Source organism: Thalassophryne amazonica, chromosome 19 (genome assembly GCF_902500255.1).
Source record: "Thalassophryne amazonica chromosome 19, fThaAma1.1, whole genome shotgun sequence".
Lineage (NCBI taxonomy): Eukaryota > Metazoa > Chordata > Actinopteri > Batrachoidiformes > Batrachoididae > Thalassophryne > Thalassophryne amazonica.
In genome coordinates this window covers 25799311-25943489 of record NC_047121.1, presented here as the reverse complement: position 1 = coordinate 25943489, position 144179 = coordinate 25799311, and positions in this window count along the sequence as shown.

Below are 144179 nucleotides of genomic sequence, written 5' to 3'. Positions count from 1 at the left end.
ACACCAGAAAAAAAAAAAAAAAAAAATAGCAAAAGCCTCAGTAACACTGAATAATAATGTTTACATACCCTGAATGTGGCATCACCAATTTTACTCCTGCTGTGTTTGCACACAGAGCCATGTGGAATTTTTGTTCTGCTGCATGGCGTTGTCATTTGTTCACCGTAAGTGATGTTCCTTCACCAGACTCTCCGGCTCCTGGTAGCCAAGCTTAGTTTAGCTCAGTCTATAGTACATTCACCAAAACACAAAAAGTTCATTTGAATAGCCCACTGGGTGCTCCAGTGAGTACATACTATTCCAATGTGCCCTGCGCCAATTACGCAGAGCGAAAGTGAAAGCAGATGGAGCAGACGGAGAGCCTCTGATGATAATCTCACGTGCTCAAACAAAGAGTGTGTAACTGTCAGGATTGCTTCACTAGTTTGCATGTGAATGTTACTGGATAACTCTGTTGCTTTCTCAGTGTAAAGCATTGTTTACCATATCAAAATAACAAAACGCATAGACCATTTTGTGTATATTGTTCAAAATGTGCATTTGTGTTTATTGTTTGAACCTTTTTGTTGTACACTCTTTCACACAAGACCTCAAATTACCTTTATAAAATGTCAAAGCAGTTGTTTATTATAGTTTGCTGTGTGTTTTGAATAAATGTGTGGAAAATTATTTTTCGCTTTTTTTTTCCTTTCTTATTTCTGATTGTAAACCTTTATTACACGTATAAAACACAACAAAAACATAATATATTATGAAAGCACAGGTTGTCCTGAAAAAAAAGAGACATAAAACTTGATTGTGGGATGCAGGGAGAGCTGTTAACAGCAATAATAAAACATTTATGCCAGGCGAGTGAACTGTCCAAAAAATGCCCGCGGACCCCAGGGGGTGAACAAAATGCTGCTTGGTGCCTATATGGAGTTGTTATGGTGTCTGGTTGTGAACCATCCCTTTAGCCTGGCGTGTACGTGCAAAACAAATGAGACCACAAAGGGCTGTGATTTGTCACTTTTATGTATTCACTCCTTCCTGTCCAGTCATATTTTAAAGGTTTTTGCTGTCCACCACTGATTGCATTTCGATCATGAATTAAATATGACCAACTTTATAACACAAAGTAGGAATAAGTCGCTCAAATGTCCCACAAATTATGGAGGAAATTTGTATGTACCATACCATTCATTTGGAGGTTGATGATTGCATAAAGATGTGGAGCTCGTTAAGGGACAAATTAATGCAGAAAAAGCCACTGTTCCTGCAGCAAATTGCATAAAGACCTGACGCACAAGTTTAAAGGGGTCATGTGCACATCAACATCATTGCATGGCCAGAGTTACAGAATTGCAGAAGCATGAATCAGGCTTTAGAATTTTAAGGTACTGCTCTGCAGTGGACTTAGAAAAAATGGAATTTTTCAATTTTATACATATAAGGGATTTTTTTCCATTCATAGATAGAGCAGTTTTTGTCCATTTTACACATATAATGGATTTCGATTATAACCGACAAAATTTGCTGGTCCACCTGAATCCATTATATGCAAATTTTACTGTATTCTAATACCTTCAAATGTATCCAAATGTTTTTATTTAGAAGAGCTACAACAAGCGCCCTGTTGGGTAGCAAGAATGGCACACATATGCATTAACCCAAATAGCCAGTTCAGTGTATTGAGTATTAATGACTGGGATTATGGCTGTAAAATGGGTGGAACAGCTTAATTCTAGAGATAATGACTTTTCTTCTAAATATTGAGAGGTTACTGTAAGTGGTCCCACTCAGGTAATGTGAAAATGTGAACATTTGACCAGGTCAAGGTCAAGGTTAGCCATCTATGAACTTGTCCAATGTCTGTGTCCCAAAAATGTTCCATATGAATTTGAAGAAAGAAGCAGTAATTGGACTAGATTTAAGCCCCCGTCACACATGGCAAGAATGTGGAGGAACCATGCCCGGCATTGCAAATACAGCCATAATCCGACACAGTCGGGAGGAAAAGAGGCGTGGTCAGCTATGTTGGAACACATCCAGAGTACCATGTCCACACCTGCACGATGGCATCAAAAGCGCATGTAGACAGCAGGTTGATAATACAGACTGCTGTCAAACGGCCATAAAAGATACTGTCCGATGTCCAAACTTCTGGATGGCAAACATGGGACTGGAGCACTGTGTTCCTCACGTGCACGTGCATACGAATGTGCAGCACTCATGTGTGGTGGCCCATGTGCACGCCATGCACACGCATGGGGCTAGACGTATCACTCAGCCGTGCATCTCTGTATGTGTGTATGCATGCATATACGTATGAGCCATTAAGAGCGCGCTTCGCTGAAAGTTTGCTGTCATTGGGCCATGCTGTCCCCTGCACCAGACATGGCATTTCCAGTGAACTTTAATTTCTTTTTTTTCTTTTTTGCTTACTTCACGAGCACAATGTAGCTCTGAACACTGCAATGGTTGGATTATCACATGGGAATTTTTTTTTTTATTTTGGGTGAGAGAATTTTAACCACAGGCTGCTGCTTTCCATGTACGCGCTATTAAACACTCCTGGACCACTGTTGGAGGTGAGATTCATGCTTATTAATGCTGTCATGACCTGCCACTACAGTTCCATGTCATATCTCCTACAGAGTTAGAGGGGGATCATATATTACAGCGTGAGATCCGTTCAGCTCCGAGCCTGACACGTGCAATAACGCATAACTGTGCACCACAGAGAGGCAGCTGCCTGTGTTATGTACAGTTATGATGGAGACAAAAACATTGTTTTCAAAATAGTGGAGTGCTTCACACGTATTTACAGTACAGTATCCTCACCACTTTTTTTTCTTTGTGCACACAGGCAGTTTAATCACAGATGATCCACCCTCTTCTTTCCTCCAGTGAAAAAAACTAACCAACTGAATTTCAACATCAAGAAGAGTTGCATGAGATGAATGAAACCTGAACACAAGTTCCACATGATTTTTAAACATTTATTGAACTACTCAAGTGATTATGAACTACATTTGAATGAACTCTCTTTGTGAGAAAATTACAGTTTACACAAATAATTAGTGTGATTTGTCAGTTGACAATAATAATAATAATAATAATAATAATAATAATAGTATAATAACAACAACAACAATAATAATAATAATAATTTACATTATGTTATTTTACTTTACACCATACACTTTCTGTTTACATGGTGTACGAGTATTTTTAGAGAAGCAATGCACACTGAATTATAATCTTTGGTGTCAAGTGCCCACAAAAGTTCATTTTAAAAGGTGTTATTTGTTATTATTACTTTTATTATAAATAATAATATTATTATCAGATTTTATTATTCATTCATTAATTTTCTGTACCTGCTTATTCCAGTAAGTGCCATGATGGCTGGAGCCTATTCCAGTGGTGATTGATGGAGAGGCCTGCAGGCTGAGAGGTGCCAGATTATTGCATGGCTGACACACCATAGACAGACAAAATCACATGCCTATTATTATTTATTATTATTATTATTATTATATTATTATTATTATTATTTATTATTATTATATTATTACTGTTATTATTATTATTGCTGTCATCATTATTGTTGTTGCTGTTGGGTTATCACTGGCTTTTGTAGGCCCACTGTGTATTTGAAGTTTTTTTTTTTTTTTTTAATATTTAACTATATCTGAATTTAAAAACAAATACAAATTTTGCTTGAATAGTTAAATGATATAATCAGAATTAAATACTTCTTTCTTCCTTTTTTGTTACACATCTTACCACTTTATTGTGTAATTACATATGCTCCACCCTCTTTTGTCATAAGGCATTGGAGCCTTTTTGGAAACAAACAAAAAACAACACAAAACAACTACATTTTGACATAATGGTGAGAAGTTTTTTTTTTTTGTTTTTTTTTTACTTAAGTGATTATTACCATGCATTTTAATGAAGTCTCATTTTAAGATAGATGCAGCTTCAAATGGCAAAATGATTCAACAATTGGATGTTTTATTTATTTATTTTAAACCTATGCATTTTCAGATTCAATGTTTTATTTTTATCACCATTGTTTTATATTATTTTCATTCATATATATATATATATATATATATATATATATATATGTGTGTGGTGTGTGTGTGGTGTGTGTGTGTGTGTGTGCGTTGGATTTAAAAAAAGTTTTATTTAGTTGTTAGGGTTTTTTTGCCAGAGAGGTGGGCATCAGTACTTCATATATAGTAAATTAAATTTAGGGGGTTTGGTACATTAATATTAGACATTAAAATGTGATTGCATGGTAATTGCTTGTGAACTGATTAAAACTATTAAAAAAAATTCTAAATGCCTAATTAAGATTTTGTTATATTGGAATCTTCAACCAACCAACCTTGATCACTTAAAAAAAAAAATAAATAATAAATAAATAATAGACATTGTGTGCTGGGAAGGACAGAAAATGCTTATTTATCAAAATGTTCGCTTCAAGATGTGATATTCCTGATTTCTGATCACTTTTCTGTATGAGTTTGTTCAGCAGTTCACAGTATAAGGTCTGTGTTTCTGCAAACTTGAGGGAGGAAAAAGCTTCATCTTGCTCTTTTCCCATCAGCGGCTCAACACAATAGCACTTTGCGCGGCCCTGCCAATCCCATAATGCCTGGCAGTGGGTCTGGCAATAATTCAGGGCAGGACTAACAGCTGGCTGCCTGACAGGAGAGCTGCCAAGAGCTGGCAACAAGCGGCAGGCTGCTAGCCCTTTCACATTTTAATTAGACCCACACAGCCATGTCTTTGAGCCATCGTAAATATACCGATGACACGCCGAGCATCATTTGTTCATAAATATTTGCTTACAAAATACTTTCTGTGGGTCTTTTTTTTTTTCAGTTGCATCAAGCTTGGAAAAATATCTTCCACGGTGGGAATGAGAGTGGAGACAAACAGCAGCTTGTGGAGATTCCTCTGAAAGGTGACAACAGATTGTGCTTTATGAAGAAATGGGTTTGAAGTGACAAGCACACACAAGGGAATGAGGCTGAGACCCCAACATTATACACAAAGAGATCTCTCAGGAGTACGAGTTGGTCGCACTGAATTGGTTCTGGAGAGAAGGCAGTTAATCAGGATTGATTTGACCCAAAAATGAAAGGCATCAGAGAGCAGATGCATACATGCATACTTTACACGCCACAATATAAATGTCCAGATACATATATACAAATCTGTAATGGTGTTTTTGACAATGTATGACTTCATCATATGACTTCTATGTGACTTCACTGTGAAGTAATTTCTACCATTCAATCACAAATTTTTGCCAATCAATATTTGCTTTATATCAGCCAAAAGACCCTTTGACTAAACTATTCCAAATATAATCACATCTATCTCTCACTACATATATATCCACATAATATTTCCACCATGTTTGAAGGAATTCGTGAAACTGCTTTTGAGTTATTTTGTCCATTCACACATGCGCCAGTGAAAACAATATCATGTTTCACCGGTGCACAGGGTAACATACAGTAAGTCACTGTTGACATCCTTTGATCTCAAAGGAAAAGGGTTATGATTATATCTCAAACATCTTTGGACTATGGTGATTTGCAGTCCATTTCTATAAATCCCACACTACTGGGATTTCGTTTTGAAGTGTAATTCATCACAATGATTTTCCAAAATCTTTTTTCCACCACTGGCTCTGTTTGCACGTGAGTATTTAAATCATCCTACACAAGCAAGGACATGTCCCTCCATCGTGAGCCATACTCTGACCTGAAAACGGGATGTCACAGACACATGTACACTGTGAATCCTGTCCAGCTCCACGGGCCTTGGACGCAGGATGTCATGGAAGGCCGGGAACAATGTGAAGAGTGTTACCGGAGAGAGGGCACCATGTGCAAGAGGGATTACCGCAGCATTGTGACTGCAAGATGCCTCACCATCTGGACACACGGCGCAGGAAAAGCAGAGAATAATGAGTTTGCAGAAATGGAAGGCTGATTAAAAACAGCCAAAATGTGTGATGAAGGCTTTCGTTTCAAAGAGGAAATAGAGGAAATGGTTGTTTCCTGAGACTGGGCATTCAGTAGTGGATTGGAAAATGGCAAACACAAATTGTTGTAACAGTCGATTTTGTGACTGGATGGTTTGTCTGCCCATCCAATATGTCTGTTGTGGACAACAAATTTCAGTGACACAATGATATCCAAGTTGTTTCTGAAGAATTTGTACACTTAACACTTAACACTTTACACTTAACGTAACAGAATGTACTATATATAATCAGGACATCCCCCCAATCCCGATGACCCTTAATTAGAATAAGATGTTCATTAAATCAGGAAGTTACACTGGTCTATAAGCCACATTTATTTTTGGAAAATAGATTTCCATTGTAGGGCAGTGTGGTGGATTGTTCCCGGTTCAAGGCTAACCCTGCTTCTTCGCCATGTAATGTGGAGTTGTGCCAGAAAGGGCATCCATTGTAAAATGTGTGCCAAATCAACATGCAGATCCATATTCACTCTGCTGTGGTGAATTTGAGTGAATCTGGAGAAACCAAAAATAACATATTTCAAATGTAGTTTTCATTTTATTTTTTTTTTGGAATTGCTACATAAAGCTAAATTAATGTAATCAGCACATTGTTTATATACAACCCCAATTCCAATGAATTTGGGATGTTGTGTAAAATGTAAATAAAAACACAATACAATGACTTGAAAATCATCTTCAATCTATTTTGAATTGAATACACCACAAAGACAAGATATTTAATATTTAAACTGATAAGCGTTATTGTTCAAACTGATAGACTACTGTTTTTGTGCAAATATTTGGTCATTTTGAAATGGACGCCTGCAATACATTTCAAAAACACTGGGAAAGTTGATGAATGCTCAAAGAACACCTAATTGGAAACAGGTGAGAGTCATTATTGGGTACAAAAGGAGCATCCCCAAAAAGTCTCGGCCATTCACAAACAAAGATGGGGCAAGAATCACCACTTTGTGACAACTGCGTGAAAATTAGTCCAACTGCATGAAAAATTAGTCCAACAGTTTAAGAACAATGTTTCTCAATGTTCAATTGCAAGGAATTTAGGGATTCCATCATCTACAGTCCATAATATAATCAGAAGATTCAGAGAATCTGGAGAACTTTCTACACGTAAGGAGCAAGACCAAAAACCAACATTTAATGCCCATGACTTTCGATCCATCAGGCGACAATGCATTAAAAACATCATTGTGTAACTTGGATCTTACCGCATGGGCTCAGGAACACTTCGGAAAACCATTGTCAGTTAACACACTTTGTTGCTACATCTACAAGTGCACGTTAAAACTACGCAAAGTGAAAGCCATACATCAACAACATCCAGAAACGCTGCCACCGTTTCTGGACCAGAGCACATTTGAAATGGACAGATGCAAAGTGAAAAAGTGTGCTGTGGTCTGGTGAGTCCACATTTCAAATAGTTTTTGGAAATCATGGACGTTGTGTCCTCTGGACAAAAGAGGAAAAAGACCATTCAGATTGTTACCAGTGCAAAGTTCAAAAGCCAGCATCTGTAATGGTATGGGGGTGTGTTAGTGCTCATGGCATGGGCAACTTATACATCTGTGATGGCACCATCAATGCTGAAAGGTACCTCCAGGTTTTGGAGCAGCACATGCTGCCATCCAAGCAATGTCTTGTTCAGGGACGTCCCTGCTTATTTCAGCAAGACAATGCCAGAGGTTTTATTGTTTAAAATAATAATAATAATAATAATAATAATAATAATAATAATAATAATAATAATAATAATAATAATAATAATAATAATAATAATGCTATCCCACTGAAACATGTTGGAAAAAAAAAACAACTATCATGACAGAAAAACTCTGCCTGCTTCACAGGATTAAAAGGTACAATGTATCATTTTTTAAGAAGAAAGCAAATGCTATATGCCCATCAAATATTAATGTGTTAACCATTTCAATGTTATTCTTTAACTAACTTAGATTTTTCAGAAACAAAGAACTTTGGTATTACAAATATTACAACATAAATGCCTTTTTTTGTCTATTATTCGTTTGTTCAATGCATCTAAAACCACTCAAAATTAGGTAAAATAGTGTTTACCAATAATGTTTTAGAGGTATAAAAACCCTATAGCTTCAGGGGGGCTCTGTTTCCTTGATTTCCGCCAGGGCTACTAGACCCCCAGCTGTGAGTCACGATCACGTAATTTACCTGGTAGTAAAATGGTTCTTGCTAGAACCCTGTTCTTCACTTTCTGATGTGGGAACTGGCATAACGACCATTCAGCTCTCCATTATATTATTATTATTTTGTTTTTTTTTTTATGTGATGCAGTATTTGGTGTCATAAGAAGAAGAAAGCCACATGTGCCCAGGCCTGATGATAAGGTGACTCTGCTGTCAATCAATCACATATATTCAGAATTGTTTGTATTAGACTACAGTGTGATCAGATTGTTTTGTTTTACATTCAGCACGGCTAACGTCTTAAAAGATGCAAGCATTCAGCTTTAAGCAATAGCCAGAAGGTGGTTAACTTTGAGCTTTCAGGCCAAGAAGTCAAAACCGTTAGAGGTTTATGTCTGAGGAGGCTGAAAATGCAGTTACCACTAAAAAACATATACCTATTTTTCAGACAAATAACTTGTCGTGTTTGATTTTCCAGCCCCATTTCAGAGTTTGATGGATGGCCAATGATTTGTGAAGCCATTCAGACTTATAAAGTCAGGTTGCATCATGTTGCCTCAGAGGGCTGTGCAGCTCTCTTTGATCGAGGCCCAGTGGAGCCAACAAGGATCTGATTGACATATCCCGATGTATTGCTGAGGTGGACTGTAATGTCAATGACGAGCAGTCCCTCTGAGGCCCTTCTGTGTGCATTTATGGACTTGTGCCCCCTTCCCCTGCTATTTCCAGCCACACCTCCCTACAGATCTGTGCAGATGAGGAGGGATGGCTGAAGGGCTGCCACAGTCCAACTCAAACAGCCCTGCAAATGCTTGGCATCAGGCCTAGATGGCACAGAAAACCTCATCAGGCCTTGTGGAGAAGCTTTGGGGAGGGCGGGATGGATGGTGGATACAGAGACTGAGATCCGACCGGCCTCAGGCAGGTGTTAAAATACCCACCCTGGCTCATTTGGTGGCAACTGCTTTGCAAAAACACACCCACCAGTTTGCAGTTGTTTCTACATGAGGAACATAACGGCTGGCTTTGTCTTAGCCGAGTAGTGGTGTTACACATTGTAAAAAAAAAAACCTGACATACAATAAAAAAATATATATTATCTGCATAGCTGACATAAAACACTGAGAATGCTTTTTTCGTGACTATAGTGATATTATACATGTCTCGATCTGGTTGGTAGAAAGATGAAGCCAAGGTACAGCGACCAGGCTTGCTCAGAATCCCTAGGGGAATTCTTGTTGTTGTGAAAGCTGAGGCTGATTTTAAAGCACAATATTGCTTCAGTGATAATAAAATTTAGTCCATCAAGGAAGATAAAAGCAGTTTAAGTTTAACCACAAAGGTATGTAAATATTCTCTGGCCTACAACAGACCCTTTCAGGGCACTCTTGAGGAATAAAAGGACACTGTGTCCTTACTTTGGTCCTTTATGTAGTAAGAAAGCACAACCTCAAGGGATTTCTCAGATTCATATGGACTGGGGAATGCTTTTAACAAGGATTTGGTTGGGAGCAGCTACTGTCATAGTGAGATTCAGTGATTCATCCACAAAAAATCAAACCTCTATTCATCTATACCACATGGCTCTGGGCTCTGGTCAAATTGTTAATTTAAAAGCTGTACTTCATACTATCTCATGCTCTAACTTATCACCACTTGGTGAACAAGACTCCAGGATACACAAACTCCTCCATTTGAGGCAATAAGTCTCCCTGACACACAGGAGAAAATACATGTTTTCCAAAGAGGAATATGATCTCAGATTCAGAGGTACTGATTCTGATCCCAGTCAGTCCTGGGTGGCATCTAAAGTTTTACAGATGCTGTAATGGACCATCATGGTTAAGAAGGAGCTGAGCCAGAAGGCAAGGCTCTCAATTTAGTCATTGAATTACACTCCTATCCTCACCTATGATCATGAACTTTGGGTAATGACTGAAAGAATAAGATTGCTGAAAAAAGCAGCGGAAATGAGATTTCTCCATTGGATATCTGGAGTACCAGCCACAGCTTCCTCACATCAAAGGAGCCAGTTGAAGTGGTTCGGACAACTAGTGATAATACCCCCTGGTCATCTCCCTAGGGAGGTCTTCCAGGCACTTGCAACTGGAGGAGGCCCAAGGGAAGACCCAGGGGATGCTGGAGGGATTAAATTTCCAAGATGGTTTGGAAACACCTCAGAATCCCCCAGGAAGAGGTAAAGGACTTGGCTGAGGATAGGGAAAAGTGGGATGCTTGGTCTGCTGCCACTGCGACTATCGACACTGGATAAGCAGCAGAAAATTAATGAAGGAATTAATGCATTTTAGGCTATGGTGTATAGAAATGCAAATGGACAAATAGTGCAAATATCTATTTCCATAGATTTTTAAAGGTAATGTAGTGTTCAGTGGTTGCATGAACTGGGTCTTGGTACAGTTGTGGAAAATCAGTGTCCTAGGTGCATTTGTTAGTGACGTTAACTTCACTTGATCTTTGTCAGTCAATGGTTATCCTGATTATAGGACTTGAGAAGAGTGAGTAGTTGGGATGTCTTTGGTTGTGACTGTCTTGGATCAAGGCTAAGAGCTAGGCTTTCAATGAATTCCTGAACTTCTCCATCAGAAATGTACCTGTACGTGGTGTCAAACATGAAGAGACGTTCACTTTTCTAAGCAATGATGGTCATGTTTGAGACTGAAGAATTATCTGGGAAGTGCTTAACCCTCTGGAGTCTTGGGTATAATTTGGGGTTTTTGGCTACTTTTGGTTTTAACCTTCACAATTTACCTTTAAAAAAACTGTTTACCTGGCTTTGTTTGGTGTCTTTTTCAGCACAATCTCACCTGTGTGACCTTACAGTTTTCTTTCATTCTGACATACTGCATTCAAACATTGACCCTAAAATTCACCACCAAACCTAAAATTCAAATCAGATTGTTTTTTGTTTTTTGTTTTTTACTGTGAAAACCAGACATATGTGTAAAAAAACATTTTTATAACTTAGAATGCAAATATAAATTGTAAATTTCAAAATATATGTAAAATACCATAAAACAAAGTTAGATATAACAATTCACATTAAAATGCAGGAAATGCTTCAGGTCATTTTTGTGACAATTTAGATACAATAAAATGCCACACAAATTATATTTGTGCCACTCAGGACAAAAAACAGTTCCTGTCCAATGCAACCGCCCCCCCCCCCCCCCCCACCAAAAAAAAAAAAAAAAAAAAAAAAAAATTGTACAGGTATTGTACCTCAATATCCATGTATTTTTCCCTAATTCCTTGTTATTGCAGAATTTTTTATTGGTGTTGCTACAGACTGTCCTGACTGTATTAGTGGCAAAAAGGAAAAAAAAAACAAAACAAAAAAAAAAACAGAAAAAAGGTGTTTTGGACTTTGGGGGGAGGGGTCTCTACCCTGACTCCTGTGTTCTTCACACATGGAGCCACTGCTGGAGCAGTGTGGGTCTGCGTCCTGCTCTGTTCCGAGTTCTGGACAACCTGCAAAGAGAAGCACATGATCCAATTGACTGTGGAGACCTGTGCACACGTCAGTGGCGCCACCTGCTCTGGTTGCTACAGAGTACAGAGTACAAGAATGAGGTCATTGCCTGCCCCACCACAATGGAGGAATGGATAACCATTGGGGAAGTCTTCCGGATCAAGTGGCAGGTCCCCCATGCAATAGGTGCCCTGGATGGGGAGCATGTGGCCATCAGGAAATCAGCCAGGAGTGGTTCCTTTGACCACAATTACAAGGGTTCTTCTCTGTGGTCCTGATTGCCCTCGTAGTTGGGGACTACAACTTCCTCTGGGTGGAGATCGGAGCATGTGGCAGTATGTCAAACAGCCAGATATTCAATGCGTCTGAATTGGAGCCTGAAGGATGGGAGAGTGGGGTTCCCTGAGCCATCCCCATACCAACAATGACATACCCATGCCATACTTCATCCTGGTGATGATGCCTTCGGGAAGAGGGGATCTTCAACTACCGGATCTCCAAGGGGTGACGTGGTTGAGAATGCATTTGGGATCCTGAAAATATGAAGTTGATCTTTTGTATCACATCATGCAACATGTGTCATAATGTCCAGGGCCAAAGTCAGCTCTGTGGTGTCCTGCGTACAGTGCCCAGTGGTGAGTGCAAATACTGTACTCCAAGGCGAGATCTGCCAATTTTAGTGCTGCTGAGTGTCAATGTAGTTCAAATCTTGAAAAGTCATTTTTTCATGTGTCTACACCAAGGTGTACTTTTGATGTTGTTTTGTTTGTTTGTTTGTTTAATGACAACTAACTTTCAACAAGTGAAGATTAATAATCTACAATTAAGTCTGCACTAATGCTACATTTTGGGAGACTTCCTTTGGATCAAAAACAAAACTGTATGTTTGTAACTGTTTTCTTCAGGACAAGTGAGACCAGGTTGAGGCCAGTACACTGCATCCTGAAGGAATGATGAAGTTTTGAAAAAAGAGTCCACTGAATGCTGATCCCATCATCAATCTGATGGGTAGCCTTCAAACTGGGAACAACTTATCAACACAAATGCAGATTAACATTGATAACACATTGACATAACTCCACAGTGGCTAGGCCCTGGGGGTGGATGAGATCCATCCAGAAATGCTGAAGGCTCTGGGTGTGGAGGGACTGTCTTAGCTGAGACACCTCTTCAATATTCCATTCAGGTCTGGGACAGTGCCTAAGGAGTGGCGAACTGGGGTGTTGCTCCCCATATTTAAAAAGGCGACCAGACAGTGTGTGCCAATTACAGGGGCATCACACTACTCAGCCTCCTTTTTAAAGTCGACTCCAGGCTGCTGGAAAGGAGGGTTCAGCCGATAGTTGAACTTTTGATTGAAGAGACACAATGTGGTTCCGTCCTAATTGGTGGAACACTGACTAAGTCTTCAATCTCACAAGGATCCTGGAGGGTGCCTGGGGAGTATGCCCATCCAGTCTACATGTGTTTTGTGGACTTGAAGAAGGTATATGTTTGGGCTACCCCTGGAGATACTGTGAGAAGTGGTGTGGGAATATTGAGTAATGGAGTCCCTTCTCGGGGCCATACAATCTCTGTACTCACAAAGCTGAGCTCTGTTTGGGTACTCTGCAGTAAGTCAGACATCATTTCCGGGTGGGGTTGGCCTCCACCAGGGTTCCACCTGTCACCAATTCTGCATGTGATATTCTGGACAGGATATCGAGGTTGTAGTAGGGGGAGGAAGGTTTCCAGTTTGGTGGGCTCAGGGACTCATCACTGCTTTTTGCAGATGATGTGGTTGTGTTGGCTTCATCGGCATGTGACCTCCGACACTCCACTGGATCAGTTCGCAGCCAAGTGTGAAGTGGCTGGAATGAGGATCAGCACCTCTAATCTGAGGTCACAGTTCTCAGCAGGAAACACGATGGATTGCCTACTCCGGGTAGGGAATGCAGTCTTGCCCCAAGTGAAGGAGTTCAAGTACCGTCGGGGTCTTGTTCACAAGTGGAGGGGACCGATGGACGGTGAGATTGGCCGGAGAATCAGCACAGCAGGGGGGGCATTGCCTTCACTCTACCGTACTGGTTGTCGCAAAAGGGAGCTGAACCAAAAGGTGAAACTCTCTATCTACTGGTCAATCTTTTTCAGACTCTCACCTATGGTCATGAGGGCTGGGTTATGATCAAAAGAACTCAATCGCGGGTACAAGCAGCTGAAATTGGCTTCCTTAGGAGGGGTGGCTGGTGTCTCCCTTAGACAGTAAGGGAGTAGCTTGGTCATCCGTGGGGAGCTCAGAGTAGAGCCACTGTGATTTTCACTTTGAATGGAGCCAGCTGAGGTGGTTCAGGGATCTGGTAAGGATGCCCCTGGCCACCACCCTAGGGAGATGTTCTGGGCAGGTCCATCTGGGAGGAGACCCCATGGAAGACCCAGGACTAGGTGGAGAGATTATATCTCCAAAATGGCCTGGGAATGCCTCGGATCCCCCAGGCAGAGGTGGTCAATGTTGCCCAGGAAAGTCTGGGGTCCCCTGCTGGAGCTGTTGCCCCCACAGCCCGATCCCAGATAAGTGGTTAAAGATAGGTATGTGACACAATGTGATTTACTGACATTTGTCCCCTGAGAGTTTCGTTAGATGGTGACCTGCTCTACTTCCTGTGCCTTGGTCCGATATGTATCATATCAAATTTAAGAACAGCCAACCTGTCCACGACAATACAATACTCATCTTACTGAATACTAAAATGTGCCCAGTATAACTTTTCTTCATCCAATATTTCTCTATGTTGGACTCCTTGCTAGCTGGAGCGTATCCAGCAATCATAGGGCGTGAGGCGAGGTACACCCTGGACAGGATACCAGTTTGTCGCAGGGCCACATACAGACAGACAAATAAATACATTCACAACTACACACACTCACCATCAAAGTTTCCAATTCACCTAATCTGCATGTCTTTGGACGTGGGAGGAAGCTGGAACATCAAGGGTGAACCCACACAGATATGGGATAACATGCAAGCTCCGCACAGAATGACACAGGTGGGAACCGACCTCTCGCTTAGCACATCATGGCTGTGACATGTTGTCACTCTTGGATATATCGGTGATGAGGATGGACTGTAAATAATCTCTGCAACTGAAAACTGAACAAACCACTGCTGGTTTCCAGAACTGCTCCCTGCCTGATTTTAAAGTCTTCAGGTGTTTCAACTACTGAAATCTGACTCATGCTTTGGGAACACACATAAACACATACACACACACACACCTGGTCACTCCATCTCCTCCCCCTTCACCATCTCCATCCTCATTTCCTTGGCACGTTAAGAAGCTTATTTTCCATCTCTTCATCTACAAGTCATCCTTAAACCTTTAACATGGCTCGAGCCCTGCAGAGTAATCATATTCCATAAATATTTAAAAAGGGTGGAAATCTGCTGGAGGTTGCCCTATCTGAGCCCCGATGATAATCATCTTAACCAAGACCATTATGATTTTAATTACCTGTCTTTGATTTCCCAACTCTGGAGCACAGTTATTCCTGGCCCTGCGGTACATTCCAGTTAAAAGGCACACTGGGATTAGACACACCGCCTCACCCACCCGATAAATGGAGTCCATGTCAAAACCACCATTTATCCATGGAGAGGTGTTTAAAGTTCAAATCTCTGTATTCCTTTTCTTGCACCCAATGATATTCAGCTCTGATTCTGGAAAATGCCGCCGGCTCCTGGTTACTATAAACAGTTAAATCAAGGATGACTGCAGAGACATGTTACTCACAATTTATATTTATTGCATGTTTCAGATAGACTGGAAGTGATTAACAGTGCAGAGGATGGTTATCAATTTTATTCAGGTTGCACCTCTGTTCGTACAAAAAATGGTTCCCACTTTGCAGTTGTAGTTGATGTTAACTCAGAAACATAAATGCTGTCAAATTTTATCTCAAAGTGCATGTAATGAGCACGGGCTCATTAAAACCATGTGAGCTTGATGCCCTAAAAAAAAAAAAAAAACATTCAACAACTTTGTTTTGCTTATTGTAATAACTCCATGAACTCCTTGTCAGCTGCTGAACACTGCCACCTGCTACACAGTTAGTGAATACTGAATGGACAATGGGAATTAGGAGCAGGTGTGGTTGTTATTGAGAAGCCATTTCCACTCAAATCACATAATTAAGACATTATTTTTTCATTGTTTCACAGTGGTTACAGTGCATCCAGAAAGTATTCACAGCACTTTTTTTCACATAGTATTGTTATGTTACAGCCTTAATCCAAATGGATGAAATTCTTTTTTTTTCTTGAAAATTCTAAACACATTACCCCAAAATGACATGTGAAAAAGTTTTTTTTTTTTTTTTTTTTTTTTTTTTTTGCAATTTTGGCAAATTTTGGAAAAAAAAAACAACCAACCAAACAAACAAACAAACAACAAGAAATGAAGTCCACCTGGGGTAAATTCAGTTGATTGGACATGATTTGGAAAGGCACACACCTGTCAAGATATAAGGTCTCATAGATGACAGTGCATAGTAGAGAACAAACCAAGCATGAAGTCAAAGGAACTGTCTGTAGATCACCAAGATGGGATTGTCTCGAGGCACAAATCTGGGGAAGGGTACAGAAGCAGTTCTGCTGCTTTGAAGGTCCCAATGAGCACAGTAGTCTCCATTATCTGTAAGTGGAAGAAAGTTCAGATCCACGAGGACTCTTCCCAGAGCTGGACACTCATCTAACTGAGTGATCAAGGGACAAGTGCCTTAATCAGGGAGGTGACCGAGAACCCGATGGTCACTGTGTCTGAGCTTCAGCATTCCTCTGTGGAGAGAGGAGAACCTTCCAGAAGGACAACCATCACTGCAGCAATCCAACAATCAGGCCTGTATGGTAGAGTGGCCAGACGGAAGGTACAAGGCAACCCACCTGGAGTTTGACAAATGGCAACTGATGGACTCTCAGACCATGAGAAACAAAATTCTCTGGTATGATGAGACAAAGATTGAGCTCTTTGGTGTGAATGCGAGGTACCATGTTTGGAGGAAACCAGGCACCATCCCAACAGTGTAGCATTCACACAGTATAATGTTGTGATGTTTTTCAGTGGCATGAACTGGGAGTCAGGACTGAGGGTAAGATGAATGCAGCAAAGTACAGAGACATCCTGGATGAAAACCTGCTCCAGAGAGCTCTTGACCTCAGACTGGGGCAATGATTCATCTTTCAGCAGGACAATGACCCTAAGCACACAGCCAAGATATCAACATAGTGGCTCCAGGACAACTCTGTGAATGTTATTGAGCTGCCGAGCCAGAACTCAAACCTGAATCCAATTGAACATCTCTGGAGAAATCTGAAAATGGATGTGCACTGACACTCCCCATTCAACCTGATGGAGCTTGAGAGGTGCTGGAAAGTGGAGTGGGTAAAACTACCCAAAGATAGGTTTGCATAGCTTGTGGTATTATATTCATGAAGACTTGATGCTGTAATTGCTGCCAAAGATGCATCAACACAGTGTGTCTGAATACTAATGTATATGTGATTTCTTAGGTTTTTATTTTAAATAAATTTGCATAATGTTGTCATTATGGGGTGTTGTGAGGGGAATTTTGAGGGGAAAAGTGAATTTACCAGAACATAAAATGTAGAAAAACACTCATCTTTAACTGCTTATCCAAGATCAGGTCAAAGGCGGCTGGCGCAAAATTAATATGAGCAGGATTAAGCACATAAATGTATCAATATTGTGACATATATCGAAAATTGGATGTCCAATGTATTGTATTATATCGTATCAAGCTTTGAGAACCAATATAGACCCCTAGTTTTGATATATGAGTATCCTTCACTGCTATCCCAGTGGTCATTGGGTAAGAGGTGGTGTACAGCCCGGACAGACCAGCAATCTGTTGCAGGGTTGCATACAGACACAACTCATTCACACTTTTATTCACACCTAAGGTCAATTTAGATCACCAGTTCATCAAACCTACATGTCTTTGGAAGTGGGAAGAAGCTGGTGTCGCAGTCTGATCGGTCCCCCCCCCCCCGTCTGATCAGTCCTCCTGACTTCACTGCTCATGTGTCATTTCGGATACCAGGGAGGGAACCCACACAAATGCCGCACAGAATAATCCAGGCCAGAAGTGAATTTGGGATGTTCTCACGAAGCCACCAAGCTGCTCTGGCATCATTCAGTTGGACAAAAATGACAAAGTTAAAGTTTTAAAAAAAGCAGGACTTATGATGCAAGTACTGAGCATGGTTTCCTCCCAACAAGAAGTTAACTGGTTTCTTGTGCACCAGTTGGGTCAGGAAGGGCATCTGGTGTACAACTTGTACCAAACCAACATGCAGATCAATACTGGATGCGAAAAAGTAAAATCAATAAATAAATCAACAAAAATACATGTACATACCAGCGTTGATGGGGTGGAACAAGGAAGTACAAATGCATTTGTAGTATCCACCAGGTGGCTGTGTGCATGTTTGCAGTGAGGTGAAGGCAGATTGCTGTAGGCTGTAGTGCTGCTGCTGCCAGATCCAGGGAGAGGGGAGCACCATGTAGCCTTGCAGACAGCCAAGCCTGATTGTGAATAAAGAGGAACATGTTCTCTGGAAGACGCTGATCTGGCTCCCTCTGCACCCTTCCCCCACTTCTATATCTGCTTTGAAATGGCAAGGAAGTGACACAATGACTGGGGCTAACAAGAGGCCATAATTAGCCGTACTGAAGAAAGTGCACATGCACACTTAGAACCATGCAGCCATACGGACTCATGCTAATACGCATATTGTATTGTGCACATGCACCCACATAGGAGCACTCACAGGGGCCCATTCAGGGCCACATATGGGCACTGTTATGGACACAAAGGCATGCAACGCACACACATACACACACACACATACATGCACACAAACACACATACACTCGCACACTGGCACGAGGGTTTAATGATGTCTGGAAAAATTAACTTAGAATTCAGAGGGGTTTATGTTTGCCCACATGCTCAACAGGCCCGTTTGCATTTTCATGCCAGGTTGTTAAGTGTCTTTTGGCAGTGTGACGTAAAGAGAAGCGGCACAAGTCAGCTGGTAGGCAATAATAAGAAAAAAAAAAAAAAACTCCTCACCAACTAACCAATTCATTAATCTAAAGTAATCGTTATTAACATACAGATTCTGTCTCTTTTTTTCTTTTGGCAAACATAAAGCTTGACTCAAGGTCATGCTTCTCTGATTGCCATATGCTCCCCGCATATATAACTTGCACAATCAGGGACTGACTAAATACTTTTTACCCCACTGTGTGTATATGATTGTGCAAGTTATCCTACTTAAGCCTGGTTCACACAACAGGATTTTAAAATTATCTTTAGGTTTCCAAAGTGTGAGAGACCACACACATGAAGATAAAAATCATAGCTCTAACGGGTTTTCTTCGTACAGTGTGTGGTGTGCAGCCACACAGTAAGGACAACAACCCCACACACGAACAGATTTCACACACGAACATTCCCAGCTCAGACAGGAAATCTCACAAAATCTCTTGAGATTAAAAGTGACTTCAGAGTAAACAAACCGAGATACTTTGTGGACTATTTAAAACAGAGGGGAAAAAAACAATACAAAAAGAAAAAGAAAAGGCATTCTTTAAAGGAGTGGAGAGAGCAAGACCCCCGGACTTTCTGGTAAGTCAGAACAGCTGTTTTGATTTTATTTTCCACTCCGTATGTCCGTCACCTCACTTTCTGATTGGCTGCACATCACATTCAGCAGGCTGCGATATCGGGACAAAAAAATCCAACATGTTGAATATCCCTGATTTGCGATCGGAGTGCTCCTGACGTTCTTCCGAGCTGATCAGAGCACTCTTAACACACCGCATACGGCAGGAATATCTGATAAGATTATCTTTAGGGTCGTCACGATTGTCAGGGCATCCTTAAGATTGTTGGAAGGGGAAGATTGGGTCCGATATCGGCCTAATTATCCTGCCGTGTGAACCAGGCCTTAGACAGATGAGAGAGGTCTGTCATTTTCAACATAGGTACACTTCAACTATGAGAGACAAAATGAGAAAAAAATCCAGGAAATCACAATGTAGGATTTTTAAAGAATTTATTTATAAATTATGGTGGAAAATAAGTATGGTGTGTTTGGGATCATTGTCATGTTGGAAGACCCAGCCATGTTGCATCTTCAATGCTCTCACTGAAGGAAGGAGGTTTTGGCTTAAAATCTCATGATACATGGCCCCGTTCATTCTTCCCTTAACACAGAACAGTCGTCCTGTCCCCTTTGCAGAAAAACAGCCCCAAGGCATGATGTTTCACCCCCATGCTTCACAGTAGATATGGTGTTCTTCTTCCTCCAAACACAACAAATTGAGATTTTACCAAAAAGTTCTATTTTGGTTTCATCTGACCACACGATATTCTCCCAATCCTCTTCTGGATCATCCACATGCTCACTGGCAAACTTCAGATGGGCCTGGACATGTACTGGCTTAAGCAGGGGACACGCCTGGCACTGCATGATTTGAGTTCCTCTCTGCGTAGTGTGTAGCCTTTGTTACTTTGGTCCCAGCTCTCTGCAGGTCATTCATCAGGTCCCTCCATGTCGTTCTGGGATTTTTGTTCACCATTTTCATGATCATTTTGACCCCACGGGATGAGATCTTGAGTGGAACCCCAGATCAAGGGAGATTATCAATGGTCTTGTAGGTCTTCCATTTTCTTACAATTGCTCCCACAGCTAATTTATTCACACCAACCTGCTTGACTGTTGTACACTCATGCTTCCCAGCCTGGTGCGCATCGACAATATTCTTCCTCGTGTCCTTCGACAGCTTTTTGATCTTGGCCATGGTTGAGTTTGGAGTCTGACTGTTTGAGGATGTGGACAGGTGTCTTTTATACAGATAACGAGTTCAAACAGGTGCCATTAATACAGGTAACAGGCGGAGGCCAGACAAGCTTTTTAAAGAAGTTACAGGTCTGTGAGAGGCAGAAATCTTGCTTGTTTGTGGGTGACCACATACTTATTTTCCACCATAATTTACAAATAAATTCTTTAAAAATCCTACAATTTGATTTCCTGGATTTTTTTTTTTTCTCAGTTTGTCTCTCATAATTGAAGTGTACCAATGTTGAAAATTACAGACCTCTCTCATTTTTTAAGTAGGAGAACTTGCGCAATCAGGGACTGACTAAATACAACCCCAATTCCAATGAAGTTGGGACATTGTGTAAAATGTAAATGAAAACAATACAATGATTTGCAAAGCCTCTTGAACCTATATTCAATTGAATACTCCACAAAAACAAGATATTTAATGTTCAAACTCATAACCTTTACCATAACCATATTGTTTTTGTGCAAATATTTGCTCATTTTAAAATGAATGTCTGCAACACGTTTCAAAAAAGCTGGGACAGTGGTATGTTTACCAATGTGTTACATCACCTTTCCTTCAAACAATACTCAATAAGCATTTGGGAACTGAGGATGCTAATTGTTGAAGCTTTGCATGTGGAATTCTTTCCCATTCTTGCTTGATGTACGACTTCAGTTGTTCAATATTCCAGGGTCTCCACTGTCATATTTTGCACTTCATAATACACCACACATTTTCAAAGGGCGGCTGGTCTGGACTGCAGACAGGCCAGACTAGTACCCGAACTCTTTAACTACGAAGCCACACTGTTGTAACACGTGCAGAATGTGGCTTGGCATTGTCTTGCTGAAATAAGCAGGGGCTTCCTTGAAAAACACGCTGCTTGGATGGCAGCATGTGTTGCTCAAAACCTGGATGTACCTTTCATCATTGATGGTGCCATCACAGATGTGTAAGTTGCCCATTCCATGGGCACTACCACACCCCCGTACATCACAGATGCCGGCTGTTGAACTTTGGACTGATAATAATCTGGATGGTCTTTTTCCTCTTTATTCTGGAGGACAGAACGTCCATGATTTGCAAAAACAATTTGAAATGTGCACTCATCAGACCACAGCATACTTTTCCACTTTGCATCTGTACATTTCAAATGAGCCCAGACCCAGAGAAGGCAGTGGCATTTCTGGATGTTGTTGATGTATGGCTTTCGCTTTGTATGTTAGAGTTTTAAGTTGCACTTGCAGATGTAGTGACGAACTGTGTTAACTGACAATGGTTTTCTGAACTGTTCCTGAGCCCATGCGGTAAGATCCTTTACACAATGATGTTGGTTTTTAATGCAGTGCTGCCTGAGGGATCGAAGGTCACGGTCATTCAATGTTGGTTTTCAGTCTTGCCACTTACATGTAGAAAGTTCTCCAGATTCTCTGAATCTTCTGATTATATTATGGACTGTAGATGATGGAATCCCTAAATTCCTTGCAATTGAACACTGAGAAACATTGTTCTTAAACTGTTGGACTATTTTTTTCATGCAGTTCTTCACAAAGTGGTGATCCTCGACCCATCTTTGCTTGTGAACAGCTGAGCCTTTTGGGGATGCTCCTTTTAAACCCAATCATGACACTCACGTGTTTCCAATTAGGTGTTCTTTGAGCATTCATCAACTCTCCCAGTCTTTTGTTGCCCCGTCCCAACTTTTTTGAAATGTGTTGCAGGGATTCATTTCAAAATGAGTAAACATTTGCACAAAAACAAAAACGTCTATCAGTTTGAACATTAAATATCTTGTCGTTGTGGTGTATTCAGTTGAATATAGGATGAAGAGGATTTGCACATCATTGTGTTCTGTTTTTATTTACATTTTACACAATGTCCCAACTTCAATGGAATTGGGGTTTTATATATATAACTATATATAACTACTATAACTATTTTTTGCTACTATTTTTTATGAGATGAATTCAAAGATATAAAACATTTTCACACAGCACAATGCCACAAACAGTGGATTGCAAAAGTATTCAGCCCCTTGATAATTCACGCATTTTAATTTGTTAATGGAATTTCAAATGCAAAAAATTTCAAATGCTTCTCAATATAAAAAAAATCTAAAATTAAACTGAATCAAACTGAAAGTAAATCTCTACAACTTGATATACATTAATTAAAAATATAAATGCCAAGATTATGGGTTGCATAAATAATCAGCCCCTTTGGTATAATGCCTGTAAATAATCAGTTTAATTGCCAGTTTTCTTCAGACAAGTCAGGGGATGGATACATGAACATTTCCAAGTCATCAATATGTCTCAAACTTTATTTACATCAGTTCTGAAGAAATACAAACAATATGACACTCTGTGGTAAATCTGTGTGGAATAGATAGTTCTCAACAACTGAGTGACTGTAGAAGTAGAAGAGTGAGGAAAGCCACCAAGACACCCAGACAACCCAGAAGAAGTTATAGGCTTCTGTGGCTGTGATTGGAGAAATTGGGTATAGTGCATGTTTTGAAATTTGTATCCCCAGTTATACAGCTTCATGACGAAGTGGTATAGAGGAGAGAATTATTAAAAGAAAGACCTGAAAGTTCAGCAACAATTTCCTAGAAGGTACATCTGAGATGCAAGCATGGATTTAATGTTTCGCTGAAAGAAAAAAATTGGAGGAAAAACTGAAGTGTTGTGTTTATATTTTTGTTCAGTATATATATATATATATATATATATATATATATATATATATATATATATATATATATATATATATATATATATATCTCAATCAATCAATCAATTTTATTTATATAGCGCCAAATCACAACAAACAGTTGCCCCAAGGCGCTTTATATTGTAAGGCAAGGCCATACAATAATTACATAAAACCCCCAACGGTCAAAACGACCCCCTGTGAGCAAGCACTTGGTGACAGTAGGAAGGAAAAACTCCCTTTTAACAGGAAGAAACCTCCAGCAGAACCAGGCTCAGGGAGGGGCAGTCTTCTGCTAGGACTGGTTGGGGCTGAGGGAGAGAACCAGGAAAAAGACATGCTGTGGAGGGGAGCAGAGATCAATCACTAATGATTAAATGCAGAGTGGTGCATACAGAGCAAAAAGAGAAAGAAACACTCAGTGCATCATGGGAACCCCCCAGCAGTCTAAGTCTATAGCAGCATAACTAAGGGATGGTTCAGGGTCACCTGATCCAGCCCTAACTATAAGCTTTAGCAAAAAGGAAAGTTTTAAGCCTAATCTTAAAAGTAGAGAGGGTGTCTGTCTCCCTGATCTGAATTGGGTGTTGGGAAAGTGTAGGTACACGGACCCACAACAGGGGGCGCAAATGAACGGACAATGGATGAGGTCAAATAACACTTTACTGTTGTGAATGGGCACAACAAATACAATCAGATTACAACAATAGACAAAAGCCAAATCACAAAAGGTGTCGTGTGGGCAGGCTCGAAGATAGGAGACGTCTGTCCAAAGCAGAACCGGAACCACACGATTTCCTCCGCCACCAGACCCCGGGAATACTGGAGCCGCCAAGTCCCGAACTCCCAGGTGGCCACTGCCTTCGCGTGTCGGACCTGGTACTGCTGGCGAGGAACAAAAGAACAATTAAATGTGGGTGCGTCTGCACCCAGGAATCCGTACGGCAGGAAAACTACCTCCACCACTTGTTGGAAAAGGAGTCAGCTAAACAACTCACAAAAGTCACAAAAGATCACTGTTAACCAGTCAGCTGAGCATGTTACCTTCCAGGTAGAACGATATCTCGGCAAAGAGGTGGAGGCGTTGTCCTGCTGATATTCCCCTGCTGATCAGATGATGGGTAACAGCTGTTGCAGGTGATGCGTGACAGCTGTCACCCTGGCTGCTCCTGTGAGGCGACTGCGCCCTCTCGTGCCTGAAGCCCGCACTTCAGGCAGGGCGCCCTCTGGTGGTGGGCCAGCAGTACCTCCTCTTCTGGCCGCCCACACAACATTGGGAGCAGGTTCCACAGGAGAGGAGCCTGAAAGCTGAAGGCTCTGCCTCCCATTCTACTCTTACAAACCCTAGGAACTACAAGTAAGCCTGCAGTCTGAGAGCGAAGCGCTCTATTGGGGTGATATGGTACTATGAGGTCCCTAAGATAAGATGGGACCTGATTATTCAAAACCTTATAAGTAAGAAGAAGAATTTTAAATTCTATTCTAGAATTAACAGGAAGCCAATGAAGAGAGGCCAATATGGGTGAGATATGCTCTCTCCTTCTAGTCCCCGTTAGTACTCTAGCTGCAGCATTTTGAATTACCTGAAGGCTTTTCAGTGAACTTTTAGGACAACCTGATAATAATGAATTACAACAGTCCAGCCTAGAGGAAATAAATGCATGAATTAGTTTTTCAGCATCACTCTGAGACAAGACCTTTCTAATTTTAGAGATATTGCGTAAATGCAAAAAAGCAGTCCTACATATTTGTTTAATATGCGCATTGAATGACATATCCTGATCAAAAATGACTCCAAGATTTCTCACAGTATTACTAGAGGTCAGGGTAATGTCATCCAGAGTAAGGATCTGGTTAGACACCATGTTTCTAAGATTTGTGGGGCCAAGTACAATAACGTCAGTTTTATCTGAGTTTAAAAGCAGGAAATTAGAGGTCATCCATGTCTTTATGTCTGTAAGACAATCCTGCAGTTTAGCTAATTGGTAAGTGTCCTCTGGCTTCATGGATAGATAAAGCTGGGTATCATCTGCGTAACAATGAAAATTTAAGCAATGCCGTCTAATAATACTGCCTAAGGGAAGCATGTATAAAGTGAATAAAATTGGTCCTAGCACAGAACCTTGTGGAACTCCATAATTAACCTTAGTCTGTGAAGAAGATTCCCCATTTACATGAACAAATCGTAATCTATTAGATAAATATGATCCAAACCACCGCAGGGCAGTGCCTTTAATACCTATGGCATGCTCTAATCTCTGTAATAAAATTTTATGGTCAACAGTATCAAAAGCAGCACTGAGGTCTAACAGAACAAGCACAGAGATGAGTCCACTGTCTGAGGCCATAAGAAGATCATTTGTAACCTTCACTAATGCTGTTTCTGTACTATGATGAATTCTAAAACCTGACTGAAACTCTTCAAATAGACCATTCCTCTGCAGATGATCAGTTAGCTGTTTTACAACTACCCTTTCAAGAATTTTTGAGAGAAAAGGAAGGTTGGAGATTGGCCTATAATTAGCTAAGATAGCTGGGTCAAGTGATGGCTTTTTAAGTAATGTTTTAATTACTGCCACCTTAAAAGCCTGTGGTACATAGCCAACTAATAAAGATAGATTGATCATATTTAAGATCGAAGCATTAAATAATGGTAGGGCTTCCTTGAGCAGCCTGGTAGGAATGGGGTCTAATAGACATGTTGATGGTTTGGATGAAGTAACTAATGAAAATAACTCAGACAGAACAATCAGAGAGAAAGAGTCTAACCAAATACCGGCATCACTGAAAGCAGCCAAGGATAACGATACATCTTTGGGATGGTTATGAGTAATTTTTTCTCTAATAGTTAAAATTTTATTAGCAAAGAAAGTCATGAAGTCATTACTAGTTAAAGTTAAAGGAATACTCGGCTCAATAGAGCTCTGACTCTTTGTCAGCCTGGCTACAGTGCTGAAAAGAAACCTGGGGTTGTTCTTATTTTCTTCAATTAGTGATGAGTAGTAAGATGTCCTAGCTTTACGGAGGGCTTTTTTTTATAGAGCAACAGACTCTTTTTCCAGGCTAAGTGAAGATCTTCTAAATTAGTGAGTCGCCATTTCCTCTCCAACTTACGGGTTATCTGCTTTAAGCTGCAAGTTTGTGAGTTATACCACGGAGTCAGGCACTTATTGAAACCTATTCCCCACTGCTGGGTAGTCCATCAGAGTAAATGTAAATGTTATTAAGAAATGATCAGACAGAAGGGAGTTTTCAGGGAATACTGTTAAGTCTTCAATTTCCATACCATAAGTCAGAACAAGATCTAAGATATGATTAAAGTGGTGCGTGGACTCATTTACATTTTGAGCAATGTCAATTGAGTTTAATAATAGATTAAATGCAGTGTTGAGGCTGTCATTCTCAGCATCTGTGTGGATGTTAAAATCGCCCACTATAATTATCTTATCTGAGCTAAGCACTAAGTCAGACAAAAGGTCTGAAAATTCACAGAGAAACTCACAGTAACGACCAGGTGGACGATAGATAATAACAAATAAAACTGGTTTTTGGGACTTCCAATTTGGATGGACAAGACTAAGAGTCAAGCTTTCAAATGAATTAAAGCTCTGTCTGGGTTTTTGATTAATTAATAAGCTGGAATGGAAGATTGCTGCTAATCCTCCGCCTTGGCCCGTGCTACGAGCATTCTGGCAGTTAGTGTGACTCGGGGGTGTTGACTCATTTAAACTAACATATTCATCCTGCTGTAACCAGGTTTCTGTAAGGCAGAATAAATCAATATGTTGATCAATTATTATATCATTTACTAACAGGGACTTAGAAGAGAGAGACCTAATGTTTAATAGACCACATTTAACTGTTTTAGTCTGTGGTGCAGTTGAAGGTGCTATATTATTTTTTCTTTTTGAATTTTTATGATTAAATAGATTTTTGCTGGTTATTGGTAGTCTGGGAGCAGGCACCGTCTCTACGGGGATGGGGTAATGAGGGGATGGCAGGGGGAGAGAAGCTGCAGAGAGGTGTGTAAGACTACAACTCTGCTTCCTGGTCCCAACCCTGGATAGTCACAGTTTGGAGGATTTAAGAAAATTGGCCAGATTTCTAGAAATGAGAGCTGCTCCATCCAAAATAGGATGGATGCCGTCTCTCCTAACAAGACCAGGTTTTCCCCAGAAGCTTTGCCAATTATCTATGAAGCCCACCTCATTTTTTGGACACCACTCAGACAGCCAGCAATTCAAGGAGAACATGCGGCTAAACATGTCACTCCCGGTCCGATTATATCCGATATATATATATATATATATATATATATATATAGTGAGGAAATATGTATTTGAACACCCTGCGATTTTTCCCTCTTAGAAATCATGGAGGGGTCTGAAATTTTCATCTTAATTGCATGTCCACTGTGAGAGACATAATCTAAAAAAAAAAAAAAAAATCAGGAAATCACAATGTATGATTTTTTTAATAATTTATTTGTATGTTACTGCTGCAAATACATATTTGAACACCTGTGAAAATCAATGTTAATATTTGGTACAGTAGCCTTTGTTTGCAATTACAGTGGTCAAACATTTCCTGTAGTTCTTGACCAAGTTTTCACCCACTGTAGCAGGGATTTTGGTCCACTCCTCCATACAGATCTTCTCTAGATCTTTGAGGTTTGGAGTTTCAGCTCCCTCCAAAGATTTTCTATTGAGTTCAGGTCTGGAGACTGGCCAGGCCACTCCAGGACCTTGAAATGCTTCTTACAGAGCCCCTCCTTAGTTGCCCTGGCTCTGTGTTTGGGGTCATTGTCATGCTGGAAGACCCAGCCATGACCCATATTCAGTGCTCTTACTGAGGGAAGGAGGTTGTTTGTCAAAATCTCACAATACATGACCCCATCCATCCTCTCTTCAATACGATGCAGTCGTCCTGTCCCCTTTGCAGAAGAGCATCCCCAGAGTATGATGTTTCCACCCCCATGCTTCACGGTTGGGATGGTTTTCTTGGGGTTTTTCTCATTCTCTCAACATGGTAAGTGGAGTTGGTTCCAAAAAGCTCTATTCTGGTCTCATCTGACCACATGACCTTCTCCCTTGCCTCCTCTGGATCATCCAGATGGTCACTGGTGAACTTCAAATGGGCCTGGACATGTGCTGGCTTGAGCAGGGGGACTTTGCTGCCCTGCAGGATTTTAAACCATGACAGCATCATGTGTTACTAATGTAGTCTTTGTGAATGTGGTCCCAGCTCTCTTCAGGTCATTGACCAGGTCCTCCTGTGTAGTTCTGAGCTTTCTCAGAATCATCCTTACCCCACAAAGTGAGATCTTGCAAGGAATCCCAGACCAAGGGAGATTGACAGTCATCTTCTGTTTCTTCCTTTTTTCTAATAAATAATCATAACAGTTGTTGTCTTCTACCAAGCTGCTTGCCTGTTGTCCTGTAGTCCATCCCAGCTTTGTGCAGGTCTACAGTTTTGTCCCTGGTGTCCTTAGACAGCTCTTTGGTCTTGGCTATGGTGGACAGGTTGGAGTGTGATTGATTTAATGTGTGAACATGTGTCTTTAATACAGGTAACAAGTTCAAACATGTGCAATTAATACAGGTAAAGAGTGCAGAATAAGAGGGCTTCTTAAAGAAAAATTAGCAAGTCTGTGTGAGTCAGAATTCTTGCTGGTTGGTAGGTGTTCAAATACTTATTTGCTGCAGTAACATACAAATAAATTATTAAAAAATCATAGATTGTGATTTACGGATTTTTTTTTAGATTTTTTTTAGATTGTCTCTCACAGTGGACATGCAACTAAGATGAAAATTTCAGACCATGATTTCTAAGTGGGAGAACTTGCAAAACCGCAGGGTGTTCAAATACTTATTTTCCTCACTATATATATATATATAATTTATATATTTATATTTTTTTTGACACCTGTATCCAGCTACAGTCCATGACTTACACCAGTACACACAGTCAATCTGGATTGCTTTCTATCTACACATTTAATATGGGTTTGATTTGAGCTTTCAAGTCATGTTCTTGTATTTTGCAGTCAACATATCTGTCTGAGCCTCTTCACACCAGAAAAAAAAAAAAAAAAAATAGCAAAAGCCTCAGTAACACTGAATAATAATGTTTACATACCCTGAATGTGGCATCACCAATTTTACTCCTGCTGTGTTTGCACACAGAGCCATGTGGAATTTTTGTTCTGCTGCATGGCGTTGTCATTTGTTCACCGTAAGTGATGTTCCTTCACCAGACTCTCCGGCTCCTGGTAGCCAAGCTTAGTTTAGCTCAGTCTATAGTACATTCACCAAAAACACAAAAAGTTGGAACGTGGCCGACGTCACGACTCTCCTGTTAACAGCGATCACCATCCTCACTCGCCATCATGCTGTTTCCAACTCTCCATGATCAATGATGCGGCTTCCTTGGCAAGAGTCACCGATGTCCCACGCATAGCAGCTCAGCTTTGAATGGCATGACTTGGTGGCACAAACCACAAACACAGCCAGTTCTATGCTTTTGGGAGAGGAAACTGGCTTTGTTATGAGATCTCCTGGCAATACGAATGGAAAGGATAGAATCCATGGTTACACGTTTTGAAGAACATTATCACACTGTGCTTGACTTCATTTCTGCAGCTGGTCTGAGAGGCACTCATTAAAAATCTTATCCATGGGAAAGCTGCACAACTCATAAATGCCACGTCTGGTTATGATGACCATCCCAAAAAAGCACCTGCTCATCATTTCAATGTATTCACCATCAAACTCCACAAAAAACACAAATTTTTAATTGCAAAAAAATCTGTGTTTCTCATTCTTCCAATAATGTCACTGAGGGGGCGGTGCCTCACATGATGTCAATGAAGTAGTTTTTTCTGACAAGTTCACATTTTTCAGCATTTGTCAGTGGCAGATAAAATTAAGCCAACTTTCTCATGTTTGTGACTTCATTTCTCATGGCATCATGGCACCAAAAATAAGGAACCATACATCAGTATTTTCTAGAATAGTCAGCTCATTTGACATTTCATTTACCAGTGATATGCACATTAAACAATTTCAAAAACGTCAACATTTTCATGTTATTAATGTAAATTTAGGTTTTCTAATGTGTTTCCTTAAGAGCCCCTTCACACATTAGATGATGTTGGGCGAAAGAAGCAGAAACCGGAAGAGAATCCACAAACAAAAAAACTAAATGGGGAACCACGAAACATTCCACCTGCTGTCGGGAAGGACACATGGTCAGACAGGTGTGCACGATACAGTGGCGACGGTTGTGTGCACATTCATGCGTGTGCATACAACAATGGCACCACATCACGCTGCTGCTGTGGGAAAAAAAAACAAACACACACACACCATAAAAAAACCCACTGCAATCTATAACATTTAATCCCTCTTATTGAGCGGACATTACAAGGATCAACCTTCTGTTCCTCTGTAGATGACCAAAAGTCACAGACATATAGTCATGAAACGACATGAATGAAGCAATGTGTGCTTATGTTTCCATCTGCTGGCCCGCCGAGTCCGGCTGTCTATGGAGCGGCACGCCGAAGAACAGACACCACGTCGGACCATAGCTCACGTGGGTGACGTGACATTCAGATTGCCAGGTGAGTGTACACATGATCAAATGGTCTTTTTCACATAGGGCAGCCTGCTGATGTGTGCGGCTGCTCCAGCCTGTGGCAAAGGCGATATATGTTTTTATGTCATTCCCCATGAGGACAGCAGGCACACGTACGCTCCAAATGGAATGGAATGTCATATACTTCAAAACACGGTACGGTTTTCCAGTTGTGACTCGCGCATCCAGAGATCTCAACAGCTGATGCTGTGTGCATACACGCCCACCTGGTCTTTCAGCCCACAGAACAAAGTGTCAACCTCTGTTTCTGTGTTCTGTGATTTTTCATTTTAGTTTTTGTTATGTAATTCTGTACACAGAAAAATCCATCCATCCATCCATCCATTTTCTTCCGCTTAATCCAGAGTCGGGTCACGGGGGCAGCAGCTCAAGCAAAGCCGCCCAGACCTCCCGATCCACACACACCTCCCCCAGCTCCTCCGGGGGAACCCCAAGGCATTCCCAAGCCAGCCGAGAGATGTAATCCTTCCAGCGTGTCCTGGGTCTTCCCCGGGGCCTCCTCCCAATGGGATGTGCCCGGAACACCTCTCCAGCGAGGTGTCCAGTGGGCATCCGGAAAAGATGCCCGAGCCACCTCAACTGACTCTGTTTGACGTGGAGGAGTAGCGGCTTGACTCCAAGCTCCTCCCGAGTGACCGAGCTCCTCACCGTATCTCTAAGGGAGCGCCCAGCCACCCTGAGGAGGAAACTCATCTCGTCCGCTTGTACACGCGATCTCGTTCTTTCGGTCATGAGCCAGATCTCATGACCACAGAAAAAACATCAGTGTTAAATTAACACTGACAATGAACATATGGTCCCACTCTGACCCGAGTAGGACCATATGTACACTGACATGCATCAGGCAGAGTCATCTCAGAGAGTCAGAATCCCTAATGATGTTCATGCTTTGACAGTGATTATAAACACTGTGCACCTGACAGAATCTGGAACTTCTGAATGCCAACATGTCAACAACTCTATCAGCTTAATGTTTTTTTTGTTTTTTTTAATTCTATGTTTGAAAGTAGCATTTTCCCAAAGCTACTTTCAGATGTAGGGAGAACATGTACAAAATGATAAAGGAATCATGACGATGAGGAAAATTGCTCAACAGAGCAATCAGATGCTCATATGACATGAAACTTCCTGCTTGTCATCTGTCCTGCAAATATGGTCTGTCTGAAACATGCAGTGTGATGCCGGTAACACCTTACTCTAATCTGACCGCTTTTTAACGAGTAATCTAACACATTAATCTTTCCAAATCAGAAATCACATTAAAGTTACTTCTCTGAGTCACTGTGGGTTACTATTATTTTTGCATTGTGGGTCAATCGCAGCTTTAAAACAGGTGTCCCGATGGGATACAGGTGGTTGTCTGAATACTGTCCACTTTCAGTGAGCTGCTGCACAGAGCCACATCCACCGTGCAGTTCAGCTCCAATCTGAAAAACAGTTGTCTCTCAAAGCGCGGTGAAGCTTAGATCTATGGTTTTACAAGAACATTTTTCTGCTTTTTTTCCCTTTAAAACTCTGTGCTGCTCTGTGAGTGTCCTCATTAAAAACAGCTGATCCACGATGCACAAATACTAATGCTCTTTTTCTCAAATCCACCTGAAGTCTCTTTCTGAGTATGACATGATGTAAAAAATGCTAATAAAACATCCTTACCTTCCAATCAGGTCATGTTTTCTGCTTTTTTCCCTTGAAAACTCTGTGCCGCTCTGTGAGTGACCTCAATAAAAACAGTTGATCTGCGATGCACAAATACTAATACTCTTTTTCCTCAAATCCACCTGAAGTCTCTTTCTGAGTATGACATGATGTAAAAAATGCTAATAAAACATCCTTACCTTCCAATCAGGTCATGTTTTCTGCATATTACTACTACTAATACTACTTATAATAATAAGAATTTCAACAACTAATGTTTTAAAAGAATTTAAATGTTAGAAAGATGTTAAAAATAATTTAATAGTTACATTTATAAACAATGTAGTTTAGAAACTAAGTTTTACCATTACAGTGTTGTCAGAAGTTAAATATGATGTCAAGAAAGATGTCTTTATTTTATTTATTTATTTATTTTTATTAAACAAGTATTTATGTTCACTGAAGTCAAGAAAGGCTGACTATAAAGTGAGTATTGGCAAAACAGGTTATCATTTTCATGTTGAGGTGGTGGGGGGGGGTGTTGCTAGGAGCTGCTGAAAGAAACTAATAATGTAACTAGTAATCTAATTTGGTTACTTTTAAAATTCAGTAATCAGTAAAGTAACTAAGTTACTTTTTCAAACAGTAAGCAGTAATCAGTAATTGGATTACTTTTTCAAAGTAACTGGCAATACTGGAAACATGATATAGAGAGGATCTTCTTGCCTCACTGTGGCGCAGATAGTACTATATATGGTTCACCACTAGTCATCAGGCGGCTTGTTGTTTTCACCTACATGTGTGTTTGCCCATGTGACAAGTGACAAAGTGACAAAGTTTTTTAATTCGGCACACAAAATATTCAAATAGAAAAAAATGAACAATTCCACAAACAAACACAGACAAAACTAGTGAGTCCGAAAGGGTGTGGGCTGAAGCAAAGCTTATTAGCGGCCACCCCTGCTAGTACAAGTCCAACAATTCTAATCAGTCATATTTACATAAATATAAATTCACTACTACATGTCGACACACAGACATACACATCAATATACTATTCACTTCTAATTATATTTATATAGTACCAGAAGTCGAATCAAGGCACTTTACGCCAGTAAGGACTAACCTTACCAACCCCCAGAGCAAGCACTAGGCAACTGTGGTGAGGAAAAACTCCCTATAAGGAAGAAACCTCAAGCAGACCAGGCTCTTGGGGGTGACCCTCTGCTTGGGCTGTGCCACATATACCTATATACATACGTATATACTTTACAAAAATAAATATATACATACATATACACAGTCACTTATATACATATACATATACACCTACCCATATCTATATATCTACATACGCATATACATACCCACACATTCAAATATACAATAAGTCCCACTTATAAATTGAACATTCCATATAAATCTAATTATATTTGCTTCTTTATGATACTTAGACATAATGTTCTTTTTGAGTAGTTTCTTAAATCTCACTAAGGTACTACTCATTCTAACCTCTGTTGAACATTTGTTCCATTTCCTCACCCCAACCACAGACACACAAAAACCCTTTACATTTGTTCTTACTGGTGGTTTCATAAAAATTGCACAACCTCTTAAACTATATCTGGATTCCCTCAATCGGAACAGACTCTGGACATGTCTCGGTAAGGCTTGGTTTTTTGCTCGAAATAAAGTTTGAATTGTAATGTAATCGACCAAATCAATGAATTTTAATAAATTTAAAGACACAAATAGAGAATGAGTTGGTTCACGATATTGTTTATTGCAGATGATTCGTATGGCTCATTTTTGCAAAAGGAATATTGGATTGGTATTTGATTTGTAAGTGTTTCCCATGACTCAACACAATATGTCATATATGGTACCATCAGAGAATGATATAAAGTAAGTAACCCTTCTTGCGGCAGTAGGTCTTTGGCTTTATACAAAATGGCTATAGTTTTTGACAATTTTGATTTCATATAATTTATATGTGGTTTCCAGCTAAGTTTATTATCAATTATAACACCTAAAAATTTATTCTCTGTTACTAACTCAATTTCCTTATTGTTTATAGTTACATTTTTACATTTGGGTGCCTGTTTATTTCCAAATATTATACATTTAGTTTTCCCAAGGTTGAGTGACAACTTATTAGCGTCAAACCAAACCTTAAATTTTTCCAGTTCTTTCTCCACTATGTCCAGAAGCTGTTCAAGATTTTCACAGCTACAGAACACAGTTGTATCATCCGCAAAAAGGACACATCTCAGTGAACTCGACACCCAACTTATATCATTTATATAGATTATAAACAACAAAGGACCCAGCACTGAGCCCTGCGGCACCCCAAATGTGACATCCCTGAGTTCAGAATTTGTATTATTGAATTGAACATACTGAAATCTGCCTTGTAAATAACTAGCTATCCATTCATATGCCAGACCTCTGATTCCATATTTCTGCAGTTTACTTAATAGTATTCCATGGTTAATTGTGTCAAACGCTTTCTGTAAATAAAAAAAAACACCTATTGTGTATTGTTTATTATCAATTGCAGTTGCTATACTTTCCACAAAGTCCATCAAAGCATGTGATGTAGTTCGAGACCTTCTGAATCCATATTGTTCTTCACAAATGATGTTATGCTTCAGTAAATAATCATTTAATCTTTTAGCAAATATTTTTTCCAAAATTTTGGAAAATTGTGGCAGGAGTGATATAGGTCTATAATTAGAAAATGTGTGTTTGTCACCAGTTTTAAACAGAGGAATTACTTTGGCTATTTTCATTTGAGAAGGAAATTTACCAGTACTTAGTGACATATTGCAAATATAATTGAACGGTTTTACTATACAATCAATAACTTTTTTTAATAAAGCCATATCCAAATTATTAAAATCAGTCGATTTCTTACTTTTTGAACCATGGACCAGATCAAGTATTTCCCTTTCATGAGTACCACCAATGAACATTGAAACAGATTTGTTAAACGTTGAATTATTTACCCAGAAGTTATTAGTTGATGAGTCAATCTTACTGGCAAGATTTTTACCCACATTAACGAAGTATTCATTAAAGTGTTCAGCAATAGACTCGTCGTTATCAATCGTGATGTAGTTGTTACTCTGAAAAAATGAAGGATAATCTCTAGTTACTCTATTCTTTTTTACTATTTCATTTAATATGTTCCATGTGTTTTTGATGTTATTTCTATTTTTGACAAGTAACTCATTATAATATGTTTTTTTACTGAGTCTCATGATATTGATTAACTTATTCTTATATGTTTTATACTTACTTTCAGCTTTCTTAGTTCGTAGTTTTATGAATTGTTTATATAGTACGTTTTTCTTTTTACATGCCCTCTGAAGTCCCTTAGTTATCTATGGTTTGTTGCTATATTGATTTCTATATATTTTGTCAACAAATGGACAGTGTTTATTATACAAACTGGAAAAAATGGAAATGAAAGCATCATATGACCTGTCAACATCATCAACAAAAACATCTGACCAATTCTGACTTGATAAATCCTCCCTTAAATTATCAATTGTTTCAGGTGTTACTTTTCTACTCATGAATTTGATATTGCTTCGATACTTACAACAACCCTCCAATGCAAAGACTGAGAAAACTGGCAAGTGATCACTGATATCACTGACCAGTAGTCCCCCACTAAGATTACCGGATATAACGTTAGTTAAAATATTGTCAATGAGAGTTGTTGAGTCCATAGTTATTCTGCTAGGATGAATGATGGTTGGAAACAGTCCTAAACAGTACAAGGTGTTTATAAATGAGGTAATTTGTGGATGATTGTGAGGGTTTAAAAAATCTATATTGAAATCTCCACAGACAAATAAATGCTTATTTCTGTTGATTTTGTTGTACATTCCTAAGATAATGTCTTCAAAGGTGTCAATATTTGTCCCAGGAGCTCTGTAAATGCAACTAACAACTATGTTTTTGGAGTTTATAGATGTCATTTCTATGGTAACACATTCCATGATGTTGTCCACTGAAAATGACGTTGTTAATGAGTTTACAGTTATAATCTGACCTTACAAACAATGCAACGCCTCCGCCCCTTCTCGTCTGCCTATTAACCAGGAACAATTCATAACCATCAAGATATACCAGATCTTTATTATCCTCATTTAACCATGTTTCTGAAATTGCAATAACTGAAAAACGTTTTTTGGATGTTTTCAAACAATCATTAATAGTGGACAGATTACGAGAAAGACTTCTGCTGTTGAAATGTATAATTGAAAAATTTTCATCATTGATTTTATAATTTTTGAATTGTTCTTCTGTAATTATAATTAAATGTATCTAGACAGAGCTCCTGGGCAGAAATAAACGGATCATTATCCTTAGTCATTATGTCTCTCTTGTCTCCGGGTGTAGATGATGTGGATGAGTGGGTTGCTCCAGTCTGCATCATGGTGCTGTGATGTGTTTGAGTCCTCATACCTATTGTTCATATTTGTCCAGCTCCTCGATGTTCCTTATTGCCATAACCTTTGCTTGTTCTGGTGATCCGTTCAGTTTGATGAATATTTTACAGTTTGAAGTCCATGTGTGCTGGATTTTTCCCTGTTTCTTTAAGAAGCGTGCTTTCCTGGCGATGTCGGCATTCCGTTTGGTGAGATGTTCATTGATGAATACGTTTGTCCCTTTCAGTTTTCTTCCTTGTTTTAACAGTGCTGTTTTGTGTTTTCTGTTGATGAATCTCATGATGACGGTTCGTTTATCACGGTCATTTCTCCAGGGCAGAGGGTGGCACGCTTCAATGTTATTTAAATCCATTTCTATACCTTTAGATAGGAGGAAATCAGCAACCTGTTTTTCCACAGAGCTGACCTCCTGTTCACTGGGCTCCCCTCCGCTCTCATCTGTTACCGCCCGTGCGTAGGACCGTGGTTTGATGTGAAGACCTGTGATGATGACGTCGTTAATTCTGGTGTACTGCTCCAATTCAGCCACTCTATTTTCCAGCTGCACCAGATGCCGGTCTTTCTCGGCGTTCTGGAGCCGTAGTGCCTTCACCTCCTCCACCAGATCCATGATTGATTTCTGTTGCTGCTTCACAACAGAAATCTCCTCTGATAGAAAGTCCAGAGATTTTTTAATATCGTCACCTTCCTCCGCTGTCAGAACCTTCTTAGGCCCCATGGTCGGCTTATGAGCAGCTTGTCGATCGCCGATGTTAACAGCCTGCATTGTTTGTCACCGGGATGGATCTGCACTGCGCTGGTGCCGCGCGGCCTCGGTGTTTCCGCGCTGATGGATCCGCGGTGGCTGCACGAGGCCTCGGGGAAGCGGCACTCGTGACGCGCGGCTTTAATGATGCAGCGCACGGCCTCAGTGAATTCACCACGTTGGGCGGGCCTCGGACGTTGTTGCTGTCCAGTCGCGGGGCTAAGTTGCCGGTTGAGGTGGTATTCCCACTGTCCGGGTTGGCAAACACCGGCGTGGCAGATGGCAACTACAAACACCACCTCTGAAAACTCAGGTACAAACTTTTTGCAGCTCGCTCTGACGACACGCAGCTCTGACTGACTGTGACTGACGCAGCTCCGATAGCTTCACTGGGTGAATATGACGCATAATTGTAAAGCAATGAGCTTCGATCATTCAACAAAATACCTCAAAATCTAACTGAAGAATTTTAACAAAATTCCACAAAAAGACAAACCCAGTAACTTCTCAGGTTCAAGTGCCAAAGGTCAGGGTCACAGACTTTTGGTGGTTCAACACTGACAGATACAACTATAGTTCCAATATGACATGAAGAGGAAGTTAAGTTTGAGTTTTCAAATTATATTATTGAATTTGACCTTGTGTGACCTTGAATGTCACAGTCAATGTCCACATTGTATATACAAAAAAAAAAAATCCTCAGATTGTACTTCAAGTTTAAACAATCTGACTTATTTAGAAAATACCTGTTTTACTTATTTATGCTATTAAAAGTCATATCATTGTCATACATATTCTGCTACACCATCATCTTACAGAAGAGAGTCCAATAATGAATAAATAATAGATAAATACCTGGCTTGGTTTAGAGATCGCATTGCTGTTTTATTTTGTGGATCAGGTCTGACTTGATGCTCCAAAAGCCCTTATATTACATCCTAATGGCATGTACTTGCACACATAAACAGTTGCCAAAGCAAATACACACAGCTGTCATGCTGAGACCGCGTCCAAGTGCACACCCCTTCTTCCTTGTGATTGTGGAGAGCGAGTTGGCAGGAGGTGCTGGCCTAATAGCCGTTTAGCTGATTCCAATGAGGAGATATTGGGGGAAAGTTGGTGGCGAAGTGCTTTCATGTAGACTGCCAGTGACAGAGAGCCAGCTGCCTTCCATCTCCTCAATGAGAAGCAAATTATTGCAAATCATTTGGGAACGAGAGGCAGAAGCAACCCCTTTTATTTTTTGGATGCATTAACAATGTTTTCAGTCACTTTGTTGGCGGCATCAAAAAACGTGGACCCTGCCAAAGATTAGCTGGATAAATTGCCTAATTGATCCATTCACTTTTTAATTGATGCTTTATTAAGAGGTTGTGCAGTGCAGAGAAGAGGTGGGGAGTGTTGGCTCAGGAGCGGTTACACACATGAAACAGTGTGTATACCCAGCAACTATTCTATATGCTTAAAAACACTTAAATTGCACTGGAAAAATAACTTTTTGTTCTATTCTTATCAGTAAGGACTGTTCCTGCTCAGTTTCCTAGGGTTTCCCTGCTCGGTGTAATTCATCGCAGTCAGTCATCTTAACTGTTAGCATATTACGATGTCTGTCCATAAAGTATAGGTCCTTTTTATTTTTTTCAAAAACTATATGGATTTCATTCATATGTTTTTACGTCAGACATGCTTGAATCCCTGGCGCTTTGTTTGATCAAAATTTTTTCTAAACCTGTGAGACACATCGAAGTGGACACGGTTCGAAAAATTAAGCTGGTTTTCGGTGAAAATTGTAATGGCTGATGAGAGATTTTGAGGTGATACTGTCACTTTAAGGACTTCCCATGGTGCGAGACGTCGTGCAGCTCTCTCAGGCGCCATCGTCAGCCTGTTTCAAGCTGAAAACCTCCACATTTCAGGCTCTATTGATCCAGGACATTGTGAGAGAAAGACGTGCGGGCGGATTGCAGCGTCGGCTCGCAGCTGCCGCGACGCTCTGCCACAGGAAAAACACCTCTGTTGGAAGCCTTAAGGACAAGTTGGAACATGTCCAGCTGTTAAACAATTTCTCATATACTCACTCCACTGAAAGCCATCAAAAGCCGCCTGGATTTTACAAATGGTTATCAACACGGAGGTGTTTTTCCTGTTCCGCCGCACCGCGCGTCTTTCATTAAAAAAATCTCCTTTAACAGTGGAATATCCGGATAAAATGCTGAAACCGACTTCTTCTGAAACTTCTCTGTTCTCTCACGACGTCCTGGATCAATAGAGCCTGAAATGTGGAGGTTTTCAGCTTGAAACAGGCTGACGACGGCGCCTGGGAGCGCTGCACGACGTCTCGCTCTGTGGGAAGTCCATAAAGCGACAGTATCACCTCAAAATCTCTCATCAGCCGTTAAAATTTTCACTGAAAACCAGCTTAATTTTTCGAACCGTGTCCACTTCGATGTGTCTCACAGGTTTAGAAAAAATTTTGATCAAACAAAGCGCCAGTCTCTCAGCAACTTCTCAGACAAAGGAATTCCGATGAGGGGCTGGACGACTCCTCCCACAAGGAGTGCTCACAGGCGAATGACGTCACCGACAGGCGTGGAAAAACTCACGCATGCGCACGAGGGTTCAAGCATGTCTGACGTAAAAACATATGAATGAAATCCATATAGTTTTTGAAAAAAAATAAAAAGGACCTATACTTTATGGACAGACCTCGTAAAATGCTTTAATCCTGCATAAATATTGGAGAGCATACACTGTTAAAATGATGGATAGACAACATTCAGTATGAACGCCTCATATTACAGAGTGACTGCACAGCTGATGGAAATCAACTGAGTGTAAGGCAAAAAGAAACACTCAGTGAAATACCATAAAATGCCACGAAATGTTTCTGACATTTCAACAAATACTGACATACTGTGTTGGAAGTAATTGCATTACAAAAATAATGCAATTACATTAATGTATTCCTTTTTGCTGTAACGCAGTAAAGAAAGGAATTACTAGTAAAATTCTGGTAATACTATACTCGTTATGTATTTCAGTAATGCACGTTATAACACACTTTTAACCAAAACAGCTTTGTGTGAGGCTGTAGAGTGCAGCTTTTCCACGTTGATTTCTTCAAAAAGCCCATTAATAAATCTGCTGTGTGCCCTGCTGATGAATAGATCACAGCTGAGTGATTCCAATAAGAATCCATTTTTTGATTAGTCAGTTAAACTTGATTCACTAAAAAGTTTGAGTCCTTGTTTCGTCGGTGAGGTGTAGTGAGCAGCCAATGTTTGCTGCTGGGATCAACACATAAGCTGTGGTCACAAACCGCCGTACTTGCACGTGCGTGCAGTCTACTTGCAAAATCGTGGGCTAAATTTGGAGATCTGTACATCATAAGTACTGTCTCAGTACGAATTTAGGAGCACGCAGACACACGCAGACACGCCGTAGAGGTTTTAGTGCATGCAGAACTTTCGCTGTGGTCAGGCTGCAGATTCACCAGCAGTACAGATGACGCACGTTGTGAGTACTGCCTCAGTATAGATTCAAAGCAGCACATTTTCATTCAATTACTATTGAATTAACCAAATCCATACGGAGGCAGTAGGCTACTCATCACATACCATGGAATTAAATTGTAGGTATCAGATCTTGAAGATTGTAATACACATATATAAATTAGAATTAAGTTGAAATTTAAAAAGCTGGTAATCAAGTGAGTAGTGAATATATTCCTCTATCAGTGTTTCACACCTTATGTGACTTTTCACTAACAGGCTGGACACGCTCATGCATCGCCGACACCAAAAAACACCTGCCGCTCCTGTCCCGCTCATTAAAAAGAAAAGCCGTTCCCCCACACACACACTGTTTTATTGTCAACTCTTTTTATCGTTACACTCCTAGAGACGTGCGTTGAACATACTCCCTCCCTCCTCTTACTACTGCCTCCTTACGTTTTCACAAAAACGTAGTGGCTGTGGCATCCGCAGAAAACGTACGGCGAAAAAAATCGCACAGTGGGTTGTGACCGGCGCTATAGTGCTGTATGATAAAAAATAAAAAAATAAAAAACTAGACAAACTAGACTCGGCAGATAGCACAGATTTGCAGTCAGCTTAAAGTCCGAGGGCATTTTTTTAGACAGTTCACTCGCCTGGCATAAATGTTTTATTATTGCTGTTAACAGCTCTCCCTGCATCCCAAAATCAAGTTTTAAGTCTCTTTTTTTCAGGACAACCTGTGCTTTCATTAAATATATATATATATATATATATATATATATATATATATATATATATATATATATATATATATATATATATATATATATATATATATATGCTTTTGTTGTGTTTCATAAGTGTAATAAAGGTTTACAATCAGAAATAAGAAAGGAAAAAATAAAGTGGAAATAATTTTCCACACACATTTATTCAAAACACACAGCAGACTATAATAAACAACTGTTTTAACACTTTATAAATGTAATTTGGGGTCTTGTGTGAAAGACTGTACAACAAAAAGGTTCAAACAATAAACACAAATGCACATTTTGAACAATATATACAAAATGGTCTATGCATTTTGTTTGTCTCATCTCAAAGCAATTTCTGTCTGGTATTACACAAAGGTTACTTCACAAACTTCTACTTCTACTGTGTTTTGGACTGTTCTGTGCTGCTCCTAAAGCAGCTTTCATTCACACTTTGGCTCCTTACAGTCTGAGGAGCGGCCCTCCCCCTCGCTCCATTGATATGGTAAACAGTGCTTTACGCTGAGAATCCAGTAACATTCACATGCATGCTAGTGGAGCAATCCTGATAGTTACACACTCTTTGTTTGAGCACGTGAGATTGTCATCAGAGGCTCTCCGTCTGCTCCATCTGCTTTCACTGATCGCTGTGCCTAATTGCGCATGGTGCATTGGAATAGGATGTACTCATTGGAGCACCCAGGGGGCTATACAAATGGGTCAACTAGTAACATATCACACCTGAAAACGATCTTTGGCTTTTCACGTGAGGTAAATCTGCCTTATGAGGAGTACAAAGATGGTGAATGGCTGGCTCGAACGTCAGTGGAGAAAACTTTTCAGCAAAACAAAGGAAATTTCTATCTCTTATCATTAAAAAGTTATTTATAATTTTATAAAGCTTGGTCTTAGCCATCATATATGACGGTGTCGGCCCCAGACGGTTAAAAACAACCAGTGCACTTTCTCTTCATGTGTTCTGCAGTTTGCAGTCAGCTTAATGCCTCTGTAGTAATTGCAGATCTGCACAGCACCCATTTTTCTTAAAAATAAAATCCAGCACACTTCGTGTCCACTCCTCAAGCATTCTCTCACTTTCTAAGATTTTATTAAACAATCTGAATAGAAAAGCCATTGCCTTAGCTCCTAACTACGTCCATGCACAAGCAGCAAAGTTTAGCACACAACAAAGTTTTAGCAGAAAACAATGTCCAGTGGCTGACAATAGCGCACACACATGCATGTGCGCCCCGTGTGCGCTCATAGTGGCTCATTCAGCTGTTATAAACACACACACACTGAGTGATCATTTCATCATTTCAGCACCTGTTCTATGCACACACATGCACGTGAGGTCCGTAGCGTTGGGAAGGAGAGGATGAGTGATGATGTGATTGCATGAGTTAGTGAGTGACTGCACTGATGCTGGCTTGGACACATATGGCATGAGTCCGGTCCATTCGTTGGTTGTACTCCGATGTCTAGTACTGGCAGGGACTGGCAGGGACCCCCCCCCCCCCCCACACACACACACACACTCCGATCCCATGTTTGCCATCCAGACGTTTGGACATTGGGCAGTTTTCAGTACCTTTTATGGCCATCTGACAGCAGTCTATGTCATCTAATTGTCTAAATACGCTTTTGATGTGATCGTGCAGTTGTGGATGAGGTAGTCTGGACGGGATCTACTCACAGTCTACACAACTGTTTCCCTCCCGACTGCATCTGCATTATGGACATTTTTGCTATGTCTGCCTGGTTCCTGCACATTCTTGCTATGTGGGATGGGGCTTCAGTGTTCTAACATCAATAGAAGGAAGTTACTATCGAAACTGGAGATCCACAGGCTACATCAGCAAGGTACTGAGCAGTGTGAATGCAAGGAGCATATCTTGGTCAGAGAGAGTAGTGTTAAGGAAGCAGATGATACCCAAACACCTCCTATGACAGATGCATCTACTGAGCTCACCTGGCTGCAGTATGTTGCAAACAACCGCGGCATAAATAAATCCCATGTGATAATCCAACCGGACCTTTGCGGTGTACAGATTTGTGTTGTGCTGCAGTGAGCAAAAAAAAAAAAAAAAAAAAAATTAAATTAAAGTTCGCTGGAAAGGCTTCATCTTACAAATGGTGGGAAAGCTTGACCCACTGCAAACAAACTTTCAACAAAGGTGTCCATGTGGCAGAGGGCTTACGTGTAGCCAAGGGTGGGCCTGGATGGGCCTGGGCCCACCCACTTGTCAGCCAGGCCCACCCCATCCAATGAGAAGGTTGAGTCGACATTCGACAGTCACCTGTCGTTGCCTCATTGTATTCCTATGATATGGTATTGCATTAGCACTGAGCGACAATTAATAAATTTTGTCAAAAAAATCTGGTTCATCTTCTGTGATTTATATTAATACTATATATAGTGCAGTGGTCCCTCGCGATAACGCAGTTCACGTTTTGCAGCCTCGCAGTTTCGCTGATTTTTTTAGTGCAATTTTGCATGCATTTTTTTTTTAAACGGCGCATTGTGTTCTGCGTCCTTATCAGGCGGGCCGTTCGCGGCACCAGTCGGCATCACCGCGAATGCTCTCACTGCCTCCGATGCGCTTTCTGCAGGCTCAGTAAATGCAGCTGCAGGCCACCTTCTCCTGTCTGCTGTGCGGAATTGCGCCAAATCTGGCAACAGGTCCAGAGATACGCTCGCTGTTTTGATCCGGATGTTGAGCGCAGACGCAGAGCTCCGTGGCCACCGAGAGAGGACTTGGATTCTTTGCGGGTCCCGCATCCGTACCTCCAGAGGCAGTGAGCGAAGGGAGAGCACGAGCATTGTGTTCTGTTTGTGTCTGTTTATAATCTTCTCGCACAGAAGAGAGTGTTGACACAGGAGAGAAAAGTGAGAAAATGTTAATGCCTGTTTGAGAAAAGTGTGTAGTGAGGGGTTTTACAGCCTTAAAACATCTATAATAATTGTAAAAAATAGCGCTGACTACTTCGCGGATTTTGTTTATCGCGGGTTATTTTTGAACGTAACTCCCACGATAAACGAGGGACCACATTTTTCCTCAAATAAATAGTCTTCTGCGGGCCTCCATCACAATGCCAATAACAACATGCACCGTCGAACGGCTGTTTTCTACTGTTAATGGGATAAAAACATCCACCTGAACATCCATGTTGACTCACAGACTGAATGCAGTCTCCCTTGAAAGAAAACTGAGTGAATCGTTGGACTGTGATGACGTGATAAGAGAGTTCAACAAAAACCCCGTCATCTCCTGCTGGAGCATTAAAAGGATTCATCAGATGTAAGTGTGAGACCATTAATTACTTTTTCTTCTAAATAGGCCTAATTGTTATTATTATATTGCAACTGCCACAAATCATGTTGGTGTCCGTTCTGATGGTTTTTAATTTGGCCGCCGAGCCAACCTGTTTTCATGTTGCGGATATATTTTGAATTTTTTTTTTAAAGGACTTTACATGACTAAGCATTGCATTGCTGCTTGCATTGTCCATGGGGTGCTTGTGTCTGACACTTTGCGTCTGTATAACTGTGCACACAGCATCTGTGCAGTTGGCTGAGATGTGTTCATCATTAAACTTGGAATTCATTTTTGAAACAATGCCTTATTTAAATACCTATTGACGTTTTGGGTTTAGGCTGAGCCAAGTAGGCTACCAGACTTGCACTGAATGTGTGTGTGTGTGTGTGTGTGTGTGTGGCGCTGCACTGCAGCTTGCATTATCCATGAAGAGAACTTGTGTCTGACGTGTCGCGTCTGTGTGCTCACTTTGCCAGTGCTGTAGGCTAAGTGATAACGTTGCTTGCAATGTCCAAACAAGGCACACTTTTTCAAAGTGTATTATAATACCTACACCTTACCTACAACCCCAAAGGTTGGGCCCGTCTGATTTTTTCTGGGGCCACCCATTTTGTGATTTCTGCCTACGCCCCTGGCAGAGGGTCACCCCTTGGAGTCTGGTCTGCTTGAGGTTTCTTCCTCAAATCATCAAAGGGAGTTTTTCCTTCCCACTGTCACCTGTGTGCTTGTTTTAGGGGTTGGTAAGGATTGACCTTACTTGTGTGAAGCACCTTGAGGCAGCTTTGCTGTGATTTGGTGCTATATAAATAAAATAAATTACATTTAATTGAATTGAGCTGAGGATGAAGATTGTGGTCAGACTAAAGCAGACAGCAACACAAAGCATAAATATGACGTATGTATGTAGATAGATATACATATCTATATCTATATCTATATGTGCTTCACTCCAACAACCCTTCTGAAAAGTTACAATAACAAATGGTTAAAATCTGGAATCTTTTGATGTTAAACTTTTTTCTCACACTGTTCTCTACCTGCTACAGCAGCTGAATTCACTCAGATACCATCTGACATGGCACACAGACTACAGCTCTCATGTCTTCATGTTTTCTACTTTATGTTGGTTGTCTACATGTGACAGCATGACTGGAAGCATTTTCAAATTAACCATGTGAAAAGCACAGTACAAAATGTTTCGAGGTTGCTTCAACTCTTCCAAAAAACACTCTGATAACAGCTGGTGCCATGTTTGGAGCCCACTGCACCTTTTTACGTGCCGACAAGTGCAACACAATTACAATTTCAAACATGGCAGGGCTTTCACCAAAAAAATGACAGATCATCGAATCACTTCTCTAAATTTAAATTTGTTTTGATCCGATGAGCTTGTAAGAAACGCATTTACAGTCTACCAAAGTCAGAATGGAAGTAATTAGCCAATTGTACCCACAAAATAAAGGTGATGTTCTGTCACAGGTCCACATATTTCTCACAGGCTGAGAATTTTGAAAACAAGAATAGAACTTGTTCCATTCAGAACAATTAATATGATGGATAACAGAAGTTAGGACGACAGTTTGGTTTTTAAAAGTAAAGCAGTTTCACATGCTTTCATGTGTTAAAATGTCAAAGTTGGTAATCGTTGCATTCAAGAAGTAATTTTCTTCTCATTTAGGCCCACTTTTTCCTGTCGCAACTTCTTCCATTAAGATGGTGAGTTCCGAGAACTTCCACAATGCCTTTCAACACCCAGTGGAGACAGTGGAAAGTTCAAGATGACAATAATGTCAGAAAACCCTAGTTGGCAACTTGCATGTTTGGAAAAGCATGGATTAATTCTTCCTACCACATGTAATCACATCCAGGCTACCATGGGGGGCACATAATCATCATTTACCCTATTTACATTTTTCTTGTTGCGCTCTAACTGGTGCACATCTGATAAAAATGCATTCAATAAGTTTAAACCAGACTGGACAAACGATACTCAACAAAAATATAAACGCAACACTTTTGGTTTTGCTCCCATTTTGTATGAGATGAACTCAAAGATCTAAAACTTTTTCCACATACACAATATCACCATTTCCCTCAAATATTGTTCACAAACTAGTCTAAATCTGTGATAGTGAGCACTTCTCCTTTGCTGAGATAATCCATCCCACCTCACAGGTGTGCCATATCAAGATGCTGATTAGACACCATGATTAGTGCACAGGTGTGCCTTAGACTGCCCACAATAAAAGAATAACATCATGCTGTCCGACAATGCTTCCTATTTCACAGCGCTTTGTAACCTTACATATTTCAAAGTTCAACAAGTTATGCATGACAGTCATTAAACATCTGACTGCCATCGTCATCTTTGCATGTTTTGGTTCTTTTATTTGTCCAGCCGCAGTCAATAAGCTGTTAAATATCGACATCGCTTTTGGCTAGCAGTGCTAACTGCTTTAAAGTCTGTGTCTACACCACTGATGTTCTCTTTAGATTCCAAAGGCAATGTCACTTCCTCCTCATGATCACAGCATGGCAGGGCTTTCACCAAAAAAATGACATGTTTTGACGGACACACGCATGTGTGTGCTTGTGTGGAAATACATAAAAACATATATCACTTTTACGATGGAAGGGGAAACAGGCCGTCAGTCCATTTGGACATGCAGCAGGCGATCTGAATGTACGTCTGACAGGACACGTGTGTCGGGCCATGAGGGCTGTGAACAGCGCACCACACGACCAACAGTGTGACAAATATGCCACATTCATTCACGTATCAGCAGAAATATGTTATCAAACACCATTTGGTCAGTTATCACAGTGCTTTTTTCTTTTTTCTTAGAAAATATGTTTCTCTGCTTGTTGATTTTAGCCATTTCACGCTGCTGTTACAAGACAGTGATTGTAGTGCAGTGGTAAAGTTCCGTCTGGTAATCGGAGTGTGTGGGCTCGAATCCTGTGGCATTTTTTTTTTTTTTTTAACCAGGGTTATTTAACTGTGGGCGTCTTTATTGCATCCCCTTTTATGTATTATTTATATCAACCCAGTGACATTCACTAATTATACAGCTGGTTTTTATTTGATTTTCCCAAACTTCAGCGGTGCAATATGGTGGAGCTCATCCCTTACAACACAGCTCCAGCAGCTCACACTGTGTTCCTGCTTGAAAAGACAATGTTACATGCATGAACCATTGCACTGGGATCATGCACGCCTGCCCATCAGTGTGATGTTTCATGGTGCACTCGTACAAGCTGTTTCACCGTGAGTCGCCCTGGAATTGTACGTATTCGCACTATGTGTAATGGAGTCTTGCATGGTGAGTGTTGATACAAGCCATTGCAGTTGAATCCATTATATTGTTTTCTTTGAAACAATTGTACCTTCTAATTCCAAGTCATTTTGAAGCTCTTCATATATACTGATGTATTGTACTTTATTTTTGGTGCCATATGGTCTGAGAAATTAAATGAAATTAAAAATGAAACAGAATATGGACAAAAGTGGCTGTTAATCTGCCGTGAATTTTTCTGATGCACTCTAAGTTTACTTTTATCAACGTTAGCAGTGCCTGCATAATTCAAGATTTAGAAGAAATTATTTTTCATCTGGAATATAATGTTTACAGATGTAGCACTGACTGGTGTGAAATATACCCTTTAAAATGAAGGATGCTTTTGGTATATCACAGTTTAAGTTTTTATTAATTTGGTGATTTGCCCATATGATGGTGTGTGATTGTTATCCTGTTCCTGCAGTGATGTCACCGTGATCCCAGATCACAGTTATTGTGATTAATTGTAAAGCTCATTAAACTCATTACAAATTGAAAACAAAAATGTACAACATATTAGGTGTTATTAGCTGACTGTGCCTTATTTAGCTGATCAACACCTGCGGTCCTTATCAGGCTGGATAGTCAGAAACTTTTGGACACAAATGCACAGCTCGAACAGACAGCTCTGGTTGTAATAAGGCTTTACTCAGGTGGATAGCAATGATCGGTACACAAGAAGGCAGTCCAGAATAAGCAGAAGTACAAAAATCATCAGACTTAGGCTTGGTCGATCAAACAGGCAGGAGATCATAAAACACAATGAGGCAGGCAGGACTATGGAATGCAAGGAACAGAGCTGGAAAGTGGCACAAGGCACAACAAATCTGGCGAAGGACTAAAACACCCAGTGATCTTTTATAACTTCAGCTGACAAGCAGAAAACTAGGAACAGGTGTGCATGGAAAGCACCAGAACAAGGGCGTGGCCAAAGAGAGAGAGGTAAACACCCACCACCAAGAACCAAGAGAAAGACAAGCGAGATACAGACAGACAGACCCAAGCAGAAAAACCCCACAAGAGAATAAACATCCAGAAAGCCAACGAAACAGACAAAAATAACAAACAAGCCAGAAAAATAAAACCAGAACAAAACTCAAACCCTGACAGTCCTCCAGGTTTTTGATTGGTTGAAAAAGCCAGATCCAGATAATCAGACAGCTGAACAGCAATCGATGCAAGATCAATCCATGGGATCCGGATTAAGATTGGTAGTGTTTTGGGGACCAACTTGGATTTCATATGAAACACAAATTAAACAACAGGATCATATGAAGGATCAGAATTTTCCATGATGGACATAAACATACCAGCAAAATCACAAGTGTTAAATTAACACTGACAGTGTACCTATGGTCCCACCCTTTAGGACCATATGTTTAATTTTAATTTAAGTTTTATTTAAACAGGTTAGTCCCTCTGACATTGAGACCTCTTTTGCAAGGGAGACCTGGACAATTATAAAGTTTCCAAATTCACCAAATGTGCATGTTTTTAAATGTGGGAGGAAACCCACACAAAAATGAGGAGAAGATGTAAACTGCACACAGAAAGGCCACAGGTGGGAATCAATCCCATGACCTTCTTGCTGTGAGGCAACAGTGCTAACCACTAAGACACTGGCAGTCTGAATCTAACACTGTCAGTGTTAATTTAACACTGGAGATTTTTGCTAAATTTTGCTGTGTAGTATCTGAATCCGTATTAATATATATATACGAGTATATTTCAGCAAACTAATGTGGTATTGAAAAGCGAGTTGATTATTCACCTTTCAGATCTGAATGTATTGTATACTGAAAACTGAACTAAAGAATTTTAGAGTTTTGTGTACTTATTTCAAAAAATAAATCAACTATGGAGCAGAGTGTGTGTGTGTGTTTGTATTATGGCACCTGAAATAAGTGTACAGTATTAAAAATATATGTCCAACCACATAAAAAGCTCAGACTTACAACCTCTCCTGACTCTGCAAGAGCAGCTTGAATTGAAGCTGCGCGGCCTAAACGATAGCTCCCACCATGTCATCAGGGGCATATGGAGAGGACCCCATGAAAGCACTGCCAAAAATCTCCTTGAAGATCGAGGGAAAGAAAGGCAAGGAGTATTGATCTGTCTGTCCACGGATATGATAGATAAGCCCTGGTACTGAGAGTCGGAGAGCCCCTGGATCCATACCTCAAAGACTTTAATCCTGGCCCCTCTTACAGCCGGATTGGCCTTCACCTTAACCTCTCTACAACTGCGCCAGCAGATCAGCCATGGAAATTTTATTCTTCTCACAATCGCCTTCCCGCTGTCTCCCCTCCCTCTCTCCTCCTTCTCCCTCTTGTGGTTCGTTTTCATCGGCCTGCGGTTATTAACAGACCTGCCCTGCATTCCCACCCGAATTAGGAGTAAGAGGTGAATTAATACCTGATCCTGGTTTTCATCATTTTCTCAAAAGTTCTTATCCTTCTTTTCTTGGAGTTGAAGTTGGAGGCAAAAGTTGAGGGAAGAATACATACATTACAGGTGAGCTGGTCACATCATCTGTTGTTCGATAGAACCATTAAATGATACAAAACATTACAACAAATGCATCATACTGTCATTTTTTATTTTATTTTTATTTTTATTTTTTTGCCTTTATAGCCATGGTTGTCTTTTATGACGGTGTTTTAGAGCCACATAGAACTATTATTTTTTTTCGACTTCGAGAATAACATCTGAATATTACTAGAATAAAGTCGTAATATTATGAGAATAAAGTCGTAATATTATGAGAATAAAGTCGTAATTTTAAGACTTCAAGAATAAAGACGTAATATTATGAGAATTAATTTGTAATTTTACGAGAAAAAAGTTGTAATATTATGAGAATAAAGTTGTAATATTATGACTTTTTTCTCGTAAAATTACGACTTTATTCTCGTAATATTACAACTTTTTTTCTCGTAATATTACAACTTTATTCTTGAAGTCCAAAAAAAAAAGACTCTGTCGTAGTTTGTCATGTTAAACATCCTCATAATTCCTTAGTGCAATGAGACTGCAGGCAGAAAATCTGTGACATGTAAAATTTATACCAAAACACCTTGTTATATATATATATATATATATATATATAGAGAGAGAGAGAGAGAGAGAGAGAGAGAGAGAGAGAGAGAGAGAGAGAGAGAGAGAGAGACTGTATTGTGTGGCACAGAGGAAGAGATGCTTCATCTCTCAAAGTAATGGAGTAATAGTGGTGTGTTTCAAAAAATTAGAATATTGGGGGGAAAAAAGTTTTTGTATGTTTTGTATATTCTAGATTCATGACATAAATTAAAAATTTCAAGCAATTATTTTATAATTTTGTTGATTATTAAAAATTGAGCCACCCTCACATCCCCACTCCACACCACACACAAAAATATTACAATATTTCATAAGATCAATTAAAAATGAATTTATTATTCAGAAATGTTAAAATATGTTCTGAAAAAATATATTCATGTATGCACTCAGTACTTATTTGGTGTTCCATTAATATGAATTACTGCATCGGTGAATCTTGTGGCATGACTGAAGTGTTGTGGAAGTCCACATTGCTTTGAAACCAGCATACATGTCATCTGTATTGTTGAGTCTGGTGTCTCTTCTCCTCCTGTTGAAAATACCACATACATGCTTTATGAGGTATTGTTTCTAGGGCCAATCAAGTACCATAGTCACCAAACAAGTTACTGGCTGTTCTGGCACTGTGGGCAGGTGCCAAGTACTGCTGTAAAAGGAAATCAGTGTCTCCATAAACCTTGTCAGCAGATGGAAACATAAAGTGCTCTAAAATTTGGACTCGATAAAACACAGTGGCCCAACACCAGCAGATGACATGGCACCCCAAATTATCACTGATTGTGGAAATATCACACTGGGCCTCAAGCGACTTGGATTGTGTGCCTCTCCACTCTTCCTCCAGAGTGAGAACTTCATTTCCAAATGAAATGGAAAATTTACTTTCATCTGAAAAGAGGACTTCCCAGCTAACACATAACATTTTTGTAAAGTTACAGTAGTGTTCAGAATAATAGTCGTGCTATGTGACTAAAAAGATTAATCCAGGTTTTGAGTATATTTCTTATTGTTACATGGGAAACAAGGTACCAGTAGATTCAGTAGATTCTCACAAATCCAACAAGACCAAGCATTCATGATATGCACACTCTTAAGGCTATGAAATTGGGCTATTAGTAAAAAAAAAAAAAAAAAAAAGTAGAAAAGGGGGTGTTCACAATAATAGTAGTGTGGCATTCAGTCAGTGAGTTTGTCAATTTTGTGGAACAAACAGGTGTGACTCAGGTGTCCCCTATGTAAGGATGAAGCCAGCATCTGTTGAACATGCTTTTCTCTTTGAAAGCCTTTAAAAGACATGTGCAGAAGAGGATACAATTTGCCAAAGAACACATCAACTGGCCTAAAGAGAAATGGAGAAATATTTTGTGGACTGATGAGAGTAAAATTGTTCATTTTGGGTCCAAGGGCCGCAGACAGTTTGTGAGACCACCCCCAAACTCTGAATTCAAGCCACAGTTCACAGTGAAGACAGTGAAGCATGGTGGTGCAATAATCATGATATGGGCATGTTTCTCATACTATGGTGTTGGGCCTATATATCGCATACCAGGTATCATGGATCAGTTTGGATATGTCAAAATACTTGAAGAGGTCATGTTGCTTTATGCTGAAGAGGACATGCCCTTGAAATGGATGTTTCAACAAGACAATGACCCCAAGCACACTAGTCAATGAGCAAGAAATCATGAAAAACTGTGGTTATACAACTAAATACTAGTTTAGTGATTCACAGGATTGCGAAAAAAGCATTTTGAACATAATAGTTTTGAGTTTATAGCATCAACAGCAGATGCTACTATTATTGTGAACACCCCCTTTTCTGCTTTTTTTTTTTACTAATAGCCCAAATTTCATAGCCTTAAGAGTGTGCATATCATGAATGCTTGGTCCTTGTTGGATTGTGAGAATCTACTGAATCTACTGGTACCTTGTTTCCCATGTAAGTAAGTCCCTTCGGCTGCTCCCTTGTTTGCACTCAGGGTCGCCACAGCAAATCCAAGGTGGATCTGCATGTTGATTTGGCACAGGTTTTACGTCGGATGCCCTTCCTGACACAACTCCACATTACATGGAGAAATACTCAGAACCTGGATTAATCTTTTTAGTCACATAGCACTACTATTATTCTGAACACTACTGTATATATTGATTATATTTAGGTTATGATTATCAGAAATATTTCTAGGACATTTTCCTAATATTATTACTTCCTTTTATATGTTGAGAAGTCATGTTTATAGTTGAGAGAAATTTCACAAATATATTAATTCTCGTCTCACCGTGTTTCTTACTCCAAATTTCTTTCAATGACTAGAGTATGACTTCATGTTAAGCCCCGTTTACACATAGATGGTAAGAGCTCCCCGAAGCATCCCGGAAGAGTTTTTGGCCGTCTTAAGGATCACACGCCGTTGTTAATGCCGGCACTAGGGGGCATGGCTTAGTTCCGGCTTTACCGGGAATCGTCGAAAAAATTATTCAACATGTCGAATAATTCTGGGAGCGCTCCCGGAGAATTCGCGTGATGATGGAGACAACGCGAACAACGGCGTTTGATACTTTTTAATCGCCGTTTCTTCCTGCCCCTTCCTGTAGTGCCGCAGTTTACACCACCGTAATTTGCGGCCGGCCTTCTATCCCTAATCAACGGCGTGTAAAACGGCGATAGAGCCCACATCGGCGTCCTCAAGGGCGTTTTAACCGGCGACAGAGGCAGACAAAACGGTGGCTCTAGCGGACAGTACGCCGTTCTAAACGCCACCTTCCAGTTAACGGCGTTCCAAATGGCCGATAGGCGGCGGTCAATATAAAAACGCTAGCGCGCTGCATGCAGGCCTCTCACTCGCGGCCAGCTCCAGATATTTTACAGAGAAGCTCCAGTATGCCTCCTAAAAGAAAATTGGTAGCGGCAAGGACTTACCAAGAGGTCTGGTTCAGAAGCAGAGGGTAGCCCTGTGGTGGAGACAGAGCAACACATTGAGGAGGGTAAAAGGAAGGAGAATAAAAGGCTGAGGATGATCTCCCTCCCCCTGCAGTGACAGAGGCATGTATTCCTGCTGCTTCAGCCTATTATACTCTGGGGGCGGTGCCTATATGCAAAAGTTCCTGGAGTAACGCAGGATTTGCCTGGATAAATCCAGCGATACACAGGGCATTATCGGCGGCAGCAGAACACCGCTGTTCTCACGCGCGTCTTAACCTGCAATTGTAAAGGATAGAACTGCGTATTAACCCCCGTTACCTGACGTGTGCGGGATGCTACGGCATCAAAACGCCGCTTTATTCGGCGGATTTAGTGGCGTTTTATCCGCGTATTTGCAGATAGTACAGCGGCCAAAACGCCGGCGAAATGCTCCGCCCCTTTCCACCGTGAAAACAGACGGAACTACGGCGAACTTCGGTCTACGTACTGCCCGCTGACAAAACCATCTATGTGTAAACTAGGCTTAACGTTTCCAGAATGTTCTGGGCCTCATGTTTAAAAACTTACGTGGATTTCCTACTGAAACATGACGCAAGCTAAAACCCAGAAACTGGCATAAGCACAAAAATATTCAGATGTACAGTATCAAAATGTGCGTAGTCATGGATCCATGCACATTCTGTTTGTACATCTCAATGAATATGGAATTGAGCACACACGCACACACACCAAGCTCCTCCCTTTCCACGCCTCTATTAAAATATGCAAATCCATGTAAACTGGCCCTGGAGCAGGAATTCCCCACGTTGTAACGTTGGTCAACATGAACACAGAAAAGAAATTTATCCAAGTGTGTGCTCGGAATGACGTGGAGACACGCAAGGATAATATCGGAACCCTGCCACATGGAATACACATGAAATGGTAAAACATTAGTGAGAGCATGTGTGAGGCTGAACAAAAATATACAGTAGGTGTGACATATCAAGATACTGATTAGACACTGTGGTTATTGCACAGGTGTGCCTTAGGCTGCTAAATAGGATGTGGTGGTTAACTCCTTATTGTGGACAGAGATGTTAACTAATTCAGCATTTTGCCTCACAATGGTTTATCCTTGCATCCACACCAACTATCATCATATTTCATCTATTGTGATTTCTCAACATGTTCAAGTATTCTCTTAATTCCTTCTTCTTCAAGTTTTTAGAAGCTATTACCTGAGTCATAATTCAATCATTTTGTCATGGCCAAGGGCAATTTACTCATAACCAGACTAATTTCTATCAATACACCTGCAGAACGCTGACTAATATTGGTATTTTCCATTACGAGCACAGAGCAGAGCGAGCTGGCACATATGTGCAAACAAAGAAGTTAATCAGTGGCTTTTAGCATAATTCCTGGGTCACATTTTCCTTTGAAATGCCATTCATGATGTAATGACCATTGACATTCTGGCATGATAGAAGATAGCTTTGCTTGCTCTACCATCTGCAGCTTGTCTTAATTAGGAAATCCAGGACAAAAAGAGGTCAGTCTGAGTGAGCATGCTGACAGATAGGCAGGAAGTGGCTCTAATGACTGCTTATTGACCTCTGACCTCTCACATCAATGCTTCAAGGTCATGTTCAAGTTTCATGAGGTATGCGCTGGTTGTTATGGAGATGAGTCGCTAACAAGGAAAGCTTAGGGTTGCGACCCCCAGTCCACTAATGATGACCTTAATAGTGGCTGCAGTATTTATCAGCCAGAACAATAGACATGTCAGTGGAGTTTCATATGAATATTTCAAATATTTCAACATTAGCCCTGGGTAAGGAATGACTGATTACCCTGTCTGAACACTACAATGACTGTAGATAAGGAGCACACTATGGGAAAACACATATTCATATACAGTCACAATATTATTTATTCTCACAGGTCACTGCCATAAATAATACATCTTACATCTGAGAGATGGGGCTGTTAGATGGGTTTATGCCTGTTCTAATTTTGTTTCTTTTTTTTTACTAAATTTGTAATATTATTTACTGCTCATGGAGCGATTGTATGTCTGTTGTTAAACAGTATTCACTATGTCACTGCTCTTAAAATAACTTGTCTCCTCTTTTTCTCTTCTACACCAAGGAAGTAATGCTTTTGGGATTGTTGTCTGTCTATGTGTTAGCAGATGACTCAAAATGGATTCACCAGTTTTCATGAAATTCCGTCGAGGGGTAGAACATGGGCTTAGAAGAACCCATTACATTTTGTGTCACACCTGGTTCCAATGGCAGTTCCTTATTTAGTTATTTATTTTTTCCTATGATGGATTTGGGCATCATGCCATTGGAGAGGAGAATGTCAGCCACAAGCCATAGTAGTGGTATGTCCTATAACTTCATTATTATACAAATAATGAATGTTTATGAGTTCAATGGTACAAATATTTCATAAGGTGAAAGCTGGAACAAGCCATTCAACTTGGCTTTGCCTCGTTGAATGGTTTGTTCCAGCTTTCACCCAAATTAAATATTTGTTCCATTGAAAGAATGTAAAAACATTCATTATTTATTTTATATAATGGCTAAAATAGATGTGCGCTTGTGCGCACACACACAACCGGGTCGGTCGACTGTGTATGTCCTCAGTGTAGCAAAAAAAAAAAATAAAATATCACATCAGAAATGATTCCTGCTTTTCTTCTCTCTTCCTGCATACAGCCTCCAGACAGCACAGTGGATTTGTTTTTTTTGTGTGTGTGTGTGTGTGTGTGTGTCTGTGTCTGTGTGTGTGTGTATGAATTTGCAGTGTCAGTTAGCTGAATCAAATTATGTCTCAGGAGAGTTGTTGTCCCCCACACGCACCCATGCAACCTGGTCGCTGCTTGTGCATGCGTGCTTAAGTCCAGCTTTTCTTTCTCCCTGCTGACAGCCTCCAGACCGCACAGTGGATTTGTTTTGTGTGTGTATGTGGTGTGTGCGCACACACACGTATGTTTGTGTACGATCACATGTGCGTGCGCATGTGCATGCACGATCACGTGCGCATGTGCGTGTGTGTGCATGTGTGTGCAGAGTGCAATGGTACCAACGTATGGAACCAAATTTGCACTCTTTGTCATGTGACATACAAAGCACCAATCAAATGACAAGGATCCACTCAGCCATTGTAATATGAAATAAGCGTATTCAGAACTGACAATACATAAACCTTCTTTACAAGATTATTTTTTATGTAGTATCTACTGTTTGTGCAAAAGGTGACCATCATCTACGACAATCCCTGAATGATTTTCTTGGAAAACTTTGGAGGGCAACATGTCTCACCATTTACAACCAAGACTCCAAACTATGAAACAGAAGCTGGCAATGCCTGCTCTGGATATTTGCTTCATCCTGGTTTTGCCAGTGATTTTCAGCTTGAATGTGAAAAATTTAATTGGTTAATTCCTGAGCTTGCAAACATTAAAATTATTTCAAGATTAAATATTGAAGAATTTTATTATCATACAAACATGAGAGCACAATTCTTTAGATTCCTCTCCTTTCATACACTGCAAAAAGCAGATGTTTAATTATTTACTTATTTATTTATTTATTGTGGATTCAATAAAAAATCAATACCAGCTGGTACCTGTGGAACCACATTGTGCCACTGATGTGGAATAAAAAAAACACACCACCTGCAGGATTCGTACGTACCTGCACTTTACTGATAGCCAGCCCAAAACTTTACCACAAATCTACTGTCCCTGGACTGTAAATGGAGTGGGGTAAATGCCTGAAATCAACAAAGACATGGACGTATTTTAAAAATAAATAAAGCCATACACCATAAAAACACAGCATTTTATATTGAATCCCTCCTATCAAGCGGGCAATACAAATATGATCTATCTGTTCCTCTGTAGATGACCCATGCTCATATACATGCAGTCATGAAATGACATGAATGAGAAGCAGTTCGCTCTTCTCATGTCCATATCTATTGGCACATGTCCAGCCGGCCCACACGCTTGTCCGGCCCAAACGCGTGTCTTGTGAAAGGCGTGCCAGAACTGACACTGTGTCATATGGAACAGAGCTCATGTGGGTGACGTGAAAGTCAGATCAGCCACTGCATGTTGTGGTCTGATGGTCCGTTTCAGCATGGGAGCAGCCTGTCAATGGGCTGCAGCAAAGGAGCATGCGCACGCTGCAGCCCGCAGCATATATCGCCACAGCGATATATGTTTTTATTTATGTCCACATGATGACAGAAAACAGACACATGCACGTCACAGTGGCCAGTTGTTAGTCCATGTCTGTCCAAACACAGTACGTGTTGTTCAGCTGGGATGCCCAGAATGAAAGATCTCCACAGCTGCTTCAGTGGGCCAACACACCTCCTGTCAGTTCAGCACACACAGGAAAGCCACATTCCTGGGAAATGTAGACAAATTTCACTGCCAGCATGACAGTGGTTGTCTGCTGACTGTTGACATGCTAAGAGTGTGAAAGGCCACACATTTTCTAAGTGCCAAACAAGAGTTGTTAGATATTCATGCGTGTCAGCTAGGAATGTGGCCGACACTTGCCGTGAGAGGGATCGATGGGTTTGCACGACGCACAGTCTGTCTTTCATCCACTGGTGTGCACAAATAGTTGTAGCAACAAGTGTACGAGGCATTTGAGGCAGGGATGATTTTACACATTTTGCACACGATTCCTTCTTCAGGCCCGCTTCGTGTGCACTTTGACCAAACTTTGCACTATGTGTGAAGGGTTGCAAGTGTGCGCATAATGTCTGATCACAGCTCTGCCTTGTGGCACATTCGAGAGTCCATTATATCCTGAAAATAGCGTTCTGAGGTTTTCCAGTACATGACATACATCTGTGTGTCCAGGCATTCCTGTAATCACAGCTTCAGTAAACCAGCAGCTGTGACAATCAGCAGTGTCACCACACTTTAAGTCCAAAAATCTGACAGACTGAAAAAGTTAAGAGTTTTGGGGTTAATTGTGTTATCTCCTCTGTAAATCCGAGCTGCCGCTTTCAAAGAAAAGCTCAGAAACTTCATTATCGGACATAGCCACATTGGTTTCCCTCTATCTGTCTAGGTCTGGGATTTTTCTGTTTCGTTCTTAACTACGTCACACGCAGAGAAATGCAGAGAATTGCCGAGTGAGATATTTTCTGGAAATTTACTTGTTTCCTCGCTTCGGGAGAGGAATAAAAAATATCAGAAACCACTAATTATGAGTGCATGTGCACAGGGAGGCTGACAACCATGAGTACGTTGATGTTGTGTTGCTAATAGGATGTTAAAACACATGCGATATGTCCTTTAAGAACAACAATTCACTTTTAAAAGTAGATTCATATTAAGCATCCAGTATTCACATATCAGCATCCCAAGGTCTGCCATCAACACAGACCTGTGGAAATAAAAAAACACCACTTTGTGCATGTTTAACTTTGTGCACGTTTCATTTTTTTCATGTTTAACCTTGTGCATGTATAACTATAGTTATTGAATGAAATGACCCTGTGTGTAGAGCATCGTTTGAAAAGTAGTTTTGAGTGGAAATGACAGCCAGTGAAAAAGAACTGATCACTGGGTAACAGGATTAGCCTCCAACTGCAGTGGACTGGCGGGAAAAAGTCACGTTCAAAGACAAAGGGATCAATCTGTGTTAATAAATCCAACTTGATACAGCCAGCAACCTGTACCTTGATACATACTAATAACCCTAATGTCCGCCAACTTTCACTGGGCTGCTGCTCCACAGTGTCCTTGCCTACTGTGTGTTTTTTTTTTTAAATACTGTGGCAATTTAGAGGTTTTTATTGTTCTTATGGGATATTAGGCCACTAAAAACCTAAGAGATATCAATCAATAGTTTTTGATATGAAGGCAATTGTTTTGTGGCCATGTCATCTTCAAGGTGAACAATACACACCTTTTTATTTAGGTACGTGCAACTTTTTCCAGGAAAGTGATTACACATACTTCTACATTCTCCTTAGCCGGGAGCTGTTCCATGTCAATATCCTTTCACTACGGTACTTATATCTTGTCTCCATATATATTTCAGCACGCTTTATAGTTGTGAATATATACAAAAGTTTTTTTGTCCTTTTTAAAATAATATTATTATATTATTGATAACAAGGGAGGAGTGGGGTACAATTAGCTAAACCTAGCAGCTAACGTTAGCTTATCGATCCGGCGGCAGCACCATTTGTCATAGCTAACAACATAGTCGGTTCTGTTTGGGAAACTAATGTTAATTTACACTTTTGTTTGCATTTGTTATTATATGTTGGCCTCTACTGGTGGTTGGCTCTCACTGCGGTATTGTATCACTTCCTGTTCCGGAGCACAGCGGTGTTTTTCTGTATCTGTTAGCTGTTTAATCTGCGCAGTTAGATTGATCTAGTTATCTAGATTACGATTTGTTTCCCAGTGTAATCTTTACGTGCCTTAACTAAAGCACTCCTTCTGCTGAATCACCTCTAAATTATTTACACATTATTCACTTTGCGTGTTTTTAGGAATCCGCTAGCTTAGCGTAGCTACTAGCTCTTAGCCGATTTAGCATGGCGGCTTCTCCTGTCTCTCCCGCACTTTTCTGCTCTGGGTGTGAAATGTTTAGTTATTCCTCGGCCTCCTTTAGCAGTAATGGTACTTGTAATAAGTGTAGCTTATTCGTAGCTTTGGAGGCCAGGCTGGGCGAATTGGAGACTCGGCTCCGCACCGTGGAAAATTCTACAGCTAGCCAGGCCCCTGTAGTCGGTGCGGACCAAGGTAGCTTAGCCGCCGTTAGTTCCCCCCTGGCAGATCCCGAGCAGCCGGGAAAGCAGGCTGACTGGGTGACTGTGAGGAGGAAGCGTAGCCCTAAACAGAAGCCCCGTGTACACCGCCAACCCGTTCACATCTCTAACCGTTTTTCCCCACTCGACGACACACCCGCCGAGGATCAAACTCTGGTTATTGGCGACTCTGTTTTGAGAAATGTGAAGTTAGCGACACCAGCAACCATAGTCAATTGTCTTCCGGGGGCCAGAGCAGGCGACATTGAAGGAAATTTGAAACTGCTGGTTAAGGCTAAGCGTAAATTTGGTAAGATTGTAATTCACGTCGGCAGTAATGACACCCGGTTACGCCAATCGGAGGTCACTAAAATTAACATTAAATCGGTGTGTAACTTTGCAAAAACAATGTCGGACTCTGTAGTTTTCTCTGGGCCCCTCCCCAATCAGACCGGGAGTGACATGTTTAGCCGCATGTTCTCCTTGAATTGCTGGCTGTCTGAGTGGTGTCCAAAAAATGAGGTGGGCTTCATAGATAATTGGCAAAGCTTCTGGGGAAAACCTGGTCTTGTTAGGAGAGACGGCATCCATCCCACTTTGGATGGAGCAGCTCTCATTTCTAGAAATCTGGCTAATTTTCTTAAATCCTCCAAACCGTGACTATCCAGGGTTGGGACCAGGAAGCAGAGTTGTAGTCTTACACACCTCTCTGCAGCTTCTCTCCCCCTGCCATCCCCTCATTACCCCATCCCCGTAGAGACGGTGCCTGCTCCCAGACTACCAATAACCAGCAAAAATCTATTTAAGCATAAAAATTCAAAAAGAAAAAATAATATAGCACCTTCAACTGCACCACAGACTAAAACAGTTAAATGTGGTCTATTAAACATTAGGTCTCTCTCTTCTAAGTCCCTGTTGGTAAATGATATAATAATTGATCAACATATTGATTTATTCTGCCTAACAGAAACCTGGTTACAGCAGGATGAATATGTTAGTTTAAATGAGTCAACACCCCCGAGTCACACTAACTGTCAGAATGCTCGTAGCACGGGCCGGGGCGGTGGATTAGCAGCAATCTTCCATTCCAGCTTATTAATTAATCAAAAACCCAGACAGAGCTTTAATTCATTGAAAGCTTGTCTCTTAGTCTTGTCCATCCAAATTGGAAGTCCCAAAAACCAGTTTTATTTGTTATTATCTATCGTCCACCTGGTCGTTACTGTGAGTTTCTCTGTGAATTTTCAGACCTTTTGTCTGACTTAGTGCTTAGCTCAGATAAGATAATTATAGTGGGCGATTTTAACATCCACACAGATGCTGAGAATGACAGCCTCAACACTGCATTTAATCTATTATTAGACTCTATTGGCTTTGCTCAAAAAGTAAATGAGTCCACCCACCACTTTAATCATATCTTAGATCTTGTTCTGACTTATGGTATGGAAATAGAAGACTTAACAGTATTCCCTGAAAACTCCCTTCTGTCTGATCATTTTTTAATAACATTTACATTTACTCTGATGGACTACCCAGCAGTAGGGAATAAGTTTCATTACACTAGAAGTCTTTCAGAAAGCGCTGTAACTAGGTTTAAGGATATGATTCCTTCTTTATGTTCTCTAATGCCATATAACAACACAGTGCAGAGTAGCTACCTAAACTCTGTAAGGGAGATAGAGTATCTCGTCAATAGTTTTACATCCTCATTGAAGACAGCTTTGGATGCTGTAGCTCCTCTGAAAAAGAGAGCTTTAAATCAGAAGTGTCTGACTCCATGGTATAACTCTCAAACTCGTAGCTTAAAGCAGATAACCCGTAAGTTGGAGAGGAAATGGCGTCTCACTAATTTAGAAGATCTTCACTTAGCCTGGAAAAAGAGTCTGTTGCTCTATAAAAAAGCCCTCCGTAAAGCTAGGACATCTTTCTACTCATCACTAATTGAAGAAAATAAGAACTACCCAGGTTTCTTTTCAGCACTGTAGCCAGGCTGACAAAGAGTCAGAGCTCTATTGAGCTGAGTATTCCATTAACTTTAACTAGTAATGAGTTCATGACTTTCTTTGCTAACAAAATTTTAACTATTAGAGAAAAAATTACTCATAACCATCCCAAAGACGTATCGTTATCTTTGGCTGCTTTCAGTGATGCCGGTATTTGGTTAGACTCTTTCTCTCCGATTGTTCTGTCTGAGTTATTTTCATTAGTTACTTCATCCAAACCATCAACATGTTTATTAGACCCCATTCCTACCAGGCTGCTCAAGGAAGCCCTACCATTATTTAATGCTTCGATCTTAAATATGATCAATCTATCTTTGTTAGTTGGCTATGTACCACAGGCTTTTAAGGTGGCAGTAATTAAACCATTACTTAAAAAGCCATCACTTGACCCAGTTATCTTAGCTAATTATAGGCCAATCTCCAACCTTCCTTTTCTCTCAAAAATTCTTGAAAGGGTAGTTGTAAAACAGCTAACTGATCATCTGCAGAGGAATGGTCTATTTGAAGAGTTTCAGTCAGGTTTTAGAATTCATCATAGTACAGAAACAGCATTAGTGAAGGTTACAAATGATCTTCTTATGGCCTCGGACGGTGGACTCATCTCTGTGCTTGTTCTGTTAGACCTCAGTGCTGCTTTTGATACTGTTGACCATGAAATTTTATTACAGAGATTAGAGCATGCCATAGGTATTAAAGGCACTGCGCTGCGGTGGTTTGAATCGTATTTGTCTAATAGATTACAATTTGTTCATGTAAATGGGGAATCTTCTTCACAGACTAAAGTTAATTATGGAGTTCCACAAGGTTCTGTGCTAGGACCAATTTTATTCACTTTATATATGCTTCCCTTAGGCAGTATTATTCGACGGTATTGCTTAAATTTTCATTGTTACGCAGATGATACCCAGCTTTATCTATCCATGAAGCCAGACGACACACACCAATTAGCTAAACTGCAGGATTGTCTTACAGACATAAAGACATGGATGACCTCTAATTTCCTGCTTTTAAACTCAGATAAAACTGAAGTTATTGTACTTGGCCCCACAAATCTTAGAAACATGGTGTCTAACCAGATCCTTACTGTGGATGGCATTACCCTGACCTCTAGTAATACTGTGAGAAATCTTGGAGTCATTTTTGATCAGGATATGTCATTCAAAGCGCATATTAAACAAATATGTAGGACTGCTTTTTTGCATTTACGCAATATCTCTAAAATCAGAAAGGTCTTGTCTCAGAGTGATGCTGAAAAACTAATTCATGCATTTATTTCCTCTAGGCTGGACTATTGTAATTCATTATTATCAGGTTGTCCTAAAAGTTCCCTAAAAAGCCTTCAGTTAATTCAAAATGCTGCAGCTAGAGTACTGACGGGGACTAGAAGGAGAGAGCATATCTCACCCATATTGGCCTCTCTTCATTGGCTTCCTGTTAATTCTAGAATAGAATTTAAAATTCTTCTTCTTACTTATAAGGTTTTGAATAATCAGGTCCCATCTTATCTTAGGGACCTCGTAGTACCATATCACCCCAATAGAGCGCTTCGCTCTCAGACTGCAGGCTTACTTGTAGTTCCTAGGGTTTGTAAGAGTAGAATGGGAGGCAGAGCCTTCAGCTTTCAGGCTCCTCTCCTGTGGAACCAGCTCCCAATTCAGATCAGGGAGACAGACACCCTCTCTACTTTTAAGATTAGGCTTAAAACTTTCCTTTTTGCTAAAGCTTATAGTTAGGGCTGGATCAGGTGACCCTGAACCATCCCTTAGTTATGCTGCTATAGACGTAGACTGCTGGGGGGTTCCCATGATGCACTGTTTCTTTCTCTTTTTGCTCTGTATGCACCACTCTGCATTTAATCATTAGTGATCGATCTCTGCTCCCCTCCACAGCATGTCTTTTTCCTGGTTCTCTCCCTCAGCCCCAACCAGTCCCAGCAGAAGACTGCCCCTCCCTGAGCCTGGTTCTGCTGGAGGTTTCTTCCTGTTAAAAGGGAGTTTTTCCTTCCCACTGTAGCCAAGTGCTTGCTCACAGGGGGTCGTTTTGACCGTTGGGGTTTTACATAATTATTGTATGGCCTTGCCTTACAATATAAAGCGCCTTGGGGCAACTGTTTGTTGTGATTTGGCGCTATATAAAAAAAATTGATTGATTGATTGATATGTATTTGTTGTTACTGCCGTTATTGTAGGGTGAAGCAACACTATTGTGCTTTATATGCCAGTTACCGGCTTTGTTGGCCAGCAAGGTACGCTAGGCTAATTAATGGCTAAATTAACGCTAGCTCATCTGGCTATATTTAGCCTACTTTCGAGATTTGCACTTTTATTTTACATGGTTTAGATTTTTAATGGTTCTTCAGTTTAAAGGGTTCTTTAATAGATAACAATAGATAGTATCTAAGTTTTGGGTTTCCATTAGAAAGCATGTAGAGTATTGACTTTGTCTTCCTATAGTAGCAATCCATAATCCAGCTAGCAGCGTGAACTTTAGAAAGAAAGAGTTCCCATGGGATAAAAAAGGTTTTTCAACCTACCATCCCTGGTTCTCAAGACCAGGCACCTAAGTGGTTCTGCCTTTTTTGTTGTTGTTGTTGTTTTTTTTAGATATTTAGATGTACCTTAGTATACACTAGTAGAGTTCCATCTTAGATTTGGAATGTATAATAGAAGATATACCTTAGTGAATTTTCATGTCTCATGTAGGAGGATTCACAACAGGCCTCATTATCACTCATAAATACAACATTGCTGAATGTAAACCCGAGTTGAAAGACAAGTAAAAAACTAAAACAGAAAAATTCACTAAATTAGGATTGTACCATATTTTATATTTTTCTTCTCTGAGATTTAGATGCAGGGAGTCAATCTCCTCCCAGTAGGATGAAAGAGATCAGGTAGATGCAAGAGGATGAAGACAAATTGCAGGAACAAGATGCTAAATAATGTGATCACACACATGACTGTGTTCAGACTGCTAGTTCAAATCTGATTTATTGCATATCTGATTCAAATTAGATTTCACTGACTGAATGTCCACATTGTATGCAATGAGGCAAATAAGTATTTGATCCACTGTGGATTTTCTTTGTTTTCCTACCTACAAAGAATGGAGAGGTATGCCATTTTTATCGTAGGTACACTTCAACTATGAGAGAGAATAAAACTAAAAGTTCTGAAAATCACTTTGTATGAGTTTTTTTAATTATTATTATTAATTATTATTATTTATTTATTCATTGATTTTATTTTATTTATTTTTTTTTTGCATTTTCTTGCACAAAATAGGTATTTGATACAATAGAAACACAGACCTTAATATTTGGTACAGAAACCTTTGCTTGCAATTATAGAGGTCAGATGTTTCCAGTAGTTCTTGACTGAGTTTGCACACACTGAAGCTGGGATTGTAGTCCACTCCTCCAAAGAGATCTTCTCCAGATCTTTCTGGTTTTGAGTATCAGCTCCCTCTAAAGATGTTCTATTGAGTTCAGGTCTGGATACTGGCTAGGCCACTCCAGGACCTTGAAATGCTTCTTACGCAGCCACTTCTTACTTTCTCTGGCTGTGTGTTTTGGGTCATTGTCATGCTGGAATACCCAACCTCGACCCATCTTCAATGTTTGCCAAAATTTCACGATACATGACTCCATCCATCCTCCCTTCAACACGGTCCAGTCATCCTGTCCCCTTTGCAGAAAAGCACCTCACAAACGATGTTTCCACCCCCATGCTTCATGGTTGGGACAGTGTGCTTGGGGTTGTTCTCATCCTCCAAACATGGCGAGTGGAATTGATACCAAAAAGCTCTATTTTGGTCTCATCTGACCACATGACCTTCTTCCATGTCTCCTCTGGATCATCTAGATGGTCACTGGATGATGGGCCTGGAAATAAGCTGGCTTGAGCAAGGGGACCTTGCATGTACTGCAGTATTTTAAACCATGACAATTTACTGTGTTACTAATGTGAACTTTGCAACTGTGGTCCCAGCTCTCTTTAGGCCATTGACCAGGTCCTCCCATGTAGATCTGGGCTTTCTCATAATCATCCTTACCCCATGAGGTGAGATCTTGCATGGAACCCCAGACCAAGAAAGATTAACAGTCATTTTGTTTTGCTACCATTTTCTAATTCTTACACCAACAGTTGTTGCCGTCTCACCAAGCTGCTTGCCTATTATCCTGCAGCCCATCCCAGCCTAATGCAGGTCTGCCGTTTTTGCCCTAGTGTCCTTAGACAGCTCTTTGATTTTGGCCATCGTGGATGAGCTGGAGTGTGTGGACAGGTGTCTTTTGTACAGGGAACAAGTTCAAACAGGTGCAATTAATTCAAATAAAGAGTGCAGAATAGGAGGACTTCTTAAAGAACATATACCAGGTCTGTGAGAGATAGAGTTCTTGCTGGTTGGTAGGTGATTCAGTACTGATTTCATGCGATAAAATTCAAATTGATTACTTAAAAATAATCAACCAATCAATTATCAATCAATTAAGTCAATCTTTTTTTTTTTCCAGATTCTGTCTGTCACAGTTGGAGTGTACCACTGATAAAATTACAGACTTCTCCATTCTTTGTAGGTGGGAAAACTTGCAAAATCAATAATGGATCACATACTTATTTGCCTCACTGTATAGTAAGTGACAAGATTCAGTCTGCGTGTCCATGTGACAATCCTCATTTACCACTTATGCACGTTGCTTGCTGGAGTAATGCAGTCACACACGGAAAGAGTGACATGTCTGTTGTTGGTGTCACTCTGCAGTTCACACATTTCATTGATAGTGTGTTTATAAGTATTTTCCTTATATTTGTGCTGCTGTTTGGTAATGGATTCTATTCAAACATACTCACATACAAAAATGGATTGTGCCCTAACTTACTGTACATCCAGAACAATCACAGACTACTCAGTGTGGAAAAAAAGGCAATTATAATTGTGGTGAGAACTCTGAAATGCTGTGTAGTGTAACGTCAGTTTCCCTATATATATATATATATATATAAAATCATTTAAATATACAAGGTCTGTCCATAAAGTATCGTACCTTTTTATTTTTTTTTAAACTATATGGATTTGATTCATATGTTTTCATGTCAGACAAGCTTGAACCCTTGTGCGCATGCATGAGTTTTTCCACGCCTGTCGGTGACATCATTCGCCTGTGAGCACGCCTTGTGGAAGGAGTGGTCCCACCCTGGCATCGGATTTTCATTGTCTGGAAATGGCGGAATGATTTGGGGGTTTTTTCCATCAGAATCTTTTCAGAAGCTGTTAGAGACTGGCACCTGGAAACCATTCGAAAAATTTATCTGGCTTTCGGTGAAAATTTTACGGGCTTCACAGAGAATAAGGTCTGTTAGTACAGCTTTAAGGACCCCTTTAAGGACACTCGGCGCACCGTGCTCCGAGCTGCGACGACACGGCACAAGCCACCGGACCATTTCTATACGGATGGCTCTGTGGATACGAGACCGTCGTGTGCTCTTTCTCTGGTTATCACAAGAGCTGGACATCAGCCATTTTCCGTCAGATTTCACTTTTAACAAGAGATTTTGTCATGGAAAGCCACGCGGAGGCTTCGCGCGTAAAGACCGATTCGCTTTGGAAGCGAGACAAAGGAACACCTCCGTTTTGGCATGTCAGAGGACAAGTTTGGACATGTCTATCTCAGCTTTCAGTGCTTACCAGTCCAGTAAGTATCAGTGAAATTGTGGAGAGCTGGACATGTCCAAACTTGTCCTCTGACACGCCGAAATGGAGGTGTTCCTTTGTCTCGCTTCCAAAGCGAATCGGTTGTGACGCGTGAAGCCTCCGCGCGGCTTTCCATGACAAAATCTCTTGTTAAAAGTGAAATCTTCCGGAAAATGGCTGATGTCCAGCTCTTGTGATAACCAGAGAAAGAGCACACGACGGTCTCGTATCCACAGAGCCATCCGTTTAGAAATGGTCCGGTGGCTTGTGCCGCATCGTCGCAGCTCGGAGCGCGGTGCGCCGAGCATCCTTAAAGGGGTCCTTAAAGCTGTACTAACAGACCTTATTCTCTGTGAAGCCTGTAAAATTTTCACCGAAAGCCAGATAAATTTTTCGAATGGTTTCCAGGTGCCAGTCTCTAACAGCTTCTGAAAAAATTCTATTCTATTAGATAAGAAACTGACACTTTTATTTATTTTTTAATATTTATTTTTAATGCGACACTACCAGACCAAAATCTTTCATCAGCCGTTAAAGTTTTTACCGAAAACCAGCTGAATTTATCGAAAGGTGTCCACTCAGTTGTGCCTTACAGTTTTTGAAAAAATTTTTATCAAACAAAGCAGCAGTCTCTGAGCCATTCCTAAACAATGAAAAAACAATGAGAGGGTGGGCGACTCCTCACTCAAAGACTGCCCACAGGTGAATGACATAACCGACAGGCGTGAAAAAACTCTTGCATGCCCACGAGGGTTCAAGCATGTCTGATGTAATCACACGTGATTCAAATCCATATGGTTTTTGAAAAAAATAATAAGGTCGAATACTTTCTAACAGACCTCGTATATATATATATATATATATATATATATATATATATATATATATATATATATATATATATATATAAGTGAAGTACCTCTTTTCAACAACAGCTCTACTTCTTCTGTATCATTCACATGATAGCCTCCGTATCATAACTTAATACTCCTTTCCTGTAAACACAGGGAGGAAGAAAACCATCTCAAAATGTAATCAAAATCATAGTTCATAGTTCTTAAGATTCTGTTTTTCAAAAAAATGTTACATTTAATTTATTTTTAATTGTTGTTTCCAGTTCAGTTGTTTCCATTTCCATTGATGTCAAAGACAAATGCTCATTTTGTTTGTGTATAAGTACGTTTTTAACCTGCCTCTTTAAGACATATTTGAATATTGCACTACATGAATAACAAAAATTACTGTACTTGACTTTACACCAACGGCTCAGCCGATAACTGTTGCATCATGATAGCAATCCACCAACAGTGCGCCAAACCAGAACTCATTACCCTGCCCTCTCTCAAAGCGGCAAGGAAGGTGTTGTTTTCACTAGTGTGTGTGTGGGTGCGTATGCGTGTGTGTTTCTACACAATCTAAATATAAAACCCTGGAAGAATTTGCCCAATTCTCACCCAATATTACTTGGATAGCTATCTAGAGGTGATTAGGTTTTGAAGTAGTTTTGTCAATGGTCACATGTCAAAATCAAGTAAAACATGATCCATGAATCATCTATTATCGTACCGCTTAGTAATCAAAAATACTAAAAGCATGAAGCTTGGTGGGAATGCATAACTTGCATACATACATTGATACATTCAATACATAGCTTGGATACATATCTAGAGGTGATTAGCTTTTGAAGTAGATTGGTCAAAGATCAAGTCAAAACCAAGGGAATTATGGTCTGAATAACACTTTTTTGTACAGCTCAACAACCAGGATTTCCAGATGTCCAGGTGTTTATGTTCAGGGGCGAAGCTCATCAGTAAGGGCCCCTTCACACATAGTATGAATAACTACAACTCAGGGCGAATCACAGCGAAACAGCTCATATGAGCAAACCATGAAAACATCGCACCAGGGCAGGCATGCATGATCCCAGTGCAATGGTTTGTGCATGCGACGGTGTCTTTCAAGCAGGAACACAGTGCGAGCAGCTGCACCACATCACACCGCTGATGTGGAGAACAATAAAATAAAATAAAATAAAACAGCTGTATAATTAGTGAATAATACCAGGTTAATATCAATAATGCATAAAAGGGGACGCAATACAGAACCCATCAGTTAAATAAGGCTGGTTAAAAAAAAAAAATCACTCCCAGGATTTGAACCCATGAGCTCTGATTGCCAGAAAGAAACATTACCACTGCACTACCATCAATGGACTATAATCAATGCAGAAAAATGCCTGAAATCAACAAAGACATGGAGGAGGTGCACTGGATCCAGCCACTGCAGCCTGGCAAAAGGTGAAAGATGTTTATGGATTTCCATGTGATGCAGCAGGCAGAGACAGACACCTCATGGAGGAATGTCCTAACTTCATGTCCTTCCAAACATGGAACATGTTCTCAAGCTGGGACGTCCAGGAGCAGAGATCGTTACAACCACAGCTGTGAGCGGACATGGCCCCCTTCGTTCAGTGCCCAGACCAACATGTTGTCATTAATTTTGGTTATATGTTATGTAATTGCGTATGTAGGTATTGTCGTCATTATTTATATAACTGACCTGGCAGTGGTTTCTGTGTTTTTAATGTGTGCACTGAGCTGTCATCCAGCTGTCATTGTGCTGTGATCAGCTGACAGGCCCCTCCCTGTGCTGTGTGCAATCAGACCTGGTTGTACGGCCCCAGTGTGATGAGATCTGCACATACATATAAGCATTTTATGCAAGTGTGCTCCCCACAGCATGCCAGATGTGTTGGGGGAGCAGGGGAGTGCGACACACATGCACATGTGTGAGACACATGCAACACGTGTGTGGCTCTTTGCAACTCCACAGCCGTGGGGGACTTAACCAAATTTCACATCCAGCTCAACAGTGTTTGATGGGTTCCCACAGCGCACACTCTGTCTTTCAGCCGCTGGTGTGCGCAAACAGTTGTAGCAACAGGTGTACGAGGCTTTCGAGGCAGCTATGATTTTACACTTTTTGCATATGATTCCTGCTTCATTCGCAATTCATGTGCAATTAGAGCACATTCGCACTAAGTGTGAAGGGGCCCTAAAGGAAAGCCTATACTGTCTTGGCCCTCCTTGCCCACCCCAGATCTAAAGCATATACTGCAGTCTGGTCTCATGTTTTTTTTTATGTCCCCCATCACGAAAAGCTTTTTGTGACAAGTTTTCATCTTCCCCTTCTCCTAACTCTATCCATAACCATAGCGTAAGTGTGTACCCTCCCCAAACGTTAACCATGACTCCCCCAGACCCTCCCTCTTTCACCTCACATTTTGTGCCACCATCACAAAATGAATTTGTGGCCCTATTATAAAAGCACCCCATTTTTGTACCCCAGTCACCAACCTATACATTAATGTACTTTTCGTAACCCATTCCCACAAACTGCTGTGAGACTGGGTTGTATATTGATCAGCAAAATATTTGTATTTGATTTGTATGCATGACTTCATAATGAAGTCAACCAGAAGACATACTGTACGATAAAGCCATACATTACAAAGCACATCACAGACATATGTATATTTGCTTGTTCACTTATCTCATGGTGTGTAGTGTGCACAGAGTTATGCATCAGTTCTTTGATCCCTTTAATTTCAAAACCAGCCCCCCCCCCATACAACACACACCCTAAGTCCCATCCACCTCCCTCCCCTGTACTCAATTCACACTCCCCGATATGACCCTTCCTGACTCTCACAATACTCATCAAAATAGGATGAAGAGGTGGGTAGTTGTGGAGGTCGTGATCGACGTCCCCCCAGCCTCTGTGATGTCTGGGAGCATGACGAGGAGGCTTGACCAATTGTGGAGGTTAAAATTGTAGTGCATATGCTATGGCTGGGTAATGGCCTCAGGGCATTTCTCTCACTCTCTCTTTCTCTCAGTTCCTCAGTCTGTGTCTCTCTCCATAACCACAACATATGAACAATTAGTTGTCCTCACATATCAGATGACTAAAAGCCAACGGCTGATTTCCACTGCACAAAAGGTTGCAGTCCAGGGCTGAGCTGTGGAGAGAGAAAGAGCAGAAAAGGACAGACGGGTGAATCAAATGCAGGCCAAATTTCAAATCAGCATGAGAAAAAAAATGTCTGTGGGATATTAAATGGACAACACACACTGTTTAGTTTCCTTTGACAAAAGAGTAATGGATTGCATTTCTCCAGTGCATTTCCATCTGAAAGCAGATGCTTAATAATAATGACTCACATAAGCGTGCCAGGAGGTGCTATGCACACCCTCAGCAAAGCAGGGTTATTGAATGGGTGTGTATTTTTATAGCCAATAGAACCAAAGAATTCCACAAACAGAAGTAGCAGTCCGTTTAATCATAGCATCCTTGTGGGAACACACTGGCAAGTTTGCCAGGGACACATGCACAGAGTTTAAGTACACCAAGAAGGCAGTCCATGGGGGAAACAACAATTCGGTTGACTGGATGAACAGGTAGATTGTTCAGCTGTCATCGAAGAAAATATCTGTTTTTGATCCAAAACATGCAGACTCATCTGTGAAAGGGGGGTAGTGTGGTTTAGTCTTAAATAGCTATTTCTGGAAAAGGTTGACTAATCTTTCCTCACATAAAAGTTGGAATTGTTCCCAGCAAGAGATAGTAGAGAAGCTTGAATCTTCGACTGGACTGGGTTGCTTGACGCGAGGATGTTTCGCTTCAAATCGCCGAAGCTTCCTCAGCTAAAATTCTTGCTCTGGAAGTCTGACTTCTGTCTGACTCTTGTAGAGATGAATAAACAGAAGCCAACACAAGCTGGAGTTTTAAACCTAACCAAACCCCTCCTACTGAGAGGCAGACTGCTAAAGGCTAGTGACTAAACAATAGCTCTAATTAGCAACTATTGTGCTCTAGTTAGCACACTAATGACAGGGCAGCTGTCCCTCCTAATGATGGGACGGAAGTATCTCCTGGTGGCTCCCTTGATGACTCTCCTGATGATGTGAATGACTAATTACCATGAACAAAAGAATGAAACTGCTTTGACCTGAGTACCCCATTGTAAACAGGGGACAAAGCGTGTCTGAGACCCCCTCCCCAGTTAAGGCTGGGTTTCAACTGTTTTACAAAGAATGCTTCCTTGACACCTCTCTCAAACCATTTCTTCTCTCTGGCTAAGATTTTAACTTCCTTGTCCTCAAACGTGTGGTTAGTGTCTTTCAGGTGGAGATGAACTGCAGACTGAGGTCCACTGGTGCCCTCTCTGCGGTGCTGGTATAGCCTTTTGTGTAAAGGTTGCTTAGTCTCACCTATGTAATGTTCATTACAGTTTTCCTGACATCTGATAGAATACACTACATTGCTCTGTTTGTAACTAGGGATCCTGTCCTTAGGGTGAACTAATTTCTGTCTCAAGGTGTTAACCGGTTTAAAGTAAACTGGGATTTTCTGCTGTCTGAAGATCCTCTGTAGTTTTTCCCCTACTCCTGCTAAATAAGGGAGAGACACTCCTCTTCTTCTTGTCTCCGTCTCCTGTCTTTCTGGTCTCTTTGTTCTCTGGGACTTCTGCATTTTGTCCAGGGACCATAGTGGGTACACACATACTGTGAGGGCTTTCTGGACACGTTGTTGTTCTTTAGCCCTTCCCTCTGCAGTTGTTGGCACCTGTAGGGCTCTGTGTTGAAGCATCCTGATCACCCCGAGCTTGTGTCTCTGCCTCACAGCTGAGATGGCCTCAGCGGTGGGGATGCAGGTGAACAATGAAGTCACATCAAATGACACGATTGTTTCATCTGCCTCCAGCTGCAGGTCCTTTATCTCAGCTCAGATCAATGCTGGAGGATGTGTCTCTACTTGAAAGGACCAAAATCACACCAGACCACATCTGCCAACTCTTGGAGATCTGTCTCAACACCACGTATTTCATGTTTAGGGAGAATTATTACAGGCAGATTCATGGTTGTGCGATGGGGTCTCCGGTATCCCCCATTGTGGCCAATCTGTACATAAAGCGAGTGGAGAAGACAGCCTTGACGTCTTTCACGGGCGTCTCTCCCAGTCACTGGTTCAGATATGTTGATGACACATGGGTTAAAATCAAGCAACAGGAAGTTGAGGACTTTACAGAACACATCAACTCGGTGGACGCCAATATCAAGTTCACACGCGAGGATGCCAGAAACAACCATTTAGCCTTCTTGGACTGTGATGTTACGATTGGATAGAACAGGCAGCTCCAGACAGGGGTTTACAGAAAACCAACTCACACTGACCAATATCTGCTCTTTGGCTCAAACCACCCCCTTGAACACAAGCTCGGGGTGATCAGGACGCTTCAACACAGAGCCCTACAGGTGCCCACAACTGCAGAGGGAAGGGCTAAAGAACAACAACGTGTCCAGAAAGCCCTCACAGTATGTGGGTACCCACGATGGTCCCTGGACAAAGTGCAGAAGTCCCAGAGAACAAAGAGACCAGATAGACAGGAGACGGAGACAAGAAGAAGAGTGTCTCTCCCTTATTTAGCAGGAGTAGGGGAAAAACTACAGAGGATCTTCAGACAGCACAAAATCCCAGTTTACTTTAAACCGGTTAACACCTTGAGACAGAAATTAGTTCACCCTAAGGACATGATCCCTAGTTACAAACAGAGCAATGTAGTGTATTCTATCAGATGTCAGGAAAACTGTAACGAACACTACATAGGTGAGACTAAGCAACCTTTACACAAAAGGCTATACCAGCACCACAGAGAGGGCGCCAGTGGACCTCAGTCTGCAGTTCATCTCCACCTTAAAGACACTAACCACATGTTTGAGGACAAGGAAGTTAAAATATTAGCCAGAGAGAAGAAATGGTTTGAGAGAGGGGACAAGGAGGCATTCTTTGTGAAATGTTTGAAACCCAGCCTTAACCAGGGAGAGGGTCTGAGACATGCTTTATCCCCTGTTTACAATGGGGTACTCAGGTCAAAGGAGTTTCAGTCTTTTGTTCATGGTAATGAGTCATTCACGTCATCAGGAGAGTCATCAAGGGATCAATCAAGAAAGGCATCCATCCCATCATTAGGAGGGACAGCTGCCCTGTCATTAGGAGAGTGCTAACTAGAGCACAATAGTTGCTAATTAGAGCTATTGTTTAGTTACTAGCCTATAGCAGTCTGCCTCTCAGTAGGAGGGGTCTGGTTAGGTTTAAAACTCCAGCTTTTGTTGGCTTCTGTTTATTCATCTCTACAAGAGTCAGACAGAAGTCAGACTTCCAGAGCAAGAATTTTAGCTGAGGAAGCTTCGGCAATTTGAAGCGAAACGTCCTCGTGTCAAGCAACCCAGTCCAGTCGAAGATTCAAGCTTCTCTACTATGGAAACCACCTGGACAACTGAGAGCCTACACAGAAAGCCAGCAAGAGATATCAAACCTAATATTCAGTGATATTAAATGCTATTAGCTGGGGCATTTTCCAAGTGGTTGGACCTTATTCATCTCTGGATTTGACCATGGTGTGAGGCGCCAGGAGGGTGTGGGGATACTTGCGATTCCCTGGCTGAGCACAGCTATGTTGGAGTGTACCACTATAGATGAGAGGTTCCTTTCCCTGTGCCTTTGGTTGGAGGGGCAGAAACACTGTCTCTTGTTTGTGCATAACAGCAGTTCGGAGTGTTTGGTCTTCTTGGAGTCTATGAATGGAGTTCTGTATGGGGCTCCAGTGGGGGACCCCATTGTTCTGCTGGGGGACTTCAACGCACATGTGGGCAACGAGACACCTGGAGAGGCATGATTGGGAGGAACGGGGTCCCTGATCTAAACCACAGTGGTCATTTGTTCTTGGACTTCTGTGCACTTTTGTAGACTTCTGACCACCATCTGGTGGTCAGTTGGATCAGAAGGTGGGGGAGTAATTTTCACAGACCTGGTAAGCCCAAACAGATAGTCTGGGTAAACTGGGAAAATCTGGAGGAGTCCACTGTCTGACAGATCTTCAACTCACACCTGCAGGCATTGAACCGGAATGGGCAAAGTACAAAGCTTCCATTGCTGAAGCCACAGCTGGGAGCTGTTGCCTGAAGGTCTTAGGTGCGTCAAGGGATGACAACCCTCAAACACCCTGGTGGACACTGGTGGTCAGGGAAGCTGTCCGACTGAAGAAGGTTTCCTTGCAGAATATGGTATCTTGGAGGACTCCAGAGGCAGTTGCAAGGTACCGACAAGCCGAAGGGTAGCAGACCTCTGCTGTGAGGGAGGCAAGCAGTGGGTGTGGGAGGACTTTGGGATTGTGGAAGGAGTGCTTCTGTGGACTGTGAAGCACCTCAGGAAAGAACCTTTGCTAAAGCCATGTGAATGCTCTCCAGAAGCATTTACTGAAAAAGGTCTAAATGATCTAAAATGAGATGTTGAGGACTTTAAAGGCACGTGATGCAAATAAAGAAAAATGCTTAAAATGGGGGGGGGGGGGGGGTGCATAAGAGGGCCGTACTTGGGAGGTCTGTGGATCAAAGCCCCCAGAGCCTGAAGTTTTTTTTAGCCATTCTAATGCTCCCCAGAGGCTTTTACTGAAAATCAAGTGTGAAGGACCTAAATGACATGTTGTGGACTTTCCAGGCACGTGAGATGCAAATAAAGAAAAATGCTTAAAATGGCTGAGTTAAGAGGGCCATAGTTGCGGGGGTCTGGGGAGCATAGCCCACCAGAGGCTGAAGTTTTTTAGTCATGCTAATGCTCCCAAGGAGAATTTACTGACAAAATTCTGAAGGACCTAAATGACATGGTGAGATGCCGAAGAGCTTCACTTGTTCATGTCCATGACATATACATATTATCTGCAAATGAATCTTATGACATTGGAATCTGGTTTTCTGTCCATGTTTGCTGATCGTATCATGTAAGCCTGAATATAGATTGTGTACACTTCTGTTATGTTTCAGATATTCTATTTGGATTGTCTTGATTCAAAGTATAACTCATCCATTTTTTTTCCTCTAGATTTTTCTAAGCAATGTGTATTGTTTATTTATTTATTTAAAGTAGACTCTTTTGTTGTTGTGGTAGTTGTTTCTTTAATGTACCACAATGTAGAGTCAGCCCAAAATGCCTATCAAAGTTTTGGGCTCCTTTTTTGGCCTTTTAATAAAGTCTTTGGCATTTGAAAGACAAACATGCATAATATCTTCGATAGGGATGTCCAACCCAATCTGATCTATTCAAAATTGGCCTGATCAAGACATTTTTGATTGATGGGTATTGGTAATGAAGCCCAATAACCCGAGTCGTCAATCAGTGAGTGTTTGCTTGCTTTATAAATGTGGAGTCAGTGAACTGAACAATTGCGGCAGCTGCTGCACGCTGCTAATCTGTGTAAAAATGGCTTGTTGCATAAAGCAGTGAGCCTCAGCCTCCCAGTGTTTGACACATTTCACAGTGTTTGTGGTGATCTTATCTCAGCAGTGACATTCATGGGTCCTCAGCCTTTGAGATTGAGTGGTGCCTGGGAAGAGTTTATGGAGTCATGAGGTCATATCATTGCAGGAAAACAAAGGTTCACGTCTTTAGGGTCCTGGTGCTGCCTGTCTAAAGGTGCCTTGACACTTGCACACATTTTGACTCCACACTCTTGCGTACTTTGATGTAAGAATGCCATCCGCTGTGTTCCCAGTTGGCTGCTGCACTTTGTTCCGCTGGATGCCGCACTTTGTGCCGCTGGACACTGCATATATAAAATAATTATTTTGTATCAGATTAATCATTTTCTCTCAGTTTGGCTGTTGAAAACACCTCTAATCACTTCCAGAATCACAGAGGTCCATTTCAGCTGGAATTTTTTTTTCTCTCTCTCTCTTTCCTGGCTTCATGAGGTGGAGAACATATTTGGAACAGTCTAAAACATAATTAATTGTAGTGTTTTAATTGTAATACGATACAGTGCGATACGATACGATACACTTTATTGTCCCCACAGGGAAATTTGTCTTAGACTCCAAGTGCTCTTCACCATTTCTGTCTTAAAATCAATAAATACAACAACAAACAGTACACTGCCTGCATGCCTATGGAAAATCCAACAGCATATTGCACGGAACCCAAAATATAATATACAACTAAAACAGCATAATAAACAGATAAAAACCAGATAAAAACAGATAAGTTAAAATACACACCTTACTGGGACATATGCACAAGTAAGGTGTGTAAGTAAGTAATGGCTTTGTAAAACAGTTGCATGTTCATTCCTTCTTATGAGTAGCTGTAAAATTATGTTTAAGATAGATTTAACATCTTGTTATAATCAGTCAGATGAGCTGCTCTGAGATGCGGTGCGCTGACGCAATCACTCGCACTCACATGCAGTGTTTTTGCATTGTATGCACAGTGTTCACATGAAGTTCAAGTAATTAATGGGTGGCAGAGATTTTGAACATTTCAAATTTTCTTTGCACACTTGCATGAAGCCGCGTACAGTTTACAATGGTTTACAATGGTTTGCAGCAAGTTTACTTTCCTGCATGGCAGAGTGCGTGCAAGTGCATGGGTCAAAGTTGTGCAAGTGTCAAGGCAGCTTTACTGTATGATTATGAAAAAGGCTTTGTGGAAAGAAGGTGGTAGATTGAAAACAAAAGCCAGAAACCTGTGATATGTTGCTAGGAATGAAATGAAACCAGAAACTTTTTTTTAAGTTCCAGAACAGAACTATTTATTTAAAATAATGGTAACGGCGAATACCATTATTTTTGTCATTGTTTAAAAAATATTTCATTTACAATGACCCCTTAAAGATATCAGAATACATTAATTTTCCACACCCAAACAGATGCTTCCAGTCTTCTGCACCACTATTTGCCATTATTTCGCATAATGTCATCATCTCTACTCTGACCAATCAATTATAAGATTGGGTCCATTTTTTGGACAGTTCACTCGCCTGGCATAAATGTTTTATTATTGCTGTTAACAGCTCTTCCTCCATCCCCACAATCAACTTTGATGTCTCTTTTTTTTTTCAGGACAACCTGTTCTTTCATAATATATGGTTTTGTTGTGTTTATAAGTGTAAATAAAGGTTTACACTCAGGAATAAGAAAGGAAAAAATTAAAGCGGAAAAATAATTTTTACACACACATTTATTCAAAACACACAGCAAACTATAATAACAACTGTTTTGACACTTTAAAAAGGTAATTTGAGGTCTTGTGTGAAAGACTGTTACAACAAAAAGTTTCAAACAAACACAAATGCACAGTTTGAACAATATATAAAAATGGTCTATGCATTTTTGTTTGTCTTCATCTCAAAGCAATTTCTGTCTGCTATTACACAAAGGTCACCTCACAAATTTCTATTTCTACTGTGTTTTGGAGTCTTCTGTCTGACTCTGCAAGTAGCTTTCATTTCACACTTTGGCTCCTATGTCTGAGGAGCAGCCCCTCTCCCTCACCCATTGATATGGTAAACAATGCTTTACACCAGAGGGAGAGAGCCACAGAGTAATCCAGTAACATTCAAATGCAAACTAGTGGAGCAATCCTGATAGTTTTGTTTGAGCACGTGAGATTGTCATGCCAGGCTCTCCATCTGCTTTCACTTTCGCTGTGTGTAATGGCGCATGGCACATTGGAAGAGTTAGGGGCCCATTCAAACGGGCCAACTAGTAAGATATCACTCCTGAAAATGATCTTTGGTTTATCACGTGAGGTAACTCTGCCCTATGATTGGATTTTGGAAAACCATGTGACGGTGAACCAATTCCGATTGGACACTCACATTGTGCACATCATCACACAGCTTCTATGAGGAGTTACAAGATGGATGATGGTGGATTGAATGTCCGCTGAGTTAACTTGTCAGCAAAAAAAAAAGTAAGTTTCTATCTCATATCATTAAAAAGTTATTTATAATTTTGTAAAGCTTGGTCCCAGCCATCATATACAACGGCATCAGGAGTAGAGGAAACAACAACTCTGTTGCAATGTAAAAAATGAAATCAGTTTCTTTGATTACTATTAGTATGTTTGAATTAAATCACAGTCAGTTTTTAAGGTCAATAAACATGTCACTCAAACCACAAGTCAATGCACTGATCACTTCTAAATCATCCCAGTGAACAGAATGCATTTTCCAGTGCAGTCGACTGTTCATGATCACATCCACTGCACCATTTGAAATCTTCCATCCCCAGAAGCAGACTGTAGTGTGTACACAGTTGGACTTGCAGCTTAATCATGGAATAGAAACAATATCAGTTACATGGGTGTGTGGAACCCCTGCCTGAGGCTTTGATAGGTGAGAACGTCTTCTTCACCACCTCCAGACCAGAACTCTCACCAAACCTCCCACCTAGGGCAACACACTCACACACACATGCCACTGTGTAGAAGGGCCATGTGTGAGGCTGCAATGTTTCCAAGCTATGAGCAGCAGAGAGACAGCAGAAGTACATGGAGATGTGTGAAGAAGAGGCGTGAGACGGTGCCGTAGCTCCCCTATTGTTTTCTCATTAGTGAGCTGTATATGTGACTCCGGATTCAAGCTGTTTCTGTGCAAACCAGGCATGGTGCACACACCATCAGCATGCAAGGCCTACAGAGGAAAGCAGCTTAGTGCTTATTATTGCAATAACACCTAGCAGGTGAGTTTTGAATATGCATGAAATATGTATCACACATTTCCACTTTTGTTATTATCATTTGTGATAGGGTTCAACAGACAGTCACAGTGTGCAACGCAATGAAATCAAACATTCAGCATTCACCGAACACCACATTTACAAAACAAGGTGAGTAAATGTCACAGAAGAAGCTTTTTGTCATTTTACAAAATATACAACAAAATTATGTTACAATGTTACAGGCATAGAGAGAGAAAAATAATTAAAGAGGTAACATAAGTAAAAAATAGTGTTGTTAAATATGTAGTATATTGTAGTATGTAGTATGTAAATATGTTGTATATAAATACAGTCACACATTTGTTAAAAGTAGATACAACAGGAAACTGTTGTTCAAGCTCCATTCAGGTTTATCACTGTGACTTGAACACACTCACTGAAGTCAGTTATGTATATATTAAAAGCGCAGTGGTCTCTGTGTATTTGTATGTATCCATGCGTGTGTATGGCTTTGATCACGGACAAACTGGGGAGAGCCAATATTTGGTAGGCTCATGTATTTTGGGTCAAGGTTGAATGCTGCAAAAAAATGAAAAGTTGATAGGATTTTTTGGAGAAATTGGGGATACTAGGTAAAAAAAAGTGAACAATGGATGTTCAAAATTACATTCTGGACACACGCCATTCCAGCAGGGGGCAGTAAATGATCTATATATTTAAAGCCAAGTGGCCTCTGTGTATGTGTGTGTGTGTGTGTGTGTGTGTGTGTGTGTGTGTGTGTGTGTGTGTGTGTGTGTGTAAAACACCAATCATGGAGAAACTGGGCAGAGGTGATAATAATGGAAAGTTGATAGGACTAATATTTTTGTAGAAGGTGACACTAGTGAACAATGGTTCTTGATCATAAAAATCTTGACTCACACACCATTCCTACAGGGGATGGTAAATAATCTATATATTAAAAGCCAAGTGGTGTCTGTTAATGTCTGTGCATGTGTGTAACATCGATCACAGAGAAACTGGCGAGAGCTGACGTTTAGCGCTTGGTATGATTATGTGTTTTGGGTAATGCGCTAGTTTACATTTAACGTCACATTTTCCTAGACTGTGGAAAAGCCTAGGTATGTATCCTTTAAAATGCCGCTACAAAATGAATACTGACATATATAACTTCACTTCCACGCGGTTTACAAGATGAAAATACAAAGACAAAAAATTATGTCATCTTTGAGATTGGTGGGACCAGAGACTCTGCCCATACTCTGCACAGAACTCACAACACCTGTGTTTAGGCTGGCTGTGAATTCCAGCAACTTGTGTACAATCCCACAAATTCAACACAGAGTAAAATCACTACACAAGGATGCAATCAATGCAGCTTCCTCACTAGGATATGCTTTTCAGTTATGTCTGCAAATGTTCAATAAGATTCAAATCAGAACTTTGAGTTGGCCACGCCAACACTTTCTATTTGTTGTTGACAAGCCATGGTGTCTCAGATTTGTAGGTACAACCCCTGACATCACATCATCATAACATGTGGAGGATGTTAACTCAGCTCTTATTACTTTGGAGCAAATGAAGATATCACAGACATGTATCAAAACAAATTATAATACAATAACATGCTTTTGGAGGGCGGTATGCATTTTCAAGAGGCCCGACGTTCACACCCAGTCGCCCAAAATCTCGTCTAACTCGGGCGAATATCTGTCATTGCGAGCGACTGGCCGTGAACAGAGGGACCTCAGACAATGCATGCCGTTATGACAACAACATGTTATTGCATTATTATCACTTTTTACTGAGATACACAACACGTAACGCGTACATAAAAAGTTGGCTCACTTTACTTTTGTCGTGTCGGCTAGCTGGCACACGCTGTTCTCCAATTTAGCCAGTGCATCCTCATCAAGCTGGCTGCTTTAGCTGCTGCTCATTGTCATACTATCCATGAGAAAATCACCCTGAATATCCATATTGGGACCAAAACACACTTTTCGCCTTTTCAGCTTTTCCTCTGTGGACAATTTTTTTTTTCCCCCCTCTGCGGACAGTTCTTAGGCTGCACGCGCTATGACATCATTTGTTTACGTACAGCGGGCGGGTATAGCCAGGTATTGTCGAAGTAAATCCATGATACCGGCCCAGCAATGCCCCGGTAAAGTGATAATAATGTCCAATAGCTGGCTCCAGATATCAGAGGTCAAACAAATTAAATGTAAGAGCAACACAGACAACCACAAATACACGAAGGAATCAATGCAATCAGGATTAGATATCATCCAATTGGATCAAAGTTCAGGATCAAAGATAAAACTCAAACATGACTGATCAGCATCAGTCACTGATCAGGATCACATTTCAGCAGTCAGACACAAAGATCAGGCTCAATCATGACTGATTAGGATGGAAGGATCCCCACTTGGGATCAAAGGTCAGCAAATGGTATCAAGGTTTAGCAAAGGAGATCAAAGGTTTGTCAAATGTAAGGCTTAAAACTGCACTTTCTGTCATGTGGATTGTCATTTCATGGGTGGGTTTTTGTATTTTCATTGTATTAATGTTTGGGTTTTTCCCTTATATTCAGGCTTTGTCTGCTTTGTGTTTTCTGTCTTCATACTCCTGTCTTGTGTTTGGGGTTGGGTCTGGGTGTGTCTGGTACCTTTTTGTTTGCCACGTTCTCTTCATGGTTGTTCTTTGATTGTTGTGTATCATTTTCCCTAATCTCACCTGTTATTTAAACCCTCTGTTTTCCCTCCTGTCTTTGCCAGTTTGTTTTTCCTTGTGTCTTCATTCCAGCCTTTGCCTTTGTTCTTGAACCTGTTTTTTCCTAGTTGTGAACTGAACCTGTTTCCTGTTTTTTGACATTGACTCAGTTTCTTGGATACTGTTGCTGATTTTGGCTTGCCTAGATTTATTTGGACCTTTACCAAAGGTAAAGGTCCAAATAAATCCTAGTCCAAATAGTTCCTAGTAGTTCCTAGGGTTTGTAAGAGCAGAATGGGAGGCAGAGCCTTCAGCTTTCAGGCTCCTCTCCTGTGGAACCAGCTCCCAATTCGGATTAGAGAGACAGACACCCTCTCTACTTTTAAGATTAAGCTTAAAACTTTCCTTTTTGAAAAAGCTTATAGTTAGGGCTGGATCAGGTGACCCTGAACCATCCCTTAGTTATTCTGCTATAGACTTAGACTGCTGGGGGGTTTCCCATGATGCACCCAGTGTTTCTTTTTATTCACCTCTTTTTGCTCTGTATGCACCACTCTGCTTTTAATAATTGGTGATTGATCTCTGCTCTCTCCCACAGCATGTCTTTTTCCTGGTTCTCTCACTCAGCCCCAACCAGTCCCAGCAGAAGACTGCCCCTCCCTGAGCTTGGTTCTGCTGGAGGTTTCTTCCTGTTAAAAGGGAGTTTTTCCTTCCCACTGTCGCCAAGTGCTTGCTCATAGGGGGTCATTTTGACCGTTGGGGTTTTTCTGTAATTATTGTATGGCTTTTGCCTTACAATATAAAGCCCCTTGGGGTGACTGTTTGTTGTGATTTGGCGCTATATAAATAAAATTGATTTGATTTGACTTTACCGACTTCTCAGTAAATCCATTTTTACACACTAAGCTTCTGTGTGAGTATTGCAGTTGTGTCCAGCCTATTTGGGTCCTGGTTCCTGACACTTTCATGATCTAAATTCTGAATCACAAATAATGTTTAGCAATCATAAACAAAGAGGAGTATCCGGAATTCCATGATTGTCTATACTGGTGTATTATCCACATGAGCACAGTTGTGTTTCAGATGCTACTGAAATTTTATGATATCGCCTCTTTACTTTTGCAACACTTGCGTTCTTCAACATTGTCAAACTGGCTGCCATCCACTTACATGCCCAAAGACGAGTGTAAATTCTTCCCATGATGCGTCACAGACAGGTACTGAAAGCATTCTTTGCTCAATGAGATATCATTGGTGGATGGCGGCTGCTCATCCTGCTCCTGTCTGATCCTGTGTGGTGTGAAACGTGCTATTATCATTAGACGCTGACTGAGTCCATTTGCAGCCATTTAGCACTTCCCACCTGCCTGCAGTTACTAATATGTGTGTGTACATGTGTGCAAAATAGTTGATATGTCAGTGCTGAGATGATGCAGGCCTCCTGCATCTGAGCCACAGGGTCATGCTGCCAAATATACATGGCTGAAGAAGAGGGGCTGAGTGTTGCGTTGGTCTGTGCACTCTCACGTTTGCATTGGCTGAATATACAATCTGTTGACAAAACCCAGGAATCCCCAAACCAAGTCTGTTACTGTGGACTTAATCTGACAACACCAGCAAAGAGTGGAACTTTGTGAAAAGGGGCATATTGCTTGTGCAAGCATTTTTTAAGGTCAACAAACTTATTCATTCATTTTTTGAGGCTTATCTAGCTGTAAATCATGCACCTCATCCCACACGTCCCTGGGCCAGGTCCTCTAACAACATCCAGCTGGCGTTCCCACACCAGCTGGAGAAGCATAAACCCCAGCCTGTTCTGGGTCTTCCCCATACATCCACTCTCTGTGGTGCAAATGTGGTGAGAATCCATGAAGTTGTTTTGACATAAATATGGTGAGAATCCGTGAAGTAGTTTTGACGTTATCCCTCAAAGACTATATAAAGCCAAATTGTGATCCAGAATCTGGATTCGGATCTGGATCACCTCCAAAATTCAGTGGAGTCTTCCATGCCCTAACAGCTATCTGTGGTCAAATTTGGTGAGAATCCGTTTATAGATCTGACATAATCCTTCAAAACCTATATAAAGGGAAATCTTGATCCAAAGTCTGGATCACCTCCAAAATTTTATGGAGTCTTCTATACCCTAAATTCTGTATTTCGTGCAAATGTGATGAGAATTTGTGCAGTAGTTTTGATGTAATCCATCAAAGCCTTTATGAAGGGAAATCTTGATCCATATTCGGAACACCTCCAAATTTCAGTGGAATCTTTTTATGCCCTAATGTCAATTAGTGGTGTAAATTTGGTGAGAATCCGCAAACTAGTTTTGATATAATCCTTCAAAACCTATGTAAAGTGAAATCTTGATCCAGAATTCGGATCCGGATCAGCTCCAAAATTTAATAGAGTCTTCTATGGACTAATATCATCTGTGATGAAAATGTTGTCAAAATCCATGCAGTAGTTTTGATGTAAAAAGTCAAACAAACAAATAAATAAATAATCTCTGATGTTTTATTACATCATTGGCCTGTGTAACAAATGAATAGGAGTAGCATTTTCTCTCTGTGTCATCATGAAAAATAAATTCATCTATGGTTTGTGTTCATGAGGGCATCACAAATTCATTTAGTGATGGGAGCACAAAATGTAGGGTGACGTGGGAGGGGGGTCTGTGGAGGTTAGGGTTAGGGGAAGGGAGAGGGAGAGGGTTAGGTTATGGTTAGGGTTTTGGGAAGGGGTACGGTCAGAAATAGTAAAATAAAAAAAACGCAAAGATAGATAGATAGATAGATAGATAGATAGATAGATAGATAGATAGATAGATAGATAGATAGATAGATAGATAGATAGATAGATAGATAGATAGATAGATAGATAGATAGATAGATAGATAGATAGATAGATAGATAGATAACATATGTAGAGCTATTGTGTGACTTATTTCTTGAACGACTTGTTGAAATTCTAGCATCGCACATTTCTGGAGGGACTGATAGATGAATGTTCCATGACGAATTGCAAGTGAAGCAGATCAGATAATCCCATGAGCTATCAGAGAGAAATGATGACACAGCAGTCAAAAAAACACATTCCCACCTGTCACCAAATGGCTCACCGGGGGTCCTGAAATCATCACATCATGATGGAAAGTGGCACTGACCAAGCCTAAGGACCCCTTCACACATAGTATGAATAAGTACAAATCAGGGCGAATCACACCGGAACAGCTCGTATGAGTGAACCACGAAAACAGGTGTGAATGATGCCGCGGTGACGGTTTCATGCATGCAGGAACACAGTGCAAGCAGCGACAGCATGTGTAACCACATCGCACAGCTGCTGTGAAAAGAAAAATAAAAAACCCATGGGATTCGAACCTGCAATTTCCAAAAGCTCTGATTTCCAGCCAGAAACTTTGCCACTGAGCTACCATCGCTGTCCTTTAAAAGGTGCAGGAAAATGCCTGATATTAAGAAAGACATGGACATATTTAAAAAAAAAACACACACACACATATAAAAACTTTGCATTTTATTGAATCCCTCTTATCAAGAGGGCAATACAAGTTGGATCTGTCCTTCTGTAGATGACCCATGGTCACAGATGTACAGTCATGAAATGACATGAAGGAGAACCCGGGCATGATTATCATGTCCATATCTTCTGGTGGCGTGTGCAGCCATTGTGTCCAGCCATCCCCACATGCATTTAGGGCAGGGGTGGGCAACGAGGGCCGAGACACTGCAGGTTTTCCTTGCAACCAATCACCTCAGCAGGTGGGTTGCTGATGAGCTTCTCCCTTGAACATAACCACCTGGTTGTCAATGAAATCACCTGCTGAAACACCTGAACATTAATGAAATCACCTCCTGAGGTGATTGGTAGCAAGGAAAACCTGCAGTGCTTCGGCCCTTCATGGCACATGATTGCCCACCCCTGATTTAGGGTGTAAATTTGGGTCCCATACATTTTGTACCATTGCACTCTGCACACACACGCTCATGCGCACAGCCTCATGCATGCATGCAAACTTGCCCAATATGCATGTCTTGTGGACGGCGTTCCCCAAGACAGACACTGTATCATCTGGAACAGAGCTCACATAGGTGATGTGAGCTCTGATCACCCGCTAATCTAAATGTTATTATCTGATGGTCTGTTTCACCTGGGGCAGCCTATCAATGTGCGAGGCATGCGTGCTCCCCCTGGATCCTTTTACAACAGCGATATATGTTTTTTGTATGTCCACTTGAGGACAGCAAGCAGACACACGGGTGTCACCGTGGCAGTTGTTAGTTCATGTCCACCCAAACACGGTACGTGTTCTCCAGCTGGGACGTCCGGAACCAGGGATCTACATAACAGCTCCTGTCGGTGGCCACACCCCCTGTCAGTTCAGTGCACACACCAATATGTCACTGTGTCTGTATGCAAAGCCACACTCGTGGGGGAACTTAGACAAATTTCACATCCACCTCAAAAGCGATCGTCTGCTGATTTGACTGACTGTTTTTGTCCTAATAGTGCGAATGGCCACACATTTTCGAAGTGCAAAGTGAAGAGTATTAGATGGTTGTGTGTGTCAGCTAGAATTTGGCAGACACCTGCCGCGAGAGGGTTCGATGAGTTCTCACAGCGCACATTCTGTCTTTTAGCCACTGGTGTGCGCAAGTAGTTGTAGCAACAGGTGTACGAGGCATTGGAGGCAGCTACGATTTTACACTTATTGTATATGATTCCTGCTTCATGCGCAATTTGACCACATTCGTACTATGTGTGAAGGGGCCCTAAAATGTGACATGGTGGGAGAGAGTTTTAAAATAAACAGTTTGATTGTAAAGGTGAAAGTGCAGCATATAATTTATTGTGACGTAGTGAAATAAGAAGAAAAGAAAACCTGAAGTATAATTAAGGGAACAAATTTGCATAAACAAAGTGGAAGCAAAAACAAAAATTTTGGCTAATTAATAAAACTGAAACATTTAATTAAGTTGGTTCAACTTAATTTACTTTGTACAGGACAATGCAAATCAAGCAGCATGACTGCAAAAGTCTTGTACAATCTGTACAATTGTTACATATGTGTTTTGAAGTTGTTGCTTTTTTAAGTTTTTCAGAACTGCAGTTTCCATCATTCTGGCCTCTTTTTGATTATTCACAAATCCAGATCCTGCCGGTCCAGGGGTAATTCTAGATTCAGGTGAGGAGAGGAGGAACTGGCCACAGGGAAATTTTTTTAAACAGTGTTTAGTCTTTTTCCTGCATTCTAAGGGAATCTGGAAACTAAATGCTGACTCTCTAGTCATCATTTTTAATACAGAAGTTTTATTTTAATGACAGGAAATCTAATTTTGCATGTGGCATTCATCAATCAGCCTTTGTTTACATGAGACCTTTCCAATATTTCATCATATGTTGGTCAGGTGCTTTGGTGGGGGTGGTAGTATACAAATAATGAATGTTTATGAATTCAATGGAATGAATATTTCATGAGGTGAAAGTTGGAACATAGTTGGAACAATTTTTTCCAGCTTTCACCGAATTAAATATTCGTTCCATTGAAAGAATGTAAAAACATTCATTATTTGCTTTATATAATGGTTAAAGTAGATCCTTGTCATTTGATATTTTATTAATTTATAAACAACAGAGAAGGGAGTTACATTTTGGTGTTCCACTGCTGCTAAAGTCCAAATTGTGATGTGTAGTCCAGTGATGCTATGCACTGACTTCAGACTTTGATAAAAAAGTCTGAAGTCTTTGCGTGGCTTTGCGCACACACATGCAACCTGGTCGGCACTTGTGTGCGCGTGTACAACCAAAAAAAGACTGTGTACATCCTCAGTGCAGCGAAAAAAAAATCACATCAGAAATTAGTCCAGCTGTTCATTCCAACTTCCTGCCAACAGCCTCCAGACAGCACAGTGGATTTGTTTTTCTGCGTGCGTGTGTGCATGCGCAGGCGTGTTGTGTGTGTGCGTGCACATGCACGTGTGAGCGCCCATGCATGTGCATACACGAGCACGTGTGGGTGTGCGCACATGCGCCTGTGTGATTACGTGTGTGCGCATGCACGAGGACATGCGCACATGCACAATCACATGTGCGCGTACATGTGCGTGTGCGACCATATGTGTGCATGTGCACGAGGCAGGTGTGCACGTGCATGTGTGTGTGTGTGTGTGTGTGTGTGTGTGTGTGTGCAGAGTGCAATGGTACCAAACGTATGGAACCAAATTTGCACTCTAAATGGATCCAAGCTGCACTCTAAATGCAATGCAACACAAATGGGATGAGTTAATCCATGTTGTGTGACATACAAAGCACCAATCAAATGACAAGGATCCACTCAGCCATTATATAAAACTACCTTAACCCCCCTTTCAGATGGCAGTACAGTATATGACAGACTGAATTTTGTTTTTGATCATGTGATAGATTTGTGATTTGATCTGTGATAGAATGGCAGCCTGCCCAGGGTGTAACCTGCCTCTTGCGCAGTGGCCATGGGGAAAGGCCCCCGCCCCCCACCACCCCACCACACCCCGTGACCCTTAATTGGAGTACGTGTGTGAAGAAAATTAATGAATGACTGAATAATCCTTAATGGGATGTTGTTGTGTTCATTCTCCCACAGTACACACCCTGACCCCTAATTTGCTCCTAATACCCAGGCAAACAGCTCCTGGCATCCATGTGTGTGTGTGTGTACTGAGTGTGCTTGGCTAAAAGTACCTCTCACAAGTATAAATGTACTGTACATTTACAGCACAGTATGAGCCTAGATATGATTTATTTTGGCTGTTGCCACACTCCCAGCAAGTCTACCGTCTGTATGCGGCTCTGATCATGTCCCGATAAGATGGCCCTCGCTCTCAAATTTAATGGACAACAGCTAACCAGGCTCATGGATATTGCACGCACAATACCATAAATAATAACAGCTGTAAAAGCAATTACTACAGATCTCATATTTTCAGATGGTTGAGCCGCATTACTGTAAAAACCTGTCACATTAAGATGAAGCTGTTAACGGCGCGTTCTTAAAGCGCGCTGTGATGTGCGGCACGTCGACCCACTCCAGTGTGTTTTCTGGGTGCGAGAGTGTAACTGCAGCCATCATCGGTGGCTATCAGCCACGCGGCACAGCCCAGCTATTATTCCGCCTCTTCCTCCTGTGTTTGCATCCTTCAAAAGTCATCCTCCTCCGTCTCTCGCTCTCTCTCTCTCTCTCTCTCTGGCCGTCCCACGAGAGGGCCTGTTGTTTACCATGTAAGAGAGAAATCATATTTGGGGGGCTTATAGCCGAGGCCAAGTGCTCCCCGAGGAAGAGCCTATTACAACAGTAAGAGTGGATTAATTAGAGCGGGTCTCGGCAGAGCCGGGCTGAGAGGCTGCCTCGGTCAAAGGGGAGGCATTAATCGCCGCTCTTCACACAGGTAACAGGCTCGGCCCCGGGGCCCCAGCGGCACAGCCAATTAATAGGGCCGCAGGTACAAGCCCACCCCGCTACTTTATCGCTGTTTGCCCTCAAGACATTTTATGAAGAGAGCGTGTGGATGGCAGAGTTTTTATTTCACATTTATTAAGGCTGGGGTTTAAAGCTACACTCGGTGAGATTTTTACAGTATGTAAAGAAAGTCCAGCTGTATTTTTTTTTTCCTTCACAATGCTGACACACACACACACACACATTCAACGTTTCTACTTTGTAACATAAATGCTATTTCTTTTCTTTCACTTTGTCTCTGTGGGTAAATCAATGTCCATCCTGTAGGACTCTTATTTTATTTTATTTTATTTTTTTCTTTGCTGACCAGAATGTGATGGAAGGAGGGGGTTTAATTCTCCTTTTGAAAACACTTTCTTTTTTGTGTTATTGATCTTTTGTTCGATTGCACGCTTGTAAAGGAAATAAAAAATCCATCAAAAGAAAGAAATTAAAAGGAAAAAACCCAGGCTGCAAACAGTGACAAAGAGAAATAAAGTTATCGATATTAGACTGTTTGCTGGACTTGTACCTTCAACAGAAACAATTACAGCTCAGAGAGGACTGACGCCACGCAGGCAGAGTTAGGGGTAATAGTGATCTAGAAAAACTCACTTACCTTTAAGTTGTTTTGAAAAAGTTTTTTATTTTATTTTTTTATACACACATTTTCCCCTGGATATCCAGGTGAAAAATAGTCATGCTTTTAAAATGTTACTGTTGTCAAAATGCGTAGGATTTGTAGGTGAGTGCCTCCTTTCAAATCAAATCAAATCAATTTTATTTATATAGCGCCAAATCACAACAAACAGTTGCCCCAAGGCGTCTTATATTGTAAGGCAAGGCCATACAATAATTACGGAAAAACCCCAACGGTCAAAACGACCCCCTGTGAGCAAGCACTTGGCAACAGTGGGAAGGAAAAACTCCCTTTTATCAGGAAGAAACCTCCAGCAGAACCAGGCTCAGGGAGGGGCAGTCTTCTGATGGGACTGGTTGGGGCTGAGGGAGAGAACCAGGAAAAAGACATGCTGTGGAAGAGAGCAGAGATCAATCACTAATGATTAAATGCAGAGTGGTGCATACAGAGCAAAAAAGAGAAAGAAACACTCAGTGCATCATGGGAACCCCCCAGCAGTCTAAGTCTATAGCAGCATAACTAAGGGATGGTTCAGGGTCACCTGATCCAGCCCTAACTATAAGCTTTAGCAAAAAGGAAAGTTTTAAGCCTAATCTTAAAAGTAGAGAAGGTGTCTGTCTCCCTGATCCGAATTGGGAGCTGGTTCCAGAGGAGAGGAGACTGAAAGCTGAAGGCTCTGCCTCCCATTCTACTCTTATAAACCCTAGGAACTACAAGTAAGCCTGCAGTCTGAGAGCGAAGCGCTCTATTGGGGTGATATGGTACTATGAGGTCCCTAAGATAAGATGGGACCTGATTATTCAAAACCTTATAAGTAAGAAGAAAAATTTTAAATTCTATTCTAGAATTAACAGGAAGCCAATGAAGAGAGGCCAATATGGGTGAGATATGCTCTCTCCTTCTAGTCCCTGCCAGCACTCTAGCTGCAGCATTTTGAATTAACTGAAGGCTTTTCAGGGAACTTTTAGGACAACCTGATAATAATGAATTACAATAGTCCAGCCTAGTGGAAATAAATGCGTGAATTAGTTTTTCAGCATCACTCTGAGACAAGACCTTTCTAATTTTAGAGATATTGCACAAATGTAAAAAAGCAGTCCTACATATTTGTTTAATATGCGCATTGAATGACATATCCTGATCAAAAATGACTCCAAGATTTCTCACAGTATTACTAGAGGTCAGGGTAATGCCATCCAGAGTAAGGATCTGGTTAGACACCATGTTTCTAAGATTTGTGGGGCCAAGTACAATAACTTCAGTTTTATCTGAGTTTAAAAGCAGGAAATTAGAGGTCATCCATGTCTTTATGTCTGTAAGACAATCCTGCAGTTTAGCTAATTGGTGTGTGTCCTCTGGCTTCATGGATAGATAAAGCTGGGTATCATCTGCGTAACAATGAAAATTTAAGCAATGCCGTCTAATAATACTGCCTAAGGGAAACATGTATAAAGTGAATAAAATTGGTTCTAGCACAGAACCTTGCGGAACTCCATAATTAACCTTAGTATGTGAAGAAGATTTCCCATTTACATGAACAAATTGCAATCTATTAGATAAATATGATTCAAACCACCGCAGCGCAGTGCCTTTAATACCTATGGCATGCTCTAATCTCTGTAATAAAATTTTATGGTCAACAGTATCAAAAGCAGCACTGAGGTCTAACAGAACAAGCACAGAGATGAGTCCACTGTCTGAGGCCATAAGAAGATCATTTGTAACCTTCACTAATGCTGTTTCTGTACTATGATGAATTCTAAAACCTGACTGAAACTCTTCAAATAGACCATTCCTCTGCAGATGATCAGTTAGGTGTTTTACAACTACCCTTTCAAGAATTTTTGAGAGAAAAGGAAGGTTGGCGATTGGCCTATAATTAGCTAAGATAGCTGGGTCAAGTGATGGCTTTTTAAGTAATGGTTTAATTACTGCCACCTTAAAAGCCTGTGGTACATAGCCAACTAATAAAGATAGCTTGATCATATTTAAGATCGAAGCATTAATTAATGGTAGGGCTTCCTTGAGCAGCCTGGTAGGAATGGGGTCTAATAGACATGTTGATGGTTTGGAGGAAGTAACTAATGAAAATAACTCAGACAGAACAATCGGAGAGAAAGAGTCTAACCAAATACCGGCATCACTGAAAGCAGCCAAAGATAACGATACGTCTTTGGGATGGCTATGAGTAATTTTTTCTCTAATAGTTAAAATTTTATTAGCAAAGAAAGTCATGAAGTCATTACTAGTTAAAGTTAAAGGAATACTCGGCTCAATAGAGCTCTGACTCTTTGTCAGCCTGGCTACAGTGCTGAAAAGAAACCTGGGGTTGTTCTTATTTTCTTCAATTAGTGATGAGTAGTAAGATGTCCTAGCTTTACGGAGGGCTTTTTTTATAGAGCAACAGACTCTTTTTCCAGGCTAAGTGAAGATCTTCTAAATTACTGAGACGCCATTTCCTCTCCAACTTACGGGTTATCTGCTTTAAGCTGCGAGTTTGTGAGTTATACCACGGAGTCAAGCACTTCTGATTTAAAGCTCTCTTTTTCAGAGGAGCTACAGCATCCAAAGTTGTCTTCAATGAGGATGTAAAACTATTGATGAGATACTCTATCTCACTTACAGAGTTTAGGTAGCTACTCTGCACTGTGTTGGTATATGGCATTAGAGAACATAAAGAAGGAATCATATCTGTAAACCTAGTTACAGCGCTTTCTGAAAGACTTCTAGTGTAATGAAACTTATTCCCCACTGCTGGGTAGTCCATCAGAGTAAATGTAAATGTTATTAAGAAATGATCAGACAGAAGGGAGTTTTCAGGGAATACTGTTAAGTCTTCAATTTCCATACCATAAGTCAGAACAAGATCTAAGATATGATTAAAGTGGTGGGTGGACTCATTTACATTTTGTGCAAAGCCAATTGAGTCTAATAATAGATTAAATGCAGTGTTGAGGCTGTCATTCTCAGCATCTGTGTGGATGTTAAAATCTCCCACTATAATTATCTTATCTGAGCTAAGCACTAAGTCAGACAAAAGGTCTGAAAATTCACAGAGGAACTCACAGTAACGACCAGGCGGACTATAGATAATAACAAATAAAACTGGTTTTTGGGACTTCCAATTTGGATGGACAAGACTAAGAGTCAAGCTTTCAAATGAATTAAAGCTCTGTCTGGGTTTTTGATTAATTAATAAGCTGGAATGGAAGATTGCTGCTAATCCTCCGCCTCGGCCCGTGCTACGAGCATTCTGGCAGTTAGTGTGACTCGGGGGTGTTGACTCATTTAAACTAACATATTCATCCTGCTGTAACCAGGTTTCTGTAAGGCAGAATAAATCAATATGTTGATCAGTTATTATATCATTTACTAACAGGGACTTAGAAGAGCGAGACCTAATGTTTAATAGACCACATTTAACTGTTTTAGTCTGTGGTGCAGTTGAAGGTGCTATATTATTTTTTCTTTTTTAATTTTTATGCTTAAATAGATTTTTACTGGTTATTGGTGGTCTGGGAGCAGGCACCGTCTCTACGGGGATGGGGTAATGAGGGTATGGCAGGGGGAGAGAAGCTGCAGAGAGGTGTGTAAGACTACAACTCTGCTTCCTGGTCCCAACCCTGGATAGTCACGGTTTGGAGGATTTAAGAAAATTGGCCAGATTTCTAGAAATGAGAGCTGCTCCATCCAAAGTAGGATGGATGCCGTCTCTCCTAACAAGACCAGGTTTTCCCCAGAAGCTTTGCCAATTATCTATGAAGCCCACCTCATTTTTTGGACACCACTCAGACAGCCAGCAATTCAAGGAGAACATGCGGCTAAACATGTCACTCCCGGTCTGATTGGGGAGGGGCCCAGAGAAAACTACAGAGTCTGACACTGTTTTTGCAAAGTTACACACCGATTCAATGTTAATTTTAGTGACCTCCGATTGGCGTAACCAGGTGTCATTACTGCCGACGTGAATTACAATCTTACCAAATTTATGCTTAGCCTTAGCCAGCAGTTTCAAATTTCCTTCAATGTCGCCTGCTCTGGCCCCCAGAAGACAATTGACTATGGTTGCTGGTGTCGCTAACTTCACATTTCTCAAAACAGAGTCGCCAATAACCAGAGTTTGTTCCTCGGCGGGTGTGTCGCCGAGTGGGGAAAACCGGTTAGAAATGTGAACGGGTTGGCGGTGTACACGGGGCTTCTGTTTAGGGCAATGCTTCCTCCTCACAGTCACCCAGTCGGCCTGCTTTCCCGGCTGCTCGGGATCTGCTGCAAGGGAACTAATGGCGGCTAAGCTACCTTGGTCCGCACCGACTACAGGGGCCTGGCTAGCTGTAGAATTTTCCACAGTGCGGAGCTGAGTCTCCAATTCGCCCAGCCTGGCCTGTAATTAGCTCTTTTATTAAGGTGCATATTTCATCAGAATTTAGCTAAATATTTAGCTTGTTGTTTGTAAATATTATGCTAAATGTGTAAATACTTAGCATTAACTAATCTGCAAAAGCTTTAGGTATGACAGAAATTTGATAATGTAGTGTTTTGCATTTTTTTTTCTCCCTAAGTTTTGGTATTCTTCTGTGAGTCAAAAGAAAATCTAAACTGAAAAGTTACTAGCATTCCAATGCCTATGAAATCAAATGTAATTATTTGTCTCTATTGAATAAACCCGTTAATTATGAAGTTAAACTTCATTTTAAATTTCATTGTTATTATGATTATACTCCATGGGAATCCAAGAGGGGGGGATGAGGTCCCCAGCCGGACAAATTCAAGAGTAATGAACAACAGCAATGGACAAATGTTGACGAGTAGAGAGTGCTTATGTGGAAAGATCTGCAAGAATGAGAAGTGCTTAAAGATCCATCAAACAAAGATGAAATGTAAGGAGCTTCTGCAAGTACCACAATGCACACATTTAGCAGCTGGTGAGACAGAGGAGGAGCTGGACCAGGAAGCACCCCACAGGAAGCACCCCACAGAGCCTAGAGCCTCCAAGTGGTGAGAACAGTCCCTCCAAACAGGCAGTCTGAGAAGAGAAGGATCAGATGGCCCCAAGCCTCTAAAACAGCAGAGTGGCAGACATTTGACGAGGATGCAGACAAGGTGCTGGTAGTATGGCTGCTGAGAGGTTTGGTGTTAAGGAGGAAAGGGTAGCCAAGCAGCATTACACCAAGAACCAGAGGGCAGTCAAAATCCACAACATCAGGAAAGAACTGAAAGCCCTGAAGAAACAGCACAAGGCAGCCAGTGAAGAGGAGCGTGCACCACTGGCAGAGTTCCGTCTCATTCTCAGGAAAAGGCTCCTAATCCTGCACAGAGCAGAACAACACAGGAGGCGGTGGAGGGAGAGGGCTAGGAAGCGGGCTGCTTTCATCAACAACCCATTCGGCTTCATGAAGGGGCTCCTTGGACAGAAACACAGTGTATGCCTGATCTGTTCAAAGGAGGAAGTCGACAAATACCTCCATGACACATTCAGCGACCCCAACCGAGACCAAGAGCTAGGACAGTGCAAGGCTGTAATAACAAAACCAGAGCCTGCTGAGGCCTTTGATCTGAGGGAGACCACTCCTGAAAGATGTTCAGGAGGTGGTGCAGAAAGCAAGGTCCAGGTCAGCACCAGGACCAAGCGGAACACACTACAAGGTCTATAAGCACTGTCCCAAGTTGCTACACTGGCTCTGGAAGATCTTGAAGTTCATCTGGAGGAGGTGGAAGCCAGCGCAGGAGTGGTAGTTTGCAGAGGGTGTGTGGATCCCAAAATAGGAGGGCTCCAAGAACATCAGCCAGTTCAGAATAATCTCGCTCCTCAGTGTCAAAGGGAAGATTTTCTTCAGTATTGTAGCTAAGCGACTCACTGATTTCTTCCTCAAGAACAGATACATAGACACCTCCATGAAGAAAGGTGGCATCCCCGGGGTACCAGGGTGCGTAGAGCACACTGGCGTGGTTACTCAGCTCCTCAGACAGGCAAGGGAGAACAAGGGTGATCTGGTGGTGCTGGGGCTAGATCTGGCCAATGCCTACAGCTGAATGCCCCACAAGCTGGTCCTTGAAACCTTGGAGAGGCACCATGTTCCAGCTGCAGTAAGAGCCCTCATCCTGAATTATGATGGTGACTTCAGCCTGAGGGTCTCAGCAGGATCAGCAACATCTGAGTGGCACAGATTGGAGATGGGAATCATCACAGGCTGTACCATCTCAGTGATCCTGTTCACTCTGGCGATGAACATGATGGTGAAATCTGCAGAACCAGAGTGCAGAGGTCCCAAGTCTAAGCCTGAGATCCGCCAACCGCCAATCCGTGCCTTTATGGATGACCTGACAGTGACCACTGAGTCAGTGCCTGGAGGCAGATGGATCTTAATGGGGCTGGAGAGGCTAATGGGATGGACCAGGATGTCTTCAAGCCTGCGAAATCAAGATCCTTTGTCTTGAAAAAGGTCAGAGTGGCAGACAAGTTCCGCTTCTCTATTGCAGGAACACCGATCCCTACCATCTCTGAGAAGCCGATAAAGACCTTGAGAAAGTTGTTCGATAGCAGCCTCAGGGATACAGCCTCCATCAAGAACACCTGCGAGGAGTTACATGGATGGCTGAAGGTTGTGGACAAGACTGGCCTTCCAAGAAAATTTGGATTTATCAGCACAGGATTCTCCCAAGGATACTGTGGCCTCTGTTCCTCTATGAGGAACAGAGTCCACAGTATCCGAGGAGTTTGAGCAACATGTCGAGGAGCTTGAGCAACATCGCCCTCTATTGAGACACCTGCAAACTGAGGAGTTTAAGGTCTTGTGTGTAAGGGAGGTGCTGCAATTCCTCGAGTCAGTAGACCCAAAAGTATCCAGGGCAGGAGTAGCAGTCAAGACTGGCAGGAAATGGAGAGTGGAGTTGGCAGTGGAGCAGGCAGAGCCTCGACTATGCTACAGAATCCTGGTAGGAACAGTGGCCCGAGGCAGGGCCGGAAAAGGAACCATCACAACCCCCATTTTGACAAGTGTCTGGGACAGGAGCGGAGGCAACTAGTCCAGAATGAGCTGAGAGCAGTGATGGAGGAGGAGAGATCCAGCAGAGCAGTGGGAATGAGACAGCAAGGAGCCTGCACGAGATGGGAGCAAGTTGCAGAGAGGAAGATCTCATGGACTGACCTCGGGCGGGCAGAGCCACACCGCATCAAGTTCTTGGTCCAGGCTGTCTATGATGTACTTCCCAATCCATACAACCTGTACTGCTGGGGTTTGGTTGATACAGCAGTATGCTGCCTTTGCCAGAGAAAGGGGACCCTCGAGCAAATACTGAGTTGCTGCCCAAAAGCACTGGGGGAAGGCAGACACTGATGGAGTCATGATCAGGTGCTCAAGACCATTGCAGACAGCATCTGTAGTGGCATTGCCAGCTGTTAGAGGTCAAAGCCCATGAAGAAAGCCATCAACTTCATAAGAGCTGGGGAGAAGCCAAGAACAACATCGAGAGCAACATCAGGGCTTCTCAACACTGCACAGGATTGGGAGCTGTCAGTGGACCTGTGCAGCCAACTCAAGTTCCCCCAGCATGTTGCTAAGACCACTGTCAGACATGACATCGTTCTGGTGTCACAGGCAATGAAGAATGTTGTCATGCTGGAGCTCACTGTACCGTGGGAATAATGAATGGGGGAGGCCTTTGAGCGGAAGAGGAAGAAGTACGACAGCCTAGTCAGCGACTGCCACAGACAAGGATGGAAGGCTAGGTGCTTGCCTGTGAAGGTAGAGTGCAGAGGCTTTGCCGGACAGTCTCTGTGCAGGGCCTACACGTCACTCGGCATCACAGGAGAGAGAAGGAGGAGGGCCATCCATAGCAACATAGAGGCAGCAGAGAAACCCTCAAGGTGCCTCTGGATAAAGAGGGCAGATCCATGGTCGAGTGTTGCTAGGGCACAAGTTGAGGCCTAATCAACCTCAGCTGGGTCACCTCAGAGAGGGTGTCTGATGTTCGAAAATCCTGAAACACCCAATGACCTCAGGTACATCACTGATGATGTGCCCGAGCTACACATCAGAAGATGTTTCATTACAACTGTCATGACAACAAAAAGAGAGTTGCCAGCTGCTGGAACATTATTATACGAATTGGATAACACACACACTCTCATTTCATATTACATGGAGAAAATTGGCAAGGGTGGGGATTGAACTGGGATCCTCCCTCACAGAAATCAAGTGCACTAACCCCTGCCACCACCTCTACATTAAGTACATATATCTTGTAATTTGTTAGTGTACACTGCAGGCACACAAAAAAGAAGGTCAGATTTAAGATACTTCAGCTACACAATAAAACTACCAGTTTTAAACTAACACTAACAGTGTTAAATTAACACTGCCAGTGTACATATGGTCCTTCTCTGGTCAGAGTGAGACCATATGTTCACTGTCAGTGTTAATTAAACATTGGTGATTTCAATGTTTAGTAGCATGAACACAGCTCAAATTCTAAACCAGAGATGCCCAAGTTCAGTCCTCAAGATCTCCCTTTCTGACACTCTTATGGGCCTTTCACACTGAATACTTCAGGCCAATCCGTCAACGCATCCGATGCATGACGTCAGACGCGTCGCTTCGGAAGCGGCAAGGGGGCGGAGATTGCCAAGTCACACTCTGGCTGTTTCCACAACCTGAGAAAAAGGTCAGCGATCGCCATCTTGAATTTTGGTCACCTGAACCACAAAAAAGCTTTAAAAAAACAGCAGTAGAACGATTCTCCCATCACCCTGCTGGGAGAAGCTTTTTTCGGCTACTTTTCGGAGTGACGTTGACCAAGGGAGGACTGACGACTTGGTGGGATATCGATCGAACCACGACAGTGGGCCGACCCGCATGGAGAAGCCGGCCTTCAGGCATCATCACTAGGCAGAGCTAGGCAGGCAGCCGGGGTGATGGAGCAAACCCACTCAGTCCGAAATCTCCCACTTTTTGGATATATGCGAAGTCCCAGTTTGCCCAACGGAGTTTAGTTCTGCAGCTTTATCGAGGTGAGAATAATATAAAACTAAAACGTGACATTTACTGAATTGCTGTGAAGGATTAATGATCGACTAACAGAGTAGCCTTTTAGCACAGTTGATCTGAGTGAATGCTTTAATTTGTAAATGGTTCAGTATTTTTATTTTTATCAAATAAAGCTACAGCTTTTTTCAGACACGACAAAAGCTCAACTTTAAAAACTTATTTTCTTAGGTGTTTTTTTCCATCGTTTTTTTTTTCCTTTTTTTTTCCTTTTTATGTATAAACTGTTTAGTGTTTCTTTATATTTAAATAAATATTTTTATTTGTCCCAATCAGGGATATTTGCTGTGCAGACAACTAAACTTGCACTGATGAGCTGAACACCACAAAGTCCAGTCGAAAGAAAACATCTCTGCTTTTCAAAATAGGACAAAAGTGTCTTCAGCAACACCACCAGAGTTCAAAGCTGCAGAAGAGACCTTCATCTGGTCCCGAGAATCCAGCGTAACATCACCTGCTTCTAAATAAAAGGCTCTTTCAACAGCAACTATTTTATTATTTTTAAAAAAAAGCTGTTTCATTTTATATTTTAACAATAAATTAACAGATCATTAAAAATTTCCACGAATCAAAGTCCAAAGACATTTGTACAGGTAGAAGCTCTCCACTTATTGCGCTCAAATTCATATTTTAGAAATGACTCTGTCCTGATAACAACATTAAAGGCAATTACATATTTTGGCAAAATTACAAGTTGAAATGACCATTAAAAAAAATTCATCATGAGGTTTATGTCACAGAAATCCTACTTTACAATCACACCGCAGTCATTGTTAAATTACACTATGTAACAAATTTTTATTTTTGTTTTGTTCCTGGGTACACAGTGTGTTTTCCTAACCAGTTATGCCTTAAATAAATAGAAAATAGCTGTTATTCCACAGAAACTTTGCTTCTATGATCAGGACAATGATATTTTGAAATTTGTCTGTTTTCAAGAATATTCTCGATTTGCCTTCACTACTACTGAGTAGTCTTCTAGAATATTCTTTAACTGCTAGAACTGTCCAGAATTGTCTAGAAGTTTCCAGAATTATCTAGAAATTTCAAGAAACTTTTAGAACTTTCTAGAATGTAAAAAAAAAATAATAAAATGTTGAATGTAGTCATTTTTCCATAGACTTTAGACATAAGCAGTTGAAATATAACACTTAGAAGCCATGAACAAAAATTGTGTTACATAGTGTTATTTCCTGTTGCATTTTTAATAAACATTTGTATTTCTTTACAGTGTCTGTTTTTCTGGTTGAAATGAGATATAAATAATCTACCAGAGTTTTAAAAATGTACAAATTTCCATGTTATTTTGTCTAAAAATAAATGTCTGAGGTTCCTTATGTTAAACAAGAAATGATCTAATCTGAAATAACAGGTGGTTTTAATTTACAGATGAAAGTTTTCTAAAGAACCATTTATTGATTTATTTAGCTATTTTAATTACAAGTGTTCTAAACTTTTTTTTAACAGTAATCAGAAATTCTGATGTAACAAACACCAAAAAAAAAAACATTTTGAAGGATTTTTCTTCAGAAAACTACTCCATAAATGAGCAGTCCTGTGACACATATGTTTTGTACAGATCAGTGGTTTCTGCCCAGTCCGTTTTGTAGAGATCAGTGGTTTCTACACCGATCCATTTTGTAGAGATCAGTGGTTTCTGCCACTAGTCTGCCATGTTTTGGCCCAACGCATTGTTCCTATTGGACAACGCAAAGGTACGTCACAGCTCAGAGCATCGAAAGTTGGATTGGATTGAACTTTGACTGCGTCAGCCTGCTGACAAGCGGCAATGCGCACTCCCGTCAGAAGCGTCGGTTTAGCTCGGCTTTTGACGTGACGCTTCTGACGCATCTAAAAAGCAACGCGTCTCATTGAAAATAATGATTTTTAGGTTGATTTTTGACGTATTCAGTTTGAAAGGCCCATTAGTTGTCTCCCTGTTCCAACACACCTGAATCCAATGAAAGACTTGTTAGCAGGCTTTTAATGAGCCTTTTCAATGGATTCAGGTGTGTTGGAACAGGGAGAAAACTAAGAGTGTCAGGAAGGTAGATTTCGAGGACCAAACTTGGGCACCCTTGTTCTAAACCCTCCTTACAAATTGACAGACTGTCCTTTCTGCAGTTTTTGTTTCCACAAGTGGGCAGTTCTCTCCGGTGAGATTCAAACCCGTTCTTACACGCTGTCTGTCTGATTCAAAATGCGTTTTTATTTCATAAACTGCATGCCTACACATGGGGAGGAGAGCGTATGTCCTCAGCACACAGTGATATGATAACCATTTTGCGGCAGAGATGTTTTTCTTGTGCCACTGCCGCCCCTCATGTGTCATGAAAAAAAATGCCGCCTCGGGCTGATATCCAGTTCACCTGTACCAAAAACCACTACTGAATAAGATGAGACGAAATATGCATAAATATTCTTTTCGCCAGTTTTAAAGCTGTGTACACACATAGTTCCACTTAAACTTTTCACTAATTGTAGATTTCTTTCATCTCCTATATATTTCCATTAATGGAAGCAGACACACCTTCAAATGACCATTTGTTTACAAAAGCTCTGTGTTTGTCAAGATGGTTGTGTTCCGTCACATGGCAGAGAACATGGAAATAATAATAACAATAATAATAATTATAATAATAAAGCACACACAAGCGCACATTACACTACATGTGATGTTGAGACAGTTCTCTGAGAGATGGAGAAAAGGACATTTAAAAAGATGAATAAAAAATAAATAGTGGGCTTGGTTCTGGAATCACAAACAAAAAATGATATGGAATTGCACATTGACCCCAAGACCATGGGACAGTCATTGGGGAGACAACTGTCTGTCAAACATTTAAGAGATCTGGTGAATAGGGGTGGAGCCTTGTTCAACTGTCTCACTTCAGTAAGCTGCTGCTCCTATAATTGAGCTGTTGCACTTTCTGACATTTTGTGTGCATGACCAGTTCCTTGTTCACCTGTTGAGAATGTGCAAGGTCTAAATGCTAATGATGCTTTAAGGCAATGATTGATGAGACTCTTCTTACTCATTTCATATTATGGCCAAAACACATGCATGAATTATGAACAGACTGAATGCCAGAAGGTGTGCTACAGTAAGGCAAGGTTAAAAAATAACACAGTTACATTAATGCATCAAAGTGGAACACAAATTAATTGAAAACAAAAATTAAAAATTAACCAAAATTAAACCCAAACAGAGGGCAGCACGGTAGCTTAGTGGTTAGCACTGTTGCCTCACAGCAAGAAGGTGGTGGGTTCAATTCCCGTGGCCTTTCTTTGTGGAGTTTGCATGTTCTCCCCGTGTGTGCGTGGGTTTCCTCCCACATCCATAGACATGCGGGTTAGGTGGATTGGGGTCTTTAAATTGTCCATAGGTGTGTGTGGGTGTGTCTGTGCTTGTTTGTCTGTTTATGGCCCTGCGACAGACTAGCGTCCTGTCCTGGGTGTACCCCGCCTCGCGCTCTATGACTGCTGGGATAGGCTCCAGCTCCCCGCGACACTTAATTGGATTAAGCGGTAGAAGATGAATGAATGAAACACAAACAGAAAAATTCAATACTTCAGTTTACTTCTTCACTGCTTCACCTCAGGGAGATGTACCATAAAAAAAGTCTGCATTTTCTCCCATAACAGCCATAACTGTAACTCCTTAAAGGCCTATTCACACATAGTGTGAATTTGGTCGAAGTGCGCACGAAGTGTGCATGAAGCAGGAATCATATGCAAACTGTGTAATTTCGTAGCTGCTTCCAACATCTTGTACACCTGTTGCTGCAACTATTTGCACACACCAGCGGCTGACAGACAGAGAGAGCACTGTGCGAGCCCATCGAACACTCTCACGGCAGGTGTCGGCCAAACTCCATATGACACACACTAACATCTATCACCGCTTGTTTGGCACTTAGAAAAGGTGTGGCCATTCGCACTCTTGGCGTGACAACAGTCTGCAGACAATCATTGTCGTACTGGCTTTGAAATTTGTCTAAGTGCCCCACGAGTGTGGCTTTGGTGTGTGTTCTAAAAACTGACAGGAGGTGTGGCCACCCACTGAACACTGAAGCAGCTGTGGAGATCTCAACAGTACTGTGTTTGGACGGACATGGACTAACAACTGACAATGTCTGAATTATCCCCCCCCCCCCCCACACACACACACACACACACAAATACAAACATAATATGGATATCAGAACAAGGCAGTGGATTTGTTGCATTTCATTTAACAATGATACAAAGCAAAATGTGTGTAAACCATGTGAAAATGGGCCATAAACAATGTTTTGAGTCTTGGTCGCCTTTACACATACACAAAGGGATTCTGGAGAACATTTTCTAAGACTACTGATATAAAATTGACAATGAGTCATCAAAAGCACTGGAGCATTCCTCCTATAAATCCAAATGAACAAGATGAGTTGACTGTTCCTGAGATTTAGCAAAGGAAAGCCATCATCAGAGGGCATCCAAAGTGGAGATGGTCGTGCTTCAAATGCACTTGTATTGCTTTGCACATTAGACGGTGCACTATGGATTGTCAAGCTTTATTCATGACTCCTTGATTCCTCAGTGTTGGTGGACAAATTTTAGTGATGGACCTCGCAGTCTTAAATGGACATTTTTTTTAACCATAAATGGTCATCTAGTGCAGGTCTTTATGTAAACGTGGTGTCACATACACCAGGACCCAGGTCTAGAATGTTTTTTGTTTGTTTGTTTGTTTGTTTTTTGTGACTCCAAACATTTTAAATGTTCTTTGGACTAATGAAGTATTCTTTTCTACAAAGTGTTGAGAAATTATGGTGCATGTGTTGTGTGGGCCGCTGAAGAGGAGGTACTGCTGGCCCACCACCACCAGAGGGCGACCTGTCTGGAGTGCGGGCTCCAGGCACCAGAGGGCGCTGCCGCCTCACAGGAGCAGCCGGGGTGACAGCTGTCACTTATCGCCTACGACAGCTGTCACCAATCATCTGATCAGCAGTGGTATATCAGCAGGACGACATCTCCACCTCTTTGCCGAGATATCGCTCTACCTAGGAGGTACCGTACTCAGCCGACTGTGTTATCTTTTTTGACATTAACACTTTGTTACTTTTGTGCGTTAAATAGCAGACATTCTTCCGACGAGAGGTGGAGGTGGTTTTCCCGCCATACGGGTTGCTGGGTGCAAACACACCCACATTTAACTGTTTTTGTTCCTCGCCAGCAGTACCAGATCCGACACGCGGAGGCAGTGGCCACCTGGGAGTTCGGGACTTGGCGGCTCCAGTATTCCCGGGGTTCGGTGGCGGAGGAAATCGTGTGGTTCCGGTTCTGCTTTGGACAGACGTCTCTTATCTTCGAGCCTGCCCACGTGACACATTTTGTGAATTGACTTCTTTGTTTATTGTTGTAATCTGTTGTGTTTGTTGTGCTTATTCACAACAGTAAAGTGTTGTTATTTGACTTCCTCCATTGTCCGTTCATTTGCACCCCCTGTTGTGGGTCCGTGTTCCTACACTTTCACAACAGGATATCTCGGCCAACGTCATGGACCCCGAGGGGCGTCAACCGGCTGTTGAATGGCCAATGGAAGAGCAGGGCGCACAGGCGTCTGCAGGAGGAATGATCGGTGAGTTGCAGCGAATCCTCACCGCTTTTACGGCTCGGTTGGATCTAATGACCGAGCAGAAAGTCCTCCTTAACCGCAGGGTGGAGGCTCTCGCCACGCAGGTGGAAGCGCGCCCTCAGGGCACTGCTGCGGCTCCCCCTCCTGTCGATCCTGTGCGCAACAGTGACGTTCCACAGGTCGTTCAACGACCCCTCCCACCTTCCCCTGAAGCATACATAAGCCCTCCAGAACCGTACAGGGGGTTGTGTGGAGACGTGCGCGGACTTTCTTATGCAGTGTTCGCTCGTCTTCGCACAACGTCCCGTCATGTACGCGACTGATGCTAGTAAGATAGCTTATGTGATTAATCTGCTTTGCGGTGAGGCACGCGCTTGGGCTACAGCGCTTTGGGAGCAAAATTCACGGCTCCTTCTGACATATGATGGGTTTGTGAGGGAGTTCAGAACAGTGTTCGATCACTCAAATAGAGGAGAGACCGCTTCAGCCGTGCTGCTGTTAATGAGACAGGGGCGCCGGAGCGCAGCTGCTTATGCAGTCGACTTCCGCATCACGGCTGCGAGGTCCGGCTGGAATAGCACTGCCCTCCGTGCCGCCTTCGTAAACGGACTGTCGTTGGTCCTGAAGGAGCACCTGGTGGCCAAGGACGAACCGCGGGATTTAGATGGGCTTATTGATCTCATTATACGATTAGACAATCGGTTAGAAGAACGCCGTCGGGAACGAGACGAAGGGCGTGGCCGGGCACGCGCCGTCCCTCTCCCTTCCGGTTCCGACAGAGTTCCGCCCTCCCCACGCTCCACGGCCTCTACGCTCTGTGTGGTTACAGCTCCCCCTGCTGATGAAGCTATGGACACGAGCAGGGCCACATTTAGGCCACCAGATAGACAGAGGAGGCTGGTCCGCGGAGCGTGCTTTGTTTGTGGCTCAATAGAGCATCAAGTGAGGAACTGCCCCGAGCGGTTAAACACCAACGCCCGCCCCTAGAAACTGGGTTAGGGGTGGGCCAAAACATTCACGTGGGACATACCCATATTGCCACACAACTCCCAGTTACAATCCTTTATGAGGATTTAACCCTGAAGGCCCCAGCACTGGTGGACACGGGCTCTGAAGGGAATCTGCTAGACAGCAGATGGGCCAGGGAGGCAGGGCTCCCTCTGGTGGCGCTTACCTCGCCTGTGCAGGTGCGGGCACTAGATGGCTCCCTACTCCCTCTAATCACACATAAGACACCACCAGTAACTCTGGTGGTGTCAGGAAACCACCGGGAGGAGATCGAGTTTTTTGTGACTCCTGCCACCTCCCGTGTGATTCTCGGGTTCCCTTGGATGTTAAAACACAATCCCCGGATCAATTGGCCGTCCGGGGTAGTGGTTCAGTGGAGCGAGACCTGCCATCAGGTATGTTTAGGTTCCTCGGTTCCTCCCGGTTCCCAGGCTAAGGAGGAGGTCAGAGTCCCGCCCAATCTTGGGACGGTGCCGGTGGAGTACCATGACCTTGTGGATGTGTTCAGTAAGGATCTGGCGCTCACCCTTCCCCCCCACCGTCCATACGATTGTGCCATTGATTTGGTTCCAGACGTTGAGTTCCCGTCCAGCAGGCTGTACAACCCCTCACGACCTGAGCGCGAATCAATGGAGACCTACATCCGGGACTCTTTAGCCGCCGGGTTGATCCGGAATTCCACCTCCCCGATGGGTGCAGGTTTCTTTTTTGTGGGTAAAAAAGACGGCGGACTTCGTCCATGCATTGATTATAGGGGGCTGAACGAAATCACGGTTCGTAATCGATACCCGTTGCCCTTGTTGGATTCAGTGTTCACGCCCCTGCATGGAGCCCAGATATTCACTAAGCTAGATCTTAGAAATGCGTATCACCTGGTACGGATCCGGAAGGGAGACGAGTGGAAGACGGCATTTAACACCCCCTTAGGTCACTTTGAGTACCTGGTCATGCCGTTCGGCCTCACAAACGCCCCCGCGACGTTCCAAGCATTAGTTAATGATGTCTTGCGGGATTTCCTGCACCGATTCGTCTTCGTATATCTAGACGATATACTCATCTTTTCTCCGGATCCTGAGACTCATGTCCGGCATGTACGTTAGGTCCTGCAGCGGTTGTTGGAGAACCGGCTGTTTGTGAAGGGCGAGAAGTGTGAGTTTCACCACACCTCTTTGTCCTTCCTGGGGTTTATCATCTCCCCCAACTCCGTCGCTCCTGATCCGGCCAAGGTTGCGGCGGTGAGAGACTGGCCCCAACCCACCAGCCGTAGGAAGCTGCAACAGTTCCTCAGCTTTGCAAATTTCTACAGGAGGTTCATTAAGGGCTACAGTCAGGTAGTTAGCCCCCTGACAGCCCTGACCTCTCCAAAAGTTCCCTTCACCTGGTCGGATCGGTGCGATGCCGCGTTCAAGGAGTTGAAACGGCGCTTCTCGTCTGCACCTGTTCTGGTGCAGCCCGATCCTAGTCGCCAGTTTGTGGTTGAAGTGGACGCCTCGGACTCAGGGATAGGAGCCGTGCTATCCCAGAGCGGAAAGGCCGATAAGGTCCTTCACCCGTGTGCCTATTTTTCCCGCAGGTTGACCCCGGCCGAACGGAACTATGACGTCGGCAATCGAGAACTCCTTGCGGTGAAAGAGGCTCTTGAAGAGTGGAGACATCTGTTGGAGGGAACGTCCGTGCCATTCACGGTTTTCACTGACCACCGGAACCTGGAGTATATCAGGACCGCCAAGCGGCTGAACCCCAGGCAAGCCCGCTGGTCACTGTTCTTTGGTCGTTTTGACTTCCGGATCACCTACTGTCCCGGGACCAAAAACCAGAGATCGGATGCCTTGTCCCGGGTGCATGAAGACGAAATCAAAACGGAGTTGTCGGATCCACCGGAACCTATCATCCCGGAGTCCGCTATCGTGGCCACCCTCACCTGGGACGTAGAGAAAACTGTCCGGGAAGCCCTGGCACGGTGCCCGGATCCCGGAACTGGGCCGAAGAACAAACTTTACGTCCCACCAGAGGCCAGGGCTGCAGTCCTGGACTTCTGTCACGGCTCCAAGTTCTCCTGTCATCCAGGGGTGCGTAGGACCGTGGCAGTTGTCCGGCAGCGCTTCTGGTGGGCATCCCTGGAGGCCGACGTCCGGGATTATATCCAGGCCTGCACCACCTGCGCCAGGGGCAAGGCTGACCACCGCAGGGCATCGGGACTGCTCCAGCCGCTGCCTGTGCCTCATCGCCCCTGGTCCCACATCAGCCTGGATTTTGTCACGGGCCTCCCGCCGTCCCAGGGCAACACCACCATCCTCACGATAGTGGACCGATTCTCCAAGGCGGCCCACTTCGTGGCCCTCCTGAAGCTCCCGACTGCCCAGGAGACAGCGGACCTCCTGGTCCACCACGTCGTCCGGCTGCATGGGATTCCAACAGACATCGTCTCCGATCGCGGTCCCCAGTTCTCCTCGCAAGTCTGGAGGAGCTTCTGCCGGGAACTGGGGGCCACGGTGAGTCTCTCGTCCGGGTATCATCCTCAGACCAACGGGCAAGCAGAACGGGTCAATCAGGAGGTGGAACAGGCCCTGCGCTGCGTGACGGCCGCGCACCCGACGGCCTGGAGTACTCATTTGGCCTGGATCGAGTATGCCCATAACAGCCAGGTGTCTTCAGCCACCGGCCTCTCCCCTTTTGAGGTGTGTCTGGGGTATCAGCCCCCATTGTTTCCGGTGGTTGAGAGAGAGGTCGGTGTGCCCTCGGTCCAGGCCCACCTGCAGAAGTGCCGTCGGGTGTGGCGCGCCGCCCGTTCTGCTTTGCTAAAGGCCCGGACGAGGGCAAAAGCCCATGCAGACCATCGGCGGACCCCGGCCCCTGCGTATCGGCCAGGGCAGGAGGGGTGGTTGTCCACAAAGGACATTCCCCTGAAAGTGGACTCCCCCAAACTACAGGACCGTTACATCGGTCCCTTCAGAATCCTTAAGGTCATCAGTCCAGCCGCAGTGAGGCTTCAGCTTCCGGCCTCACTGCGGATCCATCCTGTTTTCCATGTGTCCCGGATAAAGCCGCATCACACCTCACCCCTCTGTGCTCCGGGTCCAGCGCCGCCTCCTGCCCGGATCATCGATGGCGAGCCGGCTTGGACTGTGCGCCGGCTCTTGGATGTCTGTAGGATGGGCCGGGGCTTCCAGTATTTGGTGGACTGGGAGGGGTACGGACCCGAAGAACGCTCCTGGGTGAAGAGGAGCTTCATCCTGGACCCAGCCCTCCTGGCCGATTTCTACCGCTGCCACCCGGACAAGCCTGGTCGGGCGCCAGGAGGCGCCCGTTGAGGGGGGGGGTCCTGTTGTGTGGGCCACTGAAGAGGAGGTACTGCTGGCCCACCACCACCAGAGGGCGCCCTGTCTGGAGTGCGGGCTCCAGGCACCAGAGGGCACTGCCGCCTCACAGGAGCAGCCGGGGTGACAGCTGTCACTTATCGCCTACGACAGCTGTCACCAATCATCTGATCAGCAGTGGTATATCAGCAGGACGACATCTCCACCTCTTTGCCGAGATATCGCTCTACCTAGGAGGTACCGTACTCAGCCGACTGTGTTATCTTTTTTGACATTAACACTTTGTTACTTTTGTGCGTTAAATAGCAGACATTCTTCCGACGAGAGGTGGAGGTGGTTTTCCCGCCATACGGGTTGCTGGGTGCAAACGCACCCACATTTAACTGTTTTTGTTCCTCGCCAGCAGTACCAGATCTGACATGCGGAGGCAGTGGCCACCTGGGAGTTCGGGACTTGGCGACTCCAGTATTCCCGGGGTTCGGTGGCGGAGGAAATCGTGTGGTTCCGGTTCTGCTTTGGACAGACGTCTCTTATCTTCGAGCCTGCCCACGTGACACATTTTGTGAATTGACTTCTTTGTCTATTGTTGTAATCTGTTGTGTTTGTTGTGCTTATTCACAACAGTAAAGTGTTGTTATTTGACTTCCTCCATTGTCCGTTCATTTGCGCCCCCTGTTGTGGATCCGTGTTCCTACACTTTCACAACAGCATGTTTTGTTTAGAACAAAATTAAGTTGGATTGTAATTAAATGGCAAGAACTTTGTAAATGTTTGTGCAAGAGTGGGCGGAGCTGCATGAGGTGAACAGACAAATATACAAAGGAAAAATAGTGTGTTTATCTCATGTGTCACTAGTTTCTTACAAACTATTGTGGTCATCCAGAAAGAATTACATCCATTTGTCAGCACGCAGACGTGTGCAGTGCCACTGTTTGACTGCCAAATTTCCACTCACTCCTCCATCTCCTCTTCTGTGTTTGCCTCCTTCTCGTTCCCTCAAGACTTTCAGTGAAGTCTGGCAGGGCCTCATGCTGAGCTGCGAGTCGACAGACAGGCAGGTGGACAGACAGGCGGACAGACAGGTTGTAACAGATGCACCACAGGTTAGGTTAGTTTGATGTCTGCATGCCAGTAATCATTTAAGAGGAGCATAGGAGGAGAAAAAAGGACCATATGAGTGTGAAGGTGGCTGATAGAGGAGTAAGGGGGTTGTGTGATGAGGAGTGTTTCCATATGGTGATGAAATGCCTGAAAACCTGGATGAGAGCCAGCAGAGTTTTGGCTGAGAGGTGCAGCCATTTCAAATAGTAATGGTGACAGCATGCATGAGGCCTGGTAGGCTGGACCTGTGCAGCCCGGACTGCTGGTCCAGCACCATCAAACCCAATGTGACTTACAGGGTGCCATTCTACTATGATCGCCCATGATCCAAAAATGTGAAAAAGTGGGATGAAACGGGTTAATCTGGTTAGCCTCCGAACAGATTGGCTTATAAAGTGCAGGCCTGGCTAATTCTGCTTCAATTTTTTACCCCAATGGAGCACAATCAAAGAAGTTAAACAGTACATTTTGCAGAGTAAAAATTACTCTGCTAGGACAACATTTAGTCCCAGTCCAAAAAGAGTGAAATATACTCAATCACAGTGCTAAATCACCTCTATCACAGTGTAAAATCAACTCTTATTGGAGTAGAGACAGTTGATTTAACAAGACAGTACAGCTGATTTCACTCTATAATAGAGTGTATTTTACTCTATTTAGACTGGGACCACATGTTATCCCAGCAGAGTATATTTTACTCTGCAAATTTTAGTGTGTACGAATACTCTGTTTAAAGAAGTTTGAACATGGTTGGAACCATTGAGACTGTAAATACCTGCAAGTTACCACATACCACACTGAAAATCCCAATGAAATTTTAACACTTCAAAGCAGTTTGATTTCAAATCTGGTGATGATGATGCCCATAATCACGACATATGCCAAGTTTGTTCAAGATTGGCAGAGATGTCTCAATAAAGTTACTGTGATGCTTCAAAACATGCCCGAATTTAATATTCAGGATTAAATGGGAAGGAACGGTGATCTGTGGAAAAGCCCTTTGTTTCAACTGATGTGGTTTTACAACCCCAATTCCAATGAAGTTGGGACTTGTGTAAAATGTAAATAAAACAGAATACGATTTACAAATCGTCTTCAACCTATATTCAATTGAATACACCACAAAGACAAGATATTTGATGTTCAAACTGATAAATTTTATTGTTTTTGTGCAAATATTTGCTCATTTTGAAAAGGATGCCTGCAGCACGTTTCAAAAAAGCTGGGACAGTGGTATGTTTACTACTGTGTTACATCACCTTTCCTTCTAACAACACTCAATATGCGTTTGGAAACTGAGGGCACTAATTGCTGAAGCATTGTAGGTGGAATTCTTTCCCATTCTTGCTTGATGTTCGACCTCAGTTGTTCAACAGTCCGGGGTCTCTGTTGTCATATTTTGTGCTTCATAATGTGCCACACATTTTCAGTGGGCAACAGGCCTTGACTCCAGGAAGGCCAGTATAGTACCCGCACTCTTTTACTATGAAGCCACACTGTTGGAATATGTGCAGAATGTAGCTTGGCATTGTTTTGCTGAAACAAGCAGGGACGTCCTTGAAAAAGATGTTGCTTGGATGGCAGCATGTGTTGCTCCAAAACCTGGATGTACCTTTCAGCATTGATGGTGCCATCACAGATGTGCAAGTTGCCCATGTCATGGGCAACTAACACACCCCCATACCATCACAGATGCTGGCTTTTGAACTTTGCACTGGTAACAATATGGATGGTCATTTTCCTCTTTTGTCCGGAGGACACGATGTCCACGATTTCCAAAAACAATTTGAAATGTGGACTCATCAACCACAGCACCCTTTTCCACTTTGTGTCTGTCCATTTCAAATGAGCTCGGGCCCAGAGAAGGTGGTGGCGTTTCTGGATGTTGTTGATGTATGGCTTTTGCTTTGCATGGCAGAGTTTTAACTTGCACTTGTAGATGTAGTAACGAACTGTGTTAACTGACAGTGGTTTTCTGAAGTGTTCCTGAACCCACGCGGTAAGATCTTTAAAACAATGATGTTCGTTGTTAATGCAGTGCCGCCTGAGGGATTAAAGGTCACGGGCCTTCATTGTTGGTTTTTAGCCTTGCCATTTATGTGTAGAAAGTTCTTCAGGTTCTCTGAATCTTCTGATTATATTGTGGACTGTAGATAATGGAATCCCTAAATTCCTTGCAATTGAACATTAAGAATCATTGTTCTTAGCAGTTCTCTTGTTGGACTATTTTTTCATGTAGTTGTTCACACAGTGGTGATCCTCACCCCATCTTTGCTTGTGAATGGCTGAGCCTTTTGGGGATGTTCCCTTTATACCCAATCATGACACTCACCTGTTTCCAGCTTCCCCAGTCTTTTGTTGCCCCGTCCCAACTTTCTTGAAACATGTTGCAGGCATCCATTTTAAAATGAGCAAATATTTGCACAAAAATAATAAAGTTTATCAGTTTGAACATTAAATATCTTGTCTTTGTGGTGTATTCAATTGAATATAGGTTTAAGAGGATTTGCAAATCATTGCATTCTGCTTTTATTTACAGTTTACACAATGCCCCACCTTCACTGGAATTGGGGTTGTAAGATTGTTTATTGATTGGAGCAGGCAATCGGCTTCAGTATATTCAGTGAAGTGAGCCTATACCAGCATAGGTGTTAATTGATCTATGCTGTAGTGCAGTGAATCCCAAGCTTGAGAAGGGCCACTGTGGAACCTGAGGTTTTGTGGCCAACCAAAAACCTTTCATCATAACTGTGATTGCACAAGATGAATTATGTCAGTGTATAAAATATGCTAAACTACTATAGATCAGCTAAATAAAGACTGACACACAATTTAGATCCAATGGCTTCGGATCTCATTACTTCTCACTAGTTTTAAAATAATTAAATCTTTCAGGAAATGTTTAACATTAATACAAATTCATTCATTTACTTATTTTAATTTACATCCACAAATCACAAACAGTTGGGACAGTATGGAAAATGCCCCCCCCCCCAAAAAAAAAAAACCCAAAAGAGAAACCCTGCACTGATCCTTACATTTGTTTGGACTTCTATTTCACTGAATACAGACCAAAACAAGCAAAGATATATAATTTGTGTTCTGGTCAACTGCAATTAATTTGGTAATATACATCCAATTCTGCATGTGAGGTACATATACATGTTATATAGTGAAAAAGTAAAAGTTGTGAGAGACTTCAGGTCATGTTGTTTTTGTTCCACTTGGGGTTTGATAGGTGCAGACCAAATATGAAGTCAATCAAATAAGATTTAGAGGTCCCCAGAGTGACACATTTTCCTCTCCCTCATTGGCAAGGCAACGTCACCCTAGCGGAAGAAGACTTTGATGCCATTATTTTTCTTTTACAGGTACATGGGATGGCTTCTAATCGCACAAAGTGATGGCTGATTGGCACCCAGAGGAGAACATTACTGGAATTACTGGATTACTACATTGCTTGTTTGGGGAAAATTATTGATTTGTGGGGGACCCCTAAACAATGTCCGATTACAATAAAATTTAGCACAGATCTTTTATTTTATACATGAAACAATAACAACATGTGGCCCAAAAGATTTTGTAACATTTGACATTTTGAACAGGTCTAGTATGAGGGCTGCAATACACTCAAAAAATAGGTGGGATGTTAAACCATTTACCACTTTGTCATGTTGCCACATGTTCTTGTATCAGTTTTCTGGCATTGAAGACACCAAGCAATGAAATTCTTCATTTTATTTTATCCCATACTTTGTGCAAAAACATCTTAGGGCCCCTTCACACATAACATAATTGAGGCAGAATGGTGGACGAAGGAGGAATTGCATGCCACTCGTGAAAAATCAGAGCCACCTCAAATGCCTCGTGCACCTGTCGCGATAACCATTCGTGTACACCAGCGGCCGAAAGACAGCGAGTGCCCTGCGGGGCCCATTCGACCCCCGTTTTGCCAGGTGTCAGCCAAATTCCAGGTGCCACAAATGAACATCCAATGTCCAAGTCACACGGCACTTAACGAAGGGTGACGAAGCAGTGACGAAAAAAGAAATCTGGACTTTCGTTGACTTTCATTGGCATTGTTTAACCTTTGCCAGCTTCGTTCCTGCAGTGGTCACTTTGTCAGGATTTTTAAACTGTCGAAAATTTTGAACGAACACCACTGAAACCTCAATTAGTCCATATTTTGTTTCATTGTCATTTTTGACAGTTTGTTATCGTTTGCTTAGTTTTTGTAATGTTAGCCTTTTGTTCACACTTCGTTCACCTCAGTTGAATGAACATAATGACAGCGGAATGAATAATTAATGAATAAATAACTACGCCTCGACAAACTAAAAATTTTTCATACAGTAAATATAGTGTTAAGAACGTTTCATCAACTATTTACGGACGTTTCAAATGTTTTGCCATTTGTGTGGGCATGGCCTCGTCTGACACGAACAGTTGCCCATGACCAGACATAGACAGTGATGGGTGGTGATGATCCCCAGCATGGAGAAGAGCCAGCGTGCCTTGTGGAAGAGTACGAGATGGCTGTTCTTCAGGCCGAAATATACGAGGATGAACATCACTCGCTAGATACTTAGAAAAGGCGGGGCTATTCACCCTCTCAGCATGAGAGCAGAGTGCAGATGACAAAATTTGACCTGTCTGTGAAAATTGTCTAAGTGCCCCATGAGTGTGGCATTGCCAAGCAACACACATGGGTGTGACTGTGCCAAACCTCCCCACACACACACACATGTGGTGTGCCAGTGTGTCAGCTCCCCCTCATCATATGTGGCGTGCATGTGTATCGTGCCCCCCCCGCTCCCCCAGCACAAGTGGCTTGCATGTGTATCGCGCTCCCCTGCACCCCCACAATATATGTGGCATGTGGGGGGAGCAGACTTGCATGACATGCTGATATTTATGTACAGACAAGATCACATAGGGACCGGCCAGCCATGTCTGAGTGCACACAGCACAGCAAGGCGCCTCTCAGCTAATCGCCGGCCAGCCACTTGCTGATGGCTGGAAATGACAGCTCAGTGCACACAATGTGTTAAATTAAGAACACAGAGATCACAGCCAGGACAAATATATAAATAATCACTACAATAACTACATACATGATTACATAACAAATAACTAAAATAAATAATAACAGACCACAGAAACAGAGAGTGACACTTTGTTCTGTGGACTCAACAGCAGCAGCACGAAGTGCACATGGAGCAGGAATTGTATGCAAAGCATGTAACTTCGTAGCTGCCTCGAATGCCTTGTACACCACAAGTGTGCGCTGTGCAAGCCCTTCAAACCCTCTAGCGGCAAGTGGTGGCCAAATTCCAGCTGACACACATGAACACCTAGCTTGTGTGGCACTTAGAAAATGTGTGGCCATTCGCACTATCATCAAGAAAACAGTCAGCAGACAATAATTGTCGAGCTGGATGTGAAATGTGTCTAAGTGCCCCATAAGTGGTTTTGCAAAACAGCAACACATATGTGAGGTGCCATAGTGTCAGCTTCCCCCACACACACGTGCCATGCGTGTGAATCGCTTGTGTGTTGCTCTCTCCCCCCAATCCATAAACATGTGGTGCTAGGGGGGGAGCATTTGCCTGATATATGGATGTACAGATGGTGTGTGCGCTGAACTGACAGGGTGTGTGTTAAATACGTCCATCTCTTTGTTGATTTCAGGCATTTTCCCGTGCCATTTACAGGCTAGGGATGGTAGTGCAGTGGTAAAGTTTTGGGCTAGTAATCAGTAAAGTCCATTTATGAATCCCATGGGTGACATGTATGTTTTTTGTTGTTGTTGTTTTCCACAACAGCGGTATGATGTGGTTCCACACGTACCAGCTGGTTTTTATTTTTTATTTATTCCACAGGAGCGGCATGATGTGGTTCCACACGTAGCAGCTGGTTTTTATTTTTTATTTATTCCACAGCAGCAGCGCAATGTGGCTCCAGTTGCTCACACTGTGTTTGTGCCGGACACCTTCACAGCAGGATCATACACGCCTGTCCGTTGGCACGATGTTTTCGTGGTTTGTTAATTCTAACCACTTTGCGCTTTTTCCTCGTAATTCAACCAAATTTGCACTATGTGTGAAGGGGCCCTAACATATGTTTTCTTTTTTGACAATAAAGATTTATGTGGCACTTTTGACATTAATTCCATATTGTGTTCCCAAAAGTATTCCCTTGCGCCTGTGGTTATATCAGCTATTGATGAATGACAATTTTTGATGCAGTGCCATCTAACGGTTTGAAAATCTTTGGTGTTCAGCTTCTGCTTGCACCGTTGTGCACTGAAATTCCTCCAGATTTGTAGAATTTTTTAATGTTATTATGCATGGTAGAGGGAAAATTATGCAAGGGTAATGTAATGTCCAAGTGGTTAGTGCCCATTTCTTCCCCAAAACAAGGTTCCTGGTTTAAGACCATCCATGTCCATTCTCACTGCAATGTGGAGTTGCATCAGGAAGACCATATTGAGGATCTCTAGTTTGTCAAAAAATGCATGAGAAAATTATTGAAATATTTACCAAAGACAGATTGGAAGAGACTGTGATCTTTCTCCCTCTGACTGAATCTTTTGGCTTCTTCCGTTTTGCTCAGCGTCACCACTGCAGATCTGAAATGGATCTGCATGTTGATTTAGCTGGTGTTTTGCATGTCTGTCATGTCGCATCTAGCAAATCATAATTATAATGACTTGTTTGAAATTACATCATTATTTTTTTAAACCTAATTAGTATCCCTAAATTGTAGCTGTACCTATTTTGCCTTCTTCTTTTTTTTTAATGTGCTGCAGGCATGAAGTCCTGGAATGAATGTATACGCGTATTAAGAGTAAAACTGTGGTCAGTGAGGTACCTGTGGGTAATATAAATAAGTAATATTTATATATTCATTTTTTCATTCTCTTGTTTTGTTTTTCTTTACTCTGTATTGTCTGGGAGGCTGAGAGTAATGGGATTTCAATTTGTAATTCAATTCTGTGTATGCACTGCAGAATTGACAAAAGATTTATGTGGCATTTGTGACATTAATTCATATTGTGTTCCCAAAAGTAATCCCTCGCTCCTGTGGTTATATCAGCTATTGATGAATGACAATTTGTGATGCAGTGCCATCTAACGGATTGAAAATCATTGGTACTTGACTTAATTAATGTAAAAACACAGGATCTGCATACTGGAAATGCATTATGGCTGCAGTACACAGTAATATTTACACAAGCAGAGTGTTGCTATACTTACGTGGGTTCTTTCAGTTTCTCTTTTTCCCTCAGGTTCACCACAACAGATCCAATATGGATCTGCATGTTGATTTGGTACAACTTTCATACCATATGCAACTTCATATGACATAGAGAATAGGCACAAATGGTCATGAAGCGGGAACCTTCTGTTTTGGTTTCAAGAGTACTGACCGCTTGGCCATCACACTTCCTGTGCGCATGTGACACCCATCCACTACTTAATTGACTGTCATGGTGTTTGCACCATCAGAAGAAAAAGTGCAATGAATTTGTCCTTTGAACATGACCACGCTTCACAGTTTGCATGTAAAAACACTAATGTCTGAACAAAAATGTATTGATACTGAAAGACAATGATTGTCACTGCAGAAACCATCATGGAATCTCCTTGCTGTCTACTGCAGGAAGGGTTCTTGCATGGATTCTCACATCTCTCTGAGACCAAGCAAAACACATCCTTCTTGAAACACAGTGTGGCTTCCACCAATAAAGAGGGAGAACAAGTATGTACTTCCCTGCTTGGCAATTGCAAGTGTTGATAGCAACACCAAACAGTGTACCTTGCCTTCACTGACCTCACAAAGATGTTCGGCAGCATTTCATGCTTACTTCTGGTGAAAATCCTCAACAAAATGGGCTGTCTGGAGAAATTCATGAAGATCCTGGTTCTTCTTTGTAATGACATGTCTGCCCCAGTTCTGGTAAATGACACAAAAACTCAACCCTTCAGTAAAGCAGGGCTGCATCATCACCACGACCTCTTCATCATCTTCATGAACACAATCCTCCACCTGCTCAAGGAAAGGTGTCACCAATATTTGACATTGTGTACAAAACAGATGGAAATCATCTTGAGCTGACAGAGAACCAAGAACAAACTCACCACCACTTTGATCTTGGACTACTAGTAAAACCAATGACAATAGCATATCATCCTTGATGTAAGAAGGTCTTCAAAAATTCCTTGAGACTTTCAATGAAACCTGCACCAAGCTTGGTGTTCACTTCAGTTTGAAGAAGACAAAGCTCCTGTATCAGCTTGCACCCATCATGGTCAACTCAAAGCTTCCTGTGTGAGACTGCATGGACAGGTCCTGGAAAACATGATCCACATTCCATACTTCATCAGGCAAGTGTCATCAAATGCTGACATTGACAATGAGACCCAACACCAACTCAAGTGTACAGGGACTAACGTCAGTGGGAATTCACACACACATATATTCATCAACAGAAGCCTTTAACAGCAATCATGTGCAATGTCTATCAGAAACAGTGTGGGCCAAGACCGGCCTTGTTCAGTCAGTGAACACATTAGCTTCTGTTGATTTTACATCAGAGAAATGGATTGAAAATCAAGGATTTTATGACTTGTTTGTAAAAGGACCAACCGTGAGGTGTCAGTCTGTATGAAGACAGGTCCAAGCAGCAGACAGTGATTTTACATCACCAACAGATCTGTAGCCCAGTCAGCCACTGTAGAGTCACGTCACTCCTTCCAGCTTCAGAAATGTCAGCAGTAAGCTGGTGGCTTGTTCTTTCTCTCTGGGGGTGCCACAGCCTTCCTTTTGCTCCCCCTCCACCCTGTAAACAGGTGGTGCTTCAAACAGCATGTGCTGCTCACTCCTCATTCAAAATACCATCCAGCAGCAGCTTTGCCCTGTGGGCCAGGCCAGCAACATGAAGACTCGGAAGGATGAAAATGAAAAGGTATGAGGGGTGACTGAAAAGTTTGGGTATGACCTAAAAAAAGTAGTGTATGGTTTTCCAACTTTTGCATTCTGAGAAACCACCATTTCTATTACAAATGTGTCAAATTTTGACCCACTGTGTGCAATTCTGCAGACAAAATATTTCATTGACGTGAGTAGGGGTGTGCCAGATTGGCAAAATGGATGCGAAAAAGAGAACGTCTCCAAAGGAGATCCATGAGGACATGGTAATAACATTAATGGAGGATGCTCCCTCTTATGCTACACTGTTAAACACTGATCAGCCCAATTCAAGAGATGCAGAACAAGTTGGGTAAGATGCAAAAGACCCAGAAATGCCACCTCGGCTGATATGATCCAGAAGATCCATGATATTGTCCCAAAATTTCATGACTACAACACATCATTAAAAAAAGAGTCTTCACACTGTTTTTTCTCATCTCTTCTGGGTTGTACCTGTGACATCATCAACAGTGTACACTGGTAGTGCAATTGAAGATTATGTTGAAATGTGCTATTATTTAGACCCCATCACACGTAGCTCGAATGGGGCCAAATGGCACCCGAATGAAAAAGTCGACCCACAGTTGGGAAGCATTGAGGTGCATTTGGAAAACATTGGACAACATTCTCAGAGCAATCTAAACAGTCAGGTCCATTTGCACAGTTGCTCCTAATGTTTTGCTCATGTTCACAGTCGAGGTGGAAAAACCTCGACAGTCGATGTGCAGTCTGACCGCTCTCTGACTGCATTCTAAACAATCGGATGGCACGAAAATGCCATTTGTGACATTCTGATTATCGTTTAAGGGGATATTCAGATGCGTCATGATGTATGAGCAGTTTTTCTCAATCCTCAACAATGAACAGGTGAAAGTTTTTTAATTAAATGCATTTATATGAGCACTATGTTTATTGATCCTCATTATTATGCAAGCTAGCTAGCTAACATATCTGGCTAACATCAGCAATCTAGCTGAGAAGTAAGCATTTATGAAGGGGCTGTGAGTACATATGCACCATATTTCAAACTGATTTGAAAATGTTATTTCATTGGTCAAAACATCGGTATTCAGTTGGTTTAGGTCCGATGCCAGTCTAAATTTTTTGGGACTAATCAGTATGCACATTTGTATGCTTTCAGCTAACCTTGACTAGCCTGATACACCAAACTATACTCTTCCATGTGACTGTGCTGGCAGATGACATACCTTCCTGGTGGTTTCAGCTGATGCTGGATTGGTGGTGCTAGAGCTAGTACATATTGTTCTTTAAGTAGTATAGAAATTGTGAGACAGTGGCCAAACTATTCAAGTTAGTGGACCCTACTACTTCTGGAATGTCAGATACACCGTGCCTGACCAAGACTGGAATAAATGTGTTCTGTATCATGAAAATAGAGATGAGATAGAGCTAGAATGTCGAGCTAATTCAACACGTGGCAGAGATGGGGCAGGATCCAAGGCCGTAGCTGAACTTCTTTATCACCAGAAGCTACCAGAGCCTGTCATGAACTCATCTGCTGTGGATGCAAGATTCAAGGCAGAGCTTAAGTGCACTGAGCCTTGCCACTGGCTTGTGTTTCCAGAACTAATGTTGCATTTAACTATAACTATGACCTCTTTTTTTTTTGTCACTATGCCACTGCAGTTGTGTTTTCAGAGCTAGCATTGCATTTCAGCTTTCACTTTTTTGTTGTCATTAAAAACTAACCCAAAAAAAAAAAAAATAGGTTTCATTGTTTTAGATGAAAACTTTTAAAGCTACACTAATCCTAATGCAAATGTTTGACCTGATGGTGTCGCTAGAGGAAGGTCCTAGGGTCACCAAAATCAAAAGACTTCATGCTCACGGGGCCATGAATGTTTCCAGATAATTTGAAAATTATCAGATGAAAGCTCTTGGAGTTAACGCGCTAAACTCTGCAGTGGCAGACACCATGGTGGTCAAAGAATAACCATAATATCCCTCCCTGACTCATCGTTTGGGGATATAAATAGTACCACTGCATTCCTCATCCTTTAAAATGTAGGATTAGCCACTAGGATCAAGATCTTTGGTGGTCTAGAGCCTGAGCTACTAATAAAACAACAATGCATGGCGGGCATCTTGGTAAATGGCCACCTCTGTGATGCCCCTATAGTCAAAAATTATCTTTAGGGTATGTTCGAACACTGTGCCACATTTCATGCTTTTATCGTCAGTCACGATTCATTCACATATCTGCTCCACTATAAGATTTTAATGAAAACTTGCCACTTGATTGATTGACATTACGTGACTGTATGACCACTCCCACAACCATAATTCTCCATGTTTTATAATGATTGCATCATTGTAAGTCACACGTGGCTGTGTTGGACCAGCATTTTCTTCATCTTTGTCAATACCATAAACAAGATTATCATTTTTTTTTTTTTTTGTAAGTTTTAGGCTGGATGCCCTTCCTGTTGCAACTCCAGTGTAACCTGGAGAAACACACAGATCCGCTGGTATTCCAAACAGGTCTCCAATCGAAGTACTAACCAGACCACGCACTGCTTAGCTTCAGAGATCTGACAGGATCAGGCGTACACAGAGCAGATCGACTGCAACTAGCTTATAATGTACAGTGGTAAAAAGTACTCACCCTCAGTGAGGACCCAATCTTCTGTCCAATTTATTATCACAGATCGTTTTCACTGCATTGTGATAGATGTTAAGTGACAAATCAGCAAAAATAAAGCTCTCCTCACATCTGCCTGAAAAATCGCTGTGGTAACATCATGGTGCCTCTCTGAGAAGTTGGGAGACTTTCAACTTTAAAGCACTCAGAGCAGGCGAATCACAAAAGCAGGCCACTCTGGAAAAAAACATGCTGGGTGCTACATTCTTTCTGGTGGCACCTGCTAGCAGCTGCTTACACTGTGTTCTCATTTAGAACAACTGAAAAAAAGATGCTGGCACACAGAAACAACAAACAAAAAAACAACAACAAAAAAATGTCATATAGATCCTTGAAATTACCATGTCAAAGTACAGTGCCTCACCAATCTTGTAGGAATGATTTATTTAATGGGTGAGAGGAGTGAATTTTTTATCTTTAATTTTAAATCAGAGACTCCAGCAGAGAGTTAAAATACATATAAACCTCAGAGTATTCCAAGTTTGCTCGTTACTCCAGTGTTGCATGTTGGGTTGGCATGCTCCACATGGTCTAAAGTGAGTTTTTGTAGATCAGTCGCTTGTATTTAACACAGAGTCAACAACAGTGTCTGCACGTAGAGTTGAGTCAGACTGAGTGGAACTCCGTGGTCACGTCGATCTCCATGTTCATTATATGAAAGTATTTGAGAAGTCTACATTGATTGGCTGTGAATCAGCCAATCCCCTTAGACATACCAACATTAACCCCAAAGCTGCCCAGTCTGGGATGTTTTATCCCTGGGAAGTTCTGCTGCCCTGAGCCAAGTGACTCGTTCAAACAGAATACTCCCCCTTGATCAAAGCACATCCACATCCCACTGGCCAAAAATATTCTGTTCCATGCTGACCTAAAGGCTGATTAGCAAACACTTTCCCTCTTCAGAAGCCCTCTTCAGCACATCTCAGCATGCTGGCTCACGAAAGGCAAAACACAGCGGACACCCAGCTCTGATCTTATCACGTTGGAGAGTTGTTATTAGTCTTCCGAATCAAAAGCATCATGAGCACTTTCTCTTTAGACGTCAAAGTGAACATTGATTGATATGTTGGCTCTTTCTGGCTTTCATCTGTCTCATTTACATCTGTGCCTGTTTAATGTTCAACCACAGCACTAATTTTTTTTTTCCAATTTCTCACTCATTCAGATAAAGTTAAGTCCATACTTGGCTTACTTTTGACTCTTACAAAGTCTATGAATCTCAACTGCTGTTTGGTGCTGTCAGCACATCACACACACACACAAAAAAAGGCCACCATCGATTGGACTCCTTTGACAACTTTAGCCTGGAGTTTAGCCAGATATTAGCTCTCTTCATCCAAACAAACAGGGCCAGCTGAGAATTTGGCTTGTGGTAAACAGTGACCAGAGCAAAGTCAACCAGGAGGCTGAGGATGCGTTGCTGATTTGATAGAGGGATGGATAGACGAATAGATGGCTGATAGCCAGGCTATTGGTTTGGGCATGGCATAGTCATCTGTTTATTTTATTGATGTTTTGTTGGTTGTGTATCAGGTGGCATTGTCGCGGCATGGCTGCTAGGATCTGACCGCTGAGTAAAGACGTCAGTCAGTGGACACTGACAGCAACAGATAAGAGCTCCGGGAGACAGAACGGCAGATGAAGGGATGGACTTTGACCTTCCCCCTATCTGTTTAATCCACCTCCTGCCCCTCCCTCATCGCAACATGATTGGTGACTCACTGTGGGTGTGCACCCTGAGTGTGTTGGATGGAGGATACAGTGGCCTGATGGGACAACAAGCTGTGGTCTTTGTCCTTCAGAGAACAAACAGGCAAAGCAATATGCAAGAAAACAGATGGATGGATATCAAAAACATGCACGGGGTGGTGAAGCTGCTGAGTCCAACTGTTGATATTTGAAATATATGAAAATAATAAGTTCAAACCATTTCTTTAACCAATTCATGACACCACTACTGACAGGTATGTGTCTTTGTTGGTGGATGAAGCAGATGAGCCTTATAAAAAAATTGTGTAAAGTGGACACAACCCTATTTTTTGTAGTGGTCACAATATATGTCCATTTTTAACTACTAATATTAAATCAGTTTTATTGATGTGATGGCAAATCACAAAAAGCATGCCAGACACACCAGATCTCAGGGCACTGTCTATAAAGAGCAGATCAAGTCTGGGCTCTGTATTAAATAGCTTACAAGAACCCAACATTTTCCAAAAGTGCAAGCACAAGGTGACAGAGGCAAGGTACAAGTTCATTTTAACAGGAAGAAACCTGAAGCAGAACCTGATACTATAGAAGGGCCTTGGCCTGCAACTGGCATTTTTGAGAGAGAGAGAGAGATAGAAAGGGGGAGAGGGTAAAAGATGGAGATGGCATCAAAATGACAAGGGAGGGAAGCAGGAGCAGAGAAAACAACAGCATTAACAAGAGACTTCAGGAGATGACGTATCCCCGGTCCCCACAAATTAGTAATACAAAGTTTCAGGGGATCACCAAAGTACACCCTTATGCGCTGACAAGGATTGCAAGAACAATATCCTAAAAATCATACTGTGACCTTGAAATAGACCCCGTAGGTCACCTTAATTGACTGGTGTAGGGAGTTTTTTTTTTTTTTTTTTACTGTGTCATGGGCCAATAACATTAGGTTTTCCTTTATGATGTAATGAAGCAAAAATATTCACTTTGCTTTTAAATGTCATCATGGGAAAACAGTTTTTATTTTATTGTGTCTTTTGGCTTTTTCTTTCAAATGTCAGGGTAGAGCATGAAAACATATGTTGCATCGAAATTATAACAAATTTGATTTAGGCTGTTAGTGACCATTTGATGATCCACCGAGATTACTTTGTGCCCTCTGTATCTCTGCCCCCTGTACAGGTGTGCTTCAGCTGTCTTTCACCACAGGCATTGTCCTTTGACCAACACTTTAGAGATATTATGAGGACTGCTTTCTTCCACCTGTGATGCAGGAGGATGCTGTGTGTGTGTGTGTGTGTGTGTGTGTGTGTGTGTGTGTGTGTGTGTGTGTGTGTGTGTGTGTGTGTGTGTGTGTGTGTGTGTGTGTGAGTGGTAAAAGGCTATTTGTACCATGGCGGTGTGAATACTGGCACATTATGGCTTTATATACACCACAGTGGTGTAAATACTCTCTTCATGTCTTTATTTGCACCACCATGGTGAATATAACGTGCATCGCGCTGATATTTTCCATAGTGGTACAAATAAGTGTGTGTGTGTGTGTGTGTGTGTGTGTTGTCATTACTCGTTAGTACAATATAAAAGAAATTTGATTGGGCAATGCCTGTGGTGAAAGACAGCTGAAGCACACCTGTACAGGGGGCAGAGATACAGAGGGCACAAAGTAATCTCGGTGGATCATCGAATGGTCACTAACAGCCTAAATCAAATTTGTTCTAATTTCGGTGCAACATATGTTTTCATGCTCTACCCTGACATTTGAAAGAAAACTGAGTATTTTTGCCAAAAGACACAATAAAATAAAACAAAACTAATGTTTTCCCATGGGTCCTGACTTTGTCAGTGTGATGTATGACACACAAGCCTTGGTAAAGCATTAGCTGGTCAAACTGATGCTGATGTCAGTATTGTCCGAGTGTAAACGTAAGACAGTGCTGGACATTCAGCTTTTCACTGACACAAGGCAATCCTCTAAAAAAAAATTGTGTATGAGATTCCCAGCAATGATCGGCATGTGCAACTAAGTGTCATCAGCATAGCAATGATAGGTAATCCCAACACAATATGCACCCAAGGCATCCTATATAAAGGGAGAAAAGCAGGGGGCCTAAGATGGACCCTGTGGAACCCGATATTTCCTGTCACCATGGTTGGAGGTAGTGTACAAATCACAGTGAGAACGACTGGTTAGGTATGATGTCAAGTATGCAAGACATTCCCAGTAATTCCCAACATGATTCTCTAGCATATCAAATAGAATACAGCAATCCAACATATCAAACGCATGCTAAGATCTAACAGCACCAGAACTGAATCCATTGCAAAAAGAAGATCAAAAAGATCATTTACCACTTTAGTCTCTGTGGAATGGTGTGTAAATACAGACTGCAGTGGCTAAAATAGATAATTCTCAGCAAGGTTGTACACAGAGCTGCTGTGAAACACTTTTTAAAAATTTTATAACAAATTGATAGATTTAATATTGGCCTATAATTTTTCTAAACTCCAGGGTTAAGATTATATTTCTCAAGTAATAGTCTAATCACTGCAGATTTGAAACATTTCTGAACAGATCCCGAGGTTAGTGACAGATTAATAATTTCCAACACAGTATGCCCAAGAGTGGAGCCAAGAGAGCCACAGGTCCTAAAACAGTTTTGTTGGTTTTCAGTGGAACAAGTATGTTGTGCTTTTAGCAGATGTTACAAGTTTTGCCAGGACACCCAGTGAGATACTGTCAAATTTGTGTGTCGAACCTTGAATGCATTGCTAGAATCTTAATACAGCTATAATGTCCATAAATGATTTGCAGAGCGAGCCAGAAGTCTTATTTATATGAATGTTGAAGTCACCAACAATCACAATGTTATCTGCACGAGTTGCCAAATTCAAGATAAACTCACTAAATCAATCTAAGAATTCAGAATATGAGCCCGGGGGCCTATATACGGTGACAAAATAGCATGGTTAATTTTTATTCTTCTAACCTTGGCTATACATAGTATCCTGGACAGAGCAGAGAGCCAGAGATTCAAACAAATTATACTTTAGACCCCCAACAGCTAGTAAGCTAAACCCAGATTTAGAAATTAGAGCAACATCCCCGCCTTGCTTCATAACATGAGGGATGTGACTAAATGTGTACACAGGTGGGCAGGTTTCATTTAAGGAGAGGACACCATTAGGTTTAAGCCAGCTTTCAAATAAACCAACCATATATAAGTGGTGTTCCATAATTGGATCATTTATCAAGTGATTTTGAGGAGAGTGACCTTATGTTCATGAGACACAAAGTGGGGTTAACAATTGGATTGTTGGGATATTGTGTGTGTGTGTGTGTGTGTGTGTGTGTGTGTGTGTGTGTGTGTGTGTGTGTGTGTGTGGTGGTGGTGGGGTCCAAATAGTATATATAAGTTGCCTAAAATTAGGTTTGGTTTTAAGAAGTTTGACATGGGTTAAAGGTGGCAGTCCCAAAATATTTGATGTTGTAGGAACAGCCAGTGGGCCATCCTCAGTTTTAATGTTATCCAGTGTAGTAATGGGTATTAAGTTTGCAAAACATATCCCTCTATGTTCTTTATAGGCACATCTGTGGAAACAAGCCATAGTCTCAACATGACAAATTTCCTTCCATGCTACATAAACTTCATAAACTCATAAACTTCATAAATTTCATAAACTCATAAACTACATAAATTTCCCCACTAAGTCAATGGATTCTATGATGACATTAGTCGTAAGCCCTGCAGGTTCTCTAATCACCTGCTCCGTGGCTTCCTTAGAGTCCTAGTGTGACCCTCCCTGAAGAGCTCTATCTATGTTTACAGACAAGATGGCGGTGCCTTCTCCGGTAGGGTGAAGGTCGTAAGCTAAACCCCAAAAAGAAGGGCCATAAGTTAAAGCCTTGCTGTCTACACAGTTGCGCTAGTCACTTATTCAATGATGTAAGCCTGCTAAACACCTCATCATTGCCCTGGGAGGGTATGACATATTTGCAAATATACATTCATTTTTTTTTTTCTTTTTTTCAGTTTTGTCTTTGAAAATCACAAAGCCTGTATTGAGTGACATTCTAACTGGGTTCTACCCTGCCTCTTAGTCAGTGCCTGGTGGGGTAGCTTGTGGTTTGGCAGAGTTAAAGCTTTATAACTATCCTGAGGACCGGATGAAAAATGTGATGAAAAAAATCTGGTGTTTTCTCACTGGTGGTTCAGATCAAACAGATATTTTGAGACAACAAATCAATCAATACATAAAATATCATGAATCCATTCATACAGGAGTCATGTTTTACCATTTACCCCATATTACCAAAATGAGATGAGCCAAAACTAGAATATTTAATTATTTTAGCTCATTTTGAAGCAGTGTGTAATTTAGACACTATAGTACATGTTTGTCAGGAAAAAACCCATGAATACAATCCTGATTCCTTCCACAGTCCCTGTCATTGCCTGCTTTGGAGTCTGGTGGGCCAGGATCCTAATGGGATCCAGATTGGGGCAAGTGTCACCGTGGAATTCAACAGAGGGGGGAAACCAACAAGGCCAGCTTCATCTTCTGCCAAGTCCAGCAGCCTAGCAGTGTCAAGTCAGCACAACTCTGCAGACACAGCTTCATCCAAACCCAATCCTGTCTCTGTAGCAGGGGGCGATCTGTTGCTTTCAGCAGCATGTGTTGCAAGTGTCCAGTGTGCCCCTGTTGTCAGATCATTCATTCTGTGAGCCCTTCACACTGTATGACTTTGTGGCATTTTTGACCTAGATCTCAAGAAGAGAATCTGAAGGACAGAACATAATCTTCAGCATATGGAAGGTACATATTGTCACCAACTGGTGTCCTGTGAGTGCTGGCATAGGCTGCAGCTACCCCATGACCTTCAAATGGAGTAAGTAGGTACAGAAATGGATGGATGGATGGATGGATGGATGGATGGATGGATGGATGGATGGATGGATGGATGGATGGAGGTAGGGAGGGAGGGAGGGAGGGATGGATGGATGGACAGATGGAAGGACGGACGGATGGATTGATGGATATTGCTACCAACATAATAGTCCATATGTGTACATTTCTGCATTTGTATTGTGGCTATAAAACACCTTTTTCACAGTCATACTTCTCCCTATTTATGTTTAAATGTCCCAGGTTTGCCCTTTCAATAAGTATTAGAGTGGGTGGAGGGAACACACCAGAGTAGCTGTCAGGGCAAATGTGAGGCTGTCATCATTAGTGCTGCATTACCATTGTGGCCATGTAACAAGAATATTGGGTGGAGGTGTAGGGTGAAATTGCAAAATTTTGAAATAAAGCTCAAATGTGGCAATGTTATACATTATGACAACATAAGTATTGAAACTGATCAATACTGAAATACTGGTGCAGTGCAGTAAGCACTTGACAGTGTTGCAAAGGTTCATCTTTGTTAATTGCCTTGATATTCGTTACAGCTCTCTACAAGTGAAATCACCACCAGTTTTCAGGGTGTAATTGGAATATGAGGCACTGACATCTGTGATACCTGTCCACAAGGGCAATACTTACCCAAACCTGCTTCACCAAATCCAAACTCAAAATTGTGCAAGGTCCACGCTATTTTGTAGCGCAGGTACTGTAGATCAGTGGATAAGGAACTGGCCTGCTAAAATGTACAGCTGGATTTGAAGCCCACTCCGGCTACCTGTCTCTGTACTTAAACATGACAGTTTGTCTGCCTTGTCCTAGGCCACCCAGCTGTAAATGGGTACAGTCCCATCCAGGATGAGTTGCAGATATCTATGGCCACCATCAGTCCTCAGGGTCCACAGAGTTACTTCAACACTGTTTGGAACGAGATCATATGTCCTTGCTGCAGTCTGTATAACACTTTAAAAGTGTCTCTGCAAGTAATGATAACCTTCAACAAGCTGTGATTGCATGAGACAAATGTTTATAAAGCACACCATCCTATACCCAAATGATGTAATGACAAATTGTGTCTGCTTTTAGGAAACCTTAATATTACTTGGTAACTTGAGTGGTCAGTGTGTCGCCTTGAACGGTTAAATGATTGTATTGCAATTTTATTGTGAACTTTAAATTGACTGTAGGTGCTGGTGTGTATGTGTTTGTCTATCTATATGCGGCCCTGCAATAGATTAGCATTCTATCCAGGGTGTACTCTGTCTTATGCTCTATGACTGCTGTGATAGGCTCCAGTTCCACCCCCTACCCCATGACCCTTAATTGGAGTAAGGGGGTACAGAAAATGGATAAGGAAGATGCCTTGTGATTTCACAGCAAGTGGTGGATGATGTGACTGGTGAGAAAGATATCTGGGTTGCCTTCTTTGGCCTATGGATATTGTGATCTGGCACTGGATAAGCAATGGAAAATGGATGCATGGATATTTGAAATATTGAAAAATCCCCACCTTATTGCGTATAAGAAAGCTTTAAAACTTATGCTGAATCCAGCATTTTTACAAGAATGATAATTCCACCAGCATTTGCTATTAGCAAAGGGCTTGTTAAACAAACTTTGTCAAAACAAACTAGTGCTGGTGATTATACTCCATCTTTCACACCAGAATCCCTACAACCAACATAGCTTGGGAATCTGAATGGAAATACATCAGTTTCCTGTGAGATGGTTTCTCACATATGCTGCAGACTTACGAGAGCAGAAACCTTCTTGGGCTCTTCACAACTGTAGCTGTTGGTAGAAAGAGCCAGTCAGACTCTGGCGCCTGCACGGAGGCGGATTACAACATATCCAAGCAGTAAGCTCAAAGCACGCTGTGCCATGCCTGCCTCCCCTACAGACTGCTTTACACTGCTGCTGGACATACTACGCTAAATCCACTCTTTGGGGCACACAAAAGAGTAAAAACATGACGCCCATCCCGTAAAGTCCCATTAAGTTTCCTTTCACCGGCTCCCAGTTTCCAGAGGGTCAGCGTTTATATGTGATTTCATGCACTGCACCGGCAATGCTCGCTGGCAGCGGCTGTAAAAGACCCAGGGATGAGGGAGAGATTATCCAATAGCAGAGAAGCCAAGTGTCGCTGACCTAATTGAAATCCAGTGACCCCTCTGGGTGGCTCACAGATGACGATCAAAGCTGGTTACACCTCTGTTTACTTAAATCATTTTGCAAGGTCACAAAAAACCCAACACTGAAACCGCCAATGAACACAGCACAGATGAAATTTGGCCATGAAACAGCTGCTTTAAATAGATACAGTTAGAGCTGTCTCTCACTGCCACAGAGCATCATAATGCTTTCCTTAATGTTCTGCTCTGAATTTCCAAAGATGGGTGCCAAGAGATTACGACTGACACATTCCTGTAAACTGTAAAGGATGCATCGGGCCACAGCTTTTTAGGGTTTTGCCAGCCCCGGCCTGGTAGCCAGTGCCAACTGCAGCAGTGCCAGGAAAGAGATACAGCCATCCCGGAGCAAAGGCGTGCAGCCAAATGTGGCGAAACTGAACCTGCGGTGTGTGTGAATTGTGTACGTGTGTCACTACGTGGAATAAATAAGTGTAAAATGATTAATTGAACCAAACTGATCAAACCTCTAAATGCATTATATTTGATATAGCTTTTGGTCTGTCTGTCTCCTCTCTCTCTCTCTCTCTCTCTCTCACACAGACACACAGACACACACACACACAACACACAAACCTCCCACTGTGGTGTCATCCCACCAATTCATCATTCTCATCATATAATTTAATCCGCACAAACATCGTGCATCACTGTTTTATCCCTCGTCAAGCCGTAAGTCGGATACTCTTAATAAATGGCTGAAAATAAATCACATTAGATAAGAGGACCTGTTGGTTTTTCCCATTCCCAGACAACAGTAAAACATTAGTGGATGTGAAGTGCTGTTTCACAGTTAAAAGCTTTGAACAACCTCCCAGATATACAAGATAAAAAAAAAAAAAAAAAAAACACAGGCTACATTTAACCATTTCAAATCAAACCCTGCCACATTTAATACAGCCCTTGAACATTAATGCTACCTAAAATTAAAGAAATATAAGACCTGTAAGTATGGCTTTGGTATTTGCAAACTGATCCAATGATGTGGGGTTTTCCCAATAAGAAAACAACCAAAGAGATGTAAAAAAAAAAGTTGCTGCAGCCCGACGGATGCTTCGCTGTGCTGTGATGTGAGGCAGCTGTTCTCAAAGGCTTTGCTTCTGAAGGAGACGGGCTGTTGTGTCAGGACCAAGTGGTTTCCGTTTCAGCGCCACCCACATATTGACTACATGCTGTGAGCTTACTGCGGTTTGGTGGCAGTAACACCAAGTGTCTGCTCTGATCACAGTGACTTACAAGATTTCTTTCTGCCTCAGTCAATGTGTTCAAGTCTAATTCTAACCTTTGACCAACAGAAAATACACATGCAATGCCTCAGTGTTGATGACCCCAGCAGCAAGAGAATGCCAAGGACACATCCATGTTCACCTGGGCTGTGGCAGATACATACTCTAGAGAAGTGGGGATGGATCAGCTGGGTTGTTGCTATCCAGAGCCTAAGGCATTTTCATATTTTGGTTGATGTGCATGCTCACTGATCTGATTTTACCGGTACACCAATCCAAATGGCAAGTTTAGCACATGGAATTATTTCAGAGCATCTGTTAAAAATGTATCATCAGTCAGAAAGTTTCTATAACCGCTTACTCCAGTCACAGCTCATGGGCAAGGATGGATTACTGAAAGGGCTTGCTGGGCCCAGACCCAAGGGCCTCAGGTTCCACAGAGCCAAACCTATGCAGCACCAGGTAACCCATCCTGACATGATAATGAGCCCCTAGCCAAATAATACTTATGTTATGTGATAGGCCTTATTAGGGCCGCTTAATTAAACAACACGGGGTATGTTTTTCACCCCTGATTCCTGAATGGGGCCCCACAATCAAATAGCATGCTGTATGTTATTTTCATATTTAATAGGGCATCTCAATCATATACCACAGGTTATGATATTCACCCATGATATTTGAATAGGACCACACAGCCAAATGACATTGATTATTATGTGATAGCTCCCCTTAAGTGGGGTTATCCACCCGTGATGTCTGAGTGGGTCTTCCAATAAAATACCCAAGGTTATGTGATATGTCTTAATATGGTCCCTCTCAATCATATAACACAAGTTACGTTATAGTTATTGAATCCTGATATCAGAATGAAGCAGCTCAGTAAGTGATGGTCACTCACAATTAAGTCAGTGCAAGATGAAGTGGAGGTTTTTAAGTGGAACACCTAAATGAAAGCTAAAAAATGGAATTCATGATATGTGCATTGAATAATAAAACAATAAAACGTGATTTGATGTGCAACTTAGCTCAGCTACATGAGGTGTGCAGCCAGTGCATTGTATGTGCTGGTCCAAAGCCCAGAAAAATGAGGAGAGTAGAAGGAGGATGGGCATTCATTGTCAAAGAGATTAAAAAAGTAACCAGGACATCCAGGGTAAAGTGAAAAAAGAAGTGGCAAAGCTAAGGAAAAGGCATATAGCAAGCTGTACAAGACGTTAAACAAGAAGGAAGGAGAAAGGACATGTACCAATTGGCTAGACAAAGAGACTGAGGTGAAAAAAGAAGTGGCAAAGCTAAAGAAAAGGCATATAGCAAGCTGTACAAGATGTTAAACAAGAAGGAAGGAGAAAGGACATGTACCAATTGGCTAGACAAAGAGACTGAGGTGGAAGAGATGTGTGACAGGCTCGGGTGATAAAGGATGCACATGATAATGTGCTCACAAGTGGAGAGAGTGTGTTGAGAAGGTGGAGGGGATATTTTGAGGAGCTGAAGAATGAAGAAAATGAGAGAGAGAGAGAAAAGGCTGGATGATGTGGAGAGAAAATTAGGAAGTACTTGGGATTAGCAAGGAAGAAATGGCGGCAATTATGAACAGGATGAAGAGTGGAAAGAATGTTGATCCAGAGGACATAAAAGTTGTTGTTGTCCATTTAGCTGCTCCCTGAATATTGAGAAAACAACTTAATCCATACTGTCGATGAGATAGGGTTCTCTCAATTCTTATACGTAACAAGATCATAGAGGACAGTCTCTGTGGAGAGCCCTGCTTGATATGCATGTTGCCATACACTGAGTGGTGACCTTTTAAGGACACCATCTCTGACAAAGCTATCAATTAGACTCTCCAAACCTTTCAAAAGGAATGATGTGAGACTGATAGGTCTAAATGCTATAGCTTCTTTGTAAGAAGGTTTGCCCAGCTTGGGTAGAAAAATTACCCTGGCCAATCTCCAAAAAGAGGTAAACTGCCTAAAGTAATGAAGAGTGTGGAGAAGCCATCCCCGAGGTGGGTCGCCAGCCGGTGCCTTCCACCAATTGGAGAGGGGCAAGTGACTGGGGGCTGTGATCAATTGTTCAGTGGCTGAAAGAAGTAGTTTACTCTCATTTTGCACCCCTATAGTGCCAGGCCTCTTTCAACAAAATGTATATATTTTTTTTACAATCCTCATGCCTGTCATTGCAAATATATTAAAAATTCTCATTAATAATGTTGCAACTTGTAACAGCATTGGCTTAGACCACAAAATGTAGATGAGTGATTTTACCACCCCAGCCATCTTGTGAAGAAAATAACTGCAACCGTAATCTGTCATCTTAAACACAAAAAAATAAACAAACACAGCGTGTTCCGATATGTCATCCAAAGCTTTCTTTTTTCACACTGGGGGTTCCAAAGGAAGTGTACCGAGAGTTGCGTTTGCCTGCAAAACTTGTAAAATTTAGGTAGAAAACAAGTTAGTGTGCCCCCTATGGTGATACATACCTACCAACTGTATATGCAGTTGGTTGAATTGACATTATATCCACCATTAGGTGACATTTCTCATGTTACATGTTTTCTATGTTACATTATGTACAGTGCATCCAGAAGGATTCCCTGCTTCAGTTATACACAGTTTGTTATGTTACAGCCTCATTCCAAATGGATGAAATTCTTTTTTTTTTTTTTTTCTCATCAAAATTGTACATACAATACCCCATAATGTCAATGTGATTTTTTTCTTTTAATTTTTTACAAATTTATTAAAAAATAATGATAATAAAAAAGGAACTAAGAACTCACGGTACATAAGTATTCACAACCTTGCCATGAATCTCAAAATTGAGCTCAGGTGCATCCAGATCATGCTTGAGATGTTTCTACAGCTTAATTGGAGTCCACCTGGGGTAAATTTATTGGACATAATTTGGAAAAAGTCACTTCTGTCACCATATAATTTCCCTTAGTTGACAGTGCATGTCAGAGCACACAAATCAAGCATAAAGTCAGAGGAATTATCTGCAGACATTAAAGACATGACTGTATCAAGGCACAAACTGGGAAGGGTACAGAAACATTTCTGCTGCTTTGAAGATCCCAATGAGCACAGTTGTCTCCATCATGCATAAATGGCAGACATTCAGGTTTGGAAGGCCTCTAGTCATGGATGTGACCAAGAACCTGATCATCACTCTGTCAGAGCTCCAGTATTCATCTGTGGAGAAAGGAGAACTTTCCAAAAGGACAGCTATCCACTAATCAGGCTTGTAGAGTGGCCAGATGGAAGGCCCCTCCTTAGTAAAAGGCACATCGCCACCCGCCTGGATTTTGCTAAAGACACCTGAAGGACTCTCAGACCATGAGAAACAAAATTCTTTGGTCTGATGAGACAAAGATTGAGCTCTTCGGTGTGAATGCCAATTGTCATGTTTGGAGGAAATAATGCACCAGCCTTACAGTGAAGCATGGTGTGGTGATGTTTTTCAGTGGCAGGAACTGGGAGACTAGTCAGGATTGAGGGAAAGGTTAATGCAGCAGTGTACAGAGACATCCTGGGTGGAAACAAGCTCATACTTGGGTCAAGAGCACTTATCTTCAGCAGGACATTGACCTCAAGCACACAGCCAAGATATCAAGGAGTGGATTCAGGACAACTCTGTGAATGTCCTTCAGTGGGCCAGCAGAGCCGAGGCCTGAATCCGATTTGAACATGTCTGGAGAGTTCTGAAAATGACTGTGCACCGAAACTCCCCATCCAATCTGATGGAGCTTGAGAGGTGCTGCCAAATAAGAATGGGCAAAACTGCCCAAAGATAGGTGCCCCAAGGTTATGGCATCATATTCAAAAGACATGAGGCTGTAATTTGTGCCAAAAGTGCATCAACAAAGTATTGAGCAAAGAGTGTGAATACTTATATTCATGTGATTTTTTTACATTTTTATTTTTATATATTTGCAAAAATTAAAAAAGGAAATCTGTTTTTCGTGTTGTCATTATTGGGTGTTGTGAGCAGAATTCGGAGGGGAAAAAACTTAATTACTTCATTGTTGAATAAGGCTGTAACATGACAACATGTGGAAAAAGTGAAGATCCCTGAATCTTTGTGGATGCACTGCATATTTTATAATAGCCATATACAGTCCATATCTTTTGAAGTTCTGTTGCTTAGAACATATGAAGGTTAATTGAGTTCATTAATCAAGTTCTTAAAGATGCAAAGAGAGAAAATAATTCCTTGAACTTGAAAGATCACATGAAGTAGTGCATATTACAGGTAGTAATTAATTCTAACCCTTGGTAACTGTAATAATGAATGGCTGAGCTCAGAAATGATTATCTAATAATGCTGATTATTTCACACTTTCATAATTTATATTATATTTCTATATTTATATCCCATTATCGAAGCATTTGCACTCCTTGTCAACCAACTGTTTTCAGCTAACAGCATTCCACAATGTTTATCACTATTAACGTCAGATCAGCACCTATGGCTTTTTACCATCTCCACTCCTGATTTGTAGAAGCTCAACTCTCCAAAGTCATGAATTCCTGGAAATGATATTATTATTTATTGCAAAACCCCCACAATTTTTTAGGCATTTGAGTGGAATGGTTTAACTGACTTTCTTCATAATTTCCATATAACTGTAATTCTAATCCAATTACATTTGTTTTCTGCAAATCGATTGGTAATCGTTGTGAGATTTCCAGTGGTGGCACAACTAACCAAAAAATTAACTTCAATAACAGATAATCACATACTGAAAAAATTCTCTTTGATAAAGATAAACAATAAACCGTCCAAAATGTATTAGAAGTAACAGATAACTTCCAGTATGTGTCTTTGGTACATTTGCAACTACTAATAACTGACGTGAATTTTAACACAATAGCTTCTAGTAATACTAAAAGTGACAACCAGACCCAAAAAATGAGACCACACTTTTTGTTTTGAACATCCTGCCCCTGCTGAAAACTGTTTACTACACAGAGGCACCTTGAGAGCAGCCATTAAGCCCAGCTTTCTGTCAATCACAACACTCCCGGTTCAGGCGGAAGTCTTACGTTAGTGACGGTGTGTGTGTGGTGGAGTTTACAGATAAATGTGCTTTTGTAAATATTCCATTTTTATTTGTAAAAAAAGGCATTTTTATGGAGCCTTGAAAGTGTCATTGCTAAATGTTTTGCATGTGGAGAGAATGTGTGCACATTTATTAGTGCCGTACTCACGTTTGATGTTGTAAAACGTGCACTCAATATTGTCTTGAAACATAAATGTTGGCTTACACTGTGCGAGTTTTTTGACCCTTTTTTCAGATGATTTTTTTCATTCGTGCGAGAATTTTTTGGACCGAGTTTCAGGTAATCATGCGTCCTGCATCGTGTAGTGTACATGGAGTAACAAGCGCATTTAAAATCTCACGACCACTCCTGATCGCCGATTGTATGGTCGAATGAAAATCAAACCTGTTTGATATTATTCTGGTCGGCCGTCGTGAGGTTATCCTGCTGCTGAGGGGCTACAAGCGTCCAACCGCTGCACTGTGCCTACTGCAAAAAACGCAAAGCTGTCTTGTAATGTTATTTTTTTGTTGTTGTTTTGTTTTTAAATTTAATTTGTAAAAAAAAAAAAAAAGCCATTTGCAAAGCCAAAAAGTTGATTTGACAACAATTTGATATAACCGGGGTCAAAATAAATAGAACACTGCTATCTACTGGTGCCCAGACGCTTAGTACTTAGGGCAAATACTGCCATGAACACTACTGGCCAGTAGATGGCAGTAGAGGCCTAAAAAACTTGCCAAAACAGAATCCCAGATAATCCGTGTCTGCTACATTTAAGATGCATGGAATTTAACAAACGCAAATACAATAACGTCTATAAACCCAGAGAATATATTCACGAGAGTTTTAGGCACTAGAGTTTAATGCTGCTGTCCGTGGAGCCTGAACAGTGTCTGAAATGCATTTGTCCTGTCGTGAACATACTGAGATTACACTATCCTACCCATAATGCACTGCTGGGCATGGCATGTGCTCACTAAAACTTTAAAATTAGCAAATTACTTTAAAACTAAAACATATATCTGATATTTTCACTTTATAAAACATCAGACATGACAGTAATTTTAAATAACTTGTCCAAAATTAGTTTGGTTAAAATTTGAACCATAAGTTAAAAATGTATTCCTCTGGATGACTTGGGTGATATCGGCAGCATTTCAGTATGGTGTTAAAGGAAATGATTTTTTTTTGTTTTTGTGAGACCAGTTGTCATTTTGTCTGCAGCGGAGAGAGTGGTTTCTTCCGGAAGCAGCTCTCTCGTGTTTGCAGAGAGTAGAACTATGCATCTGTTACAAAACTTTCACCAGGTAGGTGCTCAGCTGATTCTAAATTTTAAAAGTGTGTGTCACTGTTCTTATCTGTCTAAAAGTTATCGGACAAGAATGTATTGGAAGATAAGTCCGATAATGTTTTTTAAAATTATCTAAAAAGATAATCCAATAATGAAAACATTATCTTAGATAATATGTTATCAGATTATCAGAACTGTACCCACCACTGGAGATTTCAGACCATATAATATCGGGTGTAAGGTCGCAAAATATTCCACCGCACTGCTATGCAGATGTCTACAACCCTGGCAAAAATTATGGAATCACCGCCCTCAGAGGATGTTCATTCAGTTGTTTAATTTTGTAGAAAAAAAGCAGATCACAGACATGACACAAAACTAAAGTCATTTCAAATGGCAACTTTCTGGCTTTAAGAAACACTATAAGAAATCAGGAAAAAAGATTGTGGCAGTCAGTAACAGTTACTTTTTTAGACCAAGCAGAGGAAAAAAATATGGAATCACTCAATTCTGAGGAAAAAATTATGGAATTACCCTGTAAATTTTCATCCCCCAAATTAACACCTGCATCAAATCAGATCTGTTCATTGACATTAACCCTATGCCATGACATTGACCCTATGTGTCTTTTTGCAAGGAATGTTTTTGCAGTTTTGCTCTATGGCAAGATGCATTATCATCTTGAAAAATGATTTCATCATCCCCAAACATCCTTTCAATTGTCCAAAATATCAACATAAACTTGTGCATTTATTGATGATGTAATGACAGCCATCCCCCAGTGCCTTTACCTGACATGCAGCCCCATATCATCAATGACTGTGGAAATTTACATGTTCTCTTCAGGCAGTCATCTTTATAAATCTCATTGGAACGGCACCAAACAAAAGTTCCAGCATCATCCCCTTGCCCAATGCAGATTCGAGATTCATCACTGAATATGACTTTCATCCAGTCATCCACAGTCCACGATTACTTTTCCTTAGCCCATTGTAACCTTGTTTTTTTCTGTTTAGGTGTTAATGATGGCTTTCGTTTAGTTTTTCTGTATGTAAATCCCATTTCCTTTAGGCGGTTTCTTACAGTTCGGTCACAGATGTTGACTCCAGTTTCCTCCCATTTGTTCCTCATTTGTTTTGTTGTACATTTTTCGATTTTTGAGACATATTGCTTTAAGTTTTCTGTCTTGACGCTTTGATGTCTTCCTTGGTCTACCAGTATGTTTGCCTTTAACAACCTTCCCATGTTTGTATTTGGTCCAGAGTTTAGACACAGCTGACTCTGAACAACCAACATCTTTTGCAACATTGCGTGATGATTTACCCTCTTTTAAGAGTTTGATAATCCTCTCCTTTGTTTCAATTGACATCTCTCGTGTTGGAGCCATGATTCATGTCAGTCCACTTGGTGCAACAGCTCTCCAAGGTGTGATCACTCCTTTTTAGATGCAGACTAACGAGCAGATCTGATATGATGCAGGTGTTAGTTTTGGGGATGAAAATTTACAGGGTGATTCCATAATTTTTTCCTCAGAATTGAGTGATTCCATATTTTTTCCTCTGCTTGGTCTAAAAAAGTAACCATTACTGACTGCCACAATCTTTTTTTCTTGATTTCTTATAGTGTTTCTTAAAGCCAGAAAGTTGCCATTTGAAATGACTTTAGTTTTGTGTCATGTCTGTAATCTGCTTTTTTTCTAAAATTAAACAACTGAATGAACATCCTCCGAGGCCAGTGATTCCATAATTTTTGCCAGGGGTTGTATAATGGCGCTGTTAGCTGAGAGCAAGAGAAAGCCGTGTGCCAACAACGATGCTAAAATGGGTGAATTTAAGATAGAATACGAAAGTATTGATGTGGATTGTGATACACAATTACCATTTCACATTTGATGGATTACTTTGCGCCGTGACTGCTTGTTGGAGCGACACTGCTTCAACGGTAAGCCTCGCTAACTGAATTAAGTATAAAAAATAAACATGTAAATGCAAATGATGAAATTGGATTAGAATGGGTTGCTAACATGTCACCGGCAAAACTCCTTTTTACCAGCACGTTAGCGGATTTGGGACCGAATAACCAGCATGAACATCTGCAATTCATCAGACACAACAGGGTTATTCCCTAATTATAAACAGGAGAATATCACACAAAGTCTACATGTAAATGCTATAATGATGCTCACGTATTGGCCATGTTGACAGACAATAATATCAAACATGTATATGAGATACTGAGACAAACTTGTTGTATGAGGGTAGGCTGAAAAGTTCTAAGGCTCACTATAATGCAGTTAATGCATTACTCCTTCATGGGGAGCCTTAGAACTTTTCACCCTACCCTTGTACATGACATTAGCTCATTAGTTCAAAATTGATTGAAATTAAAATGTTTTGAACGAATTATGATCTGCAAGCTTGCAGTACAAAACCAACACCATGAAAAATGAATCTTGTGACTGAATCATAAGAATTACAAGATATCTCCACACCTCAGTTTGAGTTTGTGTGTGTTCTATAAAATGACTAGTTCAAAATTAGCAAAGTATTAGGTCAAATAAAAAATAAAAAATGTCAACTTTAACATCTCACCATCATGTCACAGTGCCCTCTCATGTAGCTGTAATTATCATTGTGACAGCCAACTGTCGTCTCCCTTATGTGATAACCACCAGGTGGAAATGGATCTCTCAAACTCCATCTTTTTAAACAAAGCACTCAAAAATTGTCAGACACTGAACATCCATAAATTGGACACTTTGGTCCAGAACCTCAGTACTGTGGCAATTCTCTGGCTAAGATGTTTTGTTGATTGGTTTAACTTCTCAAGAACTTTTGTAAGAAAAAGGGCCCAAAATCCCTCCCAAAAATCCCAGCATTTTTATTAAAGGGCCAAAACCACAATGTCCATCAGCACCATCTTGATAAACTAACATTTTAATCAGAGCACATAGAATCATGTAAAACAACACTTTTCTTGGTAAATAAACTTCAAGGATTCACATTCAGACATCAGTTTGAAGTTATTCATTCACTTTAACCTCAACATCCAAAATGGTCACTTTCTGGAAGAATAAAAACCTAACTTTCAAACAGGAAGGGAAGATATGCAACATTTTTACTTTAATTTTACAGTTTGGGAGCAATTACAATCACTGATTGACTGGTTTGGGGGAGAATGGTGGCTGGAAAACCAGCCTTGCCACTTTTGGGATCTTAACCAGGTAAAAAAGCAAAGAAAACCACTGTTTCAGGAGGTGAGGACAAGAAAATGAGCATGTGACCAAATAAAGAGTCACACATGGGTCAACCTCAGTCAGACTTTCTTGGAATAATGAGAGCTGAAAGATAAATCGGTGCAGATCTGGTATCCTTGTCACACTTGTAAGTAAATTGAGATCAACTCTGTTCTCTATGTCCAGTATTTCTCTGCATTGCCACTTTCGTGATATGCCTCCATGT